This window comes from Gopherus flavomarginatus, chromosome 16 (assembly GCF_025201925.1).
Source record: "Gopherus flavomarginatus isolate rGopFla2 chromosome 16, rGopFla2.mat.asm, whole genome shotgun sequence".
In the NCBI taxonomy this organism is placed as follows: Eukaryota; Metazoa; Chordata; order Testudines; family Testudinidae; genus Gopherus; species Gopherus flavomarginatus.
Genome location: NC_066632.1, coordinates 3,874,613 through 3,987,398, shown reverse-complemented (window position 1 = coordinate 3,987,398; position 112,786 = coordinate 3,874,613). Strand labels below are relative to the sequence as shown.

The following is a 112,786-nucleotide window of genomic DNA, read 5'->3' as shown; positions in this document are numbered from 1 at the left end:
AAAACCCCATGAAAATGGAAAAAAAATGGTCAAAAAAATCTCAGAACGGGGGATTTAGTGGTTAACAACTGGTAAATTTTTAACCAAAAATTAAAAAAAACTGGCTGAAAATTGCTGAAGACTGGGGAGGAAACTGATGAAAATGAGAAAAAAAATGACCCAAATTTTGCAAAATATTTTAGCCCAAATCTCCCTAACGTTGGTAAATTTTGGACCAAATATTGCCCCAAACTGGAAAGATCTGGCCCAAAACCTGGAAAATTTCCTGCAGAAAACTGAAACATCTACCAAATTCTGCCAGTGACTAGAAATTTGTTAGCCAAATATTGGCCATAAAAACCAAACCATTTATAGCTGAATATCTTAAAACTCCAGCTTTTGGCCCAACATTTTCAGTTTTCCAATGCAAGAACTGGGCATTTGGGGGAAAAAAATCTGATTTTCAAAAATCTGATGTTCCCAGTAATTTTTTTGACTAAAATGTTTCATGCGGTGTTCGGTGAAGCTCCAGAGACCTTCCTGAGAGCAGAGGAGAGCCGACACTGGCCAGTTTTAAGTTCTACTCCCAGCTGTAAGGCTGGGAATTGGGGTAATTGGCCAAGGTGGCTACAGGTGGCCGGACAATGACGTCGTAAACAAAAAAATCCCCCATGATTATCCATCCTATGGCTTGAAATAAAGTAGCACCTCCCCATGAAGGGGAGGGTTGGTGCAAAGATGTGGGTCTCCTGGGTGGATCAGTTTCGTAGCATGGCCGTGGGTGTGGTGGTGGGGGTACACAGGGCTTGGCTTCTCTTGATGAGGCACCACTGGGGCCACCGTTTCAGAGGAGGAGACATGAGTCATGAAGGAGGAGGCTATGGGTATTGTGTTTCCATGTGAGCTCACAGCCAGGGCATCATGGTAGGCCATGCTACGGGCATGGTGCTACATGCTGTCCTCATGGTATTAGACAGGCAGGGTGGGTGAGGTCCTGTCTTTTAGCTGGAGCCTGGGATCTCATGCTAGGGGCACTGGAGTAGAACCTGCAGCTTGCCACCATTATGGCTTTGGCATTTCTCGGCTGGAAAAATTGGGACAGGTTCAGTGAAGGGATCTGAGAGCAGTTTTGGGCACTGGACGGTTGCCTTAGGCTAGGACATGGGAAGGCTCAAATCAATTTTGCTGATGGACGAGAAGCTTAGGCAGCAGTTTGACCACCGCGGTCAGTCCCTGATGCTGGCGAACGAGGGCTGATGCCACAGGACAAAGGGAAATCCAGCTTCCAAGCCAGACTACTACGGAGTGGAAATAGCAGTGCCAAGTTTGCCCAGCGAGAGGGGTGAACCCCTGGAGCAGCCTCCCACAGAGCAAGACAGGCTGTGCAGCAGCTTGGAGATTTCACATCCAGATGGGGGCGTTGTCTTTCTAAATGTGCCAGTCTAGCTCAACCACAAGATACGGGATGGATCGGCGAACCGCCAGGTGGAGTTCTCTGGCCTGGTCTATACAGCCGGTGGGACTAGAGCAGGGGGTCTCAAACTTCATTGCACCGCAACCCCCTTCTGACAATAAAAATTACTACACAACCCGGGGAGGGGGGACTGAAGCCTGAGCCTGCCCGAGCCCCATGGACCCAGGTGAGGGAGGGAAGGGATAGCAGGACAAAGCTGAAGTCCCAGGTGGGGAGCCTGTAACCTGAGTCCCAACATGCAGGGCTGAAACCCTCAGGCTCAGCCTTGGGTGGTGGCGCTCGGACTTTGGCCCTGGGCCCCAGCAAGTCTAAGCCAGCCCTGGCGACCCCATTAAAATGGGCTTGCGACCCACTTGTGGGTCCCGACCCACAGTTTGAGAACCGCTGGACTAGATGATCCAATGGGCTCTGAAACTTTATGAATCTCTCAAAGCCTGTGAACCAATGAGCACATGAGATGCCCCGAAACTGATCCTCCTCTCGACCCAGTCAAATGCTTTTCTGAGTCAATGAGTGAATCACTCCTGTATTTCTGGTCAGGGTTGGGGTTTGTTTTCCCACCCTCCCCTGGGATCCTCAGAAATGCTTTTGTGCCACTTCCATAGACCGGTTTCTCATTTGTGTCGTGCCTTGCGCAACGAGATTGAGCCAAGCCTGGAGCTCCCAGGCATGACTATGATACGGACAATAAATCAGTAAGAAACGTTCACGCGCTGCCAAAGTTTTTCACCCCAAAACCAAGGGGAAGGAGGAACTCACGGCTTTTTTTCAAAACTATGGAATTGGGTGTAAATGGAAGTAATGGCAAGATGAAGCATGTTTCCCTGGATAAAATCAGTTGTGTTTCCGGTTAGTTTGAGGTGTTTTTTAAATCCTCTTCTAATTTTTTTCCTTGCTTTTCTCTGCTAGGTTTTATTTTTCTTGTTGTTTTGGTTTTTTTTGTTTTTTTTTTCATTTTTTGTTTTTTGTGGGTTTTTTCGTCATAAAATGTTAAATAAAAAAATATCCTCGGTAACAATCGTGAGTGCTCACACCCCCCCTCCCCACTTCGGAAAAGAAACCCAAAGAAAGAAAACCACCATTTCCATTTCTCGGCCCTGAGCTGGGCAATCACAGAACCTCATTGTTCAAAACAAAAAAGATTTGTGTGTGCATGTGTATGTGTGTGTGTGCGTGTGTGTGTGTCTGTGTGTGTTTGTGTGTGTGTGTGAAGTTCAAGAATCCCAGTAAAAATTCCCAGCGAGGTTGGTTTTTTTCCCCTTTTTTATAAAAATAAATTTTTTTCCCATTTTTTTGTTGGTTTTTATTATTTCCATTTTCAGCCTTTTCTATTATTATTATTATTTATTTTATTTCATTTGTTTGTTCACGAGCTGCGAGAGGAAGCCCCCCCTTTCCCTCTCACTCCCACCCCTTTTTGGCAACAAAAAAACAACCCTTCTCTAGGAAATAAATTAACGGGGGGCTGGGAGGGGAGGTTGAGGGGGCGGGTAACTTTCTCTTGATTTTCAAATGGGTTCAATCCATTTATTTAAACATCTCTTTGTGCCTCGGCCCCCCTCCCCATTTTGCTTGGGGCAGTTTTGGAACAAAAGCAGACACAAGCTGAAGACTGCGTGGCGGGGTGGGGCTGCGGCAGGGAAAGGGTTAATGCTGGATGGGGATCGGGGCTCTTTAGGGGGTGCAGGGAGCAAGGAGGGATCCAATTTCTAAACCAATTCAGCAGCCCACATTTCAATGAGACGCAGGCCGCTACGGCTCAGCGCCGCCAAGGGTGTCGAAGGGGGTTAGGCACCTAAAGGCAAGTGCCTAACCGCAGATCCCCAAAGGCACTGACGCTACGGACCTAACTCCGACTGACATCAAACCCCCGCCAAGCGCCGCTCTGCAGCGAGTCGTGGCCCCTGAGCCTCGGCCCCGGGAGTGCGGTTCTGATGGGTCAACCCAAGGATCTGATACCACAGCCCAGTCGCTCCTCTTGGACTGCGTGAATTTTCAGCAGCTGACACATGCGTGAGCCACCCATGGGGGGGGGCTTCTCCCCACGGCCCCCGGAAACGCCAGCCCCCAGAGAACGAGCATGCAGTGCAGTGAACGACGCCGGTAGCAAAAGGAGGATGCATGGATGCCGTCAGAGCCAAGCGGGTTTGAGGGGACCCATGGGGGGGTATCAGCTGTGGGCCCTGAACCCAGGTCCTTGCATTGTAAACATGGGCTGCTACCCGCCCCCCAGCTCTGTTAGCCAAGTCGGTGTGGGCTCCTCCACCTCTGTGTGTGATCCAGCCACCACTAGAGGGCGACAGAGCCCCACACTGAGTGGGCGTGGCCCACCCACCAAGTGGGTGTGGCACTCACAGAATGGGCGTGGCTTCACACCAAGTGGGTGGGGCTTATACGAGCACCCTGTTTTTGGGCTTAGCACCCACTGGATCCTTTGGCCGATCTGGCCCTTTGCCAGGGCCGAGCTGTCAGCAAAACCGGTGGCTGTCGAGTCGGGGCTGGAGGAGACGCATGCCTGGATTTTAAAGACACAGTCACCCCCCCGCCCCACACACACACACACACCGGCCTTGCCAGGCTCGGGGCTGTAGTCTCAAGCCCCGGCTGGAGTCACGCGAGCCAAGTGACCAGCGCCGATCCCCCAAGTCTGCCCCTGAGCCCGCCCCAGCCAGGTGAAAGCAGCAGTAGTTTTGCAATGGCTGACGGCACCACGGTGACACAGTGAGAACATGCCCCACGGCCCCTCCCCGGCAGCCAGGCTGGGACCCCCCAGTTCTGATGGTGGGGCGGCGGGGGTCAGATCTTGGGGCGCCTCCAGCCAGTGCCGTTTCATCCTTCTGCCCCCCCCCCCAAGTGCTCCTGGATGGATCCTGGTTAGTTTCAAAGCCCCAGTCCCCCTTCACCTCTGGGGCAGCCCCACAGCTGGGAGGCTTGGGGCCCCGGTTGGATCAGGGGGTGGGGGCTCAGAGGAGCATTTTCCCCCCAGCAACTCAACAGCAGCAGCCCATCCCCTCCCCATCCCAGCCCCCCACCCAGCACTAATTGGGAATAGCAGCCCCTGCCCCCGATAAGGTCTCACACATCTGCCCCCGCAGCCCAGAGGCTCTTGCTGATTACAGCTGGGGGCCTGCCAGGATTCCTCTCCCCGCAAAAGTGGGTTGGGGGGAATCCCAGGGGGAGAGATGGGGGGACAATGTTGGGAGGGGACCTCAGGACAAGTGTGGGGCAGTTGGTGTGGGGGAACCTCAGGATGGCTGTCAGGGGGGCCAGGATGTGGGGGGAGGGCCGGGGGCACCCCAAAACAGAGGGGACATTGGAATTCAGTGCATAACAGGGGGTCCCCTCTCATGCCCCCGCTGGGGTCCTCGCCACGCCGTGGGGTACAGTTGTGGAGGAGGAGCATGGGGGGTCAGGCTTACGTTTGCCTCGCCTGCGGGTGGGGGTGGGACCCCGGCACCCCCCTCGCTGTCTCGTCACGGCTCCCACGGCGGCTTCTTCCTCCTCACCAAGGCTGCGAGGTGCTCGCTTCCTTCCGCTCCCCCACGGGGGGCATCGTGCGCCAGCTGGGGTTGGCTCGCCATGGGGCTGGGAGGGGGACGGTGCCCATCACGGGGTGAGGGGGATGGTGCCTGCCATGGGGCGGGAGGTTCTGGGGGGGGCTTGTCTCTCTTTCCATCAGGTCGGGGTGTCGGGGGGGGGGGCTGCCCAGTCTCTGCCACGGCTCCTCTCTCCTGCCCTCGGGTCGGGCTCAGGCTCAGGGCTTGTGCTGTTTGCTGGTCTTGAAGGAGACCTGCAGGATGCGGTCGCCCAGCCGGTAGCCGTTGAGGCTGGCGATGGCCATGGCCGCCTCCTCGTAGTTGGTCATGGTGACGAAGCCGAAGCCCTTGCACTTGTTGGTGGCGAAGTCGCGGATCACCTTGACATTGGTGACGGCGCCGAAGGGCCCGAAGAGCTGCCACAGGACGCTCTCGTCCGCCTCCGGAGACAGGTTGTAGACGAAGATGCACCAGCCGCCGCTGGAGGCGCCTGTCAGGTTGACGCCCGCCAGGCTGGTCATGCTGTCGATGGTGATGGGCGAGAACCTGGAGATTAAGGACAGAGGACTACCTTGGGCGTAACGCGGGCGTCGGCGCGGCGGGAGCACAGCGCCCACCTGCCCTGGGCACGGGGAGCGGGGAATCACCCACCCGCCCTGGGCATGGGGAGCGGGGACCAACCCACCCACCCTGGGCATGGGGAACGGGGACCAACCCACCCACCCTGGGCACGGGGAGTGGGGACCAACCCACTCGCCCTGGGCACGGGGAGCGGGGAATCACCCACCTGCCCTGGGCACGGGGAGCGGGGAATCACCCACCCGCCCTGGGCACGGGGAGCGGGGAATCACCCACCCGCCCTGGGCATGGGGAGCGGGGACCAACCCACCCGCCCTGGGCATGGGGAGTGGGAAATCGCCCTTGGCACAGGGAGTGGGGACCAACCCACCTGCCCTGGGCACGGGGAGCGGGGAATCACCCACCCGCCCTGGGCACAGGGAGCGGGGACCCACTCACCCACCCTGGGCACAGGGGAGTGGGAATTGCCCTGGGCACAGGGAGCAGGGACCTACCCACCTGCCCTGGGCACGGGGAGCGGGGAATCACCCACCTGCCCTGGGCACGGGGAGCGGGGAATCACCCACCCGCCCTGGGCATGGGGAGTGGGGACCAACCCACCCACCCTGGGCATGGGGAACGGGGACCAACACCCACCCTGGGCATGGGGAGCGGGAACCAACCCACCCGCCCTGGGCACGGGGAGCGGGGAATCACCCACCTGCCCTGGGCACGGGGAGCGGGGAATCACCCACCTGCCCTGGGCACGGAGAGTGGGGAATCGCCCTTGGCACAGGGAGTGGGGACCAACCCACCTGCCCTGGGCACAGGGAGCGAGGAATCATTCTGGGCACGGGGAGCGGGGACCCACTCACCCACCCTGGGCACAGGGGAGTGGGAATTGCCCTGGGCACGGGGAGCGGGGACCCACCCCCCTGCCCTGGGCACGGGGAGTGGGGAATCGCCCTTGGCACAGGGAGCGGGGACCCACCCCCCTGCCCTGGGCACAGGGAGCGGGGTCCTTCCTGGGCCACCACCCCAGGCCTGGGTGCGGGAGGCCCTACACTCTAGCCAGCCACCAAGCTCAGCTCCGGGGGGCAGGGGTTGCAGGGAGGCTGCTCCCCAGGAGAACAGAGCCTGGGGTCTGGATTCGAACCCGCTCTCACCTGCAGTGCCCTCCGCCCCTCCCCCACAACAATTCCATTTGGGGGGCGTGGCCAGACCAGGATTTGAGCCTCTCCCATCCCCCCCACGCCGCCCGGGGCATGGGCGGCTCTGGCCTGCGCTGCCCTTACCATGAATCAGGTTCATCTCCCTCCTCTGACCCAGACTCCCTGGGTGACCCTCTCTGGGCCTCAGTTTCCCCATGTGAGCAATGAGGATAATGATCCTTCCTGGCTCTATTTCAATTGTAAAGTCTTGGAGGCAGGGACTGTCTGTCCCTGGGTCTGGGCAGCACCCGGCACAACAGGGGCCCGGATCTTGTTTGAGTTCTGGGGGGGCCTGGATCTCAGTCGGGGTCTCTCAGCCCAATAACAAAAGCAGGTGTGTTTGCTGCTGGGGGATCTGCGCACGTTCCCCCCCACCACCACCACCGCCCCTCCGGCCAGGCTCTGAAGAGCGTTGAACCCCAACCCAAGAGAGAGAATAATCAAGTGACACGTCCCATGTGCCCCTCTGCCTGACTCCCAAGGCCCTGACACCCCCCGGGGGGGCAGGGGTGGGTGGGCATTCTGCACTGGCCAATGTTCCCATGCTGGGTGAGCAGGGGTTGGGATTATGATTTCAAAGAAGACGCCACAGAATCGACCCCAAAAGAACGTTTTTCCTTTCCACCACCAGGCCCGAAATGGAAGCAGGAAATTGGCATCCTGCTGGCCAGGACCCTCCCCCATGCCCCCCCAGTCACGCAGGGAAGGGCCCCAGGGGAGATAGATAGGGGGAGGTGGGGGCGTCTCTGCTGTCAGGCTGGGCTTGGCAGGGGGCCTTGGGGAGGGGATGGGAAGTGGGGGGGGCTAGTTAATTCTCAGTGCTGGCGGCTGGGGCTGGGGGGCAGCGGCAGGCTGGGGGGGGTGGGGCTCGTTACCTCTTAACGCCGTAGGCCATGTTTAGCAAATTGTCCAGCCTGTGGGAGGAAGAGGGAGAGGAGAGGAGAGGCCCCGGTTAGTAGCTGACCCGGTACAGCGGGGAGGGGGGCCCTGCGAGGTCACCTGGCTCGGTTATGGGGCAGGAAAGGACAGGGGGTGCCGCATGTAGACATGGGGGGTGCGACACCAGCTGCATTGCACATGTGAGTGCACCCGGCTGCGTGATGGCTGCACAGCATGTGTTTGCACGGCAGCCGCATCACTCGTGTCAGTGCACCTGGGTGTACAGTGCACCTGGGCATGGCAGATGCAGTGTGGGTCAGAGTGCACATGCATGCACAAGGGCTGTGTGGCACATGCATGCATGAAGGCTGTGTGGCATGGGTAAATGCACGCACATGCACAGTGGCTCTGTTGCATGTGTTATATATGTGCCTGGAAGCATGTTGCATGAATGTTCCATGTAGCACATGCTGCATCCATGAAGGGGTGTGTGCTTCACGCACATGCATGTTGCCTGGCCATGTGTGTATTTGTGGCAGTTCGCACATGCAGGCTCAGGAGCTGTGCAGAAGGCATTGAATCACACGGCACGCTACATGTGGCTGCTCAGAAGAGACACATCCAACATGCATGTCATGTGTGCGACACGTGGCATTGCAGTGTGTGGAATAGCCCACGTACCCCGCTGCATGCGTGATGCAGGCATGATGTACATGGACATTGCTGGATGCACACACATGTTGTGTGTAATTGTTTTCTCACACTCAGGCCAGCAACCCCCGTGGACACAAACGCGTCCGACCAGCTCGGCTACGTGTGGCGCACACAGGGCGGGGACACGGGTCACGCATGTGCGGCGGCTTTGCCCTCAGGGCTGTGTACACACCGCAGTCCTGGCTTGGGGGGGGAGGTGTTCGGTTCTATTATACCGTTGGGGGGTAATTTTAAAGCTGGAGGGTTAACTAGACAAGGAGAGCGGGCTCGGTGCCAGAACGGGACCTGGCTGGAGAAAACGGGGTGCTGAGGGTGATGGGCCCCTGTCTGGGGGTACAGGACTGGCTGTTTGGGGGGGTCACATCCCGATGTGGGGGGGGTTCAGAGCCCCTCGTTCACTGGCCGCAGTAACTATATGTGAACACGTAAAAAAGGGGGGGGAATCTAGTGAGACTGGGGGGGGGGATTATGGCTGCCATGGCAACCCAGCCACCAGTCCACCCCTGACCCCCCCATGCACCCAGCAGGCCCCCCTCTTCCCACTCCCTCTTGTGGTTGAGAAAGTTGAGGTCCCTGAATCGCCGGCATCCCAAGAATGGTCCCGTCCCATCCCCCCACGCTGCCCATCGAGCCATGGTGCCCAGTCGTGAGATGCAGCCACCTCTGGGGTGGGGCAGGGGATTGGTTCTACGGGGATCCCTTGAGTCCCTGCCCAGGGTGCCCAAGATGCCACCGGTTACCTGCCTTCCAGAGGGGCAGATACGGCCAACAGCATCCCAGCTGCCCCCTTCCTTCCTGCCCCACAGATCCAGAACCCCCGCCAGCCGGTGTGAACAGCCATCGCTCCTTTGACACCTGGGGATCCAGCCCCATGGCTGGGATGCAGCCACCTCTGGGGTGGGGGCTGGTTTTCCAGCCAATGCCACACAATGGACAGAGCCAGGCCATGAGGGAGGAGCCCGGCCCTGGCAGGAGTTCGGGGCAGGACGGGATTTCTGCCAGGACGCCTGGGCTCACGCCCCTGACCCAAGCTACTAAGAATTGAGGTTTATTTCTCCTCTGCAAGGCGGTGCCTCCCCCCGCCCAGCACCTAGCACCCCCCTCAGCCTCCAATTCAACCCCTTGGGCCGGGTGGGGGGGTGTCTCCCATCCAAGTCCTAGCCATGGCCTAGCCCTGCTTAGCGCTGTGGGGACCGGGCCCCAGGGGTCCCGGACAGTTCACACCTCTGCGATGGAGCAGCCCCAGGTGGGGGCAGAGAGCAAGAGGTGATGGGGAGCCCCCCCAGCCCCAGCAGAGACAGAGGGGAGGGGGTGCCCGGGGGAGAGGTACCCAGGGGCCATTTCACAGACCCCGAGTTCATCACTGGGCAACCAGGGCTCACGGTGCTGTACACAGGAGATGGGCGGGGCTATTGGCAAAGGGGCGGGGCTATTGGCAAAGGAGGTGGGGCTACTAGTGTAAGGGGTAGGGCCAATGGTAAAAGGGGACAAAAGGGGAAATGTTAATACAACAAGGGGAGGAGTCAGGAGCAAAGGGGGAGGAGTTACTAGTGAAATGGGAGGAGCTAACGAGAGGGGCTGAGAAATGTGCTAATAGTAAAGGAGATGGGGCACAAAGGGGAGGGGCCAGGAAAAGGAGGCGGGGCTACTGGTTAAGGGGGAGGTGCTAACAGTAGAAGGGCGGGGCCACGGCCAAAGGGGTGGGGCTCCCAGGAGGAGGGGCGGGGCCGGGGGCCCAGCGGCGTCGCACCTGAAGCGCTGGGTCTGGTGGTGCAGCGGCCCCGTGTAGCGCCGCGCCGTGGTCTGGTACAGGTGGCTCAGCAGCGCCTGGCCCGTCTTCTGGCTGGGGTTGTTGGCGAACTTGACGGTGATGGGCTCGCTGGCGCCCAGCGGCTTCTGCCCGTTCAGCCCCTTGATGGCCTCCTCCGCCTCTATCCTCTTGTCGAAGCGGATGAAGCCCACCCCTCGGGAGACGCCTGGGGGGAGCACAGCCAGGTCAGGGGGGCTGGGTTGGCCTCAGCGTGGCGCCGAGGGGCACCGTGGGGCAGGGGCCTGTGGGGTCAATAACAGGCCCTGTGGGGCAGGGGCCAGAGTGGGGCATGGTAGGGGGCACCATGAGTCAAGAGGAGTCATTAGGGAGTGCAATGGGGCAGGGGGCCAGGGTAGGGCTTGGCAGGGGGTGCCATGGGGCAGGGGGCCAGGGTGGGGCTTGGCAGGGGGTGCCATGGGGCAGAGAGCAGAGCAAGGGGTCAGTGAGGGGCACTGTGAGAAGGGAGCAGGGGGGAGCCATGGGGCAAGGAGTGGGGCAGGGGTCAGTGGGGATGCTGTGCTGCAGGGAGCAGAAGGGCCAGTACGGGGTGCCATGGGGGAGGGGGCCAGGGTGAGGCTTGGTAGGGGGTGCCGTGGGGAAGAGATGGGAGCAGGGGAGGTCAGTAGGGGGTGCCGTGGGGTAGGGAGTCAGTGAGGGGTGCCACGGGGCAGGGAGTGGGGCAGGGGTCAGTAGGTGGCGTTGCACTGCAGGGAGCAGGGGAGTCAGTTGGAGGTGCCGTGGGGGGGCTCCATGGGGCAGGGAGTCAGCACAACAGGGTAGGGGGCTCTGAGGACTCATGGCTGCTTTTCACAGCAGCCTGGAGCCATCAAGATGAGGTTCGTGCCCCCCCTCCCCCATTTGGGCCAAATCAGAGCCCTGGGCCCCTGCAGCACTGACCCCCACCACCCCAGTCCATCAGTCTCCAGGCCCCACGGTCCCTCAGGCCCAGATGGGTCTGATCCAGGGGGCCTGGGAGGGGCTGGAGCTGGATGCCACTGAAGTCACCGGGCCCCATTGATCGAGCACCCTGGAGAGAACCCCGGAGTCCGGCTCCCAGTCCCCCCCCCCCCCCGGAGCAGGGGGCTCCCGGCCCCTACCGGTGACCTGGTCCACCAGGATGCGGGAGGTGATGATGCGGCCGTACTGCGAGAAGAGCTGCTCCATCTCCTTCTGGCTCATGCTCTTGGGCAGGCCGCTCACGTACAGGTTGGCGTCGCGGATGGAGGCCGAGCTGGGCCGGGCGTAGGAGACCTTGGGGGGTAGGAAGGGGTCAGACGGGGGCTGCGGGGAGACAGGTGGGGCCAATCCCTTCCCCCCTCCCCTCCCAGGAGTCCTGACTCCCAGCCCCCTGCTGTAACCACTAGGCCCCACTCCAAGCTCTGAGCTGGGGTCAGGGGCAGGATCTGTGGTGCTTCCTCCCCCCGCCCCACTCCATGGGTCTGTCTGTCACTGGGGGGCTTACCTGGCTACCCCTGAACCCCTCCCTGTCCTTGAATCCAACCAGCTCCATCCCCCCCATCCCCTTCTCCCCCCTCACCTCATCCCGGCCCCCACTCGCCGCCTCCTCCCCAGGCCCGGCCCCCCACTCACCTTGATGGTTTTCATCTGCAGTTTCAGTCCATTCAGGGTGTTAATCGCTTTGTCCGCATCATTCGGGTCCACGTAATTCACGAACCCGTAACCTAAACTCTGCCCTGGGGGTGGGGAGAGACGTGAGTGGGGGGCACAGAGCCCCCTCCCCTCACCCACACAGCACTGCCGGTGCCCCTCACTCCCGACCCGCAGCCCTTGCCAGCTCAGCCCTGGGCTCCCCCCCAGCTCTACTGGTGCCCCTCACTCCTGACCCACAGCCCCTGCTAGCCCGGCCCTGGGCTCCCCCGAGCTCTGCCGGTGCCCCTCACTCCCAACCCGCAGCCCCTGCCTGCCCAGCCCTGCCCCACACTCCGGGCTCTGCTGGTGCCCCTCACTCCCGACTCACAGCCCCTGCCTTCCCAGCCCTGCCCCCCCACAGTGCTGCCGGTGCTCCTCACTCCCGACCCGCAGCCCCTGTACCTGTGATCTTGTCCCGGACCAGCTTGCAGGACTCGATCTCCCCAATGCTGCCGAAGAGGCTCTTGAATTCCTCCTGCGTCATGTTCTGGGGCAGGTAGTTGACGATGAGGTTGGTTTTGCTGTCGTCGGCCGCTCCGTTGGCGCTCAGGGGCGGCCCGTTGGGGAGGCCGCTGTTACTGGTGGGGCCGTTGGACACCTGGGTCTCCATGGTGCTGATTATCTGCTGGAGACAAGAGGGGGCAGGGGGTGATCGCTCTGCAGGCCTGGGGTGCTGTGTGGGGCAGGGAGTGCTAGGTGGGGTCAGGGGGCACTGTGGGGGGAAAAGGGGTGGGTACTGCTTGGGGGAGGGATGCTGTGTGGGGCAGGGGGTGATGGATGGGGTTAGGGGGTTCCACGTGGGGTAGGGACGCTGTGTGGGGAGAGGGGACTGATCCAAGGGGGCACTCCATGGAGTTGGGGAGACTCTCCAAGGGGGGTATCTGGCAGGACGCCCTGGGGTTTGCTGCCACCCTGATGGGTCGCTGAGTGTCCTGGCACTGGGGTTGGTTCATCCCCAGGGGGTGCCATGGACAGACGGACAGAATCCCTCCCACCCACGCTCAGGGAAAAGCCAAGGGACCAGGGGAACCCGTCCAGGCTGCCAAATCCGGAGCCCTTGAAACCCGGGGATGGCGGGACCAAGCCCTGGAGGGCAGACAGCCAGGCTGGGGGGCCCAGACAGACACACAGACAGGCCGAGGGGGACAGGCGGTCGGCCCAGAGGGAGGGGGGAACAGACAGCCTGACTGGAGGGAACGGACAGACAGACTGGGAGAAGAGATGGCCGGGCCAGGGAGGGGGGACAGACATACAGGCCGGGAAGGGGGGACAGATGGCTGGGCCGAGGGACAGACAGACGGTCGGGGGGCAGATGGCTGCACCAGAGAGGGGGGACAGACAGACTGGCCGGGAAGGGGAAACATACAGGCGGTGGGTGGACAGACAGGCCAAGGAGAGACAGGCGGCTGGGCCGAAGCAGGGGACAGAGAGACGGGGGGACAGACAGGCAGACGGGCAGGGGGACAGACAGATGGGCGGGGGGACAGACAGACGGGTAAGGGGGACAGATAGACGGGAGGGGACAGACAGACGGGCTGAGTACAGACAGTCCCAGCTGCTCTAACATTCTGGGGAGCCAAGCCCCCAAATGTCCCCTGCCTCCCTTGCCCAGGGCAAGAGCCACCCCCCCACACCCATACACTCCCTGCAGCTGAGCCCCTTCCCCGCCCCCCCCCTCCATGGAAACAATGGGGATCCTGCTCCGACCCCCACCCTGGCCTGGTTTTTTCTGCCCCCTCCAATGCACGAACCCTGAATCAGCCGCCCCCCCTTCCCAACACCCCCATTCCAGTCCTGGCCTTTCTCTTAACCCTCCCTCAGCCGCCCGCATCCCCCCCAAGGATCCTCCAGGCCCGGCTGCCCCAGGACGCCCCATCAGACCCTCCCCTTGAGACACTGATCCACCTTCCAAAGCCTTTGCCCACCCGGCTCCTCCTGGGGCCCCAGATCTGCCTCCCCTCGGTGGCCAGAAACCTCCCCACGTCCAGCCTCGGTCTGTCCCCGTTTGCTCGCGCCCGCCTCCCTGGCTCCCCCCCCGGGGTGCAGACGGAGCACTCAGCTCCCTGGCAGCCTGCGTCCGTCCAGGCGGAGCAATCACAGTGCTGTCAGCGCCGCCCTGGCTGCAGGGAAGGTGCCTTGCGTTGGCAGCCAGCAGCTCTAGCCTGACCTCCAGGCCGTTCCGTCCCCCGGACGCCCTGTGCAGGGCCCCAGGATCTCGCTAAACCAGCCTCGGGCAGAGACCGGGGGAGCCAGGTGCCCCCGACACCCTGCGATGGCAGGGAATTGATTCACTGAGACATGCCCAGATACTCCAAGCCCCAGGCTGCAGAGAAAGGCGAAAACCCACACCCCATGACCCCCAATCTCTGCCAATCTGACCTGAGGAAATTCCTCCCTGCCCCTAATCAGACGGTCAGTCTGACCCTAGGCAAGCTCCACCAACCAGAGGATGCTTCTCTGGCCAAGCTCTGATGCTCCAGAGGAAGGCAGGGGCATGGGGGGGAGAGACAGGCTCCATCTGCCCAGTTGTGCACTGTGGGGGAAGGGACATCCCTTCCTGACCCCTGCAGGCAACCGGCTGCAGCCCTGAAGCATGAGGTTGGATTCCAGCCTTAAAGCATGCAGAGGGCAATGCAGAGATTCCTCTTCTCCTCGTGGTCCGTGATGGAAGGGGACAAACAGTGGGGCTGACAGATTCCAAGCCGGAGGGGACCCCCATGACCAGCTGCCCCCGCCCCCAGGTTGTAGCATCGCTCCCAGAAGTGGGAGATCATCTTTCAAAACCCTCCAAGCAATGATGAGTCCAGCCCCTCCCTGGGGAAGCACTCCACCGTGTCATCACCTCCCTGTGTCTTATTCCAGGGTTGGATTTATCTACCTTCAACTTCCAGCCAGCCCTTGTCAGCCAGACTGAAAAGCCCTCGCGGCATCGCCAACGACCCTTTAGTCATCCACGGGCCTGCTCCACGGTCTGTTGCCTGCCCCTGTGGCTCTCCAGCCACCCACATGACATGTGGCTTTGTGAGTCCAAGAAACGCAGGGCAGATCCCAGGAGGCGATTCCCATACAGGGGTCATTGCCGCCCCTCTGGTGAGACCGGGCCGGGGGGGAATGACCTGCCTGCAACTTGTCCGAAAGTCCCGAAAGACATGAGAGGCCCTTCTGATCAGCCAATGTTAATGTCGGTGAAAAGCCCCCAGCGATGCAGAACCCCAGAAACATCCCCCTTTCTCAGCGGCAAGGCAGGGAGGCAGCAGGGTCAGGGTGTGTGATTCGGGGAGCCCGTTGCCTCAAACCCATCCCTCGTTTCCTGCGTGCAGCCGGGAGGTGCGATTCCGGCAGCAGGAGGTGGCCAGTGGCCGTGTGCCCCTGGGTGCCGAGTGCCCTCACTGGAGAGCCGCCCTCATTGAGTCAACAGCGAGGACAAGCCCAGAGCACGGATCCAAGACTGGGCCCCAAAATTCAGTAGCCAGATCAGCGCCACAAACCAATCCCAGCTCCTTCCGCCGCCCTGGGGATGCCTGCAGTGGCCGGTCAATTTCAGCCACGGCTGTATCAGCGTCTCCCCCTCGGTTCTGGCAGTTCCCCGGCAGCTCCGTCAGGGACCCATGGGCCCGATCCGACCTGTGCCGCAGCCGCGCGTCTGAGGGAGGAGAGGGTGGAAACAGGCGCAGCAAAGCGGGCATCAGGCTGGAACGGAGGGACCCCAAACTCCTACAAACTCTGCCTGCCAACGGTTGCAGCATAGAGTCGGGCTGAGAGCCCTTGGCCAAAAAATGGCACCGTTTAACCCAAGAGCGTTAAGCTACACGAGGTCTTTTCCTTCCAACACACGAGCGTCCATCCCCACGCGGCATCCCCAGGAACAGGGCCTTTCAGTTCACCCCCCGCCTTAATCGGAAGTCGCCCCCCACCTTAATCCGGTGTAGACAAGGCTGGGTCTGCATCAGAGGCCTTTGCCAGCACAGAGGGCCTGGCAAAGTGCCCCTAGCAGGGACGCAGCTGGGGGGGGGGCATCGCTCACCCCAGCACCCCCAGGGTTTTTGCTGGCTCGGCTGGGTGGGTCGGGAATGAGCTTTTCCACACTCCCGACTGAGCAGCTCTCTCCCCTGTGCAGCCGGCCCCAGGCGTGTCTGGGATAGCGAGAAAATCAGACCCCCCGCCCCCCGCAAGCCGCACGGTTCTACCTGGCAAATCCTGTGTCCACCCGGCCTCACACGCCACCCCTGCCCCGCAGCTTAGGGCCCAAAGGGGTTGGGGAGTTTGGCCAAGTTCACGCCTCTCCCAGTAGCTGCAAAAAGCCTCACGAGGGACACTAGTGAACCCCCCAGACTCCTACCCCCCCCCGGCCTAGGACTTTCTAATTGATCAGAAGAAGCAACCACAGCGCCTCCTAGCCCCAGGCAGGGGTGTTGGGGGTATGACCAACTGCGAGGGAAGAGCGCCCCCTACTGACCCCCCCGCTCCCTGCAGTACAGTGCCCCCTAGTGTCCCACCAACACCCTGCTTGCCAGCGACCCCTCCACCCCCCACCCTGCCAACACCCTACCCCCAGGGACCCCCCCACCCCGCCAACACCCCGCCTGCCGGCGACCCCTCCACCCCCACCCTGCCAACACCCTGCCCCCCAGAGACGCCTCCACCCCCACTGCGCCAACACCCCACCTGCCAGTGACCCCTCCACCCCCACCCCGCCAACACCCTACCCCCAGGGACCCCCCCACCCCGCCAACACCCCACCTGCCAGCGACCCCTCCACCCCCACCGCGCCAACACCCCGCCTGCCGGCGACCCCTCCACCCCCACCCTGCCAACACCCTGCCCCCCAGAGATGCCTCCACCCCCACTGCGCCAACACCCCACCTGCCAGTGACCCCTCCACCCCCACCGCGCCAACACCCTACCCCCAGGGACCCCCGCACCCCGCCAACACCCTGCCCCCCAGAGACCCCTCCACCCCCACCCCGCCAACACCCTACCCCCAGGGACCCCCCCACCCCGCCAACACCCCACCTGCCAGTGACCCCTCCACCCCCACCCCGCCAACACCCTACCCCCAAGGACCCCCCCACCCCGCCAACACCCCGCCTGCTGGCGACCCCTCCACCCCCACCCCGCCAACACCCCACCTGCCAGTGACCCCTCCACCCCCACCCTGCCAACACCCTACCCCCAGGGACCCCCCCACCCCGCCAACACCCCGCCTGCCGGTGACCCCTCCACCCCCACCCCGCCAACACCCTACCCCCAGGGACCCCCCCAACACCCCGCCTGCCGGCGACCCCTCCACCCCCACCCCACCAACACCCTACCCCCAGGGACCCCCCCACCCCGCCAACACCCCACCTGCCAGTGACCCCTCCACCCCCACCGCGCCAACACCCTACCCCCAGGGACCCCCCCACCCCGCCAACACCCCACCTGCCAGTGACCCCTCCACCCCCACCCCGCCAACACCCCACCTGCCAGTGACCCCTCCACCCCCACCCCGCCAACACCCTACCCCCAGGGACCCCCCCACCCCGCCAACACCCCGCCTGCCGGCGACCCCTCCACCCCCACCGCGCCAACACCCTACCCCCAGGGACCCCCCCACCCCGCCAACACCCCACCTGCCAGTGACCCCTCCACCCCCACCGCGCCAACACCCTACCCCCAGGGACCCCCCCACCCCGCCAACACCCCACCTGCCGGCGACCCCTCCACCCCCACCCTGCCAAAACCCTACCCCCAGGGACCCCCCCAACCCCCCACCTTCCGGCGACCCCTCCACCCCCACCCTGCCAACACCCTGCCCCCCAGAGACCCCTCCACCCCCCACCCTGCTCCACTGAGTGGCTCCTGCAGCTGCTCTGGGGTGGCCGTCGGCTCCTTGTGGGGTTATTGATCCGTCCATCGATCTCAACATTATCCCCAGCCCCAGGCCAGACACCGAATCCATCGGCAGTGAACTGCCAGCCAGACTGCACCCGGCAACGCTCCTCAGTCCCGACCCGCAGCCCCCTTCTGTCCCGGTCCAGGGCCCCCCCACAGCTCCCCCAACGCTCCTCAGTCCCGACCCGCAGCCCCCTCCTGTCCCGGTCCAGGGCCCCCCCACAGCTCCCCCAACGCTCCTCAGTCCCGACCCACAGCCCCCTGCTGTCCCGGCCCAGGGCCCCCCCCAACGCTCCTCAGTCCCGACCCGCAGCCCCCTCCTGTCCCGGCCCAGGGCCCCCCCACAGCTCCCCCAATGCTCCTCAGTCCCGACCCGCAGCCCCCTCCTGTCCCGGCCCAGGGGCCCCCCATAGCTCCCCCAACGCTCCTCAGTCCCGACCCGCAGCCCCCTCCTGTCCCGGTCCAGGGCCCCCTCACAGCTCCCCCAATGCTCCTCAGTCCCAACCCGCAGCCCCCTCCTGTCCCAGCCCAGGGGCCCCCCATAGCTCCCCCAACGCTCCTCAGTCCCGACCCGCAGCCCCCTCCTGTCCCGGTCCAGGGCCCCCTCACAGCTCCCCAATGCTCCTCAGTCCCGACCCGCAGCCCCCTCCTGTCCCAGCCCAGGGCCCCCCACAATGCTCCTCAGTCCTGCCCCACAGCCCCCTCCTGTCCCAGCCCAGGGCCCCCCCATAGCTCCCCCAACACTCCTCAGTCCTGACCCGCAGCCCCCTCCTGTCCCAGCCCAGGGCCCCCCACAATGCTCCTCAGTCCTGCCCCACAGCCCCCTCCTGTCCCAGCCCAAGGCCCCCCACAGCTCCCCCAATGCTCCTCAGTCCCGACCCGCAGCCCCCTCCTGTCCCAGCCCAGGGCCCCCCACAATGCTCCTCAGTCCTGCCCCACAGCCCCCTCCTGTCCCAGCCCAGGGCCCTCCCATAGCTCCCCCAACACTCCTCAGTCCTGACCCGCAGCCCCCTCCTGTCCCAGCCCAGGGCCCCCCACAATGCTCCTCAGTCCTGCCCCATAGCCCCCTCCTGTCCCAGCCCAGGGGCCCCCCACAGCTCCCCCAACGCTCCTCAGTCTTGACCCACAGCCCCCTCCTGACCCGGCCCAGGGCTCCCCCATAGCTCCCCCAATGCTCCTCAGTCCTGACCCACAGCCCCCTCCTGTCCCGGCCCAGGGCTCCCCCATAGCTCCCCCAATGCTCCTCAGTCCTGACCCACAGCCCCCTCCTGTCCTGACCCCAGGGTCTCCCCCTCCCGCCTTGGTGCTGGAAGGCAAGAGATCTGTCTGGGGTTCCTATGAGTCCCCCCAGCACCCTGGGAACTAGAAGCCCCTCTGTAGCCCCCCATCCACTGGGGGCTGATTCCCAGATTGTGACATGGGGCTGGGTTGGCTGGGTCCCTCCTCCTGCCACCCTCAGATTGAGGCCCAGCCAGACCTGTGCAAACCCACCTGGCTGCTCCCCTCCCCTGAGGGCCTGGGCCCCAGGGACTGTGGGGAGTCCCAAATGCAACCTCCTGCCACGTGTTTTTACCCATTGGATCCCCACTTCCCAGCCTGAGCTGAGACAGACCCCAGGAGTCCTGGCTCCCAGCCCCCTCCCCCCCATTCTAACCACAAGACTCCACTTCCATCCCCGAGCTGGGGATAGAACCCAGGAGTTCTGGCTCCCAGCCCCACCCACACCTGTCAAGTATCAGAGGGGTAGCTGTGTTAGTCTGGATCTGTAAAAGCAGCAAAGAATCCTGTGGCACCTTATAGACTAACAGACGTTTTGGAGCATGAGCTTTCGTGGGTGAATACCCACTTCCTCAGATGCATGTGAGGTGGACCTGGTGGACCCCAGACTCCTTCTCCTGGCCTGCCCAGACCGAGTGGGATCACGTATTCTGCCCAGACACCATCGATCCGTTCAGGTCACTCCAGGGTGGGAGGCAGCGAAAAGGTGACGCTGACACGCCCTGGCTTGGTAGGCAGCCCGGCTGGCCCTTCTCCGGCAGCACCGCGGTAACTCCTGAACACCGCCTCTAACCCACTCGAAAATCACAGGGACTGATCTTGGCACCATGGCAAGAGCCCCTGGGATTTGGGGGGAAATCAGAAATCTGGAAGAGGCCAAATGGGGGATGCACAGAGCCCCTGGCATGGGGAAAGTGGGGGTTCCTGGTATGGAGGGGGTATTGGGGGCACACAGTGCCCCTGGCATGGAGCCAATAGGAGTTGGGGAGCAGAGAGAACCCACCTCCCAGCACAGCTGGTAGCACCCGGCAGCAGGGGGAGTCAGCAGAAGAGCTCTGCATGGGCTGGATGGATAGATAGATTAGATTAGCTAGAGGGTGCATATGGAGATTAGATTGATTGATAGATCGATAGATGGGGTGGATGGGGATAGATAGATAGATGGGGTGGATGGGGATAGATAGATAGATAGATAGATAGATAGATAGAGGGGGTGGATGGGGATAGATAGATAGATAGATAGAGGGGGTGGATGGGGATAGATACATAGATAGATAGAGGGGGTGGATGGGGATAGATAGATAGATAGATAGAGCGCGTGGATGGGGATAGATAGATAGAGGAGGTGGATGGAGATAGATAGATAGATAGATAGATAGATAGATAGATAGATAGAGGGCGTGGATGGGGATAGATAGATAGATAGATAGATAGAGGAGGTGGATGGAGAAAGATAGGTGGATGGGGATAGATTAGATAGATAGATAGATGGGGTGGATGGGGATAGATAGATAGATAGAGGAGGTGGATAGATAGTAGATAGATAGATAGATAGATAGATAGAGGGGGTGGATAGATAGTAGACAGATAGATGGATACATAGATAGATAGACAGATAGATGGCAGTGGCTGAGGCCAGACAGATGGGCCGGGCTGGGGATGGAGGGATGGGGGGAGCGGTAGAAGCCGCCCCCCTTTGGGGCCCTGCCATTGTCCCCGCTCCCCGGCCCCGCCTGGCTTGGGCAGCTGCGTCCCCGGGCGGGCGGCGGGGCCGTCCCCTGCCACGGCGCAGCCGGCCGCGGTGTCAGTAGCAGGCTGCGGCCCAGCTTAGCCAGGCTAAGCCCCTAATTAGGATGATCCCCCGGCTCCATCCGCCTTAACACCACACAACGAGCTTAGCCCCCCTTTCCCCCGCAAACATATGTCACGGGGTGGCGGGGAGGGGGCTGCACTGAGACACACACCCAGGGCCTGATCCCCCCCCCGGACCCCTTTCCCACATGACAGCCATCTGCCCAGCCCGCGGGCCCCAGTTGCCGCAGCAACCGTCTTCTCAGCAACCGCTTGGCAACAGAGACGCCATCCCCTAATCCGGTTTGGCCGGAGCGGGTGTGGGGGTGCTTATGCCCCCCCCGCCCTCCAAAGCCCTCCCCCGCATCATCACCCTGCAGAGAGACCAGCCCCCCGGGGGGGTCTACAGGGTATCCCCGAACCTCGTCCCACCTACTCCTTCCCTCCCCCTGCCATAGGCTCCCAAAAACCCCTATAGAAGGGATCAGCCCCTCCATCTGCTGCTCTACGGCCCCTGGGGGGTCTCTAGGAGGGGTGTAATTCCCTGTTCAATTCTACAGGGGGTCTTGAGATACAGACGGGAAGAAATTCTCTCCTCAGTGCTATGGGGTCTCTAAATACCTATGGAAGGGACAGAAGCCTCTAATTCCATAGGGGGTCTGTAGATACCTATCGAAGGGATAGAAACCCTGATTCAATTCACTAGGGCAGGGGCTCTACCTCTAGCGGGAGAGAATCGTTGATTACATTCTAAAACACCTATAGAAAATCTTCCAGGTTTCTGGGAACCCTGCTCCTCTTCTAGGGAAGCCCCAGGAAGTTCTATAAGGGCATTTCCCACGAGGGTAAGATTCTATAGGTGCATTTTCAAGTGGAGAAAACACTGCCCAGCTCAGGGCAGTCTTCCCAGCAGGGTGCCTGGGAGCCCTGGGTCTGACAGCCCCGGTGTGCCTGGCTCAGGGCAGTCTGCCCAGCGGGACGCCTGGGAGCCCTGGGTCTGACAGCCCCGGTGTGCCTGGCTCAGGGCAGTCTGCCCAGCGGGACGCCTGGGAGCCCTAGGCCTGCCAGCCCAGTGTGCCCAGCTCAGAGCAGTCTGCCCAGCGGGACGCCTGGGAGCCCTAGGCCTGCCAGCCCAGTATGCCCAGCAGCCCTGGGCCTGCCAGCCATGGTGTGCCCAGCTCAGGGCAGTCTGCCCGGTGGGACCCCCAGGAACTCTGGGCCTGCCAGCCCTGGTGTGCCCGGCTCAGGGCAGTCTGCCCAGGAGCCCTGAGCCTGCCAGCCCCGGTGTGCCTGGCTCAGGGAAGCGCAGGGCCGGCTCCAGGCACCAGCCCAGCAAGCAGCTGCTTGGGGCGGCCAACAGTGAGGGGCGGCATGTCCGGGTCTTTGGCGGCAATTCGGCAGCGGGTCCCTCACTCCCTCTGGGAGCAAAGGACCAGCCGCCGAATTGCCACCGAAGACTGAAGCGGCGGCATTAGAGTTGCTGATTGCGATCGCGGCTTTTTTTTTTCCTTGTTCTCTTTTTGCTGCTTGGGGCAGCAAAACCCTGGAGCTGGCCCTGGGTCAGCATGCCCAGCTGGCTGTGGAGGAGCTGGGTGGGTTAGCTGGTTTCATCCAAGTTCTGCCAAGTTTCTGGAGGACATTGTCATCCTCACAATACTTAGGGGGAAACTGAGGCCCAAAAGCAAGTAAGTGATTTTTGTAGACGTATCACACAGCAGATCTGAATAACAACCCCACTGTAACCACTAGACACCACTGCCATCACATAGCTGGGACTAGAACCCAGACATCCTGATTTCTCCCCCGCCCCTGCTCTAACCACTAGATCACACTCTCCTCCCACAGCTGGGGATAGATCTAGGTGTCCATATTCTCCCTTAGCCCCATCCCCATGGCTGGGCCCAGAACCCAGGCGTTCTAACCATCGATCCCCTTTAAAAGCCACAATCGCAGTTTTGCCAGCACTAGCAATGGTTGGTGTTTCTCCAGCTGCTCAAGTCATGGGGCTGACGAGGGAATCCCAGCTTTCACAGCCATCAAAGAGCCTTTGCAGGTGCAGAGATAAGCTTGACAACCTGCCTCCTAAAGGCTCAGAACCCAGACTGAATATACCCCAAATGGACTGACTTATTTTATTTTTTCTTAAATCTTATGATTTTGAAGATAATCTCAAGATTTAAAAAAAAAAACACTGATATCCCCATTCCCCAGCTGGAGAAGTCACCATGTGGCTGTGGCAGGTGCATGACAGTTGTGGGACCATCCTCCATCAAGGGTCATTTTTAAATTAAGTCCTGGTGCTCAGCCCCACCCCCCCGCTCTAACCACTAGACCCCACTCCCCTCCCTGAGACAGAACCAGGAGTCCTGGCTCCCAGCTCCCCCCCACTCTAACCACTACACCACACTCCCCACTCAGAGCCAAAACCCAAGAGTCCTGGCTCCCAGCTCCCCCCCCCCAGCTCTAACCACTACACTCCCTTCCCCTCCGCTCCCAGCGCTGGGGATAGAACCCAGGAGTCCTGACCCCGGGCCTGTCCTCCCTCACCCGTCTCCGCAGCAAAGCAAGTCATCCATGGCATGATAATCCTCCATTGTGCACCAGGCAAGGAGGCAAGAGAGGAGCGAAACGCCCCCTCCCCTTCCCCCTACGCAGAGACAAACCCGGCACACACAATGCTGGCCCCAGGCCCTGTGGACAATGGGGCATTGAGCGCCCAGGCGACAGGAGGCACCGGGCTGCCAGCCACGGAGCGCTGCTATTCTCCCACACATCCGCCCCCTCCCTCGTGCGCCCCACCGCCCCCCCATGTCAGGGGAGCTCTACAGCACAGGGAGAGAATCAGCGAGAGAACGAGACAGGTCGGGGTGGCTAAGCTCGCCTGTTGGTGATGTGGCTGGGGGTCAGGGCTCCTGGAGCTGCGGTGGGAAGGGAGTCTGGGGGTCACGAGGAGGCCTGGGAGCCAGGACACCTGGTTTTTGGTCCTGTGTCTGGAAGGGCAGTAGCACCTAGTGGGGAGGATACAGAGACAGGGAGCCAGGACTCCTGGGTTCTAGCCCTTATGCTGAGGCCTAGGATAGTCCACTGGGATCAATCCACTTTCCCCCGTTCAGATCTCCCCAAGTGCACCCAGCACATGGCAGGCAGGATTAGAGGGTGCTATTGGCTTGCTGCATTAGGGTAGCACATAGAGGCCCCAGCCCAGATCAGGGTCCTGTTGTGCTGGGCGCTGCCCAGACCCCAACTGAGATCAGACCGCCACATTGTGCCGGGTGCTGCCCAGACCCCGCCTGAGATCAGAGCCCCACATTGTGTCAGGCACTGCCCAGACCCCGCCTGAGATCAGAGCCCCACGTTGTGTCGGGAGCTGCTCAGACCCCGCCCGGGATCAGAGCCCCACATTGTGCCAGGCGCTGCCCAGACCCCAACTGAGATCAGGGCCCCACATTGTGCCGGGTGCTGCCCAGACCCCGCCTGAGATCAGACCGCCACATTGTGCCGGGTGCTGCCCAGACCCCGCCTGAGATCAGAGCCCCACATTGTGTCAGGCACTGCCCAGACCCCGCCTGAGATCAGAGCCCCACGTTGTGTCGGGAGCTGCTCAGACCCCGCCCGGGATCAGAGCCCCACATTGTGCCAGGCGCTGCCCAGACCCCGCCTGAGATCAGGGCCCCACATTGTGCCAGGCGCTGCCCAGACACCACGTGAGACCAGGGCCACACATTGTGCCGGGCACTGCCCAGACCCCGCCTGAGATCAGGGCCCCACATTGTGCCAGGTGCTGCCCAGACAGCGCCTGAGATCAGAGCCCCACATTGTGCCAGGCGCTGCCCAGACCCCAACTGAGATCAGAGCCCCACATTGTGCCAGGCACTGCCCAGACCCCATCTGAGATCAGAGCCCCACATTGTGCCAGGCGCTGCCCAGACCCCAACTGAGATCAGAGCCCCACATTGTGCCAGGCGCTGCCCAGACCCCAACTGAGATCAGAGCCCCACATTGTGCCAGGCACTGCCCAGACCCCATCTGAGATCAGAGCCCCACATTGTGCCAGGCACTGCCCAGACCCCACCTGAGATCAGGGCCCCATATTGTGCCGGGCACTGCCCAGACCCCATCTGAGATCAGGGCCACAAATTGTGCCGGGCACTGCCCAGACCCCGCCTGAGATCAGGGCCCCACATTGTGCCTGAGATCAGGGCCCCACATTGTGCCAGGCGCTGCCCAGACCCCACCTGAGATCAGAGCCCCACATTGTGTCAGGCACTGCCCAGACCCCATCTGAGATCACAGCCCCACATTGTGCCAGGCGCTGCCCAGACCCCTCCCCCCAATATCAGAGCCCCACATTGTGCCAGGCGCTGCCAGACCCCGCTTGAGATCAGGGCCCCACATTGTGCCAGGTGCTGCCAGACCCCACCCGAGATCAGAGCCCCACATTGTGCCAGGCGCTGTTCAGAACCTGTCTGAGAGCAAGGCCCCATCCCCGCCTGAGATCAGGGTTCCCATCATGCCAGCCGCAGCCCAGCCGCACAGTCACTCACGCTCTCACTAGCATGGGGACTCATCTCCTCCTGTTTGACAGGGGGTCTCTGAGGGTTTGGGGGCAGATTCTCAGCCCTCCGACTCCCACCACAGGTGCGGGGCCTTGGATAACCTGACGCTGAGGCCACAAAACATCTGCAGCAAAGCCAGGAGTTGAACCCAGAGCTACATTAGCCTAATCCAGCATCTTAACCGCCAGGCCCACCTGCCTTCCAGACACGCCTTTCTGAAACAGCCCTGTGAGCTGAATCCCCATTACACATCCGAGCCCCACAGCGCCCAGAGGCGCCGCCACGGGCCTCTCCCAACCCCACCACTGCCTTCTCGTGCCCCGGCAGCACCCCAGTGGCCCCGGAAACAGGCATCCCAGTGCAGCCACGCTGCCTTCGCCTCTGCCCGCGTCCCCTGAGAGTTTTGGCTCCCAGCCCATATCTGGTGGGTGAGCTAGTCAGAATCTCAGCGCAGGAAGAGCTGGGTGGCTTCTCTGGGCCACGCAGTGCGGGAGGTCAGGCTAAATGCTCAGACCAGTCCCTTCTGGCTGTAACTCCCAGGGATCTCCGCATCTCTTTTAGCGAAAGCCGCCAAGCGATGCAGAAACCGCCCCATGCCGTGCGCAGCTCCCCTGGGGTTTGTGCCTCTTGCTGGGCAAAACGGGACCTGTTATTCCCAGCCTGAATCCATCTCTCGTTCTGAAGCTGGATCTCGCTCGGCCAAGGGCTGTCGGGTTAAAGAGCCCACAGATTCTCTCTCGCCTCCGCGGTGGGGACAGACAGACCGCGACCTAGCACCTCCTGTTGGACAGAACGCTGGGGCTGGCACAGAGGAGGTGCCGAGGGGGGCTTCGATTTGCTAACATGTCTCTGGGGTTTATTTCCAGAGTGGGCTCCCTAGTTGTCGGTACCCCGTGCAGTGTTGTCTATTTTAACAGCAGAAGGGGCCATCTCCCAGGCCCGAGAATTCACCCTGTGCTAAGCCAAAACGCTCGTGTTTGGCTAAAGCAGCTGCCAGATAGGAACCAAGCAAATCCTCCATGGGGGAGTTTGTTCCCATGGCTAATCACTAGCAAGACCAGCAAACCAATGGAGACCCGGCTTATACCGGCAGGACAGGGCTTTTGTCGGCATAGCCAATGCCAGTCCCCTGAGAGCTTTTTCCGCCATACAACTGTGTCTGCACTACAGCTTGTGCTGGCACGACTGGCGGGTACAGGGTTTTCACATGCCTGCTCAACAGAGCGACACCAGCACAAATGTTAAAACCAACCCTCTGGGTTTCAGTCAGACATTTCTTTCCCCCCGGCCCTTGGCGGATTTGTTGCTTGGATGAATAAAGGACGAGAAAACGTGATCTATGTGGAAAGACTGAAAAAACTGGGGTTTGTCTAGTTTGGAGAGGAGAAGACTGAGAGGAGATGTGATCAGTTTTCAAGTCCATAAGAGATTGTTACGAGGAGGAGGGAGAAGAATTGTTCCTGTTCACCTCTGAGGACAGGACAAGAAGCAATGGGCTTAAATTGCAGCAAGGGCGGTTTAGGTTGGACATTAGGAAAAACTTCCTGGTTAAGCGCTGGAATAAATTGCCTAGGGAGGTGGTGGAATCTCCATCATTGGAGATTTTTAAGAGCAGGTTGGAGAAACACCTGCCAGGGATGGGCCAGATCAGTGGTTCTCAACCAGGGATCCAGAGCCCCCTGGGGGGCCACAAGCAGGTTTCAAGGGGTCCGCCAAGCAGGGCCCATGTTAGACTTGCCGGGGCTCAGGGCAGAAAGCCAGTGTCCCACTGCATGGGGCTGAAGCCTGGGGCCCTGAGATCTGCCACCTGGGGCTGAAGCAGAAGCCTGAACTTAACTTAACTTCGCGGGGTCCCCGGTGATGTGGGGCCCTGGACAATGGCCCTGCTTGCTACCCCTTAACGCTGGCCCTGGCTTTTATATGCAGAAAATCAGTTATTGTGGCCCAGGTGGGCTGTGGAGTTTTTATAGCATGTTGAGGAGGCCTCAGGAAGAAAAAAGTTGAAAACCCCTGGTCTAGATAATACTTAGCCCTGCCTTGAATGCAGGGGACTGGACTAGATGACCTCTCAAGGTCTCTTCCGGTCCTATGAATTTTATGGTTCTTCAGTGGATCCTCTCTGGTTTTTCCCACAGCCTTTTTAATATGATCACTAACCAGACTGGCCATCTTTGTAGGGTGGTGGAAATACCAAAGAAACTCACCACAGTAACATTTAACTTCTGAAAGGGGAACTACAGAAAAATGAGGCTAGTTAAGTGGAAATTAAAAGGACCAGTCACAAGAGTGAAATGCCTGCAAATTGCATGGAAACTTTTAAAAAACACCATGATATAGGCTCAAACTATATTGATATCCCAAATTTTAAGAAAACAGTAAGAGAAGCAAACAAATGCCACCCTAGCTAAACACCAGAGTAAAAGAGGCAATTAGAGACAAAAAGACGTCCTTTAAAAATTGGAAGTCAGCTCTTACTGAGGAAAATAAAAAGGAACAAACTCCGGCAAGTCAAGCGCAAAAGGATAATTAGCTAGGCCAAAAAAAGAATTTGAAGAGCAACTAGCAAAAGACATAAAAACTAACAGCAACAAAATTATGGGTTTTTTAAGTGCATCAGAATCAGGAAGCCAAGCAACCAGGTGGGCCGCTGGACGATCGAGGTGCTAAAGCAGCACTCTAGGAAGAGTTGTGGAGAAGCTAAATGAATTCTGTGAATCAGTCTTCACGGCTAAGAACGTGAGACAGATTCCCACACCTGAGCCATTTTTTTCAGGTGACAAATCTGAGGAGCTGTCCCAGATTGAGGTGTCACTAGAGGAGGTTTGGGAACAAACTGATAAACTAAACAGTAATAAGTCCCCAGGTCCAGATGGGGTTGACCTGAGAGTTCTTGAGGAACTCAATTATGAAACTGCAGAACTATTAGCTGTGGTACGTAACCTATCGCTTAAATCAGCCTCTGGACCAGATGACTTGTGGATAGCTAATGTGACACCATCTTTTTAAAAGATTCCAGAGGTGATCGTGGCAATCACAGGCCAGTGAGCCTAACTTCAGTACCAGGCAAATTGGTAATGAACAGAATTATCAGACACACAGAGAAACACAATACACTGGGGAAGAGTCAACATGGTTTCTGCAAAGGGAAATCATGCCTCACCAATCTACTAGAATTCTTTGATGGGCTCAACAAACATGTACACAAAGGTGATCCAGTGGATATAGTGTATTTGGACTTTCAGAAAGCCGTTGATAAGGTCCCTCACCAAAGGCTCTTAAGCAAAATAAGCAGTCATGGCATAAGAGAGAAGGTCCTCTCATGGATCAGTAGCTGGTTAAAAGATAGGAAAGAGAAGGGTAGGAATAAATAGTCAGTTTTCAGCATGGAGAGAGGTAAAGAGCAGGGTCCCCTATGGATCCGCACTGGGACCAGCGCTGTTTAACGTATTCATACATGATCTGGAAAAGGGAGTAAACAGTGATGTGTCCAAGTTTCCAGCTGATACAAAATTATTCAAGGTCGTTAAGTCCAAAGCTGACTGTGAAGAAGCACAAAGGGATCTCACAAAACTGGGCGACGGGGCAACAAAATGACAGACGAAATTCAACGTTGATAAACGCAAAGTGAAGCACATCACAAAATGTAATCCCAACTCTACATACAAAATGATAGGCTCTAATGCAGCTGTTACCACTCAAGAGAGATCTGGGAGGCTTTGTGGAGAGTTCTCTGAAAACATCACTCAGCGTGCAGCGGCCGTCAGAAACACGAACAGAACATTAGGAACCATTCAGAAAGGAACAGATAATAAGACAGAAAATATCATAATGCCTCTAAATAAATCCACGGTGCGCCCACACCTTTAATACCACGTGCCGTTCTGGCTGTCCCATTTCAATAAAGAGATGTTCAGATCGGAAAAACTACAGAGAAGGGCAACAAAAATGATTTGGGGGCTGGACCAGCTTCTGCATGAGGCGAGATTAAAAAGACCAGGACTGCTCAGCTTATAAAAGAGACAACTGAAGTGGGATAGGATAGAGGTCTATACTATTGCCAATGGTGCCGAGTAAGTGAATAGGGAAGTGTTATTTGCCGCTTCACGTAACACAAGAACCAAGGGTCGCCCAAGGAAATTACTAGGCAGCAGGTTTACAACGAAGATAAGGAAGTATTTCTTCACACAACGCACAGTTAACCTGTGGAACTCACTGCCAGGGGATGTTGTAAAGGCCAAAAGTATAATGGAGTTAAACAAAGAATTTGATAAATTCCCAGAGCACAGATCCATCCATGGTTATTAGCCAAGAGGATCAGGGCTGCAGCCCCATGCTCCAGGGGTCCCTAAACTGGATGACAGGGGACAGATCATGCGCTAATTGCCCTGTTCTGTTCACTCACATCTGGTACCGGCCATTGTCAGAAGACAGGATACATTGGACCAGTGCTCTGCCCCAGTGTGGCCTTTCTTATGTTCTTATGTATTCCAGTATAGCTCTCCCTAGTGCTTCATACAGAGGGAAAATCACCACCCCAACTCACTGCCCCCCATTTCTATGTAGTTCTCGAATACAGAACATTACAGAGCTCTGGTGCACTGTTGGCTCTGGTCATCTTCCTATCAGCCCAGCCTCAATAGTTACTTCCACGCCATCCCGACCTTCCGAGGCCCATGTTGCTGTGGTACCCATAGCCTGGACGCTCTCGGAAATCTGGCTCTAAGGACTTTGGGTCCCCACCAAAAAGGGCAGCTGTTTCCTGGGCCCAGTTAACCATGCCAAAGCCCTATGCTTCCATCCAGTCCCAGGGCTGCCCCTCAAGGGCATTCACCAGAAAGCCCCAGCTTCCGGAGTCACAGGATTCTTTGGGACCCTCGGCTGCCGACTGAAAACAAAATCCAACATCAGTTTCTAGGCCTTGTGGACAAAGCCCAAAAAATGCGACCTCCCCACGGCTCCAAAGCCAGAAGATAAATAAAGCTCCCACCATGGGATTTTTTTTCCAAAATCTCAGGATATTATTAAGCCGCTTCTGCACTTTTCAGTGGCTTGGGGTTGAAATGTAGAAACACTCCTGCATTTGGGAGCCCGTACGGGGCCTCGGCTGTTTCCCCTGGGACAAAGTTCACATCTAACAGCCTGACATGACATTTGGGGATGTGCAAAACCTCTTCCCTTGACTGGCTTTACACCAGTGGCACTCGACCTGGGGAAACTGAGGAAGAGAAAGGGGAACTGACTCCCCCAAAATCACATAGGCTGGTGGGGCAGACCTGAGAGCAGAACCCAGACGTCCTGACTCCCAGCCACATCCTGCTCTAACCCACGAGAGCCCACTCCCCCCCTCTAATCACTGGACGGTGCATTTGTTTCAACACAGCATGTCAAGCCGTTTCAGCGACCGATGCACTAGCCCAGCAGTCATCCCAAATAGACATGCTCTCGCCGCTCACAAGGAGCCATCTCCAAATCGATTATCCACAGATGCCGATTAGAACATTCGCTGCAACAGTGTCTCGTGCCTCTGCGCATTCAGGACACACATCGCCCAGGGGCACGGAGCTAGCGCCCTGCATCTTCACAGCCCAGCAGGTGCAGATAAAATTAACCCTGGCGTTGCTGTAATCTGTTTTGTTACACGCAGACTCCCTGAGAATCGTAACGTCCCCAAAGCCTCCTAGACACCTGCTTTCTCACCTTGCAGGACAGATCGATCGGCTCACACCCCCTAATATCTCACCAGCAAGTGTGCCACGCCCGAGGGAAACAAGTTGTAACAAGGCTGTCGTATTGTACCTCTCAGCCACAGATTTCAAAGGACTTTGCAGAGGCGGTCATTAGCTGAGCTGGGGGCCCCGCATCATGCCAGGTGCTGCACAGACCCCGACCCAGATCAGGATCTCACGCCGGGGGGCTCCACACAGGGTCTGACCAAGATCAAGGCCCCATTGTGCCAGGCACTGCACAGACCCCAACACAGATCAGGATCCCACGCCGGGGGGCTCCACACAGTCTGACCAAGATCAGGGCCCCATTGTGCCAGGCACTGCATGAACCCCGACCCAGATCAGGGTCCCCTCTTCTGGGCGCTGCTTAGACCCAAAGGGAGAGAGCCCCTGCCTGGCTGAGTTGACACTTTGAGTAAGGAGGGATGGGGAGGTGGCTAAAATTTGACCTTTATGCCCCCTAAGACCCACCACCCACCTAGAGTTTGACACACACACAGGCCAGGCATCCTGGAGCTCTGACCCTGGGACCTCTCGGGTAGGGTGACCAGACAGCAAGTGTGAAAAATCAGGACAGGGACGGGAGGTAATAGGAGCTTATATAAGAAAAAGGCCCAAAAATCGGGACTGTCCCTATGAAATTGGGACATCTGGTCACCCTACTCTCAGGAAACCACCAAGACATTGCAAAGCCTGGCTCGCAGATGGGACAGCCAATGCTAACTGTCCGGGCGTTTATCAGGAGGCAAATGTTCAGGTCACCTGACCCCCTGGTAGCTCTGGGCCTGAACTCCCAGGTTGCCCAGGTTCCTGCCCAGCGACGTCCTCTGTGTCGTCCTGGCACCATAACAGCCAGAGATCTGTGGTGGCCAGTGCAGCAGTGTGTGCCTGAGTCTGCAGAGAGCCTGAACCAATTGCTCGGAGAGGTGTGAGCGTTCTTCGATGGGACGCTGTTCAGGGCAGGGACCCTCTTTTGGTCCGTGTCTGTCCAGCGCCTGGCACAATGGGGCTGCCTGATGCTGGGCATGTGTGTTTGTTCACACAATAACCCCTTCCTTCCCCACATATCCCTCCCCTCCCTGGATAGGACAAAGCCACACAGCTGGAGCCCTTCCCAGGAGCTGGTACCAAATGCCCCTTATACAGGAGAGTCCCTCTGCAGCTAGTGGCACAGGGGCTAGGATACTGCTGAGCTGAGCAGCTTGGAGTCCATCCAGGAGAGGGGAATCACACACACACACACTATCCAGTCCATTCCTCTACATTTGCTCACCAAGCCCGGTTTTTTCAGAGGACTCCCGTTACCTTTAAAGCGAGATATTGGAGCGGGGGGAGATTTGCCAAGTTATTTCCATTTCTCTAGTAGTTTTAGAACTAAAGCTGTGCAGCAATTCCATAAGAAGTCCCCCACAAGCCAGGGATAGAACCCAGGAGTCCTGATTCCCAGCTCTCCTGTGCCCTAACCCACCAGCCCCCACCCACCTCCCAGAGCGAGAACCCAGGAGTCCTGGCTTCCAGCCCCCCTGCTCTAACCATCAGCCCCCAATCCCCTCTCAGAGCCAGGAGAGAACCCAGGAGTCCTGGCTTCCAGCCCCCCCTGCTCTAATCACTAGCCCCCACTCCCCTCCCAGAGCCAGGGACAGAACCCAGGAGTCCTGGCTCCCAGCGTATGATGGCCAGGCCCTGAATCCCAGCAGCCCAGGTGCTGGGGACGGGGTCAGGATACAGAGGGTGCTCATCCCAGCCAGAGTGCCAGGCCGCCAGTCACTGGCGCCACACACCCTCATGAGAACCTGCCCAGCTGAGGGCCCAGGCTCGCTGCCTCCGGGCCAGAATTGGAGAGGGGGTGGGGGAGTGGAAGGTCAGGAATTGCCCTGTTTCCTCACAGTCTCTCCCTCCCTCCCCCCAATGGTCCTGCAGCCTCCTGCTGCAGGGTGCTGCCAATCTGCCTTCCACGGCCCCCCGAGCATCCCTCCCTCACCCCGAGCATCCCCCCCCACCCCAGTTGCTGGACGTGCCCTGCCTGTATCCCCACCAGCCCTTCCCCCCTCCAGCCGCACCTTTGCATTGCCAAGACCCCTGCATGGAAAGACTCCCCCAGCCTGGCCCATCCCCACCAAAAGGAGAAGCTACTGCCAGCAGGGGACACCCCAGAGCCCACAGCCCCTCACCCTGCCACAAAGGGACACTTGGGGGTCCAGTGGGTGGGCAGAGGTGGGGGCTGGGAGCCAGGACTCCTGGGTTCTGTTAGAGGCTCTGGCAGGCGCAGGGAGTGGGCGTCTCTTGCTGCTGACTGATCCTCCCCAGCACCATAGCCAGGGGGGCAGGGGGAGGGCAAATCTCCTGGCTGCGGGTCACCCAGGCGACGTGACGAAGGGCTGGGAGCCACAAGGGATGCACCTGCATTGGGATTGTTTACAGCTCAGGAGCTGCTAGCATGGAACTGCCCTGGGCTCAGCACCACTCCCCTTCCAGAGCTGGAACCCAGGAGTCCTGGCTCACAGAGCCTCCTGCTCTAACCACCAGACCCCACTCCCCTGCCAGAGTTGGAACCCAGGAGTCCTTGCTCCTGGCGCCCCCTGTTCTAACCACCAGACCTCACTCCCCTCCCAGAGATAGAACCCAAGAGTCTTGACTCCTAGCCTGGGCCCCTGCAGCTCTGCTAGCCCAAGCCCCAGGGACAGCTAGGTAATTGTGCCTGCCTCTGGGTAGCAGCCCAGGGTCTATCTGGTTCAGTCAGACTTGGGGAAGAATCTCCCTTAGACTCAGCCCAGACGTAGCTGTGTTCGCCATTGGGGGGGAGGATTCAGGGAATCCCCCCCCCACCTCAACGCTTCCTAGGAGAGTTGGGTGCCAACAGAGTCCCCACTCAGGGACCCAGGCCTGGGAGGAAGGCACTGAGACCCTCTTGATGCCTAGGGCCAAGAACTACACACCTGGAGCCTGGGGGGCAGGGCTGGGGTGTCTGGCACCATCTGTCCCGCAGGGCGCTGCACAGCATTTGGACCCCAGCCCCCACCCGAGAGCAGAGTAGGGTGCAAGGCCCTGGGAGAGGCAGAGCAGGGAGGGAGCACGGTGCCAGCCAAGCCCATGGAGGGGGATGGGAGGGGAGCCCTGGGCTTAGCTCCCTGCTCTTAACCCAAAGCCATGAAGGTATTTAGGATCCTCCCTTCCAAACTCTGTGCCTCAGTTTCCCCATCTGTACAATGGGAATAACAGCGGGGGTAGGTGAGGATAAAGATTGGGAGGTGCCCATATAATATGGGGGAGGCAGATACTACAACAACTGGCAGTTGTATCTAACCCACACACACACCCCACAAGGCAAGGCAGGAATATTACCTCCAGTATACAGATGGAAAACTGAGGCACAGTCCTGCCTCCTTGTTCTAGCCCACTAGACCCCACTCTCCTCCCAGAGCTGGGGAGGAGAACCCAGGAGTCCTGGGTCCTTAGTGACCACAAAGTGTACCAGTAACCACACGTCCTACACACTAGCCCAGCCCCGGGCTCCCCACCCCCAGCTCTGTCGGTGCCCCTCACTCCCAACCTGCAGCCCCCTGCTCCCCTAGCGCCCCACCATGCATGCTCACATCCTGCTGCAGGAACTCATTACAAATGAGCTCTGGGGGTCCAGAGAGGGGTCCCGTGGGGCTGGTGGGGGGGCAGACCCTGGCTGGGCACTGAGGACCCTGAGGCCAAAGACAAGTGGGGATTGAAACATCCCTGGGCTCTGTGCAGAAGGGACCTCAGAGCCCTGAGCCTGGGGAGGGGGGCCTGGCACCAGGCAGCATGGCACAGGGCAGCCTGGCCAGCACAGATCACCGCCCCCCACGCCCCCGTCAAGGGATAAAGGAGCAAAGGGTGACACCCAGCCGGGAGCATCAGACAGTAACATCCCCCCAGGGCCTGGAGCTGCACCTGGGGATAGAACCCAGGAATCCTGACTCCCAGCCCCCACTCTGCCCACTCCCCTCTCAGCACTGGTAGCAGGTGCCCTGCAGAGAACTGGCCAGGGACTGAAATGGGGTGGGGCTGAGGAAGGCCCGGTGCTAATGGGGGTGGGGTTTCAGCCAGGACTCCTGGGTCCTTCAACCATGTGGCAGGGCAGATGGGGGCAGGGGGCATCAGCCAGGACACCTGGGTCCTTCCCTCATGTAGCAGGGCAGATGGGCGGGGGGGAAGGGTTCAGCCAGGACTCCTGGGTCCTTCGCCGATGTAGCAGGGCAGACGGGGTCGGGGGGCGTCAGCCAGGACTCCTGGGTCCTTCGCCCATGTAGCAGGGCAGATGGGGTCGGGAGGCTTCAGCCAGGACTCCTGGGTACCATGGCAGCTGCAGGGGCTCCCCACAGAGCCTATGCTCATTGGATTCCCCCCCTCACCCCAAGGATCCTCCCTCCCCCAGACTCTCCTCCTAGGCTGAGGTGCAGGGCCTCATCACCCCAGACAGTGAGGCCTCCCCAAGCAGGGTGGGTGGGGCTCTCAGCTCATCACTGGAGGGCTGCCCCAGGCACCCCATCATCTCCCCATGGGGCTGGGCGGGGTGGCGGTGCCTGGTTGGCAGCCATTTTCTGGGGGACTGGCAGCACCAGGGGAAGGAGAGCGAGGATGGGGGGGCGGGATCCAGGATGGACGCACCCCTGGGGGAGAAGGATTTACTGCCCCTCCCCCACCCAATGATTGCAACCCACCAGCCCCCAGGAACAGCAACGCACCAGCCCCCCCAATGCAACACACCAGCCCCCCAATGCAACACACTAGGGCCGCCCGGGGGGGGGCAAGTGGGGCAATTTGCCTATGCCCCGGGCCCCGCAGGGGCCCCCACGAGAGTTTTTCAGGGCCCCTGGAGTGGGGTCCTTCACTCACTCTGGGGGCCCTGGAAAACTCTCACGGAGCCCGGGCCCCCGGACCTTCTTCCACTCCAGGTCCCACTTCAGCAGTAATTCAAGGCAGCAGGGGGCCCCCGTCGCGGGTCTTCAGGGCACTTCGGCGGTGGGTCCCAGAGCGGAAGGACCCCCCTCTGCCGAATTACCGCTGAAGCGGGGCTTCCCACCGCCGAAGACCTCAGGCCCCCTGAATCCTCTGGGTGGCCCTGCAACACACCATCCCCCAGTGCAACACACCAGCCCCCCAGTGCAACACACCATCCCCCCAGTGCAACATACCATCCCCCAGTGCAACACACCAGCCCCTAATACATCACACCATCCCCCCAGTGCAACGCATCAGCCCCCCAGTGCAACACACCAGCCCCTAATACATCACACCATCCCCCCAGTGCAACACGCCAGCCCCCAGGGACAGCAACACACCAGCCCCCCAGTGCAACATACCATCCCCCAGTGCAACACACCAGCCCCTAATACATCACACCATCCCCCCAGTGCAACACACCAGCCCCCAGGGACAGCAACACATCAGCCCCCCAGTGCAACACACCAGCCCCTAATACATAACACCATCCCCCCAGTGCAACACGCCAGCCCCCAGGGACAGCAACACACCAGCCCCCCAGTGCAACACACCAGCCCCCCCGTGCAACACGCCAGCCCCCAGGGACAGCAACACACCAGCCCCCCAATACCTCACACCAGCCCCTTCCCATTTCCATCCCCTCTGCACAAAGCCCCCGGCCCATCCCCAGCTCTTTGCCCTGTGTACACGATGGGGGAAGGGCAGGCAACGTGTGGGGGGGGGTCCTTGCGCCAAAGGCAGGGGGTGTGACAGAGCCCCCCTCAACCAGCTCTGGTTCTTCCCCAGCTGCCCCCTCCCCTTCACTCACCTTTGTCAGCTCACCAAACTGCTCCCCCCTCCACCCGGGCGCAAGGGGGGAGGAAATGGGGCTCCCCCTCCCCCACTGCTAAGCCACCTGCACTGTGACTTTCCGAAACACACGCTCAGCTGCTGCAACCCCTCCACCACACACACACCCCTCTCTGCTGCATTGCTGTCCCTGCAGCCCCCTTCCCTGCAGCCCCCCCATGACACAAAAAGCACCGCTAATGAGAATGGGTGGTGGGGGCAGCTTCCATTGGGGGCTCCCCAGAGATTGCCCACCCCCTGCACCCCCTTTTCCTCCCCCCATGGTGTATTCCACTGGGGACTCCCCAAATTCCTCCATCCCCGCCAAAACCCGGCCACCCATTTCTCTGTCCAGACAAGGTTGTTGCCCACGAGGGGCTCCCCAACCCCCCCTCCCTCTGTGACACCTCCCTTTCCACCCCCCACCCCCACTCTTCAATCCTTCCAGGGGGGGTTATAAGGGACAGCGAATGCCTGGGCCCGAAGGCGCCTCAGCATCGCTACAAGGTCAAAATGGCTTTTGTCGCTCTGGAAAAGTGTCTCTTGGTTGGGGGAGGGGCTCTTAAACCAACCTTGAATTCAAACTGGGGGGGGGGGAGAGGGGGGGTTACGATGATCTTAACGCGCACGAGGCTGAGGGAACGGCGCCAGCAGGAGGCCTTGTGCGCCGAGCCCCCCCCCCCCCGGGCCTACACCCTCGCTGGCTCGGCAGCATCTTCAAAGAAAAGGGGGGGGTTCAGTTCAGAGACACGTTGAAATGAGCGAGGGAGAACGTGGGGGGGGGAACTCGAGCGGGGGACACGGCTGGGTCAGAACATTATCTGGGTTGGATGGTTTAGACACAACAAATCCTGGGCCTGGCCCAGGCCTGGCCTAGACCCGCTGACCCTTCTCATCCTGTGGGTCTCGGGGGTCACCTGCAAGTCTGCGGGGTGGGGGAGGGGTGCAGTATAGAGATCTGGGGGGGCAAAGCAAGTGGGGCCAGCCTGGTTCCATAGCACGTGAGACCCCTGGTGTGGAGAGGGGGGGCTGAAACAATCTACAATTAAACTTGGGGTGGGGCGATGTTATACTAGGTAGACAGAGGCCTGGCTTGCAGAGCCAGCCACACAATTACAAACACACGAAATGGGTGGGGGTGTTAAAATCTACGATTCAGCCGGGGGGGCGGGCATGGTTTTTTAAGAGGCTCTTAAATTAGCCGGCAAGCCAGAGGCTGGAGAATTGAGATCCCAGGCCCTGCGCCTGGCACTGCCAGCCCGCGCGTGGGGGGCACAGGAGAGCGGCTGGGTTTTAAATGAGCTAGCGAGGGAGAGACACTGGGTTGGAAAAAAACAGGATTTACAATTTGCAAATGCAAAACCTGAGTGGGGGGGGCTTGTCTGTGACCGAGCCCCCCATCCCCCCCAAGCCAGCCCGCTGTCAGTTCCTATTGTTCAGAGCCGGGCTGGCGTTTCTCCTTCTGCAGAGTCGGAGATGGCAAGGGGTGGGGGGGAGCTGCTGTCTCAGCACCCAGAGAAAGGCAGTTCTGCAGGAGCGGCTCTCCAGTCATGCACAAAAATGTATCGCGCTCTGAAGGATTGTGTGTCTCGCCCTGCGCATCTCCACAGTGCCCAGCACCTGGCACGATGGGGGGGCCTGATCTCGGGGGCGGTTCTGGGCAGCGCCCAGCACGATGGGTGACCCATCTCGGGTGGGGTCTGGGCAGCACCTAGCACAATGGGGGGCCCATCTCGGGTTGGGTCTGGGCAGTGCCCGGCACAATGGGGGACCCATCTTGGGGGGGGGGGTCTGGGCAGCACCCGGCACGATGGGGGGCCCATCTCAGGTGGGGTCTGGGCAGCACCCAGCACAATGGGGAGCCCATCTCGGGTGGGGTCTGGGCAGCACCTGGCACGATGGGGGGCCCATCTCGGGTGGGGTGTGAGCAGTGCCTGGCCTGATGGGGCCTGATCTTGATTCTGGAGGGGTCTCAGGCATTAGTGTAATAGTGGTGCAAACATGCGGTTATAGCCATGTATCTAGATCTATACACACACATACACACACCCCTATCAGCACACATACACTGACACACACACACACACCTATCAATATACACACCTACACACACACACCTATCAGCACACATACAGTGACACACACACACCTATCAATATACACACCTACACACACACACCTATCAGCACACATACACTGACACACACACCTATCAATACACATTGACACACACACACCTATCAGCACACATACACTGACACACACACCTATCAATACACACTGACACACACACCCCTATCAGCACACATACACTGACACACACACACACACCTATCAATACACACACACACACACACACCTATCAATACACACTGACACACACACCCCTATCAGCACACATACACTGACACACACACACACCTATCAATACACCCATACACACACACACACACACACACACACACTCATCTATCAGCGCACATACAATGACACACACACTCACACCTATCAATACACACCTACACACACACAATCAGCACACATACACTGACACACATTCACACACACCTATCAATACACACACACCTATGCACACACACCCATATCAGCACACATACACTGACACACACACACACCTATCAATACACACATACACACACACACACCTATCAGCACACATACAGTGACACACACACACACACACACCTATCAATACACACACACACACCTATCAGCACACATACAGTGACACACACACACACACCTATCAATACACACACCTACACACACACACCTATCAGCACGCATACACTGACACACACACACATTCACACCTATCAATACACACACCTACACACACAAACCTATCAGCACACATACACTGAGACACACTCACACACACATATCAATACACACACACCTACGCACACACACACCCATATCAGCACACATACACTGACACACACACACACCTATCAATACACCCATACACACACACACACACACACACACACACATATCTATCAGCGCAATACAATGACACACACACTCACACCTATCAATACACACCTACACACACACAATCAGCACACATACACTGACACACATTCACACACACCTATCAATACACACACACTTATGCACACACACCCATATCAGCACACATACACTGACACACATCTATCAGTGCACACTCAAACTCACTCTTACACACAGATATACACCCAATCAGCACACATACACACACACCTATCAGCACACATACACACTCATACACACACCTATCAATACACACACACATACACACATACACACCACCTATCATCACACGCACACACTCACACACACATATCAATACACACACACCTACGCACACACACACTGACACACACCTATCAGCACACACTCAAACTCACTCATACACACAGATATACACCCCATCAGCACAAACACATACACACACACTCACACACACACCTATCAGCACAAGCACACACTCACACACACATACCACCTATCAGCACACACTCACTCACACACAGATACACACCCCTATCAGCACACACACAAAGAGTACAATATACATGTATGCAGCCATACCTAGAGAGCCACACACCCAGTACATCCCACAGCCGTGTGTGTGTCGATACACACATCTCGCTCGCTACCACCCCACACACACACGCACCCCAGTGTATTTCACACACACGCAGTCTATGAGATCTCGCCATCCCCAGACACATTCCCACCAGGGCAAATTTTATATCAGTCCCGCCCTAGCTCCTGTCTCGCACCCACAGAACATCCCTGACCCATGGACCAGCCGCTCACCGACACACGAAATATTCCTACAGATGCATAGACAGCATATCGCACATCTCCAGATCCCCCCCATTACCCCCCCGGCACACCGAGCCCACCCCCCCGCGTACCGCCACCGAGCCCCCCAGCACACCGAGCCCCCCCCCGCATACCGCCACTGAACCCCCCCGCGTACCGCCACCGAGCCCCCCAGCACACCGAGCCCCCCCCCGCATACCGCCACTGAGCCCCCCCCCGCGTACCGCCACCGAGCCCCCCAGCACACCGAGCCCCCCCCGCATACCGCCACTGAGCGCCCCCCGCGTACCGCCACCGAGCCCCCCAGCACACCGAGCCCACCCCCCCGCGTACCGCCACCGAGCCCCCCAGCACACCGAGCCCCCCCCGCATACCGCCACTGAGCCCCCCCCGCGTACCGCCACCGAGCCCCCCAGCACACCGAGCCCACCCCCCGCATACCGCCACCGAGCCCCCCAGCACACCGAGCCCCCCTCCCGCATACCGCCACTGAGCCCCCCCCCCGCGTACCGCCACCGAACCCCCCTGGCGTACCTAGGGCCCCCAGGCGTACCGAGCCCCCTCCCTGGCCTACCGCCACCGAGCCTCGCCCGGCGTACCGAGACCCCCCCTCCGGCACCCCGGCACCGACACCCCCCCGGCTCTTTGCGGCTCCCTGGCTGTCTCCATGCTGAGCCCTGTTCTCCTCCCCCGCCATGCCCTGGCTAGCCCCACAGCTCTGCCCCACGCGCGCTATGGGGCCAGAGCGCTGTAGATCTGGGGCATCGCCCCCCATCCTGGCATCTTTACATCCACATTTCATCCCGCTCCGCACCCCACCCCCTGACACCCAACTGAGGACCGGGCTGCCAGCTCCAGTGCGGAGGGGGGGATTTATACCGTACACCCCCCAATAGACGCGTACCCCAATATCAGCCAAGCCCCCTCCCAGCCCCCCCAGATACCTACGGTGACCATTCTTCCAGCGCCGCGGGCTCCCCCGCTGCAGGGCCGGGCGGCCGTGGGGCTGCGCTCTCCAGCCGCCGGCCCGCACCCCCCAGCCCCCTGCCCCGGGTGGGGTCGGATCAGCGCCGAGGACTGGAGGCGGGGGGAGTGGGAATCCGATTTTCCTGGAGGACCGATTGAAAAGCCAAATTCCCGGGCGAGGATCGGGGCTGGATGTGTGTAGGTCCAGCTGCGGGGTGGGGGGGAGAGATCGGGGGGGCTGAGCGGGGGGAGAGCTGAGCAGTGGGGGGAGCTGAAAAATGGAGGAGCTGATTAGTGGGGGGGGGCTGAGCAGTGGGGGGCTGAACGGGGGAGTCCTCTTGTTCTCGGCCTCTCTGGGAAGAAAGGAAGGCGAGAGAGGACGGGGGGGCGCAGGGATGGACAGAGACCCGGGCCGGGGAGCAGGGAAGGGCAGCGGAGGAATTGGCAAAGCAGAAGTCAAAGCGAACAATGAAATGGACAGAAGGAGCCGAGTCTTGGCCCGGGGCGAGGAGAGAACTGGGGGGGGGGGGGCAGGGGGGTGATAAACGAAAAGGAGGAAGAAAAAAAAAAGAACAGAACGAGAAAAGGAGGGAAAAGGAGGAGCCGCTGCGGCAGCCTTGCGCTAGCTGGTCCTTTAAATGTCCTTGGTTATTTAAACCCGGGGTTTATTACCGGGGGAGGGGGGCGGGGTTTTTTCGAGGGGGGCGGGTTTTTCCTCCCCCCCTCCAATATGCAAAAAAAACAAAGGAACCTCTGCAGCTCCCCCACCCCCTTCGCGCGATGTCTGAGTCTGGCTGCCCCGCGTGCCCCCCCCCTGCACTCGTCCCGGCCCCCCAGCGACGGGACCCGGCTCATTGGCTGGGACCAGCGGCAAAGAGTTCTCGCTTGGTTAATATCCCCCCCCATAGCACACGCAACCGCGCCCCCGCATGGCACCCCACACACAGACACACGGATAGCACACACCCCAGAGCGCCCCCCCAGGGGTAGCACAGGCAGCCCTGCCCCCCCGATGGCACACACAGCCCCCCCGGTAGTACACGTAGCCCCCATCCCATGGCACACACAGCCCCCCCATAGCACACAGCCCAGAGCACCCGCCCCCAGGGGTAGCACAAGCAGCCCCACCCACCAATGGCACACACAGCCCCCCCCGCCCCCGACAGCACACACCCCAGAGCGCCTCCCACGCAGGGGTAGCACACGCAGCCCCACCCCCCAATGGCACACAGAGCCCCCCCCCCCCATAGCACACACCCCAGAGCGCCTCCCCTGAGGGGTAGCACACTCAGCCCCGCCCTTCCGATGGAACACACAGCCCCCTCCCCGATAGCACACACCCCAGAGCGCCTCTCCCCCAGGGGTAGCACACGCAGCCCCCCCTCCCATGGCACACACAGCCCCGCCCCCCGATAGCACACAACCCAGAGCGCCTCCCCCCGAGGAGTAGCACACGCAGCCCCGCCCCTCCGATGGAACCCACAGCCCCCCCCGTAGCACACGCAGCCCCGCCTCCCCGATGGAACACACAGCCCCCCCCCATAGCACACACGCCAGAGCGCCTCCCCCCTAGGGGTAGCACACGGAGCCCCTCCCCCCCGATAGCACACGTAGCCCCCACCCCATGGCACATCCATCCCTCCCAAGCAGCCCCCACCCAGCTCGGCACACGTCTCCCCATACTGCCCTCCCAGCTCCCCCCAGCATTCACTCGGACCCCATCCTACCTCTGTACCGCCCCCCTTCCCCCGCCCCTCCCCGTTCGGTGACCAGCCCCCAAAGTGCACAGACGCCTGGGGAGGGGGACCCCTCAGCTCCAGGGAGGGGGGAAGGGAAGAGAGGATGTTTCAGATACAAGCCAGAGAGAGAGAGAGATCGGGAGATATATATAGAGAGATATAAATAGCTAGAGATGGATAGATATAGATCTAGAGAGAAGGAGATTAGATAGATAGATAGATAGATAGATAGATAGATAGATAGATAGAAGGGGTGGATGGAGATAGATAGATAGATAGAGCAGGTGGATGGGGATAGATAGAGGGGGTGTGTAGGGACAGATAGATAGATAGAGGGGGTGGATGGGGATAGATAGATAGATAGATAGATAGATAGATAGAGGGGGTGTGTAGGGACAGATAGATAGAGGGGGTGGATGGGGATAGATAGAGGGGGTGTGTAGGGACAGATAGATAGATAGAGGGGGTGGATGGGGATAGATAGATAGAGGGGGAGTGTGGGGACAGATAGATAGATAGAGGGGGTGGATGGGGATAGATAGATAGAGGGGGTGGATGGGGACAGATAGATAGATAGAGGGGGTGGATGGGGATAGATAGATAGATAGATAGATAGATAGATAGATAGATAGATAGATAGATAGATAGAGGGGGTGGATGGGGATAGATAGATGGGTGGGGGGCAGCCATGGTGTGTGAAAGAACCAGGTCTAGACAGAGAATCTCTCTTTCATGTCAGGCCATTGAGTCTCCCGGTGTCTGGGCCAGGGGCCACAACCCGAGGGAAAGGGAGTTACAGGAACTGCTGGGGGAATCCTGCAGAGTCTACTCCACCAGCCAGCTTAACCCCCATTCCGTGGGGCAGAGAAACTGAGGCACAAAGAGGACTTGCCCAAAGGTCACCCAGCAAGGCACTGGCAGAGCTGGGGACAGAACCCAGGAGTCCTGGCTCCCAGTCCCTCCCCAGCTCTACCCACTAGACCCCATGCCTCCTGGAGCTAGGCACAGAACCCAAGAGTCCTGGTTTCCCAGTCTTTGCTCGGCGCAGCCTTCACTCCAGTTTAGACGTTAGCTCTGAAAGTTGCCAGTTTCACTCTGTCTCCGCTTTGCCCCCCTGGCATCACCCAGTTCCTGAGCCACTGAAATGCTGGGGAATGACTGCGGCTAATCCAGGGGCCCCGTTGTGCTGGGCCAAGTAAGGGACAGTCCAGGCTGGATGGGCCCAATGGGGAGGGATGCACGCAGGCTGCATCCAGCACTGAGGTTGGTGGAGCGATGTTGCCCCTAGTCTGGCCCCACAGGAAGGTTGGATAAAAGAACAACTACTGCTGCCAGCAAAGGGAGATTCATTCTAAGTTAAGCAACAGAACCCTGAGGGGAGAGAGGAGCTGCAGAGGAGCCGGGGTGGAGGGCACCCACCCATGGCCATCCAAAGAGCCTGCAGGCCCTGAATGGCAGCACCAGCCCAGGATGGAATCAGAGCAGCTCAGCTGTGTGTCATAGTGCCTATATTGCTGGTGTCAAATGGGGAGTCTCCAATGGTTCAGGCAGGTGAGGCAGGGAGGTCCAGAGTTCAGGCTGGAGTTATCAATAGGACACAGACTGCAGTGTGGGAAAGGGAAGCTGTCACCGTGTCATTATCCCCAGGGGATGACTGAAGGATGGGGACTGACAAGGCGGACCCTGGAAACTGGATCCTCTATGCATCCCATATCCAATTCACCACTCCCCTAGATCTGGATTGGCAGTTGCACCTCCTAGAGATGAAAGGCCCCATATCCAATTCCCTGAGACAGCCAGTCCTCACTCTCTGGGGCTGCATCAGAGCCAGGACTCCTGGGTTACCCAGCTCTGGGAGGGGAGTGGGGTCTAGTGGTTAGAACAGGGTGGGTTGGGAGCCAGGACTCCTGGGTTTTATTCCTGGCTCTGCCACCAACTCCCTGTGTGACCTTGACAAGTCACTTCCTCCTCCCATGCCTCAGTTTCCCCATCTGTAGCATGAGGCGAACGATACATCCAGGCAGATGTTTGTGAGCTGCCCAGATACTATGGTGCTGGAGGCCAGTGCCAGAGAGATAACTGCAGTGAAAGTCACTTTGTCCCAGGTTTGACATGCTCACCACTCCTTGCCTCCAGTGAAAAGCTGCCCTGGCCTAAAGCCACATTCTGCAGGTCACACGGTGCTCTAGAAAGGGAGGCATGTATTATCCCCATTTCACGGCAGGGGAAACTGAGGCACCAAGCCGGGCAGGGACATGCCTGTGGCCCCTTACTGAGCTGGGGCAGAACCCAGAAGGCTGAGCTCCTAATCTCCCCCTGTTCTAACCTCTAAAGAAAGAGAACCCAGGAGTCCTGGCTCCCAGCACCTCTTGCTCTAACCACTAGACCCCACTCCTCTCCCAGAGCTGGGGATAGAACCCAGGAGTCCTGACTCCCAGCCCCTTCCTGCTCTAACCCACCAGGCCACACTCCTCTCCCAGAGCTACTAATAGAACCCAGGAGTCCTGACTCCCAGCCCACCTCCCACAACCCCCGTCCCTGACCCCTACCCTTGTTTCACAGCACAATCAGGGGATACACATTGGCCTCAAACTGGGCGCCTCCTTCCCCCTCTAGCCCCGTCTCTTTCTCTCCCCTTCCCTGGCGGGATCCTGGCCTGCCCACCCTGTCTATAGGGAAATCAGTGCAATGTCATGCTCCAGCAGCAGCAGCGCGACGCAGGGAGAAAAGCCCTCCTGCTGCCTGCTAGATTTCCGAACCGAGCATCGCCAGACCTGCCACCACCTTAGCTAGAGACACACACACCCCCGCGTGCAGCCGCAGGGAGGGCGTGCGGCAGCCACTTCAGACTCAGCTCCGCCATCCCCCGGCTCTCATCCGGCCCCGTTTCCATCGAAACCCACCAATTTGGGGGGCAGGAGGAGGAGGTGGCGGTGGGAGCGGGAAGGGTGGGGGGGGGCTGTTTGCTAATAACCGAGGAGAGAGGATTGGTTTCGGTTAAGCTGAGACGGTGCCTTGTTCCCTACCTCATTTGCGCTCAGCAGGTATCTTTCTGCGTCTTGCGGGCATCTGCTCCTTTTGAATAACGTCGCCATTGCTGATGGAAGGAGTGAGAGAGGAGAGAAAATTAGTCCCAGGGGAAAGGAAGAAAGAGACACACACGCATAGCTAGGTAACGGGTTGTTAGCCGCGGCTGGTGATTTATAGCCCAGTCGGCCTGCGATTTTCCACCCAGGAGCCAGAAGCAGAAAAGGAATCTCGCCACGCTGAAGAACCGAAACTGACCAACGCCCCCTTGACGCGCACACGCGGCTCCCTTCCCGTCAGGTTCTTCGCAGAGAGAAAGGAGCGGATATTTGGATGATGCCGTGCAAAGGGACGGGCCGATGGGGGACAGGCCGGGAGCTGGCTGCCGGAGAACCTGGCCCGCGGCACGTACTGTCAGCCGCGGGTATCGAGGAAGATGCTGCTACGTCCTGCCACCTGTCCACATGCTAATGGGAAGCTGCATCTAGTGGTTAGAGCAGAGAGAGGAGGGGGATAGGACTCCTGGGTTCTGTCCCAGCTCTGGGAGAGGCCTGAGGCCTAGTGCAATGGTTTTCAACCTTTATTCATTCGCAGACCCCTAACAAATTTTGAATGGAGGTGCGGCCCCCTTTGGAAATCTTAGCCATAGTCTGCAGACCCCCAGGCGTCCGCGGCCCACAGGTTGAAACCCCCTTGCCTAGTGGTTAGAGCACACAGTAGCGGTTTGTACAAGGAGACCTCACCCTGCGCTGAAACGCAGACACCTCTGGGGTGAGGTGGGGCAGCTGTTTATACCCAGCGCTGAGACGTGTGTAACAGGCCCTGGTAGGGGAGCAGAAAGGGCTGGGGGATGGGATGGGATGACTTTGGGGCTCTTCCCCGGAGGCCAATATCCCCTGTGCTCTCCCCAGCCACGCAGGGCCCTTCCCTGCTCCCTCTGCAGCTGGGCTGGGGCATCGTCCCGCCTGGATCGCTCATCGCTGCCCCACCATGGAAATCAGGACATTGTGGCAGGGACAATGACGGGGAGCAAAAGCCTCCCAGCTGCGCTCTTCTGACCACCCCCCCTCGGCCCCCCGTGACACCTGCCAGCCTGCCTCCTCCCCCGCCCTCAGCCCATACATTGTTCCCTCCATGTAGCCTCCCACTCCCCAGTGTTCTCAGCTCGCTCCTCACAAGCGCCCCAGACACTGGCGCACCACAGAAAAGTTTCCCGGGAGCACCAGTGTTTGCAGGATCCTGGCCTCCTGCTTTGATGGGCTCGGGATGCCCCTGTGTCTCCCCAGAGCCGGGGGGGCGTCACACCCACAGGGGGCACTCTCTGCACCCCCACAGCCCCAGCCCCCCTCCCAGCTCAGAGCAGGAAAAGAGGCTAGTCAGTTGCCTGGGTTTCAGGTTAGTTTCATGGGGGTCTCTGCCAAGGCTGGGGGCTGGGTGCCCACAGAGGCTGCCCCAGGGAGGAGGAGGGTGAACTCACTCACCCTATTTCTGAACCTGGGGTGGTACCTGACCATGAGGGCACCTGGAAAGCGGCAGCTCGATCCGTCACATCGGTGGGAGGCTAGGGGGTGATTCGGCCTACAGGGCACATGGGTGGGAATCAGGACTCCTGGGTTCTGTTCCGGGCTCTGAGTGGAAAGTGGGCTTAGGGGGTTACAGCGGGGGAGAGGGGCTGGGCGTCAGGACTCCTGGGTTCTAACCCAGCTCCAGGAGGGGAGCAGGGCATAATGGGTTATAACAGGGGAAGGCCGGGAGTCAGGACTCCTGGGTTCTATTTCTGGTTCTAGGCTGTGAGTGGTGTCTAGTGGGGAGAGCAGATTGGGGGTGGGACTCAGGACTCCTGGGTCCTGTTCCAGCTCTGGGTGGAGAGTGGGCTCTCGGAATTAGAGGGGGGGGCTAGGAGCCAGGACTCCTGGGTTCCACTCCCAGCTCCAGGAGGAGATTGGGGCTACACTGGATCGCACTGCCAGTCTAGCCTCGTATCATGCCCATAGCGCTGACCCAGATCTCACTAGTCAGCCCGTCTAGCCCAGGACCCGCATACCACACAGAACCGGCCCAGCAGAGCTCTCTGGGGCAGGCCCAGCCTTGCTCAGAGTTTGGCTGCACGCTGGATGGAGGGTGAAGCAAAACCAGCCATCGCCAGGTCAGGAGGTGAGAGACAGGGTTGTCCCCCGAGCCATGGGGACCGGCTGCATCCATCCACACAGGAGCCATGGGCCAGGCAGGGGTGCGAGTCGTGCGCTGGCAGCTAAGGGGACCTAGTGCACAGAGACTCCTAGTGACACATACATGGCCTCTCGCTCACAAGGCCCGTGCACTCACGCTGGCCATGGCACTCCTGCTGCTGCAGAGATCCTCCAGTGCGGGTCCTGGCTGGCTCAGGGGGGAGTAGCGGCTCCGAGACCCCCAGCGACGTCTCTGCTAAATACCCTTCAGTTTCTCTGGCACTGAATTGTGTTACAGGAGAAAAACAACTGGACTGAGGATCTACCCACCTTGTTACTGAGTGCCCTGCCCTAACCACTAGACCCCACTCCCCTCCCAGGGGCAGGGAGATAACCCAGGAGTCCTGGCTCCCAGCTCCCAGCCCCCCAGTCCCAACCACTAGACCCCACTCCCATCCCAGGGAGAGAACCCAGGCGTCCTGACTCCCAGCCCCCAGCCCCCCAGTCCCAACCACTAGACCCCACTCCCCTCCCAGGGGCAGGGAGATAACCCAGGAGTCCTGACTCCCAGCCCCCAGCCCCCCAGTCCCAACCACTAGACCCCACTCCCATCCCAGGGAGAGAACCCAGGCGTCCTGACTCCCAGGCCCCAGCCCCCCAGTCCCAACCACTAGACCCCACTCCCCTCCCAGGGCCAGGGAGAAAACCCAGGCGTCCTGATTCCCAGCCCCCATCCCCCCAGTCCCAACCACTAGACCTCACTCCCCTCCCAGGGCCAGGGTAGGGAGAGAACCCAGGAGTCCGGAGACAGCCAAGGTGGCTCCTTAGCAATTCCTGAGACCAGACCCAATTCAGCACCACAGACAGCTCCAGGGAGCCGCCCCTGTCCGCGGTCCCAAGGCGGGGCCCAGCGGCGCTGAAAGGGCCGAGCGTGCGGAGCAAACCCGAACCGCGCTCGGCTCGTCCCCGCGCTAGCAAAGCGCTCGCTGGGGACCACTGCAGTGAGGTGAGACAGGGCCAATGGGAAAGAACCCAGGAGTCCTGGCTCCCAGCCCCCCGCCCCCGCCACTCTAACCACTAGTCTCCCCTCTCCTCCCAGAGCTGGAGAAAGAACCCAGGAGTTCTGGCTCCCAGTCCCCCGCCCCCACTCTAACCACTAGTCCCCCCTCCCCTCCCAGAGCTGGGGAAAGAACCCAGGAGTTCTGGCTCCCAGTCCCCCGCCCCCACTCTAACCACTAGTCCCCCCTCCCCTCCCAGAGCTGGAGAAAGAACCCAGGAGTTCTGGCTCCCAGCCCCCCGCCCCCGCCACTCTAACCACTAGTCCCCCCTCCCCTCCCAGAGCTGGAGAAAGAACCCAGGAGTTCTGGCTCCCAATCCCCCGCCCCCACTCTAACCACTAGTCCCCCCTCCCCTCCCAGAGCTGGGGAAAGAACCCAGGAGTCCTGGCTCCCAGTCCCCTGCCCCCACTCTAACCACTAGTCCCCACTCCCCTTCCAGAGCTGGGGAAAGAACCCGGGAGTCCTGGCTCCCAGCCCCCACTCGGCTCTCCAAGGGGGCTGGACTCTCCAGAGCTTCAGCTGCAATATCCCCAGTGACCTCAGATGACCTTTGAATAGAGGTCAGTAGGGGGGGCAGTTTGGCCTCTCGACCCGCCAGGGTCCACGAAGGGTCAGCTCCCCCTCATGGGGAACAACAGCTAGCGGCAGGGGGGGTAACCCCTCCCCCGGCACTCTCCCTGCCATGAATAGACCCCCTGGGGCAGGGGAGGGGAGCAGACCCCAGGCCGCATCCCCAGCCCCCACCACAGAGTGATTCCTGCCTGGGAGGGGAATGGTGTCTGGTGGTTAGAGCAGGGGTGCTGGGAGCCAGGACTCCTGGGTTCTCTCACTCGACCTGGGAGGGAAGCAGGGTCTGGTGGTTAGAGCAGGAGGGGCTGGGAGCCAGGACTCCTGGGTTCTCTTCCTGGATCTGGAAGGGGAGTGAGGTCTGGTGGTTAGAGCAAGGGGGGCTGGGAGCCAGGACTCCTGGGTTCTCTCCCTGGATCTGGAGGGGAGTGGGGTCTGGTGGTTAGAGCAGGGGGGGCTGGGAGCCAGAACTCCTGGATTCTCTCCCTGGATCTGGAGGGGAGTGGGGTCTGGTGCTTAGAGCAGGGTGGGGGGTTGAAACTGATCTCCCCCTTTCCTCTCTGCCAAGCCCAGTCCCCGCTCTCCTGCCCCCAGGAGCAGAGGTGGGGAGCAGGGACCATATGCCACCAATTAGCCAGTGATCCCACAGCTACCACCATCCTGGCAGGGGGAGAGGATGTGATAAGGAGGCCGAGCCCATGTCCCATGGGAGGAAGGTGCCTGCCAGATGCAGGATCTCACCCTGGGCTGGCAGCGCCCAGCCCACGTGCTGTGACTGGCCGGAGGAGAGGGGTCCCAAAGGGACTCTCATTTCAGGGCCAGGGAGCCAGATGGCCGGAGATGGGGGAGTGGATTGGATTAGAGGGGGAGGAGGCCCCCTATGGCAGCAAGGGGAAAGGGAGGGAGGGGGCAGAAACACCAGTATAGGGATGAGAAAGATGGGGGCCCCCCACTGCAAAGCAACCCCCCATCCTACAGCCTCCCCACGGCAAACCACCACCCCAAAACTCAGTCTTAATCCCCCAAATATAACACAGAACCCATCCCCCTACTTGACCCCCCCACACACCACTAAATCAAACCTCCCCACCCCTACTCACGGAGTCCTTCCTCCCCCCTTGTAGGGGCTCTGGGAGTCCCACCCAGGCCTTCCCCTCTGAGGGCCCCCCTATGTCACGAGTTTGCTGGGCCTCAGCCTGTTTCCCAGGGGTCCATGTTACAGAAATGCCCACATGGGGGCACTGGGGTGAGCGCCCCCTAGTGAGCCCCCTGAAGCACAGGGGCCCTGGCACCATCTCTGTACAGAGGCCAGGAGCTCTCAGCCCCTACCAGCCTCACCCCCCTACATCGAGGCCACCCCCTGGTGCCTCCGAAGGCTGGTGGTTAAGGCCCTGGACTGGGGCTCCGGAGAGCTGGGGTCGGTCCCTAGCTGTTCCACTGACCCCTCTGCCTGACCATGGGCGAGGCCCTGCACCTCTGGGACTCAGTTTCCCCACCCTGCCTTTGTCTGCTGAGGCGGAAAGGCCTTCAGGACTGGGACAGTCGCTGTGTGTCTGGGCAGCAGCTGGCACAAGGGGGACCCTGATCTCGCTTGGGGTCTGTGCAGCAGATGGCACAAGGGGGAGGGGTTGTGATTGTGGTTAGGGTCTGGGCAGTGCCTGGCATGAGGGGGGCTCTGACCTTGATGGGGGTCGGTGCAGCGCCCGGCACAAGGGGCGGGGCGCAATCTCAGGTGCCTGCTACCACAGTCGTCATATTAAGTCTGGAAAAATCTGCTCTGTGGGTCCCCACAAGCCACAGCGCTGCGTCACATCCCAGCCCTGCTCCCAGGGAGCCTTGGCCCCGGCCTGGGGATGGGGAGGAGACGCACTCCCCGTTCGGCTTTGTCAGCAGATCTGGCCTTCGGCAGCGATGTCTCTCGCGGCGCGCCCAGGCCTGGCTGCCACGGGAGCTCTGCTGCCAATAGCCGGGGCGGGGGGAGACGGACAGAGCCATGAGGTGGGTTATCCTGGTTGGGGGGTGAAGCAGCTTTGCAGGGGGCTGGAGCATTGGCCTGACGGGGATACGGCTTTTGCAGGAGGTTGCAGTATCTTGCTGGAGGGGGGATGCAGCCGCTCAGGGCGAGAGGCTGCCAGGAGACGCAGGCTGGTTGCACGGGGAGGTGGCATTAAGAGGCAGGGCGGGAGGGTGGCAGGTGACGGTGACGCCGCAGGGGCGCAGCGCATGGGGATGCGGTGCTGGACAGGAGGATGCACTGAGCTGCAGCTGCTGCAGATCTGCAGCAGAGCAGGGGCAGGGGGCTGGGGGGAGGCACGAGCTGGTCACATGGAGGGGGGGCAACGATGTGGCAGAGCCAGATTGGCAACAAAGCAGGGGCTAGCCCGGGGTGGGGGTACAGATTCACAACAGCACAGGGCCAGAGGATGAAAGGAGCTGGTCCATGGAGGCCTCTGATTTCAGGCCCCTGGTACAGCCCCACAGGGGGCAGCTGTTGACTGGGGGGCCATGGACAGACACCCATGACCCCTGCTCCTGCCTCAGGCCAGCCCTACGAGTGCCCAGAATTAGGGTAACGCCGGCCCTGTGTCTTGTGCATTTCATTCCTTGCATTTTGCTTGTGGCTTTCCCAGTTCTGGGGGGAGGGGGGAATGGGGCCCCAGAGTCCCGACTCCCAGCTCCCCCCCCAATACACACATACTCTAACCACTACACCCCACTCCCCCCAGAAGCTACATCCTTCTCCAGAGTTTTCCCCACTCAAGCCAGTCACCTTGAGGGGAGCGACTGATCCATTCAGGACCCCCTGGGCTGGAATCTGGCTCCACTAGCCTGGAGGGAGGTCCGGGGGGGGGCTCCAGGGGACCGGGTCCAGCTCTCACTCCGTGGGCAGCGTTCACACGGCGCAGGCCGGTGTCCCTGAGAGCTTCTGACAGCCCGGGCCCCAGCATGGATGTCGCAGGTTTAAAATAGCCACTCTGCCTGGGGTGGCGGCGTCTGTGCGCCGGTCTGGCGAGAGCCTGCTGGGGGTGGGCAATGGGGTCAGGCAGCCCGGGGCCAGCCCCACATAGGGGTGTCCCGGGCAGCCTCACCCCCCACGCCAGGGCCATCTGTGACATCTGCCTGTGGTTTCACTGGCACCAGCTCCTCAGCAGCCAGAGCCGTCAGCCAAGCTTCCACGGGCCCTGTCTCTCTCTCCCTGCAGGTGACACTTGCCCCCTTGATGCTGAGATGCAGCCACCTCTGGGACGGGGCATGGGGGCTGTTTATACAGGGATCCCTCCCCCAGTCTTAAGATGCAGCCGCCTCTGGGGTGGGATGCAGGGGCTGGTTACCAGCCACACAGCAACACAACAGAACCATTTAGGACAGGAAGTTGCGTTAGGACTCCTGGGTTCTACCCCCAACTCTGGCAAGGGTGGAGGTCTAGTGGTTAGAGCTGGGAGGGTGGGGTGGGGCTGGGAGCGAGGATTTCTGGCTTCTATTCCCAGCTCCACCACTGACTCGCTAAGTCCCTTCTCTGCTTTGTGCCTCAGTTTCCCCTCTCTCTGTCTCCTGGGGGGGGCGTGTGCCCGTGCTGTGGGGGGTGGCCCTGGGGAGATGGCTGAGGAGAGGCGATATCTCTGTGGCGGGTACAAGAAAGCCCCTGGGTGCTCGCTGCCCGTCCACCCTGCCCATCACCGCAGCCTCGGGGCTGTCCCCAAGCTCAGGAAACAGCTGCAGCTACTCCCCTGCCCCAGCATTAACCTCCCGCACACCCGGCTCCTTTGTGCCTAATTGCAATGCAGGGGGGGGGTCACAGCCCATCCCCCCAGCATGCTGGGTGGGCAGGGAGCCAGCAGCGCCCCCCCCCCCAGGCCTGGGGTCAAGGGTCACTGGCAGAGTGCACCAGTTGGTCTAACTTCCGCCCTGAGATCCCCCCCATTACACTGATTAAAGGGGGGGCTGGGCTGCTCCATCCCTCCCCCCACTTTCCTCCTCCCCATCTGCTGCCCTCCATTGCCTCAGCTTCTGGGAGGTGGGGAGGGGGCTGGAAAGCAGGAGGAGCTGGTCTCTAGGGAGGGATTGCCAGAGTAGGTGCTGGGTACCAGGCCAGAGGGGCCCAGGGGTCTGATCTAGGGGGGCAGGGGGATACCGGGCCACAGGGGCCCAGGGTCTGATCTAGGGGGGCAGGGGGATACCGGGCCAGAGGGGCCCAGGGGTCTGATCGGGGGGGTGGGGGGATACCAGGCTGGAGGGGCCCAGGGATCTGAGCCCATGCGGCAATATCTGTGTTAAGCTCATAACAGCGGGATTGTGGGTCTGGGGGTATATTTGTCTGTGTGTGTTGCTGTACTGGTGTGGATGTGTTGCTCTGTGTGTGTCACTCTGTGTGTGTATTTGTGTGAGTGTGTATCTCTGTGCGTATTTGTGTGGGTGTGTATCTCCATTTGTGTTGCTCTGTTTGTGCCACTCTGTGTGTGTATTTGTGTGAGTGTGTATCTCTGTGCGTATTTGTGTGGCTGTGTATCTCCATGTGTGTTGCTCTGTGTGTGTCACTCTGTGTGTGTCCCTCTGTGTGTCACTGTGTGTGTTTGTGTCGCTCAGTGTCTATTGGTCTGTGTGTGTCACTCTGTGTGTGTATTTGTGTGGCTGTGTATCTGCATGTGTGTCGCTCTGTGTGTGTTGCTGTATTTGTGTGGGTGTGTATCTCTGTGTGTATTTGTATGGGTGTGTATCTGCATGTGAGTTGCTCTGTGTGTGTATTTGTGTGGGCGTGTATCTCCATGTGTGTTGCTCTGTGTGTGTATTTGTGTGGGTGTGTATCTCTGTGTGTGTATTTGTATAGTGCGTATCTGCATGTGTGTTGCTCTGTGTGTGTCACTGTGTGTCTGTGTCACTCTGTGTGTCGCTCTGTGTGTCTGTCACTCTGTGTGTTGCTGTGTCTGTGTGTTGCTCTGTGTCTGTGTGTCGTTCTGTGTGCGTCGCTCTGTGTGTCACTCTGTGTGTTGCTGTGTGTCTGTGTGTCATTCTGTGTGTCTGTGTCACTGTGTGTCGCTGTGTGTCTGTGTCGCTCTGTGTGTTGCTGTGTGTCTGTGTGTTGCTGTGTGTCTGTGTGTCTGTGTGTCGTTCTGTGTGTCTGTGTGTCTGTGTGTTGCTGTGTGTCTGTGTGTCGTTCTGTGTGTCTGTGTCACTGTGTGTTGCTGTGTGTCTGTGTGTTGCGGTGTCTGTGTGTCGCTGTGTGTCTGTGTGTCGCTCTGTGTGTGTCGTTCTGTGTGTCTGTGTCACTGTGTGTTGCTGTGTGTCTGTGTCGCTCTATGTGTTGCTGTGTGTCTGTGTGTTGCTGTGTGTCTGTGTGTCTGTGTGTTGCTGTGTGTCTGTGCCTCGCGCCGTGCGCGGCCCGTCTCCAGCAGCCCTAAGCCGGGAGCCCGGTTGGCCGGACTAGCTGCGCTGCGCTGAGCCGGGATTTGGGCGCATTGGGACGGGCCTGGGCTGACCCGGGCGAGGCGGGGAGAGAATCAGGACGGGGGTCGTGGGAGCCGAGCCCTCTGCCTTTACCAGGATCAGAGGCAATTTATTGCAGGGGGGCCTGGCTGCCTTTGCCCCCCCACCCCCTTCTAGCTCGCCCCACTGCAGCCCCATGGCTGGGGGAGGGGTAATGCCGTCCCATTTGTGACATCACCCCTGGGAGCAATCCCTACTCACCCCAACCCCCCACTCCATGCCCCACACCCAACTCCCTCCCCCCAGTGCACTGACCCTAATGGGGGAGCGATGGGGCCCTGTGCCAAGCACGTTGGGGGTGGAGGGGCTGAGACATCTGGGAGGGGGAAGGGAAGAGAACCCAGCAGGGATGGGGAAGGGGGGCATCAGAGGGAGGCAGCGCTGGGGGACGGGGAGCTCCCTGCACCCACAAAGTCTCCCCGCCAGCTGCAACCCATATGAAAAGGCCTTAAATATCTCCACCCCCCAGCTCCCAGCCCCCTGCCCCCCGCCCAGGGATGCTTTGCCCCCCATTAGCCATAGCAGAAGCTGTGGTTTCACCAGGGGGGAATGAGCCCCCCCAATTCAGCCCTTTGCATGAGGGAGGCTGGGGTAGGGGGACGGTGTCACCCTATTGCACAGAGGGGGAAACAGAGGCACAGACCGGGGGGCAGAGAGTGCTAATCAATGCCATCAGTGCCCCCTGCCATATGGCACAGGGGGCTCTCCCCAGCAAGAGGAGGAGGGGCCGGCAAGTGGGCACCGTCTCCCCAGCCCCGTGCGGGCGGCGCACACCTGGCCTGCCCGCCCTCATCTCCACTTCAAGGAGCCAATTTCCAGCCACTCCAGAATCGCACAATGAGCTGAATGGGGCTCTCGGGCTGGTGCTGCCAGGCAGGGCCGCGGGAGGGGGACTCAGGTCAAGGGGGCTGAAGTGGCACTCGAGGGTGGCTGGCACCGCTGAGAGCCGGGGGGGAGAGGGGAGCCAGCGGCAGGGGAGGGGAGAAACGGAGGACGGGCCCCTGTCTCGTTCCCCATCCCGCCCCGCCAAGCCAGCCAAAACTCGCCCCAGGCCCAGGCAGTTTTACCCCAGGTCACAAGCGCTAGAAAAATTGCAAGCAGCCGCATCTGGAACTGGACTCTGGAGTGGCACAAAGTTAGAGGGAGTGAGGCAGGGGGTCAGCAGGGGGCGCTCTCCCCCAGCAGGCAGTGCTGACCCCAATGCCCCAGGGGGCGCTGTGCCGCAAGAAGCAGGGTGGGGGGCTCAGCAGGGGGCGCTCTCCCCTGGCAGGCAGGGCTGTCCTCATGGGGCACTAGGGGGCACTGGGGTGCAGGGAGCAGGGTGGGGGCGGTCTCCCCCGGCAGGCAGGGCTGGCGCCAGGGGGCACTAGGGGGCGCTGTGCTGCAGGGAGCAGAGCAGGGACTCAGCAGGGGGCGCTCTCCCCTGGCAGGCAGGGCTGGCACTAGGGGGCGCTGGGCTGCAGGGAGCAGGGTGGGGGCTCAGCAGGGGGCGCTCTAATCTGGCAGGCAGGGCTGGCCCCAGGGGGTGCTGTGCTGCAGGGAGCAAGGGAGGGGCTCAGCAGGAGGTGCTCTCCCCTGGCAGGCAGTGCTAGCAGGCACTAGGGGGCGCTGGGCTGTAGGGAGCAGGGCAGGGGGTCAGCAGGGGGCGCTCTCCTCTGGCAGGCAGGGCTGGCCCCAGGGGGCGCTGGGCTGCAGGGAGAGAGTGGGGGCTCAGCAGGGGGCACTCTCCTCTGGCAGGCAGGGCTGGCTCCAGGGGGCACTAGGGGGCACTGGGGTGCAGGGAGCAGGGTGGGGGCTCAGCTGGGGGCGCTCTCCCCCGGCAGGCAGGGCTGGCGCCAGAGGGCACTAGGGGGCGCTGTGCTGCAGGGAGCAGAGCAGGGACTAAGCAGGGGGCGTTCTACCCTGGCAGACAGGGCTGGCCCCAGGGGGTGTTGGGCTGCAGGGAGAGGGTGGGGGCTCAGCAGGGGGCGCTCTCATCTGGCAGGCAGGGCTGGCGCCAGGGGGCACTAGGGGGCGCTGTGCTGCAGGGAGCAGAGCAGGGACTCAGCAGGGGGCGCTCTCCCCTGGCAGGCAGGGCTGGCACTAGGGGGCGCTGGGCTGCAGGGAGCAGGGTGGGGGCTCAGCAGGGGGCGCTCTAATCTGGCAGGCAGGGCTGGCCCCAGGGGGCGCTGGGCTGCAGGGAGAGAGTGGGGGCTCAGCAGGGGGCGCTCTCCCCCGGCAGGCAGGGCTGGCGCCAGAGGGCACTAGGGGGCGCTGTGCTGCAGGGAGCAGAGCAGGGACTAAGCAGGGGGCTTTCTACCCTGGCAGGCAGGGCTGGCCCCAGGGGGTGCTGGGCTGCAGGGAGAGGGTGGGGGCTCAGCAGGGGGCGCTCTCATCTGGCAGGCAGTGCTAGGAGGCGCTGAGCTGCAGGGAGTGGGGCCGGCTGGGGTGGTTCCAGACTCTTCCAGCTGCGACCATCAAGGCTGTGCCAGGCCGAGGGTGTCCAGATGTTAGGAACTTTGTCTTGTCTACACAACTATCCCCCCTGTGACGTTATGAGTGTGATATAATATTTCACTGAAAGGTGACAGGGCCAGAAAGACTTAATCAACTCACAGACTGACCCAACTCATGGGTGAACCTTAAGGGCTGGTTAGGAAGATCTGTAAATGAACAGAGCTTTGAAATGCAGTCGGCATTGCTAGAGAGAGATGGGGAGGTGTTTGCTCAGGGCTTGGGATATCAGCGAACAAGCCTTGTCTAGTGCTATAGCTTTAACTCAAAGATCAAAAAGGAATATTAACATTTGTGATGATACTTGAGGGAAATAGTATTATTGTCTCTGTGTCTCTCTGAAGGTTGTGGCAACCTGTATCTGAACTGTTTAATGGATAAATGACCCTGCGCTAATTGCCAGGATGTTTGGGAGAAGGAGAGTTCAGCCGATTGTTTTCTCAGGCCAAAGGGCTGCTGGAAATGTGTAAGAACCCCGGGACGGGATCCTTCTGCATCTCAGATCTGCTTTGGGTTGGTTGGTAAATCTAAGTATTGGAAGATCCACCAGCGTTTGGGGTTTGCCTGCCCCGTTTTGTTTGCAGCTCACCCTGATTGAGTGACCTCAGCTGGCTCCCACGGGCAGCACCATCACACCCCCTCCCTCCCCCACAACAAAAAAAAGTGTCCCAATTTTTCACACTTGCTAGCTGGTCACCCTAGCCAGTCCCCGTGTCATGGCAGGGACCTGGGCTCCTCTGGGCACCCCCAGAGCTGGAGCAGCCTGGCCTGGGCTCCCCACCACAGCCAGGACCCGTTCAACACTGGCAGCAGCTAATGGCCTGGTCCCTGCATCACTAGCTGGGCTGAGCACAGGGGTCCCATGGGCCCCGGCTGCCCCACCTGCAATGGGCAGCTGGGACCTAGAGAAGCAGAGCTAGGACTGTGGGCGGAGCCAGTTTCGAGTGGGGGAGGGGAGTTGGGATTGAGTGAGAAATGGGCACAAATTCCCCCAGCTTTCAAGGGGGCTCAGGTACCACCTAGGCAGACACCCCCCTCAATGTGCCCCAGGGACCCCTGTGGGGTGAGGGGAGCTCATTCAGCCCTCACCTCGCTGCAATGTTTGTGCAGCAGGTGCCTGTCCCCTCAGAACAGGCTGAGAACCCCCCAACTCATCTCACCCCTGGACAAAAAGGCCATGAAGGACCCCGGTCCTTGGCCAGCTGCGTTCAAACCAGGCTCCATAGGGGAAAGGCCCAAGGTCCCATTCCCGACCCCCCCAAGCCAGCCTGTCCCCCCCGGGGCTGGAGGGGACCAGCACCCCACACAGGGGAAAGGCCCCAGGTCCCATTCCCGACCCAGCCTGTCCCCCACCCTGGGGCTGGATGGGAGCCAGCGCCCCACAGAGGGGAAAGGCCCCAGGTCCCATTCCCGACCCCCCCGAGCCAGCCCGTCCCGCCCCCCAGGGCTGGAGGGGACCAGCACCCCACACAGGGGAAAGGCCCCATGTCGCAGCAAAGCAGAGGGGTCTCTGTCCGCCCCCTGCCACCCACCCCCATCGCCTGCTGCCATGTTGCTGCCCTCCCGCTCTCTCCTCTTGCTCTGTTGAAGATATGCCCATGGGGGGGGGGTCATACCACGCCCCCCCCCCAGCCTCTGCTCCCAGGGCTGGCAGCACCGGCCCATCTCCAGTCAGGCGCTTGCTGGGAACCAGCACCTGTGTGCTGGGGTGGGGGGGGAATGACTGACTGAACTGAGACACCCCCCACATTTCCTGCCCCCCCAACTCCCTCCCCACCCTGCTGCGGCTTTCAGAAAGGGAACCTCTGTAGCCAACCCAGGCTGGCTCCAAGGGGCCCAGCTGGCACCTGCCCCCCCCTCAATCACCCAGGCTGTCTAGATCTGCCCCCGCCCTCAACTTTTCAGCTAGTGTCCTATGCCCCGGCCCTAGATCCAACCCCCATCTCAGAGCTCAGCCCGGCCTCTGCAAGGAACCAGCCAGGGAACCCCCTTGTGCCCCCCCCATATGGATGGGGACATAGGCCAACGCACCTTGTCCTGCCTGGGTGAAGGGTGCCTTAGTGCAGCTGCCATAAAGCAGCCACTAGCAGGTGGGGGGGGGGCAGAGGGAGGGGTTACACGGATCCAATTTCTCTTGACAAGAGGCAGCAGCTGGTGGCTGCTAATGATCTGTGGTAATTAGCCAAGGGAGGGCACCTGGGTGCCCCTGCCTCACCCATCAGGGCACCCAGAAAGGAGGCCCTGGAGAGTGGGGAGTAGGTAGCTCTTTGGGGTGAGAGCACGGCCTGCCCCACAAGTTAAGCAGCATCAGGCCAGAGCAGCCCCTGGATGGGAGACTTTCGCCTTGGTATCAGGGATGGCACCAGAGCTGCTGTGGAACCGGGCGGGTGACTCGCGCTTGGCATCCCTCCCAGGAGTCCCGGTTCCCAGCCCCACTCCCACCTGCCTCCATTTCACAGCAGGGGGCTTCCCAGCTTGCCCCATAAGAGCCTGTGCTAGGGAGAGCGGGGTGGGCAAGTCACACGGAGGCCACCGGAGGGGGGGTATTGGAGGCCAAGGAGGGGGCATCACTGTCACCCCCCAGATCTTACCCAGCCCCAAACTCAATCCCACTCCCCCCGCAACACAATAGAACATGGGGCCAGGCTGGGCCCCCTGTGCTCCCCCACCCCACAGCTGGGCAGGGGAGGGGATGCCCAAGCTGGGCCCTGGCACCACCAAACAGCTCTGGCCCTGCATTATTCCCAGGGCTTGGCTGGATGGCGAAATACTGAGCCGGACCTTCGGGGAGCAGGGATGGGGGTGTCCGTTAAAATAACCCCAGGAGCAGGGCTGGCGTTACACTGGCTGGGGCCTGCGGCTGAAGACAAAGCCCGAGTAACTTAGCTTCGCGGGGTCCCCTGTGGCACAGGGCCCTGGGCAGTTGCTACCCCCTAATTCCAGCCTGGCTTTGAACGTCCTGGCTCTGTAACCCCTGTCCTACAACACTATGACCCCAACCCCTGCCCCATAGAGAACTGACCCCCTGTAACGTCAGACAGCAGCCAGTGGGCCCCAGAGGTCCAGCCCCAGCAGCACCCCCAGCCGCCCCCCCACCCTGGCATACCAGGGGCAGGGGTCCCCGCGCTGGACACCTGAACCCTGCCCGCAGTCAGAGCCTGGCAGGGCCTGGGGGGTCCATCACCCCCTGCTGGGGAGCTGCCAAGGGCACAGGCATCCCTCGGAAGGGGGCACGGTCCAGCCAGGAGCAGAGGAAAATGGGACAGAACCCAGGAGTCCTGACCCTTGGTGCCCCCTGCTCCAATCACGAGCCCCCACTGCCTTCCCAGAGCCAGGGATAGAACCCAGGAGTCCTGGGCCCCAGTCCCCCCCAGCTCTGAGGATCAAACCCAGGAGTCCTGGGCCCCGGTCCCCCCCAGCTCTGAGGATCAAACCCAGGAGTCCTGGGCCCCGGTCCCCCCCAGCTCTGAGGATCAAACCCAGGAGTCCTGGGCCCCAGTCCCCCCCCAGCTCTGAGGATCAAACCCAGGAGTCCTGGGCCCTGGTTCCCTCTAACCACTAGACCTGCTCATTGGGCCTGCAAATCCACCTGAATCGTGAGCTCGACTGCACCAAGGGAGGGGAAGTTCCTGCACTGCCCTGCCACTAACCGGTGACAGCGAGAGGCACCCCAGGGGGCCAGCCCCAATCAGTCCAAACCCCAGGGCCGCCTGACTGTCCGGGGCTGCGCCGAACAAGAAGTGTGCAGAAGCAGAGCCAGTGAACCAAGGCTGGGGCGCCAGCAGCTGGGCCAAATTGGGGGACAGGATACCGAGGGGCTGGGCCGTTCCGCCCCCCGCGGGCCCGTAGAGAGCTGGGGAGACAAACCAGCGAACGGGAGCAGGTACTTCACACGCCGGCCACACGCCTGGGCCCAGGGAGAGGCGGCTGAATGCCAGGTCCCAGCCCGCAGGGGCTCCCAGCTGATCAGACCACGTGCCAGGCCCAGGGAGAGGTGGCCGAACGCCTGGCCCCAGCCCATCGGGGCTCCGAGCTGATCAGACCATGTGCCAGGCCCAGGGAGAGGCGGCCGAACGCCAGGTCCCAGCCCGTCGGGGCTCTGAGCTGATCAGACCACGTGCCAGGCCCAGGTGCTGCCAGCGGCGACACTGCAAGCGAGAGCCCACGGCAGACCCCGACACTGTTTCCTCTCGGCAGTTCTCTGGCCCCTTGGAAAGGGGGATTGGACTCAACCAGCAGCAGTTAAACCTCCAGCCCAGCTCACCTCCCTGAACACCCTCGAAGAGGCGGGCAGGCTGGGGCATCTCCCTTCTCCCAACTCTGCCCAGCCCCAGGGCAAGGCGACCGCCTGGCTTGAGACTGTCCATAGCAAATGGGTTAACTGCTTCTCCTTCGCTGTATCTACTAACAGGGTACGCCCCGCCCCGCTGGCCCCTACTCCCCTCCCAAAGCCACCCGGAGCCGAGGGGTCCAGGCGCTCAGCCCCGCTGGCCCCCACTCCCCTCCCAAAGCCACACGGAACTGAAGTGTCCAGGCACCCAGCCCCGCTGGCCCCCACTCCCCTCCCAAAGCCACCCGGAGCCAAGGGGTCCAGGCACACAGATCTCCAAGGAGTCTCTCTGACTTTGCACAAAGGGACCCAGATCTGGACTCAGGCGCTTACCCTATTACAGTAACAGTTGCTCCCTTGGGGGGGCCTGGCGGGATCCCCTCTCCCCCGGTGACATGCCACAGGGGTCCTTGCCTGGTCTGTATTATAGCCCTGCAAGGGCTCTGGGTTCTCCTGGCACTAACCTGCCCCCTGACCATGCCAGGCTGAATGAGGGGGAACCCTCCGCCCCAGATCTTTTACTCTCTAGGGGTCTTTCTGCTCCCTCCCAATTCTGGGCCCCAGCCAGCTGCCCTCCAGCATCTCACCTCTCATGGGGCAAGTCAGCAAAGCAGCCCCAGGGTGGATTGAAGTGAGCTAAGAGGGGGGACCCAGGACCACCCCGCTTTCCCCCTGCCAGCCAGTCCCCCTCCCTGCTCCCACATTGCAGAACACAGGCAGCCCCCGCAGCCACTTTTCTTCCCTTCCCTAATCTCTTGTGCTGGCATCGAAGCCGAGACCCAGGCCAGCTCCTTCAGCCCCAGCGCCCCCTCGCCTCCCCCGAGAACTGAAAGGACGTGAATGCCATTCCACCAATCTACCCCAAAATGGAGCCTTTCACCTCTAGGGGGCGCTGGCTCCAATCTACCCCAGCGTAGGGGACTGGCTGGGTCAGGGGCAGGGAATGGCACCAGCCCCATGGTGGTAGGAGACTCGGCCCATGGGCACAGCCTGCCTGCCCGCAGAATACTGCTGCCCTCGCTAGGGGGCCCAGATGGGGCAAAGAGAAACTGAGGCAGAATGGGAGTGATTCCCAGGGTGTGGAAAGGGATGGGAGAAAGGTAGCAGGGACAGCTGCGCCAGGGCCACACCCTGGCAGGAGGAGGAGAGGGAGGTTTATCTGAGCCATGGCCAGGCTCCTCCTTTCCCCCCACTAGGGAAGCCCACCCTGCTTCTGAAGAGCCCATCTGAAGCGGCGCTGCTGCCATCAATGGTAACCCACTGACCTGCCCAGGCCAGCTCCCTGCTCTAGAGCGACAGGCTCAGGCTCACAGCACACTCAGGCAGCCCTGGGACGGTTTGTTCACCCCCCTACCAGCTGGACACTTCTTCGCTTTACAGGAAATAAGAGACGCTGGAGAACAAGGGGAGACCTGACCCCCACCAGCGAGGTCTGGGCCCACCCCGCACCGGAGGGCACGTGCCCCACAAACTCGGAGGAAGAGCCAGTGCAGGCATTCGTGCCCTCGCCTTCAGATAACACTGTGAGTCCCATGCCAACCAGCCTCGGGCACATGGCTGGTTGGTACGACCGCCGGGCAGCCCCCAGCCGTCCCCGTCCCCCTCCGAGGCCGCCACCCCTGGGGAGGAAGATGCCAGGAGGCAGGCAGATAAAAGTAGTGTCAGTTTAATGGTCTGGGCGTTTTGTTCAGCGCCGTCCTGGTGTGGCAGCCAAGCCCCACCCCTCTGACCCCTAGGATGTGCCACATTTTGCTCTCCCTTGAGTTTGAGCAGGCCAGGCTGCGCCCTCTTCTGCAGATGAGCACGGGCACATCCCCCCTCTGTTCGCTCGACCCCAGAGCCCCCACAGCCTCGACATTAAAAGCTAAAAAAGTCTCACCCTGGCAGAATCGGGGGGCTGCCTGCTGCGGAGGCCACGACATATCACACACACACACTCACGCATGCGGCCTGCTCTGGGCCCAGCACCCCCTCTCCTGGCTGGGGGAGACACGTGCCACCTCAGGGCACTGTGATCTCACCCCTCGAGGTGGGAGCCGGTGCTGCCGCCATCGTCCGGGAGGGGGAAGGGAGGCGGCGGGGAAATAAATAAAGCGTTCCGCGGCTCCGGAAGGATGGCCCAGCCAGGATCACGTGGCCTTGTGATCCGGGTGGCTCTTCAGCTTGTGGAATTTGACGCTGTCCATCTTTTCGAAGCGCTTGCCACAGTGCTCGCAGGTGAAGTTGTACTGGACGTCCGAGGTGTGCTTTTTCATGTGCCAGTTGAGAGACGCCCTTTGGCGGCACTGGTACCCGCAGATCTCGCACCTGGGGGGGGCCAGACACAGTCACGCAGGCTGCACCCCTCGGGCCCATCCCAGAGCCTGACCGCAGCACACCCCTGGCGAGCTGAGGGCCCCCTGTGCAGCAGTACGCCCTCTACCTCTGCCGGGCTACACACCCCCAACCCCACCGCCCATACTTTCAGCTGGATGTGGCATTTTTCCACTTCCTGGTCAGCGTTACTAGGTGCTGTTAACGGCACCCGTGCCACACCCCAGAGGCGCCTGCATCTCAGCCCCAGGCGAGGGATCCCTGTATAAACAGCCCCTGTGCCCCACCTTGGCTGCGGTTGCATTTTAGCACCGGGAGAAAGATCCCTGTACAAACAGCTGCCACATCCCACCCCAGAGGCAGCTGCATTTCAGCAGCGAGAGGGGTAATCTCCCCACCACCTTTGAAAAGCTCATTAGAGGCAAAGCAAGTTCATCTCAAGCAGTGTCACTAATAAAAGGCCCAGGCACCACAGGGGCAGATCCACACTCCCCACCCCACTCGCCCTGGAGCTAACTCCTGCTGATGTGCTCTGCCCCAGAGGTGGTGGCACACGGAGATGCTCCGCTTGAGGGGCTCAAATGAGCCTGGGTCTGGTTCCTAAATGGGTCACCCCTGCGCCCCCCAACTCCCGCACATACTGGAGGGGCGTCTCTCCCGTGTGTGTCCGGCGATGCACCTCCAGGTGATTCTTCCGCTTGAAAGATTTCCCACAGGTTTCACAGGTAAATTCACGAACGCCTGCAGGGGACAAAAAACGGGGCACAGCCGAGATTCACAGTCAAGGGACCTCAGTAGGAGAATCCAGGATCCCCCTCGGCCCACACCCAGCCTGACGCATGCAGCAAGCAGGCCCTCAACCTGCCCGAAGGGGTGACGCCTGCCCAGCTGGGGCATCGCACTGGGTCTTTGTCTCCCACATCCAATGTCCGAGACGGCCCATGGCGCCAGCTAAAAAAGTGATGTCCCTTAGCTCAGGCAGGAGAGAGTCCTGCTTTTAAATCAAGAGGCCCTGGATCAATCCCAGCAGACAACCCAGCCGGGGAACTCAAGGGGTGCTTCTGTTTGTTCTGGATTTTTGACTCTCTCCCCACCCCCCATAATGGAAGTGTTGAAAATGAGCCGAGTGAGACAGCTGATCCTGCGGGGAATCTGACCCAGACCCAGTTCCCTTCCCGGGTGTTCTGGTGCCATGCAGGGAGCAGGACAGGATGGGGATGGGGCCGGGGGGAAGCGAAGGCTAAGCAGAGGCAGCTGAGCGCCCCAGAACCAGGTGGTGAAGGCGGAGCGGCGTCTGGACGGCCCCAGCCACACGTGATGGGGGCGTCAGCATCTCCCCAGAGCAGCGCAGTGCAGGACAAGGGCCAGCAGGCCACGGGGAGCAGGGGGCGCCGGGGAAGAGAGCCTAGGGGGTGCACCTGAGTGAATGATCATGTGTCTGCGGAGGTGGTTGGACAGGTAGAACTTCTTGCCACAGCCCGGGTGGGGACACACTTTTGTCTTCCCTTTCCGGTGGACGAGGTTGACGTGATTCTGGAGACACAAGGAGAAGGGGGGACAGAGGGCTAGACCACACCCCCACCACACACAGTCACACCAGAGGCTGCTACAACCCCCCCAGGAACGGGCAGGAATTCCCACATCAGAGCTCGTCCCTCTCTCCCCCTCACAATGCAGTGCCTCGGTCACCACAGCTGGGGCTACCCCACTCTCTCGACTCAACCTCGACAAACTCCCTCACCCCACAATCTACGCCCAGAGATTCCCTCTCCCCAACAAGATGACACCCCATTGATACAGTGCTGGCAACCAACCTGTCCCCAAAGCCAGGGCGGGGGTAGCGAGGTGGGGCACTGAGGCCATGACGTTAAATGATTTGCCAATTATCCAAGCGGACGTCCAAGACTCTATCAAACCCTTGGCTAGACACTGAGCCAGGACTAATCTGGCCCTCATTCCCTGGGCTATTATTCCTACTGTGCAAATGGGGAAACTGAGGCAAAGAACGGCTAAATGACTTGCCCCAGGTCCCCCAGACAGTCTGTGGCAAAGCAGGGGATGAAATCTGGTGCTCTCTTGTCACTGAGACACGCTCCGTCGCCGTCCCCTCTCTCAAGTGCCAAGCAGGCTCAAGGTTTGGGTTTTGTGAGAAAACGCAACAGAAATATTCCCAGGGTGCTGTCAAGTTCCCAACGCAGCCTGCAAGCGCCACCCTCCCGCCAGTGCTGGAAACCCGCCACGCCAGGCAGGCCCTAGCGACCCATCAACCAGGACGTGAAACTCACCAGCACCAAAGGGAAAGCAACCACCCAGCGTCACTGCTCCAGCTCCCGCTGCAGAGAATAACCAGCCGGCCTGAGCATTTCCCAGTCTCTGGGGGGCGGGGGCCAGAACGAGGCTTTCAGGCAGGCCCCTTGGAGCACCCTTCACACCCCACCCCAGAGACAGGGCAGTGGGAAACTGACACGCAGAAATCATACCTGAAAGCTACTAAGTGCTACGTAGACCTGGCTGCATCCTTCATAAGGGCAGTGGAACATTTCCAGCATGCCGTCGGCATCCATCACGCGGCCCCGCCTGCTTCGCCGCCTCCTGCAGGGGGAAAGGAGGAGTCAGCCGCAGGCAGGGGAAGGCAACGTGCTGCCCACCTGGCTGGGGAGGAGGCAGCGGAAGGCCCTCAGGGCAGAGGCCTGGGGAGGGAGGAGGTGCAGACAGCCCTGGATTGAGGCTGAGCTGCCCCTGTGTTTGAGCACCCAACGCAGCGCACGGAAAAGGGAGGAAATACGAGGCGGCTCGCTGATGCAGCTGGCTGGATCTCTGGCCGAGTGGGGAAACCGAGGCACAGGAAGGGTCAGAGACCTTGTAAAGACAGCTAACCGCTCCGCGGCGACACTCACTTCTCCGGTTCCTTCGGAATCTCGTAGATGATGGCCGACATGTCACTGCCGTCCATCTCCTCGGACTCCGGCTCCAAGTTCTCTTGGGCTGGCTCCAGCTCCTCCGGCATCTCCATTTCCGAGGGGGGCTGCAGCTCCTCCTTTTTGAGCCCATAAAGATCATCTTTTTCTGCCACCACAAAACAGGTGTCAGCAGGCCGCGCTGCGCGGCGAGAATCTGGCGAAGCTTTTCAAACATGAAGCCGTTAACCCCCATCCCAGAGGCAGGCAAGAGCCACCGGCCACTGAAATGCAGCTAGTTCTGCTGCAGAGCACAGCAGCTGTTTAACACCACACACGGGGTGAGGGCAAGAAGGGGACAGTCCTGTAGCCAGCTGAACCTACGGATGGCGGAGGCGAAATGCAGTTACATCAGGGTTAACACTCCACGGGGAATCAAGGGACCTGAGATTTTTAATGGGGCACATGAGCGGGCACCACACTGGGACCTCAGATCCAGGGGTCAGGACCACCCCCCCAGCACCACACCGGGACATCAGATCCAGGGGTCAGGACGCCCCCCTGTCCCCCAGCACCATGCTGGGACAGCAGATCCAGGGGTCAGGACCCTCCCCCCCCCCGGCACCACACTGGGACACCAGATCCAGGGGTCAGGACCCCTCCCTCCCCTCGGCACCACGCTGGGACAGCAGATCCAGGGGTCAGCGCCCCCTATGGACCCTCTCCCTGGCACTACGTCAGGACATTAGATCCAGAGGGTCAGAGGCCCCTATGAACCCCCCTCCCTGGCACTACGCCAGGACATCAGATCCACGAGTCAGCCCCCTCATGGACCTCCCCCCTGGCACTATGTCAGGACATCAGATCCAGGGGGTCAGCGGCCCCTATGGACCCCACCCCCCACCCCCGGCACCACACCAGGACATTAGATCCAGGGGTCAGAACCCCCACCCCCTCCCTGGCACCACGCCGGGACATCAGATCCAGCAGTCAGCGACCCCAACGGACCCCCTCCCTGGCACCACGCCAGGACATCAGATCCAGGGGTCAGCGCCCCCTACGGACCCCCTCCCTGGCACCACCCCAGGACATCAGATCCAGCGGTCAGCGCCCCCTACGGACCCCCTCCCTGGCACCACGCCAGGACATCAGATCCAGGGGTCAGCGCCCCCTACGGACCCCCTCCCTGGCACCACGCCAGGACATCAGATCCAGGGGTCAGCACCCCCTACGCAGCCCCTCATCCTGCAGCTCAGCACCGTGATGGGGCACCGGGGTCACTAATGCAGGGAGAGCGCCCCCTACGGAGCCACCCACAAGCACTACGCTGGGGTACTGGAGTCAGCACTAACCCAGAGGAGAGCGCATTCCTTACTGAGCGCCCCAGCTCACTCCCAGCACCACAGCGCCCCCTACTGCCAGGCTGTGACCCTGCGAGACGGCCCCCACGGAACGCACAGCATTTTACATGGCCTTCGGAGGCCTCCCCTCCCAGTACCAACCAAGCTCCCCATGCTGAGCTGGGGGCAGAGGGGCTAGCCCCCCACCCCCGAGGGCTGGCCACAGCTACCTCTTTTGGTTTCAATGCACTCCTCACTCTCCACTGGCTCCCCGCCGCTGGGCTGCACGTTCTCCGGCTCTGTCTGGGTGTAGGCGGCAACGCCCTCGATCATGGAGCAGGGCATCTCCTCACCCCCGCCGCTGGTGACGTTGAGCTGGATGCCCTCCGCCGTCAGGGCGTCGTAGCCAGGCCCGGCAATGATGATCACCTGGGAGCCCTGCATCATGCCCTGCACGGGGCAGCTGGCCACCACCTCCCCGAGCGTCTCCTGCGTCACGTTCTCAAAGAGAGTCCCGTGGCTTGTGCCCACCTGGACAGGCATGGGGACGCACACCACGGTCTCCATGCTCTCCGGGCCGTTGAGAGGCGGGTTGTGGCACATGGTGGCGCCCTGCTCGGCCGTCAGGTTCTCGATGTGGTGCTCGAACGGGATGTGGATGCCGTCCTGCGTGATGAGGCCGCTGCTGCTCCCGCCTTCCGCGGCCGACGGGGGCGGATGCTGCTGGGCCTTGGCCTGACGGCTCTCGGGTTGCTCCTCCGAGCCCGAGCTGGAGCTCTCCTCGGAGGAGTCCGAGCTTCCGGCCCCCACGCCGTTGCCAGCTGCTGTAGGGAGAGCGATCAGCGGGCATGGGTTAGAGCCACGGCACGACTCTCCCCGGGCTTTGAGGGATACTAACTGAACATCTCCCTTACAGGCCTAGGGATCATTCCCCTTATGTTGAAATGCGGCCACCTCTGGGGTGGGATGCACTGCAACGCCACACAACAGGCTACCCTAAGCGCTACCCTGCCCACGGGCTGCCTTAGGAGACTAGGATCCCGCCCGCTCACCATCGTCACTCTCGTTCTCAGAGTCGCTGAGCGGCTTCAGCGGGGAGTGCAGGTCCTGGAAGTAGCGGTGCCCGGCCTCACACTGCCACACGGCCGTGGTGTAGAGCCCGAAGGTGGGGTCCAGCTCCGACAGGTGGGGCTCGTAGGGGCAGCGGTTCTTGTGGTCCTCGTACCAGATCACCATGTTCTTCAGGCAGTTGACGTTCCGCCTCCTTCCTTAGGGGGAGGAGAGAGGCACGTGAGCCGACTACAGGGAATCGGAGGGACATGCCCATTGCTAGCGAAAGATGGAGAGCACCCCCCTGGGTTAAAACATTAGCCAGAAGACTACTCTGTCAAGTGATCAACCGTTTGTCAGCACTGGGACAATCTGTGTCTGTCATAACTACTGTACTACCCCCACTAACGACCCTGGCACCCTAAGTTCCAAGGACCCCTGGCTGGTACAGCCCAGGTTGTAGTGGGGGAGTTCCGGCCATCCACCACCCCTCAGCCCTGCCTTTGGGTGCTGACCCGACCCAAGGAGGGTGAACTCTGCAACTGGGAGGAGAGGAATCTGCGTCGAGACTGACTCGCACTCGCTGTCTGTTCCACAGACACACCAGCCAGCTGGGACAGGTGGCCTGCGGGACTCAGGCACACTGCAGATGGCTTGATGCACTGATGGAGCCAGGTGGCTGCAAGGCAGCCTCCAGGTGAAACCTGTTTAGTATGTAGACCAGGCTCTAGGCAGATGCCACCAAGTCATACCAAGGTTATGGGCCTCGCGGGTAGGGGGAAAGCAGTAGACATGACAGATCTTGATTTTGCAGAGGCTTTTGACACAGACCCAAATGACAACTGCATACGCACTCTAGGGAAATGTGGTCTAGATGAAATCACTATAAGGTGGGTGTACAACTGGTTCAAAGACCACCCTCAGTGATTAGTAATCAATGGTTGGCTGTCAAACTGGGAGGGGATGTCTGGGGGGGTGTCCCGCAAAGGTCAGTCCTGGGTCTGATTCTATTCAATATTTTCATTAATGATTTGGATAATGGAGGGGGGAGTTTGCTTAGAACATCTGCAACTGACACCAAGCTGGGAGGGGCTGCGAGCGCTTTGGAATACAGGATTCAAATTCGTAACATCCGGGACAAATTGGAGAATTGGCCTGAAATCAAGAAGATGAAATTCATTAAAGGCAAGTGGAACGTAGTACATTTAGGAAGGAAATATGAAAAGCACAACTACAAACTGGGGACCAACCGGCTTGACAGCAGTACCATGGAGAAGGCGCTGGTGTTAGAGTGGATCTCAAATCGAACACAAGCCAACAATGTGTTGCGGCTGTAAAAGTAGCTAATGTCATCGTATTAGCAGGAGTGTCACATGTAAGACACAGGAGGTCACCGTGCCATTCTGCACAGCACTGGGGAGGCCTCAGCTGGAGTCTTGCGTCTAATTCTGGGTGTTGAACTTTAAGAAGGTGGATGACAAACTGTTTTTGTGGGCTCTCTGGAGTCTCCAATCAAAGATTTAAAAGACCTGGCCTATGGGGAAAGGTTAAAAACGGGGGCATGGTTAGTCCTGAGGAAAGTCAACCGAGGGGACCTGAGAAGTCTTCAAATAGGTTAAAGGCTGTTGCAAAGATGATAGGGATCGATTGTTCTCCATGGCCGCTGAAGGCAGGACAAGAAGCAATGGGCTTCCTCTGCAGTCAGGGAGATTTAGGTTCGATATTAGGAAAAACTTTCTAACTAACTCTGAGGGGAGTTAGGCTCTGGACCAGGTGTCCAAAGGAGGGTGCGGGATCCCTGACACTGGAGGTTTTAGGCTGGACAAACCCCGGCCAGGGAAGGCTGAAGTTTATTTGCTCCTGCCTCAGTATGGGGCACTGGACCTGATGAGCTCTCGAGGTCCCTTCCAGCCCCCCATTTCTGTGATTCTATGGCACTGCCAAGACGGTGGCTGCTGGCTCAGCACGTGACACCTGAAATAGGACCTGTCCCTGCTGGGGCATCCAGCCCCCCAGAGAAAGGACAATTCTTTCCCCAGCTGGTCTCTGTGTTTGAGCTCGGAACAATGGAGCAGCGAAGTGCCATGACAGCACCTCTGCTACTGTCACAACCCTCCTGTCATTCCTATAGAGCCTCTTGGACCATTTTTAACATTCCCAGGAGTGGGGCATCTACTGCCGGAGGAATCCGAATTGTAACGCTGCCTCCTGCCAGGGCATGGAAAGCTCACATCAGAGCTGCACCCTAACCAGTGCAAAAGCAAAGGTCTCCTCAGACGTTAAGATGCCGGGAAGACACTGTAGCAGCAATGAACGCTGAGCAGGTTGGCTCCCTGCTTTGCCAACACCTGTAATACCCTCCTCTTCCACACAGGCAGAGGGAGGTCTGTCTGAGGCATCCTACATCTCCATCCTGCTTTGCCAGCTCTGGCCCTGTGTGTCACCGGCCCACCATTTGCACTGGCTGTGCTGTGAACTTTGGTAGCCCACAACCTACATTTCTAGAGCCTTTTCCCCTCAATGGGAATGCAGCCACCTCTGGGGAGAACAGAGTCATTTTCCCACCCCCACTAAGGCAGTGGAGTAAACCCCCTTAGAAATGTCAGGGGACACTGAACGTCTAAGGTACACGTACAGCCCCGTAACAGTGGTATCCAAGCACCTCGCAGTCACTAATGGGTTTAGCTTTGCTAGCCACCTGGCTCAGGGCAGGTCTATACAGATGGCAATCCGAGGCACATAGAGGTACAGTGACTTCCCAAGGTCACCCGGAGAGCTGGCAGCAGAGCTGGGAATTGAACCAGGGCTTGCAGGCCCAAGGCTCGCAGGCCCAAGGCTCATGCTCTAACCCGTGGCCCACCCTCACCCCCAGGAGCAGGATTCAGAGCTGAAGCTCAGACCCACAGAAAGCTGCACAGTTCTCGATCCCCCTCCCTCAGAGGCAGGCCAAGCAGGGCTTTAGTGAATTCCAGGACGCCACCGAGCCTGCTCAGCCAGACTTCCAGCTGGAACAGCTTTAGATCTATGGTCAGTGGCCAGTCTTCCTATGCCAGATCCCTCCAGAACTGTCCCGGGGCAGTCTCAGCTCTCTGGGCCTGGACTGCACTTTCAGGCTGTATATGTGAAAACTCCACTGCACTCTATGGACGCCTTCCATGGGCACGTAGCCTCGTCGCTCCCTCACTCAATGTCACGCCAGTTATTTCTGCACTTGGTGCTTCCCCCAGGAAAGACAGGAGTAAAACACCAGCCTTTACCATCAGGGGCCAGACCTACAGAAATCAGCCTGCATCCAACACTGCTGCAGCAAACCACTTGGTACGTTTGTAGAGAGGAGATCTTACGCTCATGGAGCTACGAGAAAGGCCACTGGGGTGAGTAATTCTTACGCATCACGGCAGATGGGGTCATGCAGATTATTGTTTATTAGGTACGTTGCGGTAGCATCTAGGAGCCCTAGTCACGGCACCCATTTGTGCTAGGCACAGAACGTTATTGTTTAGGCGTATTACAGCAGCCCCGATGAGCCCTAATCACAGACTAGGACCCCGTTATGGTGGGTGTTATATGTAATTTATTAGGTATATTACAGCAGCCGCAAGGAGCCCCCATCATGGCCCAGGACTGCATTTTGCTAGGTGCGGTACATTATGTATTAGGTGTATTATGGTAGAGCCCAGCAGCCCTAGTCACAGCCCCCACCACATTGTGCTGACCCCTGCACATTTATGTATTACGGTAGCAGTAGGGTTCCCCCGTCACGGAGTAGGACCCCGCTGTGTAAAGTCCTGTATGTTATTAGATGGATTACGGCAGTGATAGGGCTCCCCAATCTTGGAGAAGCACCCCTTTGTGCTAGGTGCTGTACAAAGACAGACAAAGGCCACCTGGTGGGGGACTGGACAGATGGCTGTGCCAGCAAAGAGAATTGTAAGAACGGGTTTCTGGGTGCAGACACGGATCTTGGACGCATTCTTTGTGCACCCACATTCAGCCATTGTCACAAGCTGGATCCCCCAGGACAATTCACTTACTTTTCTTTCGTTTTGGCTTTTTAGGGATTTGCTCCCATGGTTTCCTGCAACAGAAAAAGAGAGCACTGATTTAGCATCAGGGTCTATGCTGCCGTACCTGGAAACCTCAACCACTTAGCGTAGGAGGCAGGGCTGTGCTATTATCTCCCCCCCACACCCCACCTCACTTTTACAGATGGGGAAACCGAGGCATGGATTCAGTGACTTGCCCCAAGTCGTGGTACCTGCACCTTATGTGGTGCAGATTCATGAGAGGAAATCCCAGAAGCAGGGTTTACTGCCAAGGTTTATAACAGGAGCAGGGCTACTTAGCTATTGGTTTTTAAGACCACATAAAGAGCTCTGTTCTATTAGAACACACAGGGTGCGGCATCTGTCCCTTACATCATCAAACCCCGTGGTCCCCACCTTTTTGTGGCCAGTTGCACATCCATGTTTTCAGAAGAGTGTGGCGGGCACTAACAATTTTTCAAGGCTTATTTTGTATTTGTACATTAAATACAAAAACATCATATTTAACATACATACGAATCCATAGAGAAGAGAGAAGCTGGAGAGAAGCCGCGAGGACAGAGAACACCGGTTCCCGCAGCCCCAGAGTACTCTGTCCCCAGCAGGGGTGGGGCACCAGATTCTCTCCCCTGCTGGGCACTAGGCGGGTCCCGCATCTGCTGGGGACCGAGAACACCGGCATCTGCAGCCCTAGAGTTCTCTGTCCCTGGCAGGTGCGGGGCTGCGGCTTCTCTCCAGCTTAAGCTATGGCCCTGCGCCTGCCAGGGACCAAGAACACTGGCGCCCACAGCCTGCAGCCCCGGAGTTCTCTGTCCCTGGCAGGGGCAGGGCCATGGCTTCTCTCCGGCCTCAAAGCTGGAGAGAAGCCACGGCCCCGCCCCTGCTGGGGACAGAGAACGCCAGCGCCCATAGCCTGCAGCCCCGGAGAAGCTGGAGAGAAGCAACAGCCTCGCACCTGCCAGGGACGGAGAACACCGGGGCCTGCAGCCTGTGGGCCCTGGAGTTCTCTGTCCCTGGCAGGCACGGGGCCGTGGCTTTTCTTCCCTGCTGGGCACTAGGTGGGCACACATAAATGCCCCAGCGGGTGCCATGGCGCCCACGGGCACCACGTTACAGACCACTGATCAAACCTATATCGTTACTCCTCTGTCTGAAAACCAGCCCCCACATTCATGCCCTTTGGCAAAAGAAATAATGAAAAGGGCTTAGATCAGTGACCGGTGAGCGATCTAAACCCTCTGCTCCCAAATTCTCTCAGCAGAGCACAGCCATGGATTGCTGATCTAAATGTGACAGGCCACGAAATCCAGCTGACTAGATGCTACCCAAAAGGGACAATGCTCTTAATACGGTAAGGCCATGAAGAACATTTTAGCCCATTTTCTTCCAGCGTATAATTAACCTGGGAAATTCACTGTGCAGGTTATTACATAAATAATTTAAGGCCAGAGTCTCTCATCTGATTTCCTGTATCTCACAAGCCACGACAGACACCCCTAAGCTGAGCCCCATGACTTTAGTTAGACTAATGTATTCTAGTCCTCAGGAGACTAAACTGGGCCACAGGCAGAACAGGAGAGATCGAGGTGCCACGGATGCTCCTGTGATGGCAGGGAATTGTTCAGGTGAGACACGCCCAGATGATACCAACAGGTGAGCCACACCCCATGCTGCAGAGGAAGGTGGAAAATCCCCAGAGTCCGTTATACTCGCTGAGGCCCTGAACCTGCAGTGAAATGAATGCAAGTGGATCTCTGCACCGTCACAGACCCACAAGGACTCAGATGCAGCACCACGAGAACACAGCTAATCTGCCCACGTCTCTCCCGTCACAGGATCAGCACCTAGGATACAATATCAGAAGGGAAATACCACTAGTTCTCATGTAGGAGCTGGAATCGGAGAGTAACTTCCCTGCACGGTACAGTACTGCCTGATGAGAGCCGTTCCCCTGAAGCATTCATCACATGGCTGGCAGGGCACACTGAGTTAGAAGGACCAGTGCTCTGATCTGGGACCCAGACGGTGACTCTTGTGTGATTTAACAATCACCAGGGGAGTGGCAGAGAGCGTAAACAGTTCTGCTTTAAGATGAGAACTATCTTTGCTGATCCACAGCAGCTCACCACTGGAATTCAGGCACGACAAAAGCAGAAGGGGGGAGAAAGTTTGCCAATAAGGCTGAACAGGCAAAATCTCCTAGCATTGAGCAGTTTATCCCAGCGAAAGAGAGCACTACCTGGCAGGGCCAGTACGCAGAGCAAAATGAGCTGTACCAAAACTATAGTTTTTCTGGTATAACCATGTCTACACTATGGCTCTGGCTGGTATAAAAATGTTGGCGAAAATCACCCCCCAAAGTGACAACTGTACAGGCAAGATGCTTCACATATAACACCTTTCTAGAGCCCCTTCAATCACAAAGTCCTTCAGCAAATCTCAGCTGCCCAACTCCTCCCCCCACCTGTGTGTGATATTATCCCCTACACACAGAGGGGGGAAACTGAGGCACAGAGGTGTGAGGTGACTTGACCACGTTGTTTGCATACCATGGTGATGAGGGTGGTGTAAAAACGTCACTAGAGAAGGTCATGGGGGGAGAGTCTCTAAGAAATCTGTGGGCAAAACCCAGGGGCTGTGACACCGTATCACTTGCTCTAACCACTAGTCAATATGGTCACATATTTCGCTGTCAAATGAGAAGGTGGAGGCCTGGATCTCCTCCCATCCTCAGTCTACTGGCTACACCTCAACTGGAGATGGGAACAGATTGAGGGGCGGGGGGGGAGAATGTGTCTATCCATGCAGGGGCAAGATATCCCCTCCCATGTAGAGAGGCTGGAGTAAGACACCCCATCGAGCTGCTCACGACTCCTCTCAAAGCAGGTTGTAGGAGCATTCTCTCCCATAGAGATGCTATGGGGGCAATGGGGTTAACACCCCATGTGAGGGATCCTGGTCTCCCCCAGGCTTCCCCTCTCCAGCCCCTGCTCCGGAAGGAAGGAGATATATGGGGATGGGGGTAGGGAAAAAGGGCTCCAGATCCCACAGCTCCCCCATCTATCCCCTTACTTGCTGTCTCTGCCCCAACAGGATATGACAATGGAGTCAGGGAATGAGTGGGACCAGCCAAGTGAAGTGGTCCTGGCTGTCAGTCATGGAAGGAAATGGTTTATGGGATTGGGGGGTAAGGGATGGGGTGGGTCCCAGCTCAGTCAGGGACCTGATCTCCCAGCTCTCACCTGTGGCACCCCACTTGCTGCCCGCGCTCCAGCAGGTGGGGAGGTGTGGGCATACAGGGATGGGGATTGGAGAAGAGGAGTCAATGAAGGGCCTGGCCAGGCATACTTATTTTGGACGGGGGTGGGGCGGGATCTGGCTCAGTAGGGGCCAGCTCTCACCTGTAGCACCTTATGCACTACCCTTGCTCCAGACAGAACGGTGTGTACAAGGAGAGGTGGTCCAGGCCAGAGGGTTGGGGGGTCCGGCTCTCAGCCATGGTACCCTGTGTGCTGCCCCTGCTCCAGCAGGTAGGGGGTGTATGGGGAAGGGGGGGGTCCAGGCCGGACGGGGGGGGGGTTGGGAGGCCCAGCTCTCACCCGCGGCGCCCAGTGCGCTGCCCCCACTCCAGCCCCAGCAGACAGGGGGTGCACGGTGGAAGTGGAGGCCCGGGAGGGGTTGGGCACCCCGCTCCAGCCCCAGCAGACAGGGGGTGCAGGGGGGGAGGGGAGTTCAGGGGGGTTGGGGGCCTGGCCCAGGGGAAGTGGGGGCCCGGCTCTCACCCACGGCGCCCCCTTCGCTCCAGCCCCAGCAGACAGGGAGTGCACGGGGCAGGCGGGGCCCGGCCCGGGAGGGAGGGGGGGCCCGGCTCTCACCCGCGGCGCCCCGGGTGCTGCCCCCGCTCCAGCAGACAGGGGGTGCACGGGGCAGGGGGGCCCGGCCCGGGAGGGAGGGGGGGCCCGGCTCTCACCCGCGGCGCCCCGCGTGCTGCCCCCGCTCCAGCCCCAGCAGACAGGGGGTGCACGGTAGAAGTGGGGGCCCGGGGAGGGGTTGGGCGCCCCGCTCCAGCCCCAGCAGACAGGGGGTGCACGGGGCAGGGGGGCCCGGCCCGGGGGGAAGGAGGGGCCCGGCTCTCACCCGCGGCGCCCCGCGCGCTGCCCCAGCAGACAGGGGGTGCACGGGGCAGGGGGGCCCGTCCTGGGGGGGAGGGGGGCCCAGCCCTCAGCTGCAGCACCCCACGCACTGCCCCCGCTCCAGCCCCAGCAGACAGATGGGTGCACAGGGGAGGGGAGCTCAGGGGGGTTGGGGGCCTGGCCCGGGGGAAGTGGGGACCCAGCTCTCACCCACGGCTACCCGCGCTCCAGCCCCAGCAGACAGGGGGTGCACGGGGCAGGGGGGGCCCGGCTCTCACCCGCTGCGCCCCGCGTGCTGCCCCCGCTCCAGCCCCAGCAGACAGGGGGTGCACGGGGCAGGGGGGCCCGGCCCGGGGGGAAGGGGGGGCCCGGCTCTCACCCGCGGCGCCCCGCACGCTGCCCCCGCTCCAGCCCCAGCAGACAGGGGGTGCACGGGGCAGGGGGGCCCGGCCTGGGGGGGGAGAGGGGCCCGGCTCTCACCCGCGGCGCCCCGCACGCTGCCCCCGCTCCAGCCCCAGCAGACAGGGGGTGCACGGGGCAGGGGGACCCGGCCTGGGGGGGGAGGGGGGCCCGGCCTGGGGGGGGGAGGGGGGCCCGGCTCTCACCCGCGGCGCCCCGCGCGCTGCCCCCGCTCCAGCCCCAGCAGACAGGGGGTGCACGGGGCAGGGGGGGGCCCGGCCCGGGGGGGAGGGGGGCCCGGCTCTCACCCGCGGCGCCCCGCGCGCTGCCCCTGCTCCAGCCCCAGCAGATAGGGGGTGCACAGGAAGGGGAGCCCGGTCCAGGGGGGGCCCGGCTCTCACCCGCGGCGCCCCGCGCGCTGCCCCCGCTCCAGCCCCAGCAGATAGGCCGCCAGCTTCGCGTCGCTCCAGCCGCTGCGCCGCCGCAGATCCACCCAGGGCCCGTGCGCCTCGCCCAGGTACACCCGCCGCACGTCGTACTTCTTGCGGGACTCGAGGCGGCGCCGGGCCCGGTCGGACTCGGTCAGGCGGGGCCGCCCCCGGGCCTTGCGGCCGCCGGCCTCCGCCTCCCCCGCGCCAGGCCCCGCCTCCTCCTCCTCGGCCTCGGCCTCGGCCTCCGCCTCCTCCTCCTCCGCGGCCGCGGCCGGGCCCGGGTCCCGCTGCGCCTCGCTCATGCCCGGCCCGTTCTCGGGGACCCGCAGGAGCCCGGCGCAGGGCCAGTGACGTCAACAGCCCGCGACCCGCTTCCTGTTTCCGCCCTCCCGCTCGTCCGCCAGAAAAGTCGCATCAGTCGGCAACGCGCGTGCCCAGCTGATTGAGCTCTACGCATGCGCACCCAGCGCCCGTTGGGTCCACACCGCGCCTGCGCGGGGACATGGGTTCAGGGCGCAGGCGCCCCACGCGAGCTACGCTCCGCCTTCAACATGCCGATACTGATGCGAGCGCCTGTGCTCTTTTTGCGCATGCGCTGGAGATCCCCACCACCGCCAGGAGATCCCTTGCGCATGCGCCCGAGCACAGGGCGCCTATCTGTACCCCCCCCGCCCCCCAGCAGCCTTTTCAGGGGGCCTCAGCGTTGAGGCGCCCCGGGCTCTGCCTGACTCGGGGGGGGGAGCCCCGGTCCAGACAGCCCCCTCCAACCCCCCCGGGGGGCATCCTCGCCCGTTCCCCCGCCCCCTCCTGGGGCCCAACCTCACAGGACTGACCCCGCCCCCACCAGGGCCCAGCTAGCGCCCAGCCCCTCCCCCTCCACCCATCCCCCCAGGACTGACCCCCCCCCCACCAGGGCCCAGCTAGCGCCCAGCCCCTCCCCCTCCACCCATCCCCCCAGGACTGACCCCCCCCACCAGGGCCCAGCTAGCGCCCAGCCCCTCCCCCTCCCCCAGGACTGACCCCCCCCCCCCCACCAGGGCCCAGCTAGCGCCCAGCCCCTCCCCCTCCCCCCAGGACTGACCCCCCCCCCCCACCAGGGCCCAGCTAGCGCCCAGCCCCTCCCCCTCCCCCCAGGACTGACCCCCCCCCCCCCACCAGGGCCCAGCTAGCGCCCAGCCCCTCCCCCTCCCCCCAGGACTGACCCCCCCCCCCCCACCAGGGCCCAGCTAGCGCCCAGCCCCTCCCCCTCCCCCCAGGACTGACCCCCCCCCCCCCACCAGGGCCCAGCTAGCGCCCAGCCCCTCCCCCTCCCCCCAGGACTGACCCCCCCCCCACCAGGGCCCAGCTAGCGCCCAGCCCCTCCCCCTCCCCCCAGGACTGACCCCCCCCCCCACCAGGGCCCAGCTAGCGCCCAGCCCCTCCCCCTCCCCCCAGGACTGACCCCCCCCCCCCCACCAGGGCCCAGCTAGCGCCCAGCCCCTCCCCCTCCCCCCAGGACTGACCCCCCCCCCCCCACCAGGGCCCAGCTAGCGCCCAGCCCCTCCCCCTCCCCCCAGGACTGACCCCCCCCCCCCCACCAGGGCCCAGCTAGCGCCCAGCCCCTCCCCCTCCCCCCAGGACTGACCCCCCCCCCCCACCAGGGCCCAGCTAGCGCCCAGCCCCTCCCCCTCCCCCCAGGACTGACCCCCCCCCCACCAGGGCCCAGCTAGCGCCCAGCCCCTCCCCCTCCCCCCAGGACTGACCCCCCCCACCAGGGCCCAGCTAGTGCCCAGCCCCCTCCACCCATCCCCTCCTGGGGCCCAGCCCTCCAGGACTGACCCCCCCCACAAGGGCCCAGCTAGCGCCCAGCCCCCTCCACCCATCACATTTCCCCCTTGGGGTTGCCAGCCCCACAGGACTGACCCCACCACCAGGGCCCAGCTAGCGCCCAGCCCCTCCACCCAGCCCCCCAGGACTGACCCCCCCACCAGGGCCCAGCTAGGGCCCAGCCCCTCCACACTCCCCCTCGTGGGGCCCAGCCCCACAGGACTGACCCCACCCCCAGGGCCCAGCTAGTGCCCAGCCCCTCCACACTCCCCCTCGTGGGGCCCAGCCCCACAGGACTGACCCCACCACCAGGGCCCAGCTAGTCCCCAGCCCCTCCACCCATCACACTCCCCTCCTGGGGATCAGCCCCACAGGACTAACTCCCCCACCAGGGCTCAGCTGGCACCCAGCCCCCTCCACCCATCACATTTCCCCCTCATGGAGCCCAGCCCCACAGGACTGACCCCCACCACCAGGGCCCAGCCCATACACAACCATTCCACCCAAGTCCTGGGACAGACAGGTCAGCACACACCCCTGCCAGCCGCCACCACCCTCCCTTGCACGCTTGGGCCCAGCCCCCCAGGACAGGTTCCCCCATGGCCCAACCAGCACATGGCTGCTCCATCCACCATGGTCCCACATGCTTAAGCCAGGATGAACGAACACACACACACACACACACACACACACCTGGACAGTTTACCCACCATGCTCCCCCACACCAGAGAACCCTCAGGAGACACCCCCTCCCCCCCAGGCCCAGCCCCTCTACCCATACAGGTCCCATGAGCAGCTGGCCTTGACTAGCTGGCTGGAGGCAGTTCAGCCCAGTCACGACCCCCGCAGCAAGTATCTGCTCTGTGATCAGCAGCAGCAGCCTCCCAGTCCAGGCTCTGAACACCCCGTCAGGCCAGCTCCTGGCTAGTTTTCAGAGCGGCTTCAGCAGAAGGCATGGGGAACTGGGGCAGGCTCTCCTAGGCCCCCACGGCTTAGGCAGAGCCCCCCCCTGCACAAAGCCATGTTGTAATGTGAACCTGCCCCCTTTTCATGGAGAAGGGCCAGCAGGGCCAGAACAGGACTCGTTCCCTGCCTCCTTCGGAAAGTGCTGAAGGCTTTTTAATAACGTCTCTGCTCCACGCCCGGCGCAGTGGTTTAATAGGAGCTGGGATTACAACTCAGGAGGCTCTGGGCTCCTCCTGCCACAATCAGAGACCACCCAGAACAATGATCAGGTCCAAATGTGAGGCTACAACATCAAATCGTCTGGCGGCTAAGCGCGTTCACCCCTTGCCCGGTACCGTCCTTAGTGCTAGAGCGAAGGAAGCATGGCCATGGGGAGGAGACAGACAGTCACAGCACCCCCATTACATGGGACTCTACTCAAAGTGGCTCAGACTGGTTGAAGGGACAGATCCGTTCCTATGCCATGATGCTTGCTGAAGCAGATTCCCTCTGGCCCATCGGCTCGATCGCATACAGCTAAACAATCCCCAAGGAAGGTGATGAAATGAAGGCAGGTTTAAAGTTCTTGCTTCATGTGCCAACTTTGTGGGATCTCCTCCTCGCCGCTCTCCGAGTCCGAGGCCGCCTGGAGCTCTCGGGGCCCCGGCGTGAGGTGGAACACAACCGGAGTCTGACTCAAAATGGGATTGGTTTGCTGCAGGCCCAAAATCCACTTGGCCAAAGTGGCCTGGTCTCCTGCCCCGGCCATGCACATGGCAAAGATGGGGCCTTCCGCCACTGCAGGGGACAGGACAGAGAACAGAAGCAGCATCAATATTAGCAAACCCCACAGCACAATGGAGCAGTGGACTCCAGGAATGCCAACAGGATGACTGGAAATCAGGATTCTTGGGGTCCTAATCTCACCTCTGCCCCTCCCTCCGCAAGAAAACTGTCAATTCACCGAACAACAATAAACCTCCACCCTCAGGAGGGAGGCGGCTTGTCTGTCAAGGACTTCAGGTCCCTGGTGCAAAGTCCACACATCCAGGAACTATTTTTTTCACCCGGCATTGAAATGTGGCTACCTCTGGGGCAGAACACAACAGCTACCACACAGCCACTTAGAACAGAAGTCACTATTGTATCCTGCTGCAGAGGAGTTCTGATTTGACATGTGCAGGTAGGGAAGAAAAGTATCTGCTGATCTAAGTAACCTTAATACTTTCTTTCTTGGGGGATCAGATATAGAAATAAGAGGGGGAGGAAAAAGATCATTCTTATTAACCTGTGATTGCTCAGAAGCTGGATATGAGTCACCAGGTGACCTTGTTGCCAAGAAGGCTAACAGCATTTTGGGCTGTATAAGTAGGGGCACTGCCAGCAGATTGAGGGATGTGATCATTCCCCTCTATTCGACATTAGTAAGGCCTCATCTGGAGTCCTGTGCCCAGTTTTGGGCCCCCCCCCCCCACTACAAGGAGGATGTGGAAAAATTGGAAAGAGTGCAGCGGAGGGCAACAAAAATGGATGAGGGGGCTGGAGCACATGATTTATGAGGAGAGGCTGCGGGAACTGGGATTGGTTAGTCCGCCGAAGAGAAGAACAAGGGGGGTTTGATAGCTGCTTTCAGCTACCTGAAAGCGGGTTCCAAAGAGGATGGATCTAGACTGTTCTCAGTGATGGCAGATGACAGAACAAGGAGCAATGGTCTCAAGTTGCAGTGGGGGAGATTTAGGTTGGATATTAGGAAACTCTATCTCACAAGGAGGGTGGTGAAGCACTGGAATGGGTTCCCTAGCGCGGTGGTGGAATCTCCTTCCTTAGAGGTTTTTAAGGTCAGGCTTGACAAAGCCCTGGCTGGGATGATTTAGTTGGGGTTGGTCCTGCGTTGAGCAGCGGGTGGGACTAGATACCTCCTGAGCTCCCTTCCAACCCTGCTATTCTAACCAGTGCCAGGGCTGGTTTATGCAGACCTCTCTCAGAAGCTCTGGATTAGGATGGGGACTATTAACTGGGGCAGTAACCTTCATCCACTGCTGAGCAGGGCTGGATTTGAACTGGCGACTTAGAGGCTGACAGCACACTATTACAAGCATTGGAAGCTTATACCGAGGGGGAGTGGCTTTGGTTTAGAGGTGGAATTAGGCACTGAGAAACTGGACACAGGACTCCAGATGAGGCCTCACCAATGTGGAATAGAAGGGAATGATCACATCCCTCGATCTCAGTTGAGGGTGAGTGAGGACAGAGGTGTCGATTAACCTGTGGAACAGCCTCCAGAGGGATGAATCAATTTCTGGGCTCTATTTCTGTTTCGCTGCTCTGGCTGTCCTGTTGCCCGACTGTCCCAGTAGATTTGATTGGCTCTAAATGTGCCCCCACCTCAGCGGCCCTGCCCCACGCGTGTTACCTTCATCCACGTCAAATTCCTCGTCGTCCCAGAGGTCCCGGTCCAGGTCCAGGTCGAGGTGCATGGGGTAGTAGAAGTTCCTCTCGGAGTCGATCACCTCTTCCTAAGGGGGAAGGGGGAAAGATATTTATACAGGGGGAGTAAATACCCCCACCAAACACCTCTACCTTCCTCAATAGCTAACCAGCACCGCTGAGCCCCATGCCTCTCTCTGCCCTCCTTGGGCAAGACAAGCCCACTCTTCAGCTTGTGCGGCCTCTGGATTTCCAGAGAAAGATGCCAGAATGGCAGCCCAGTGTGTCTGCAGAGCGAACTTCCTGTCCGATACCCCTGAGCCAGCCCTGGACAGACCTCTCTCCCCCCCACATCCCCCCAAGTGGAAGAATGGACCCCGGCCTCTCCAGTGAGGCTGTTCGTGAGGGGCCTGGTCACTGCAGATTGTGCTGGTGGTTTCGACAATATGTTCACCAGCCCAGGTAGGAATGAACTGAGACCTGGCAAACTCATTATGTGCAGGCCGACGAATGGCGTCAGGTGGAGGTAATTATTGGTCTCCACCAAAGCAGGAGGGAATAGAACTGGCGCCCCTGAAAGGGGAAAAGCCCCATATTCCAGTCCTCTGACTCCCCTGCCAGTCCCCATGCTGGGGGTCAGAGACAGCACCCGCTATAGGGGAAAAGCCCCTATAGCCCATTCCCCACACCCCATGAACCAGCCCCTGCCCCACCTCCACAAGACTTACAGCGTTTCCACAGTGACTCACGTCATTCACCAAAGCAGCACCAACTCCGTGGTTTTTGCAATGCAGGAAAACAGCCTGGAAATACAGACCCTCCTCCCCAGAGCCTGCAGCCCCAGGCCTACACAGGGAGGCAAGGCCATTCTTTACCTTTTCTTCAGGAGGCAGTGGCTCTCCGCGGAGTACATAATAATAAACACACGTCTTCTTCAGCCACAAGGGGAAGGGGCCCTCGACAAACACGGGCCTGGCCGGATTGTGGCAAGCCAAGAGTTCCTGCTGATCGGGGCTCTGGATTCCTAAAGGGAGGGGAAACCACACACGCCACAAATCAAGGATTAGCCACTCGGGGAGAGAATGAACATAATCCAACGGCTCTGCGCTGAACGGCCTTCGCACCAAGCCAAAGCACCCCAGGTGGGGAAGCTCTCCAGAGCACGAGCCCCGTACAGCCCCCAGCTGCCAGGCTGCGATTCCTACCTAGGAGCTGGGCTTCCAAGCTGCGCGTCTGTTACCCCAGATGTGATGCTCCACAGAGACGCTTAGCTCATTAGCGTCTCTAAAGACACTGGGCTCCTCAGCGCCGGAGCAGTGTCAGTATTTAACAGGGAAATGAAGGGTTAGAGGCGAGGCTATAAGGAAGGTGAGCAAATCCACGTCAATGGGGCTAGAGAGACACCCCCGTACCCAACCCAAAAGCCCCCCTCCGAGTCTGTCCAGGGTTGCGTGGGGCTTAGAAATCACGAGCCACGTGGGCTGCTTCCAGCCAGCAGCTCGAAGGGCCGTATGCTCTCAGTGCTGACGTCCCCTCCAGCTAAGGCTCCAAAGGCGACACACGCAACGGGCTAGAGACTTTTCGCTCCCACGTAATCCAGCACCGGCCAGTCAAAGGCAAGGTTGTCCGGGGCATCCCGTACCTACGATGTGTGGTTGGGTGATTTCTTTTCCGGCATCCGAAATATCCGTCAGAGGCATCTGCGGGGATGAAGACACCTTTGTTAGAGACAGCATCCTTCACACGCATGGGATCCCTGACCTGCTCGCCCAGCTCAATACAGCCCGGCAGGCTGTAGAACCCAAGAGGCCAGGCCCCCTGCGCGAACTGGGGACCGAGCCCTGGGAGGCCAGACCCCAGGTAACAGGAATAAACTCCCTGGTGCACAGAACAGTCTAGAGGGTGCTCCATGCCCCAATTGCTGCAAGCACCTTCTCCTCTGCATCAGGCTGTGCTAGGGGTCGCTCGAGCTGACCAGAGCTTTGCCTCCATCGGCGGCAGCCACCTGCTCTTTCTGGGACTCCACCGCTGTGCGGCAAGAGGCCCTGGCGTGTTAGAGTCCCTTCCCCCGCGGCACTCACACCCCAGTGCGCGAGAGTCAGGCACTCCCATGGCTAGAGGCAACGCACTACAGCCGAGCGCCTCGTTACCTGATAGACCGTGACCTCAGCACTCAGGTCCGCGGCAATGCGCTGCAGGCTGATCCTGGCGAGGTCGACGGGGTCTCGGGGGAGGGCCGCCGGGACTGGGTACGGGTTGACATGCTTGAATTTGGGGAACCAGTACATGAGCCGCTGGTACTTGCGAATGGGATGGCTCTTCTCACCAAAGATCTGCAGCAGCAGGAATTTCGTCTGCTTGTTGGGCATGATGCCTGTGTATGCAAAGGAGAGGTGGGTAAGAGACACAGACGGTGCCTTCACCGGCCCTCACCGTGGAGACTAAGGGACAGAGGGATTAAGCGACTTGCCCAGTTCAGACAGGGAGTCAGTAGCAGAACTGGGAATAGAACCCAGGAGTCCTGACTCCCACTCCCCCCAGCCCTAACCACTACCCCACACTGCTGCTGTGGGTGTTTGGGCACCCCCCACCCCTACCATAGTTCTCCATCTGCTCCAGGACGTGGATCCCGCATTCCTGCTGCCTCGGGTAGTGGTTGAACATCCTCTGGATAAAGTTGCGGGGCACGAACACTTCCTTGGGGAAGACGTCCAGGATCTTGTTGTAGACATCGAGATCCCGCTCCACCCCAAACTCCGGCATCTTCCTGAGGGCCGCGTTGATGAATTCGACGTGACCTCTGCGCCGGATGTCCCTCTGGCAGAAGAACTCCACCGCTCGGCTGAAGGCGGCTTTGTTCCTGTCTCCCTCGTGGGCCCGCTCGAAGAGCTCATCAAAGGGCACCAGGGACCCATCACGGAACCCTCTGTCTTTCTCCTTGTCCCCCCTTGCTGAGGGGACGAGCTCAGAACGGCTCAGGGCAGCGCTGCTCCGGATGCTCCGCACAGGCACCAGCCAGAAGCCCTAGCAGATAATTGGATACAAACAGGGCCTTTAGCAGCTGTCATGTTACCTGGTGATTACAGCTCGCTCAGTGGGGCAAGGCCCTAGATAGCAGTACCACACTCTACAGCACCATTCCATTCCCCTGGCTCACAGGCACTGGATGCCAGGTTGCAGGCCAGCAGTGACTGTTACCATTTGACAGCTGCTTAGCAGCCTGTGTGCAATGGAACCGCGGGGTCTCAGACTACTTCCCAGCAGCCCCTCCTGTCCACCGGACCGATCCGCTGCAATACCACTCGTACGAACGGGTGCCTGGTGCCCCTCTTTCCCCCACCCTCGGATTACATCAAATGGGAGCAGGGATGGGGGGCTTTGTCCTGGGGGGCGAGTGGGAGAAGAAGCCAGATCCATGGGGGGCTGTGCCCTGGGAGAGGGTGTTTGGAGATAGCTGGATCCATGGGGGGCTGTGCCCTGGGGCACGAGTTGCAGGGGGCAGCTGTGGTTTCAGGGAATAGAACCCCAGGAGTCCTGACTCCCAGTCCCTGCTTCCCCTCCCTCCACACACACACACACACACACACACACACACACACTTCCCTCCCTGAGGCTTCACGGCCTGAGCTGGTTTCCTTTGGACTGGGAGCTGCTCAGGGCAGGGCCCGCATGGAATTTGTGTCTCACGTGGTGCCCAGCCTGCTGCAGGACGGCTGATACCTGGGCACAGCTCCTTTCCTGCAGCCATGGGCGATCCCTCCCCGGCAAGGCTTGCCGCAGGACGCCTCGGCCGGCAGAGAGCTCTCGGGCCCGGAGCAGGTTCCGCACACTGTTCATGGTGGGGAGTTTGTCCCTCTGACGCAGGGCGGAGGCTGGCGAGGAAGGAGGCTGCTGCTGGAGCTGGGAGATGCAGAAGGTCGGGGGAGGAAGGGGCAGGCTCAGCCATGCCTAACCTCCAGCGTTTGCTTGAAACAGACAGAGACGTAACTTAGAGATTGACCGTAGCACACGGGGACAGGAAATCTACCGGGGGGACGTGGGGGGAAGGGAGAGCTCCCCATCACCTGTTCAGGCACCCCCCCATTCATGGGGCTCTGTATGCAGCCACACACACTGCATTTGTGTCTCCCACAAACATGTTCAGCCCCCCCCATGCCCTGCCCCCAAACTCCCATATACCCCCCACGGGGAGGGGAGGCCTCCAGACCCCCAACACGCCCATCCCCTCACCTCACACTTCCCAGACACTCCACCTCCCACCCCCCAGCACATGGACATGCCCCCAGCCCCCCAATACTCCATCTCAACCCCACACCTCACCGCAGCTCTCATCCCCCACATCTGGGCATGCCCCCAGCACCCCATCTCCACCCCACACCTCACCCCAGCTCCCATTGCCCCCTATCTGGGCATGCCCCAGCCCCCCAAAACCCCATCTCCACCCCCAGCTCTCATCCCCCCATCTGGGCATGCCCCCAGCCCCCCCAAACCCCATCTCCACCCCCAGCTCTCATCCCCCTATCTGGGCATGCCCCAGCCCCCCAAAACCCCATCTCCACCCCCAGCTCTCATCCCCCCATCTGGGCATGCCCCCAGCACCTCCAAACCCCATCTCCACCCCCAGCTCTCATCCCCCCATCTGGGCATGCCCCCAGCGCCCCCAAACCCCATCTCCACCCCACACCTCACCCCAGCTCCCATTGCCCCCTATCTGGGCATGCCCCCAGCCCCCCAAAACCCCATCTCCACCCCCAGCTCTCATCCCCCCATCTGGGCATGCCCCCAGCCCCCCAAAACCCCATCTCCACCCCCAGCTCTCATCCCCCCATCTGGGCATGCCCCCAGCACCTCCAAACCCCATCTCCATCCCACACCTCACCCCAGCTCCCATTGCCCCCCATCTGCGCATGCCCCCAGCCCCCAGCGCCGCATCTCCACCCCCAGCTCTCATCCCCCCATCTGGACCTGGCGCCCCCCCACATCCGACCCCAGCCGGCCTCACCCCACTGGGCGCCGCCATTTTAGCACCGCCCCCTCTAATCCCTGCCGGGTCAGGAAGAGGAGCCAATCACACGCCTCGCTTCTAAGCCCCGCCCACTCCCAGGCCCATCCCCCCACTGGGGCGGGGCGCCCGTGGGGTAGAGGCGGACACGTGGGTCCCACTTGCCCCCTCGCCGGGTAGGGGGCGCGCTCCTGAGTCTTCCCCCCCACCCCCGGCAGAGGGCCCGGACTCCTGGGTTCTATTCGGGGCTTCCCCCCACCCCCCGATTTTGGCCAAGTCCCTTCCTTTGTCTGTGCCTCGGTTTCCCTGGCCGGGGTGCGGATGAATCAGCCAGTGCCCCCGGGGCTGCCAAGCCCATCGCACCCTGCCCCAGACGTGCCCGGACCGGCGGGATTCCCTGGTTCCCGGCTGGTTACAGAACAGGGGGCACCTTGTCCCAGGTGGGGGGCACATGGGGCAGAGCTAGGTACGAACCGATCTCGCTCCCCCCCCAGTCCCCCAGAATCCGGGTGGGAGGACTGGCCTGCAGCCGGGAGGTTTGATAGACCCCGCAGCCCAAGCATGAGGCTCTGCTGTTATTTAATATTCCCTCCTCAACCCCCCACCACAGATCACACACCCCCCCCCATTATGTTAGGGCTGTATAGACACAGTCCCTGCCCCACAGCGATCACAACGAAGGAAGGGTCAATGACCCCATTTTACAGATGGGGAAACTGAGTCACAGGGCAGGGGAGTCACTCAGGGATTCTGTGGCAGAGCAAGGAACTGAACCCAGCTCTCCTGAGGCCTAGCCCAGGGACCCCCTCCTCTTCCATCTCCTCGCTGGCCCAGAGGGTGCCCTGGCTTTCCTTTCCCCAGCCCTGCTTTACCAGACCCCCTGCCGGAGAGGAGGGAGCAGGCCTCCAACTTCAGCTTTATGGACAGCAGGGAGGGAACGTTACCTTCCCGCTTGATTCCTCCCTTGGGCCTGTTCTCTCCCCCGAGGGTCACTTGGATCCTTCCTCACTCCTGCCCCAAGCTGTGGCATGGCCACTGTTAAACACCTGCCGGGCCCCACCCCAGAGGTGGCTGCACCTCAGCACCAGGTGAGAGTCCTGATATAAACAGCTGCTGTGTTCCACCCCTGGGTGAGTGTACCTGAGCGCTGGATGAGGGATCTCTGGATGAACCACCCCTGGATCCCACCCCAGAAGTAGGTGGATTTCAATAGGGGATTACCTGATCCCTGCCTTTATGTTATATATCCCTTTGTGACACCCTGAAAGGTGTGTCTATAAACACGGGGCTATGGCGACAGACGAAAGCAGCAGCTTCCCTCTTTCGGGCATTGCATATGCATTGCCCCAGGAGATGTGTGTATCCTCCCTATTATTCAAAGGGAGAAACTGAGGCACGGGAAGGTGACACGATTTGTTCATGGTCACACAAGGAGGCAGTATGAGAAGTGAGACTAGAAACCCAGGAGCTCTGGCCCTAACCACTAGACCTCCCCCCCCCCCCCCCCCCCCCCCCCCCGCCTCTCGGAGCCAAGAATAGACCCAGGAGTTTGACTCCCAGCCGCCTCCTGCATTAACCCCGGAGCAGCTGTGAATTCAGGAGACAGAACCCAGGCGTCCTGCCTCCTAGCCCCCCTCCCCTCCTGCCACGGGGATAAAACCCAGGCGTCCTGCCTCCCAGCCCCCCTCCTCTCCTGCCACGGGGATAAAACCCAGGCGTCCTGGCTCCCAGCCCCCCTCCCCTTCTGCCACGGGGGTAGAACCCAGGCGTCCTGGCTCCCGCCCCGCCCCCCAGACAGGGACCGCACCCAGGCCTCCTGCTTCTTTCAGAGCCACCCCCACGGCGGCGCTGGCTCGTCCCCCACCTCGGGACCTGCCACCTGGCCGGCTCCCACCGCGGGTGGGTGGGGGAAGGCGGCGGGGGGCGTGTCTGCCTCACGAGGGGGCGTGTCCTGCGCAGGGATTGGTGGAGGCGGGGGCGCTGGCCGGCCCCCCTGTCAGAGCCAGGAGCGGGGCGTGGGGATGGGATGTGGCAGCTCCGCGGAACCTCCGCCTGGGTGGCCGCGGGAGCCCCTGGGCTCCGAGCAGCCGGCGCCCCACGCCCGGGGGCAGGAGCTCCCCAGGTGGGTGGGTCGTGCGAGACACGCGGGGCAGGGCGAGCGGGGGGGGGGGGAGCCAGATCCTTGGGGCGCTGTGTCCTGGGGGGCGACTGGGGGGAGCCGGATCCATGGGGCGCTGTGTCCTGGGGGGCGAGTGGGGGGAGCCGGATCCATGGGGCGCTGTCCTGGGGGGCGAGTGGGGGGAGCCGGATCCATGGGGCGCTGTGTCCTGGGGGGTGAGTGGGGAGAACCGGATCCATGGGGCGCTGTGTCCTAGGGGAGAGTCGGGGGAGCCGGATCCATGGGGCGCTGTCCTGGGGGGCGAGTGGGGGGAGCCGGATCCATGGGGGGCTGTGCCCTAGGGGGCGAGTGGGGGGAGCCGGATCCATGGGGCGCTGTGTCCTGGGGGGCGAGTGGGGGGAGCCGGATCCATGGGGCGCTGTGTCCTGGGGGGCGAGTGGGGGGAGCCGGATCCATGGGGCGCTGTGTCCTGGGGGGCGAGTGGGGGGAGCCGGATCCATGGGGCGCTGTCCTGGGGGCGAGTGGGGGGAGCCGGATCCATGGGGCGCTGTGTCCTGGGGGGTGAGTGGGGAGAACCGGATCCATGGGGCGCTGTGTCCTAGGGGAGAGTCGGGGGAGCCGGATCCATGGGGCGCTGTCCTGGGGGGCGAGTGGGGGGAGCCGGATCCATGGGGGGCTGTGCCCTAGGGGGCGAGTGGGGGGAGCCGGATCCATGGGGGGCTGTGTCCTGGGGGCGAGTGGGGGGAGCCGGATCCATGGGGCGCTGTGTCCTGGGGGGCGAGTGGGGGGAGCCGGATCCATGGGGCGCTGTGTCCTGGGGGTGAGTGGGGAGAGCCGGATCCATGGGGCGCTGTGTCCTGGGGGAGAGTCGGGGGAGCCGGATCCATGGGGCGCTGTCCTGGGGGGCGAGTGGGGGGAGCCGGATCCATGGGGGGCTGTGCCCTGGGGGGCGAGTGGGGGGAGCCGGATCCATGGGGGGCTGTGTCCTGGGGGCGAGTGGGGGGAGCCGGATCCATGGGGCGCTGTGTCCTGGGGGGGGGCGAATGGGGGGAGCCGGATCCATGGGTCGCTGTGTCCTGGGGGGCGAGTGGGGGGAGCCGGATCCATGGGGCGCTGTGTCCTGGGGGGAGTGGGGGGAGCCAGATCCATGGGGGGCTGTGCCCTGGGGGGCGAGTGGGGGGAGCCGGATCCATGGGGGGCTGTGTGCTGGGGGGCGAGTGAGGGGAGCCAGATCCATGGGGGCTGTGCCCTGGGGGGCGAGTGGGGGGAGCTGGATCCATGGGGCGCTGTGTCCGGAGGGGCGAGTTGGGGGAGCTGGATCCATGGGGCACTGTGTCCAGGGGGGCAAGTGGTGGGACTGGATCCATGGGGGCTGTGCTCTGGGGGGCGAGTGGGGGGAGCTGGATCGATGGGGGCTGTGTCCTGGGGGTTGAGTGGGGGGAGCTGGATCCATAGGGGGTGAGTGGGGAGAGCTGGATCCATAGGGGGCTGTGCCCTGGGGGACGAGTGAGGGGAGCTGGATCCATGGGGGGCTGTGCCCTGGGAGGGGGAGCTGGGGGGCAACTGTGGATTCAGGGAATAGAACCCCAGGAGTCCTGACTCCCAGTCCCTGCTTCCCCCTTGCCCCCCCCCCCAACCACTAGATCCTGCTCCCTTCCAGGATCTCCCATCTTGCCTCGGGGTAGGAGCTGGGGAGCCAATGGGGTCGGAAGAGGGGGAGCCATGAGGGGCCGGGCTGCTGGCGCCCTTCTGGCAACACCCCCCTTACACCGAAATTGGCACCGTGCATTTGGGGCACTGGGGGGGAGCCCCCCCATGAAATCAGGGTACCTGTCACTCATCCCTGAGCTGACATGCAGCCAGTGCTCCCGTCCTGGGCATGCAGAATGCACCGGGCCGGCCCCACCGCGGAGGGGGCATTACGCCAGGCAGGGTTAGTGGCTGGGGGGAGGGACACGGGGGGAAATTGGCTGCAAGTTTTGCCACTTTGTTACTTGCCCAATTTGGTTAGTGACCTGTCAAAATGAATGATAATAATTAACCCCAGGGAGGGGGCTGGGCCCAGCGCAGCCAGAGGGAGGTGGCGGGAACTGGATTATTTAGCTGCATGTTTCAGTTCCCTGGCACTGGTGTTTTGCAACCTTTAATTACTGAATGGGAGCGTCTCACCCGCCCTGGGAGCTGGGCACTTCCCTGGAGGTTGCCAAGTTCCCTGAAATCCCTCCCACGCACCACCCCACGCTAACCTGTAACCCATGCTCCCCTCCCAGGGCTGGGATAGAACCCAGGAGTCCTGGCTCCTCCCTCCCCTGCTCTAACCACCACTCCCCTCCCGGAGCTGGGATAGAACCCAGGAGTCCTGGCTCCCAGCCCCCACCTCACTCTAACCACTTAGGTGGACCATGGCATTACGCTATTTCCCCCCCCCCCGACCTTAATTCCAGATTTTGACCTAAGCCTCGTGATCAGTCTGTGTGAGGTGCCCGCCCCCTTGCACCAGCACAGCACGTGAACACAGGGAGCTGGCACGGATGCCTGGCACAATGTGGCCGCTCCGTCTTGCGGTGACCCGGCCTGGCTCCAAGCTGCAGCCAGCTTTGTTCTCTGGCCCTGATCCGTTTGCCTTGGCAGCGAAAGCCGGAGGTGGCATCTTGATTGAGCCAGTTCCTGTCACCGCATCCAGACCCTGAGTACCCACTCTCAGGCCTGTCGGTGGGGCAGGGACCTTGTGAGGGTGTCTGCGCCAGCCCCTCCATACTGAAGTGGGACCCGGTAAACCCAGCCTATCCCTGCCCTGCTTTTCGTCCGGCCTGTTCTGAAAACCCTCCGGCCATGGGGATCCCATGGTTAGCCTCAGCCCCCTGCCACAGCCACAGCCATCGGCTTCCAACACCACTGGGGCTGCGAATGCGACTGTTCCTCATGGACCAGGGCACAGGCAGTCATGCCTAGGGGTTGGAACCACAGGTCAGTGGCAGAGTTGGGACTGGAGCTGACACAATCGCAGCTGCAGGGAGTGCTACCGCTGGGCTTAGGAGCATGGCCCAGGTGCCCATGGTGCCAGGCGCTGTACGTTATTTATTAGGTGTATTCCGGTAGTGCCGAGGCACCCCAGCCATGACCCAGGACCCCATGGTGCCAGGTGCTGTACGTTATTTATTGGGTGTATTACAGTAGCGCCAAGGCGCCCCAGCCATGACCCAGGACCCCATGGTGCTAGGCGCTGTACGTTATTTATTAGGTGTATTGCGGTAGCGCCGAGGCACCCCAGCCATGGCCCAGGATCCCGTTGTGCCAGGCGCTGCACACAGACCAAAGACACCAGCCCTGCCCCAAACACCTTCCAGGCCTGCCAACGCTGTTGCACACGCTGTGCTTCACTGCTTGGCAGTGAGTTGAAGCGCATGGCAGCGTTGGCGGGATCGGGGGCAAAGCATCAGACAAGAGGTGGGGGCAGCCGGGGGAGGCAGGGAACAATGAGACGATGCTGATGGGCATGGCGGGCAGCAGGCTCGGCTCTAAGCCGTCGTACCTACACGGTGCCTGACACCGTGGTATCTGGTCTGGAGGAGGAGGGCCGGCTCCAGCCCCTTTTGGAACCTTGCCCACCCAGACTCCTTTTCCTCCCCACACACAGGGAACCAGTATTCAGTCCGTGGGCCCCATGGCACTGCCTGCCCTCCCCCCCACCACACGCCCGCTGCCAGGCTCCCGGGATCACTCCCACCTGGGTCTCTGCTCAGGGCCAGCCAGATCCCGCTCGACTCTGGGTGGGCTCAGCTTCATCTGGGAATGCTGGGCCCTGCCCCATGGAGCTGGGGGCTCCTGGCCCCACTGGAATGGTTCCCCATGCCCAGAGCAAAAGGACAGGAGAGCAGGAGCCTCTGTTTCCTATTGTCTGCCATTGCACCACTGCTCTACTGCTGCCCCTCACTGCTGACCCGCAGCCCCTGCTACTGCCCCTCACCTCCTGCAAGCCCAGCCTTGGGCTCCCCGCTCAGCTCTGCCAGTGCCCAGAGGCAGATTATGGTTTTGTGGGGCCCTGGGCCAGAGCAAGTGGGGGACCCTCCCCACCCATTCTGCATGCAGTCCATTCCCCCGCCTGCCTGGCACTCTAGCTGGGAGGGAGAGGGGGGTATGGGGACTCACATTTCTGGGGCCCCCGGGCACAGACCCCATTGGCTAATCTGCCACTGCCAGCACCCCTCAGTCCCAGTCTGCAAACCCTCCCCTCCTGCTCCTTCCGGCCGGCTGGGCAGTGGTGTAGATCCGGGGTTCGATCCACCAGGGTCAGTTTGCAGTTTCACAGCCTGTTCAGTTTGTGATCATAGAGATCTCCCGGCTGGCTGGGGGAGGGCACCTGCCCCGAATCCCCCACCCCACAGGGTCACCTGCAACAAACCGCCCTACCCCCTGGCCAGGTCACCTGCCCCGAAATTCCCACCCCACTGGGTCATCTGCTCCGAACTGCCCCCCCAAGGTCACCTGCCCCAAACCCCTCCCCCACCAGGTCACCTGCCCTGAATCCCCTCCCCCCACCCCAAAGCCTTGCCCCTGAAATCCATTCAGGGTTCCAGCAGGACACGTCTGGAGCAAATATTGATTGAAGTGCAGAGGTTCGTTTGCAGGAGGCTTATTAAGCAAATCCTTAATTACAGTCAGCAGGGCTCCTCTGGGCAAGGATCGCCCAGCGCCTGCCAGATCCAGGGGTTGGTTTAGAGCTCCAGCCTCTGGGAGGATCGCACCTCTCGCTCACAAACCGAAATGATCCTACTCCCCTCCCAGGGCTGGGGCTAGAACCCAGAAGTCCTGGCTCCCAGCCCCCTCCTCTAACCACTAGACCCCACTCGGGCATAGAACCCAGGAATCCTGGCTCCCAGCCCCCTCCTCTAACCACTAGACCCCACTCCCCTCCCAGATGTAGGGATAGAACCCAGGAGTCCTGGCTCCTGCCCCCTTATCATTCAATAATGCTCCCTCTCTCTTCAACATCAGGCCTCTCTCCCCATGGGTTCTCTCCCCAGCTCCAGGGGGCCAGATCCCCATCTCACCTCCAGAGAGCGGGGTACATCCTGGGGGCTGCTGGTGCTCCCCCTCCCCCGCTGGCCTTGGGCTGCTGGGCGACAGCCATTGAGAGCCCCAGCAAAATCCCCTGACTCAGAGTGGGGGCAGCACCACACGGCACCAAGAGCCTGCAGTGGGGGAAGGGCACAGGGCTGAGCATTGCTGTGATGTTTCCAGTGCAGGGGGGCGGGGGACCTACAGAGAATTAAACTCCTAAGTACTCTCCCCTCTGTGATGCAGACTTATTGCCGCTCCACAGAAATCTGGCAGGGTGTGTGTGTACCATTGCCCTTTGCTGCATGGAATGAGAGCAGCTCTGCTGTGTGTCATATGCCCTATAGTGCTATCAACCAGTGGTGATTCTCCTTGCACTCAGATGTGGGGGCTGGTGCTTCATGACCAGAAGGCTCCAGAACCCATCTCGGTGGGGCCCCATGCTCACACCCCACGCTCCTTTCACAGGTGCCACTGAGCGGCCATGGAGGAGTCCACGCGACTGGGTTACTGCATCGTGGCAGGCAGCTTCGTGGCCTTCCAGTTCTTCTTCTCCGCTGTCAGCCCCCAGCTCTCGCTGGCGCTCAGTCGCCACTACAGCAGTCTGACTGCTGTCAAAAAGTGCGAGTGGAACTCCAGGTACCGCAGTCCTCTGGGCTTGAGGGGAAAAGGACAGAACCCAGGAGTCCTGGCTCCCAGCCCCACAACATCTAACCACTAGACACCACTCCCCTCCCAGAGCCAGGGATAGAACCCAGGAGTCCTGGCTCCCAGCCCAACAACATCTAACCACTAGGCCCAGTCCCCAGCCGGAGCCGTCTGGATGTTCCTGGTAGGCTTAGCCTGAGAACATCCTGGCACGTGAGGCATCTCATGGGCTGAAAGGAGCCATTGTCTGACACGGGGGCTGGGAGCTCGGAGCAACGTGCTGGGGCTATGTGTGATCCGGGGGGGAACATGGGGGGGCTGAGCTGTGTGTGATCCCCCAGGGGAGGCTGACCCCCCTGCATGTCCCTCTCAGGTGTGTCTCCACTCTGCATGCGCTCATCGTCGGCCTCTTCTGCCTCTACATCCTCTTCTTCGATGAAGCCATTAACGCCAACCCCATCTGGTGAGCTCCCCTGGTGCCCCTCGCTCCTGCCCCACAGCCCCCTGCTCCCTGCCCCACAGCTCCCCCAGTGCCCTTCACTCCTGACCCACACCCCCCTGCTCCCCACCCCACAGCTCCCCCGGTGCCCCTCACTCCTGACCTGCAACCCCCTGCTCCTCACTCCACAGCTCCCCTGATGCCCCTCACTCCTGACCCACAGCCCCCTGCTCCCCGCCCCACAGCTCCCCCGCAGCCCCCTGCTCTCCCAGCCCTGGGCTTCTCCCCCTATACGCACAGTTCTGTAGCTGGCTGCAGTTGGGGGTAGGGGGCAGATTTGCCCTGGTCCCTTTCCCAAGCCCCATCTCTCACAGCTGGTTGGAAGGTGCCAGCCCTGGGCCGGGGGGTGGGGCTGAGTGGGGGGTCCCGTGGGCCTGAGGTCACATGGTGACAGAGGTGATAAAAGGCTGTTTTGTGTCTGGGAAGAATGGCCCCCTTGTCCCCGGCTGCCAGGAGCCAGAGCTGACTGTGCAGCTGGCATTGGCTGGGCAGAGGGGGCTGCACGGTGCGGCTGGGCACAGCCACTTGCATTGGGGAGCGGAGCCCGGGGGCTGGCACGGTGCCCAGGCAGGGGGGTTGCATGCAAGGAGGATCTGGGGCCCAGGCACTGAGGAGAGTGAGCATCTGAAGGGGGGGAGCGGGCCCCACGATCACCCCCCTGCCTGTGTTCATGTTCCACCTCCCCCCCAGTACTAACTCCTCTACCCCGTCCCATGCCAGCCCCTCATCCCCTGACTCCTTGTGCTTCCAGGGGGGACCCTGACCTGGTGAAATTCAACGTGGCCATCTCCTGCGGGTACCTGCTCTACGGTAAACACTGGGGACACCGGCCTGGGGACTGAGACCCCCAGCTCCTGGGCCTCCCTGACCTGGGGGGACCCCAAAACTGGGATTTCAGACACAAAATCATCTAAAAACCTGAAAAAACGGGGAAACGTCTTACAATTTGGGTGGCTTTTTCCTTGTAGGGTGACCAGATGTCCCGATTTTATAGGGACGGTCTCGATTTTGGGGTCTTTTTCTTATATAGGCTCCTATTACCCCCACCCCCATGACATAGGTGGCGGGTTAGATACATTTGCGGTGCTCGGGCTCCAGGAATATTCAGGGCTGGGGGCCCTGCTCCAGCAATATTTGGAGCTGGGTCTCTCCCCCGGCCCTGCCTGGATCGGGCCCCAGCCCCCACGGGCCTCCCCCGCCACGTCCCTGCCTGGAGCAGGTCCCAGCCCCCGCCCCCCACCGCGTCCCTGCCTGACAGATCTCAGCGGGGGTCTCTGCCCTGCCTGCTTGCGCTGCCAGAGATCAGCTCCCTGCAGAACTGCTGTCTGCTGGCGCAGGGTCCTAGTGCCTGGCAGCCGCTATTGGCAAGGCAGGCTGCCCTTACCCTGTCCTAGCCCTGAGCCTCTCCAACGCCCCAAACCCTCATCCCCCCGCACCCTGATCCTCTGCCCCCAGCCCTGAGCCCCCCCTGCAGCATGAACCCCTCATCCCCAGCCAGAGCCCTCATCCCCCCACACCATGATCCTCTGCCCCCAGCCCTGAGCCCCCCCTGCAGCATGAACCCCTCATCCTCAGCCCTAACCCTCATCCCCCCACCCTAATCCTCTGCCCCAGACCTGAGCCACCCTGCAGCATGAACCCCTCATCCCCAGCCAGAGCCCTCATCCCCTCGCACCCTAATCCTCTGCCCCAGCCCTGAGCCACCCCGCATCATGAACCCCTCATCCCCAGCCAGAGCCTTCATCCCCCCCACCCTAATCCTCTGCCTCAGCCCTGAGCCCCCCCACATCATAAACCCCTCATCGTCAGCCTCAACCAGAGCCCTCCTCCCCCCACCACCCTAATCCTCTGTCCCCAGCCCTGAGCCCACCCTGCAGCATGAACCCCTCATCCTTAGCCCTAACCCTCATCCCCCCACCCTAATCCTCTGCCCCAGACCTGAGCCCCTCCCACATCATGAGCCCACATCCCTCACCCCACACCCCAAACCTCTGCCATAGCCATGAGCCCCCTCCTGCATCTTGAACCCCTCATCCCCCAGCCCCAGCCAGAGCCTTCATCCCCCCGCACCCTAATCCTCTGCCCCCAGTCCTGAGCCCCCCCACATCATGAACCCCTCATCCTCAGCCCCAACCCTCATCCCCCTGCACCCTGATCCTCTGCCCCAGCCCTGAGCCCCCCCGCATCATGAACCCCTCATCCTCACAGCCCTCACCCCACATCCCAGCCCTCTGCCCCATCCCTGAGCCCCCCCAGATCATGAACCCCTCATCCTCACAGCCCTCACCCCACACCTCAACCCTCTTCCCTAGCCCTGAGCCCCGTCCTGCATCATGAATCCCTCATCCTCAGCCCTCACCCCTGCACTCCCTATCCCCAAACTCCCTCCCAGGGCATGCACCACCTCCCACTTCCTACACCCCCACTCCCAGCCCAGAGCCTGCACCCAAACTCCGTTCCAAAGCCTGCACCCCTCACCCCCTCCTGCACACCCACCCCCTACCCCAGCCCGGAGCCTGCACCCAGCACCCAAACTCCATCCCAAAGCCGGCACCCCTCGCCCCCTCCTGCACACCCACCCCCTACCCCAGCCCGGAGCCTGCACCCAGCACCCAAACTCCCTCCCAGAGCCTGCACCCCTCACCCCTTCCTACACCCCCACCCCCAGCCCAGAGCCTGCACCCAAACTCCATCCCAAAACCGGCCCCTCACCCCCTCCTGCACACTCACCCCCTACCCCAGCCCGGAGCCTGCACCCAGCACCCAAACTCCCTCCCAGAGCCTGCACCCCTCACCCCTTCCTACACCCCCACCCCCAGCCCAGAGCCTGCGCCCAAACTCCATCCCAAAGCCTGCACCCCTCCTGCACCCTAATCCCCAGCCCAGGACCTGCACCCCATACCTCCCCCCGAAACCCTGCCCAGAGCCTTAGGCTGGTGGGGGCAGAGTTTGGGGGGGGCGGGTTCTGGGCACCACCAACATTTCTACAAAGTTGCCACCCATGCCCCGGTCCCGATTTTTCACACCTGCTGTCTGGTCGCCCTATTTCCTTCTAGAGTGAAAGGCGCTGCCAGCTGCTGGGGCCAGGCTCTGGGGCTCGAGCAGAGAGCTGCGATGGGGCGGCTGGACCCTGAAACCCCACCCAAGGGGGAGCTGTTTGTCCCCCCCCCCCCCAAAGCTGAGGATCCCAGGAATGGATGGGAGCCCCAGGAGAAATCCAGATGCCCAGCCCAGGGGGAGGGTCTCCCAGGCAGTGAATGGTTCCTCGGGCCCCAAAGGGGCGACTTCAGCCAGGGCCGGCGCTGAGGGCGCTCCAGGGGACGCCCACCGGCTACGGGCCCTGCTCCGAGGGACGCGGCGGGAGGTGCCAGGCGTGCGGGAGGGGGGATACGGGGGGAGTGTTTGGGGTGGGGGGGCGGCTGTGCATGTGTTGGTGCATTTCCCCATCGCTCATCCTGACCCAGCCCCCCCCCCCCCGGGCACCCTGCACACTGACCTGCCCCCCCCCCCCATTCAAACCCCTCCCTCTCTGTTCCAATTCCAGATTTGCTGCTTCTCCTGCGCTACTGGAAGACGCTGGGCGACTCCCTGTTCGTTTGCCACCACTTGGTGGCGCTGTACGCCTACGGCTACGTGCTGGTCAGTGCCAGGCCCGGCCCCCAGGGCAGCGGCTGGCTCCATCCAGGCTCCAATTCAGCTTCAACACCCCCCCTTTAAACCCTGCTAGAATCCACCTTCCCACCCACCCCCCCGCCCCGCTTCAAGTCAACCTCAGATTTCAGCCCCCGTTCACTAGCTGGCGTCCCCACCCCCAGGCCTGGCAGGGCGGGAATGCAGCCACAACACAGGAGCTAACGGCACCTGCCTCCGGGAGCCAGGAGGCTGGGCTGGGTTTGGGTGTAAGGGGCTGAGAAAGGAGACTGGCCGCTGCTGAAGACGGGATACCGGGGTAGATGGGCCCGGTCCCTGTTCTGCAGCAGGGAGAGGCTAATCTCAGGGGGGGTTAACACCACGAATGAACCATAGATCTAGTCTGACCTCCTGCGTGGCACAGACCGGAGAATTTCACCCACCTCCTGAATGAAAGATTAGCTCAAGGTAGAGAGCGTGGCCCCTTGAGAGGAGCCCCGCTGAGGCTAAATACACCAATGATGGTGAGGTGCCCTGATGCCATGGTGATGGCAGCCGAACTGTGCACACACTGTGGCTGCAGGGCTGTGCTGGGAGATAACAATTGGGCTTTTCTCACACACCCCTCCAGGTGGCTTCCCTTGGTGGCCAGCGACTCACCAGGAGCTGTTTTCCTCCACAGCCTCAGCTGCTTGTTAGCACCAAAACTCCCCGGCCCAGAAGGAGGCGCCGGCAGCCAAGATCTATGGAATGTCCTGGGCCGAGCACTGCCCGGAAACCGCCCCCCTTCAGGCAGCTCAGACTGGTCACCCATAAACCAGAGGCTGCTTTTGAAAATCTCCATCCAAAAAGCCTTAGGCGGGTGTCAGTGACCTGATATTGTGTATTACAGTAGCACCTAGGTGACCTGGTCATGGGCTGGTAGGCACTGTACATGTATTCAGTGTATTATGGTAGCACCTAGGTGCCCTGGTCATAGGCTGGTAGGCACTGTACATTTATTTGGTGTATTACGGTAGCACCTAGGTGCCCTGGTCAGGGGCTGGTAGGCACTGTACATTTATTCAGTTTATTACAGTAGCACCTAGGTGCCCTGGTCACGTGCTGGTAGGCACTGAACCATTATTCGGTGTATTACGATAGCACCTAGGTGCCCTAGTCACGGGCTGGTAGTCACTGTACATTTATTCAGTGTATTACGGTAGCACCTAGGTGCCCTGGTCAGGGGCTGGTAGTCACTGTACATTTATTTGGTGTATTACGGTAGCACCTAGGTGCCCTGGTCAGGGGCTGGTAGGCACTGTACATTTATTCAGTGTATTACGGTAGGATCTAGTTGCCCTGGTCAGGGGCTGGTAGTCATTGTACATTTATTCGGTGTATTACGGTAGCACCTAGGTGCCCTGGTCATGGGCTGGTAGTCACTGTACATTTATTCGGTGTATTACGGTAGCACCTAGTTGCCCTGGTCATGGGCTGGTAGTCACTGTACATTTATTCGGTGTATTACGGTAGCACCTAGTTGCCCTGGTCAGGGGCTGGTAGTCACTGGACATTTATTCGGTGTATTACGGTAGCACCTAGGTGCCCTGGTCAGGGGCGGGTAGTCATTGTACATTTATTCGGTGTATTACGGTAGCACCTAGGTGCCCTGGTCAGGGGCTGGTAGTCATTGTACATTTATTCGGTGTATTACGGTAGCACCTAGGTGCCCTGGTCAGGGGCTGGTAGGCACTGTACATTTATTCGGTGTATTATGGTAGCACCTAGGTGCCTTGGTCGTGGCAGAGACCCCACTGCGCCGGGCGCTGCACAGACACACAGCGATAATTCCTGAGCTCCCAGCTCCATCCAGCCCCTGCCTTGAGGCGCCTGAGTCCTGGGGAAGAAACCTGCCTCCTACCCTAGGACTGGCCATCCCCCAGGTCCCGACCCGCTGTCCTCCCAGCTCTGACAGGGGACAGCACCAGCGGCCCCAGGGAAGGGGAAAGAACCCTGCACTGGGCAGCGGGCGGGAGGAGATCCTCTCCCCCAGTAAGGGCTCATGCGACACCCCGAAGGGTTAGTGGCCCTTCCCCAGGTCTGTTCAGCCCAGCGCTGCCAGGTCCCAGATCACTGGGGAGGAGCCTCGTGACTTTCTACCAGTATTTGGGGTTCACCTTATGAACCGTGGTTGGGGGGGTTGCAGCTGTAACCGGCTTCCCCTAGCGCTGCAGCTTTATCCGTCCTGCTGAGGGCCAGGAGCTTTTCTTGGCCCCCACGCGGGCCAGGATGCTGCTTTGCCTTTGCTGCGAGAGCTGGATTCTCCCAGGACTCCAGGAGCTGGGGATTGAAACCGACTCTCGCCCGACTCTGGGAGCTAGGGCGTTGGCTCGGTAACAGGGGACGCTGGGGATTAAGCTATGTCCCAGCCTGCAGCGTCTTGAGGAGGGTCGTAGGGACCTATGAAAAGTCAGGGGGGCAAACTAAGGTGTGGGGGAGCAACTGCCTCCCCATAGGAAGTGACACTCCTGCTTGGCAGCCCTGTTAGCATCGACCAGGCCTGTGAACTGGGCTACTCACTTGTGCTGTGTTTTCACCTGGGTCAGTCTCCCCTGTTTGTGGGGCCGTCAACCCCTCAGAACTTAGCCAGCGGGAAGAGTCCGGACCCAGCCTCAGCTGGCATCTCTCTCCCCACTGTGCCCCCTGCGCTGCGCCCCGGCCATGGGAACATCTGAACATTTGTGACTCCTTACCAAGCCACCGGCCCTCCCTGGTGTGACCCTGGTACTGAGCTCCCCAGGGATCAGCTGGGGAGAGCCCAGGGCTGGCCTAGCAGGGATCTGGGGATCGGGACTGAGGGGGCACTGGCAGAGCTGGGGATGTGGGGGATCCCAGGGCTGGTATAGCAGGGGTCTGGGGGTCAAGACTGAGGGGCACCAGCAGGGCTTGGGGGTGAGATCCCAGGGTTGGGATAGCAGGGGTCTGGGATTCGGGACTGAGGGGCACTGGGAGGGCTGGGGAGAGCCCAGGGCTGGGCTAGCAGGGATCTGGGGATCAGGACTGAGGGGCACCGGCAGGGCTTGGGGGTGGGATCCCAGGGTTGGGATAGCAGGGGTCTGGGGTTGGGACTGAGGGGCACTGGCAGGGATGGGAATGGGGGGGATCCCAGGGTTGGGATAGCAGGGGTCTGGGGGTCGGGACTGAGGGACACTGGCAGGCATGAGGATGGGGGGGGATCCCAGAGTTGGGATAGCAGGGGTCTGGGGTCGGGACTGAGGGGCACTGGCAGGGATGGGGATGGGGGGGGGATCCCAGGGTTGGGATAGCAGGGGTCTGGGGTCGGGACTGAGGGGCACTGGCAGGGATGGGGATGGGGGGGATCCCAGGGTTGGGATAGCAGGGGTCTGGGGGTCGGGACTGAGGGACACTGGCAGGCATGAGGATAGGGGGGATCCCAGGGTTGGGATAGCAGAGGGCTGTGGGTCGGGAGTGAGGGTCACCGGCAGGGCTGCAGGGGGTGGGGTGGACTCTGCTCGTGGCTCTAGGTCCTCAGGGAAGTGACTTTGCTTTGGGGTCTGTGAGTTCAGTGACACCCCCCCCACCGCACCTCCCCCTGTGCTCTTTTCCTCCCTTTCTTCCTGCTGGGGCACAGCTCAGCGCCCCCCGTCTCTGGGGAGGTTCCCGAGCAGCCCTGGGGTGGAGGATCCGTCCCCTTCTCTCTGCAGGGGGTGAGGGGATGTCCCGCCCGCAAGCCCCTTGGGGCAGGGGATTAACGGCCTCTCTCTCCCCCAGAGTCGAGGGGTGCTGCCCTATTTCGCCAACTTCCGCCTCCTGTCCGAGCTCTCCACCCCATTTGTCAACCTGCGGTGAGTCGGGGGTGGGGGGGGGGCTGGAGCTGGGGGGCTCTAAGGTGCCTGAGCGTCCCAGTGGGGGATGGATTCAAATTTTCCCGAGGCGCTGGGGAATGGGGATGGTGCCGCTACCCCAGAGGATGCTGGGATGCAAACAGTGTGGGGAGGCGGGCTGAAGGGTAGGGCAGGCGGTGACCCTAGATCAGTGGTGCTGGGAGTTAACACCAATCTGACTTGCATCAGGGCAGCTTCACCCTTGACCCGGGCTGGGCAATTGGCTCAGGCTCTCTGCAAACTCAGGCAGCATCAATTACCCCTCCGGCTTAATGAGAGCGCTGATGTGATCATGTGACGCCAGGAGCTGGAGTGGGCGGGGCCTGCGGCTGTTTAAAGTGATGGCTCTCCTTTGTCGTGTCCCAGGTGGTTCTTTGACACCGTGGGGCAGCCCCGCTCCTCCTGGTTCGTCCTAGCCAATGGCCTGGCCATGACCGTGGTCTTCTTCCTGGTGCGCATCGCTGTCATCCCCAGCTACTACGCCCGCATGCTGGCCTGGTACGGCACGCCCGAGTACGCCCGCCTGGGGCTCGCCGTGCAGGTGGCCTGGATCGTGCCCAGCCTGGCCCTGGAGGTCCTCAACCTGGTCTGGATGTACAAGATTATCCGGGGCTTCTACCGGGCCTTCTGCCGGCCCCGAGAGCATAAGCTGGCCTGCGGCCACGGCGACTAAATGGGAGCTGGACTTCCCCAGGGGGCACGGCCGGGGCGCCCCAAAGCTCCTGGCAGAGATGGACGATCCACTCCACTTCCCATCAGAGCCCAGAGCAACAGGAATACCTGGCTTGGCACGTGCCGCCAGGCACCCGGACTGACCCCCCACTGAGTGCCAGGCACGTGCGGGCACCTAGGAAACTCATGGACATCACAGACTGGCATATGCCCCAGGCACCCAGGAAATCCATGGGGCACCGGGACTGGCACTGAACACGGGACGTCTGGACTGGCCCACGCCCCTGGCTGGGAGCCCGGTGGGGCCCATCTGTGGGGCTGGCAGTGCCCCTCGCAGGGGACTAAGGCTGTCCAACCCCCAGCTAGGGGTGTCTTTGGTGGGGGGCCTGCGTGTCCATGCATAAGGGGCGCAGAGGCTCCAGGCAGGTGTGGGGTCCCACGGGGCAGGGGCAAAGCGGGGAGCTATGGTAGGGCCACGTTGCTGCTTCATGAACAGCTTCCCCAGGCCCCCGCGCCCCCTCCCACTCCTGCAAAAAGTGGGAGGAACCCCACACTACTGGGCTGGAGAGTTGGGGGAGCAGGACCCATCTGCACTGAACCCCCAAGGGCCAAGGGTTCTACATAGCTTTTGAGGACACCCCTGTGCCCCAGGATCCTGCAGTCTGACCCTGGCCCCTCCCTCCCAGATGCTTCCTGGCCCATAGCACCCTCCATCCATAAAGCTCTGACCCCTGCCCGACCAGACGGGGCAGCGTTCTGGGGCTGATCCTGCTGTGGCTGGAGGAGCTGGGAGGGCACACAGGTCCCAGCAGGGGTGTCTCTACCACAGGTCAGCCCCCAGCTAAACCTACCACTGGGGCCCCAGAAAACGGGGTTCTAGTCCCTGCCTCTGTGCCTCAGTTTCCCTGTCTGTCAAAGGGGGACAATGCCCCTTCATCCGTGCCTTCTCTCTTCAGAGTGGGAGCTTTTCAGGGCAAGCCTGTCCCTCACTCTGTATCTGTGCAGTGCCCGGCATGGCCAGGGCCCCCAATCTCAGCCTGGGCAGCTCCCAGCACGGCCGGGGGCCCCCGATCTCGGCCAGGCCCGGACAGCGCCCCTTGATCTCCCTCTAGGCATTTCCATGCACCCAGTGACACTCTGAAGTAGCCTCGTGCGGCAGGTCTCACTCCGGTCGGCGCCGAGATCGGGGGTTTTGGACGATTTCCAGTGGAGAATCTCAAACCACTTCTCGATCCCTTGTTTCATGACTGACATTTCTGCCCTAGTGAGGAATTAACCCTCCCCCCTTGATACTAATTTATTAACCCCAACCCCCCCCCACTGGCTCACCCCGAAACCAGGCTGGACTCTGACCTCTCCGGCCACGTTTGTCTCCAGTGTCTGTCTGTCAGGGGAGGGGCGGGACCCACAGTGGGGGTGTCGGCTGTCCCCAGCTTTGCCACTGGCCGGCTGGGTGACTCTGCATAAGTCACTGCCCATTCTGTGCCTCAGTTTCCCCCTCACCCTTTGTTTAGATTGTGAGCTTGTTGGGGCAGGTACTGTATTTCATTCTGGGTGTGGGCAGCCCCTGGCACAATGAGGGGCCCCCGATCTCTCAGCTGGGGTCTGGGTGGCCCCTGTCACAATGGGAGCATCCCAGTATCTCAGCTGGGGTCTGGATAGCCCCTGGCACAGTGGGAGCACCCCGATAGCTCAGCCAGGATCTGGGCAGCCTCCAGCACAAGGGGGCCCCAATCTTGGTTATGGTCTCTAAGGACAGTAGGACCAGTCAGTAATACACCAAATTGCACCAGCTGACAATCTGGGCGTGAAGTTACACCAGAATCTTCCCCACCTGCGACCCCTCCAGGCCTGGCTGTCGATTGCCCCTGAGTAACAGCGGGCGCCCTGGGCTGCCGGGTGCAGGGCTGGCCTGGAGCATTTACCCTGGCACACATATGTCCCCTTGGGCTGGTCTGCACCAGAGCCCAGCCGTGAACTCAAACCCGCCTCCCTGGGCCCGATGCTGGGGGATTCTCCCGCCAGTTCTCTGGAGGTCGAGGGGGGCGACCGTGCTGCCCAGTGCCAGCTCAAACCTGGCATTTCGTACCCCCCACCCCAAACACCTGCATCCCCGTCGGCCCACACCCTGCAGAGCAGCTCCCAGGCTCCCGCTGCCACACCCCCCCTGGGGGCCCGGCAGGAGAAAGGGGGAGGGGCAGTTGGAGGGACGTGGCACGAATTGTGGGGGCTCAGGTTTGCCATTGCGGCGAGGTCATTCTCCCGACTTGTGGCACTGTTCTCGCAAGGGGCAGGTTCCCCATCTGAGGCCTGTCTCTCATCCTCCCCTCCCCGGCTTGTGATCACTAAACGGGGCAGGGGCCTTGGAAGTGACAATAAACAGGATTTCGTTTATGACGTTGAGCCGTCCCGCAGCCCTTTCTCAGGGGGTCCCGGCAGGGAGAGGTGCCCTGTGCAGTGTGTGTGTGTGTGTGTGTGTGTGTGTGTGTGTGTGTGTGTGTGTGTCACGGAGGGTGGGGGAGTCAGGGCCCTGCACCCCCGGCTCTCTGCGATTCCCCAGGACTCTCAGCCAGCCAGGAAAACAAGTTTATTTGGACGACAGAAACATGGTCCAAGACAGGTCTTGCCAGTACTGAGAACGGGACCCCCCCAGTTAGGTCCATTGGGCGGGGGGCAGGGAGCCCAGAGCCCCATCTGGGCTCCCCTCCCTTTTCTTAGCCAGCTCCAAACTGACACTGCCCCCCAGCCGTCTGGCCAGGAACGGCGCCAGGGTTTTTGGCGCCCTAGGCGGGGGTCCTTCCGCGCTCCTGGTCGTTGGCAGCAATTCTGCGGTGGGGGGGTCCTTCTGTGCTCCCCGTCTTCGGGGCACTTCGACAGTGGGTCCCAGAGCAAGTGAAGGACCCGCTGCAGAATTGCCGCCGAAGACCCGGAGCGCAGAAGGACCCCTCACCGCCAAATTGCCGCCCCCCAAATCCTGGCACCCTAGGCGAACAACTAGGTCGCCTAAATGGAAGCACCAGCCCTGCGTCTGGCCCAGCCTCCTCCTGCATTTGTCCAGTTTCCCTGGCCGAGGTGTCACCTGGCTCCAACCCCCCCCCCCCCCCGTTCTCCTGTTACCTGCTCAGGTATCCTCCCTTCCCCAGTGCAGCCAGTCCCAGCAAAACTCCCCTGCAATCGGCCCAGGCCAGCACGCCCCACGCAGCATTCGAAGAACCTTCCCGCTGCGTCAGTGTGTGGGGTGCAGTGGGGGGCGGGCAGCCCCTTGCTGAAGGAGTGGTTCAGTATGACGGGGAATGGACGTGTGTTTGGGGGGGTGAAGCTGTATGGACTGCACAGGGAGCAGGTTGTGGGGGAATGTGTGTGTTGGGGGTCGGGGGAGGGGGCGTCAGGCTGTGCACATGTTGGGCTGGTGGGTGGATGTGTTGTGGCTGGGAAAATAACCCAGGAATCCCAGGGGCCCCTTGCTCTAACCACTAGACCCCACTCCCCTCCCAGAGCTGGGGACAGAACCCAGAAGTCCTGACTCCCCGTCCCCCTGCTCTAACCATTAGACCCCACTCCCCTCCCAGAGCCAAGATAGAACCCAGGCGTCCTGCCTCACAGCCCCATGCTCTGACTCCCAAACCCCCTTGTGCTGCAGAGCAAGCCGTAGTCAGACAAAGCAGCTCCGCAGACAGGAGCTGGGGCGGGCGTTGCTACACTGGCAGGTGTTGCAGGCCCCTAATGTCCCCCCACCCCGATGAAATAAGTGTTAGGTCTGGCAGCAGTGGGCAGCGCTGCTGAGCCCGGGGGGCCCATGGTGCGTGTGGTGTCAGCTACGTGGGCCAAGGAGCCGTCAGTGCGTCTGGAAGGAACCCCGGGAAAGGGCCGGGGGGACTCCCTGCCAGGGCCGGCTCTCAGGTTTTTGCTGCCCAAAGCAAAAAAAATTTTTGGCTGCCGTCTCACCCCAGCCCTGGGCTCTCACCCTCCCATCAGTGCCTCCCTCACCCGCACTCCCTGCTGCCCCAGTGCTGGGCTTTCTCCCCCCCCACACACCTGCACCCCCTGCCTCCCCAGTGCTGGGCTCTCTCCCCCCCACACCTGCACCCCCTGCCTCCCCAGTGCTGGGCTCTCTCTCCCTCCCACACCTGCACCCCCTGCCTCCCCAGTGCTGGGCTCTCTCCCCCCCCCACACACCACCCCCTGCTGCCCCAGTGCTGGGCTTTCTCTCCCCACCCACCTGCTGCCCCAGTGCTGGGCTCTTTCTCCCCACCCACCTGCCGCCCCAGTGCTGGGCTCTCCCCCCCTCACACCTGCACCCCCTGCGGCCCCAGTGCTGGGCTCTCTCCCCCCCACACCTGCACCCCCTGCCTCCCCAGTGCTGGGTTCTCTCTCTCCCCCCACCACCTGCACCCCCTGCAGCCCCAGCGCTGGGCTCTCACCCTCCCATCAGTGCCCTCCCTCACCCGCACTCCCTGCCGCCCCAGTGCTGGGCTCTCTCCCCCCCACACCTGCACCCCCTGCCTCCCCAGTGCTGGGCTCTCTCTCCCCCCCACACCTGCACCCCCTGCCTCCCCAGTGCTGGGCTCTCTCCCCCCCCACACACCACCCCCTGCTGCCCCAGTGCTAGGCTCTCTCCCCCCCACACCTGCACCCCGTGCCGCCGCCCTGCCACAGTCCCTGGCCGGCTCGGGCCGCTCCACCCGGCTGCGGCACTGGGGGGCGGCCACCCTGCGGCACCTGCAGGCGGCTCCCTGTGCCCTGCGGGGCGGCCCCCAGCCTGAGCATCCCCTGCTCGGAGCCTGCCCGCCGCAGCCACGAGGTGCAGGTGCTGCTCCCGCGTGGCGTGAACTGAAGCAGCCCCAGGGCGCCCCCCGTGCATGACGCGCTGCTGCTGCCAGGGCTCTAGGCTTTTACCACCCGAAGCAAAAAACCAGATGGCCAATGCCGCCCCTGACACCGTGCTGTCCCAAGCACGGGCTTGCTTTGCTGGTGCCTGGTGCCGGCCCTGCTCCCTGCCACGGGATCCATGAGGCCAGGAGCAGGGGCAGTGAGGGCCCCTGGGGCTGGGGGAGGGCAAACGCGAGCGAACCCAGAATAGGGGACTGGGGGGGCATCAGCCCATCGCTGCCGGGAGTCTCACACCTGCCTCTGACGTAGCTGGTGCCATCCCTGATCCCCGCCAGTCGGCGCTTCCTTGATCCTGCCCAGATGTCCTAGCACATCGGGCACCCCAGCTGGCACCCCCTCCTCAGTGCCCCCTCCCTGGGGCCTCCCAGCACCCCCTCCCCAGGCACCCACAGTGCCCCCTCCCCAGGCATCCATCCCTCCATGCCGTGGCTGGCGCCATCCTCCCTTGCTGCCGGTTGGAGGTTGTTGAGCAGCGGATGCCCAAAGGATCCCGCAAAGCCCCTTGGGTGCCCGGATCCCCTGCCCCCAAGGCCTGGGCCAGCCCCAAAGGTTCCCCTCTAGTCCCAGGGGGCTCCCTGGCCGGTGATTTCACTCCCCGCTCATCCCCCCCAACTGCCTGTTTGAAGCATTAGTCGATGGGGCTGGCAGAGGAGCAGGGCTCCTGGTACAGCTGCCCTGCCCCCTGGCAGGACCCCCCATTCCCAGGGGCACCCTGTTGGCAGAGCCGTGGGCACGGTTACATGGGGCCAGGCCACCAGGCAGCTATAAATGGCAATGTGCATTCTGAGCTGGGGAGCGAGAGGGGGTGGGCAAGAGGGGGCCAGGGGGTGGGGAGGGGGACGTTGGCATCCGACCTGACTCAGCCACCACACAGACCAGCCTCACGTCATCAGCAAAAATTAGCCGCCCGCCAGGTCCCTCCAGCATCAGAGCCTCCTGGGCCATGAGCTCAGGGCTGAGTCAGCCTGCAGCAGCCTGGGCCCTTAACCCCCTGGCTGCCGCGGCCTGGACACGCGTGTGCACACGCACAGCCCGGCAGTGCTGGGTTGGCAGGAGCCAGCCTGCTGGGGGGGGCACAGGATCGGGGCCCTGAGGTGTCACCTCTAAACACACCTCTAGCTGGCCTGCCCCATCTCACAGCCCAGCCCGCCAGCAGGGGGCAGTGTAGATGCACACCCAGCCCTCCCCACCTCGTGGTGCGCTCCCGGCCCCAGGGAGCTGGAATCCCCCAAATCAGATCCCCCAACAGTCACCGGCCTCTAACCAGGGTGTTATTCCAGCTGGAACAGAGTCTGGGCCCCTGGGTTCCCCGGGCCCCTGACCTGACTGGGGGAGCCCCATGGGCACAGTGCCAGGGCTGCCTCCTCGCACCTTCTCCAGCCGGTGCCCGGACCATGTGTCACGGCACTTCCCATGCTCTTCCCAGGCACCCCGGGCACCCCGGCTGGGAATTCTAGCCGGATGGCCTTGGCAGCGTGGCAGCATCTCCCCCTCCTCAGTGCCTTCCTACTCCCCCTTCAGTCTATCCCTGTGCCAGGCCAGGGCCCGGAGTGTCACGTGCCTGCTGTGCCCACCTGCCTCTCGCCTCCGACGCTTTGCTCAGAAATACTTCAGGCAAGGCCTGTGATTAGCTATTGTGGGGGCAGTGTCTGGCACAAGGGGCCCTGAGCCCAGCCTGGGGACCGCTCGGCGCTGCCCCAATATAAACATCATCATAAACTCATTCCTGAGGTGTGGGGAAGGGGAGTCACCTGAGGACGCCGAGAACAATGAGCCACAGTCCCTAGTTCTCAGCACTGCCACCACCAGAGCTCCAAGCAGCGCGGCATCCTTATCCCCATTTCCCAGATGGGGAAACCGAGGCACCAAGCGGGGAGGTGACTTATGCAGGTCACTCAGCCGGTGTGATGAACTGTGGGAGGTTTCTTGGTTTTTCTGTGTTTTCCAGTGGGCACGATCTGTGAGTCCGTGACACCTGGCCAGTGGCAGAGCCGGGGATAGAACCAGCTTTCGCTCCAGAGCTCTATCCGCTAGGCCGCGCTGCCGGGCTCATCAACCGCTCAGTTTAACCTGTCGCTTTGGGCTAG

General features: G+C 61.2%; 4 protein-coding genes across 10 annotated transcripts; 1 reads left to right on the top strand and 3 right to left on the bottom strand.

Moving 5' to 3' along the window:
- Nucleotides 1–4,456: 4,456 nt before the first annotated feature.
- Nucleotides 4,457–46,839, bottom strand: ELAVL3 (ELAV like RNA binding protein 3). 5 transcript variants are annotated; one of them, XM_050925036.1, is made up of 8 exons: nt 46,823–46,839; nt 46,410–46,480; nt 12,214–12,436; nt 11,752–11,855; nt 11,259–11,412; nt 10,102–10,327; nt 7,634–7,672; nt 4,457–5,556 (listed from the first exon to the last, which is right to left on the bottom strand). In XM_050925036.1, exons 2-8 carry the CDS (start codon nt 46,476–46,478, stop codon nt 5,208–5,210), a joined length of 1,164 nt encoding a protein of 387 aa, XP_050780993.1. In that variant the 5' UTR covers nt 46,479–46,480; nt 46,823–46,839; the 3' UTR covers nt 4,457–5,207. The 5 variants fall into 5 exon arrangements, with proteins under 5 accessions (XP_050780993.1, XP_050780995.1, XP_050780994.1 ...); XM_050925038.1 differs by lacking the exon at nt 46,823–46,839 and having other exon boundaries at nt 4,457–5,535; nt 46,410–46,764; XM_050925037.1 differs by lacking the exon at nt 46,823–46,839 and having other exon boundaries at nt 12,214–12,433; nt 46,410–46,764.
- Nucleotides 46,840–64,157: 17,318 nt separating this feature from the next.
- On the bottom strand, nt 64,158–79,588 carry ZNF653 (zinc finger protein 653). The gene is given in 10 exon segments (XM_050925025.1): nt 64,158–64,814; nt 65,462–65,561; nt 66,239–66,353; nt 67,301–67,412; nt 67,718–67,886; nt 69,288–69,878; nt 70,110–70,325; nt 74,142–74,185; nt 79,087–79,423; nt 79,426–79,588. Coding segments are annotated over 10 exon segments (2,010 nt in total). The 5' UTR covers nt 79,574–79,588; the 3' UTR covers nt 64,158–64,636.
- Nucleotides 79,589–82,004: 2,416 nt separating this feature from the next.
- ECSIT (ECSIT signaling integrator) lies at nt 82,005–89,363 on the bottom strand. Of its 3 annotated transcripts, none has more exons than XM_050924597.1 (8): nt 89,297–89,363; nt 88,015–88,259; nt 86,892–87,318; nt 86,445–86,668; nt 85,937–85,994; nt 85,170–85,318; nt 84,281–84,383; nt 82,005–82,665 (listed from the first exon to the last, which is right to left on the bottom strand). In XM_050924597.1, exons 2-8 carry the CDS (start codon nt 88,129–88,131, stop codon nt 82,445–82,447), a joined length of 1,299 nt encoding a protein of 432 aa, XP_050780554.1. In that variant the 5' UTR covers nt 88,132–88,259; nt 89,297–89,363; the 3' UTR covers nt 82,005–82,444. The 3 variants fall into 3 exon arrangements, with proteins under 3 accessions (XP_050780554.1, XP_050780555.1, XP_050780553.1); XM_050924598.1 differs by lacking the exon at nt 89,297–89,363 and adding an exon at nt 88,359–88,452; XM_050924596.1 differs by lacking the exon at nt 89,297–89,363 and having other exon boundaries at nt 88,015–88,455.
- A 1,946-nt stretch (nt 89,364–91,309) lies between these two features.
- On the top strand, nt 91,310–108,206 carry LOC127035133 (TLC domain-containing protein 4-like). The gene is made up of 7 exons (XM_050924616.1): nt 91,310–91,418; nt 96,942–97,112; nt 97,495–97,584; nt 98,372–98,430; nt 101,165–101,259; nt 105,025–105,098; nt 105,504–108,206. Exons 2-7 carry the CDS (start codon nt 96,958–96,960, stop codon nt 105,808–105,810), a joined length of 780 nt encoding a protein of 259 aa, XP_050780573.1. The 5' UTR covers nt 91,310–91,418; nt 96,942–96,957; the 3' UTR covers nt 105,811–108,206.
- Nucleotides 108,207–112,786: the final 4,580 nt, after the last annotated feature.

What these genes read in the sequence shown, in the direction of transcription:
- LOC127035133 (XM_050924616.1), top strand. Translation starts at nt 96,958, where the DNA reads ATGGAGGAGTCCACGCGACTGGGTTACTGCATCGTGGCAGGCAGCTTC. An exon ending in ATTAACGCCAACCCCATCTG is followed by an intron (nt 97,585 to 98,371) that starts GTGAGCTCCCCT and finishes TTGTGCTTCCAG; the next exon opens with GGGGGACCCTGACCTGGTGA. An exon ending in ACGCCTACGGCTACGTGCTG is followed by an intron (nt 101,260 to 105,024) that starts GTCAGTGCCAGG and finishes TCTCTCCCCCAG; the next exon opens with AGTCGAGGGGTGCTGCCCTA.
- ELAVL3 (XM_050925036.1), bottom strand. Translation starts at nt 46,478, where the DNA reads ATGGCGACGTTATTCAAAAGGAGCAGATGCCCGCAAGACGCAGAAAGA. An exon ending in CCTGGTGGACCAGGTCACCG is followed by an intron (nt 10,328 to 11,258) that starts GTAGGGGCCGGG and finishes TGCTCCCCCCAG; the next exon opens with GCGTCTCCCGAGGGGTGGGC. An exon ending in ATGGCCTACGGCGTTAAGAG is followed by an intron (nt 5,557 to 7,633) that starts GTAACGAGCCCC and finishes CGCCCAAGGTAG; the next exon opens with TCCTCTGTCCTTAATCTCCA.
- ECSIT (XM_050924597.1), bottom strand. Translation starts at nt 88,131, where the DNA reads ATGAACAGTGTGCGGAACCTGCTCCGGGCCCGAGAGCTCTCTGCCGGC. An exon ending in AGGAAAGGAGCTGTGCCCAG is followed by an intron (nt 87,319 to 88,014) that starts GTATCAGCCGTC and finishes ATTATCTGCTAG; the next exon opens with GGCTTCTGGCTGGTGCCTGT. An exon ending in GGAATTTGACGTGGATGAAG is followed by an intron (nt 82,666 to 84,280) that starts GTAACACGCGTG and finishes TGTCCCCTGCAG; the next exon opens with TGGCGGAAGGCCCCATCTTT.